At 39.8% G+C, this 144,179-nt stretch overlaps 3 protein-coding genes and 4 pseudogenes across 4 annotated transcripts; 3 read left to right on the top strand and 4 right to left on the bottom strand.

Moving 5' to 3' along the window:
- Positions 1 to 42,596: 42,596 nt before the first annotated feature.
- On the bottom strand, positions 42,597 to 44,620 carry LOC148950964 (large subunit ribosomal RNA; annotated as a pseudogene).
- A 1,836-nt stretch (positions 44,621 to 46,456) lies between these two features.
- Positions 46,457 to 48,270, bottom strand: LOC148950963 (small subunit ribosomal RNA; annotated as a pseudogene).
- An 18,626-nt stretch (positions 48,271 to 66,896) lies between these two features.
- Positions 66,897 to 68,705, top strand: LOC148950962 (small subunit ribosomal RNA; annotated as a pseudogene).
- Positions 68,706 to 70,540: 1,835 nt separating this feature from the next.
- Positions 70,541 to 72,564, top strand: LOC148950961 (large subunit ribosomal RNA; annotated as a pseudogene).
- Positions 72,565 to 77,476: 4,912 nt separating this feature from the next.
- LOC148950960 (uncharacterized) lies at positions 77,477 to 81,034 on the bottom strand. Its single transcript, XM_089090968.1, has 2 exons — positions 80,569 to 81,034; positions 77,477 to 80,457 (listed from the first exon to the last, which is right to left on the bottom strand). Exons 1-2 carry the CDS (start codon positions 81,032 to 81,034, stop codon positions 77,477 to 77,479), a joined length of 3,447 nt encoding a protein of 1,148 aa, XP_088947094.1.
- A 5,627-nt stretch (positions 81,035 to 86,661) lies between these two features.
- Positions 86,662 to 128,460, bottom strand: wap (DDB1 and CUL4 associated factor wap). Its single transcript, XM_089090528.1, has 6 exons — positions 128,229 to 128,460; positions 111,948 to 112,089; positions 108,909 to 109,130; positions 105,530 to 105,656; positions 98,574 to 98,725; positions 86,662 to 88,542 (listed from the first exon to the last, which is right to left on the bottom strand). The coding sequence occupies exons 1-6, from the start codon at positions 128,318 to 128,320 to the stop codon at positions 88,249 to 88,251; spliced, it is 1,029 nt and encodes a 342-aa protein (XP_088946654.1). The 5' UTR covers positions 128,321 to 128,460; the 3' UTR covers positions 86,662 to 88,248.
- A 14-nt stretch (positions 128,461 to 128,474) lies between these two features.
- Positions 128,475 to 141,120, top strand: RpS25 (ribosomal protein S25). 2 transcript variants are annotated; one of them, XM_089090529.1, is made up of 2 exons: positions 128,475 to 128,615; positions 140,715 to 141,120. In XM_089090529.1, the coding sequence occupies exon 2, from the start codon at positions 140,715 to 140,717 to the stop codon at positions 141,072 to 141,074; it is 360 nt and encodes a 119-aa protein (XP_088946655.1). In that variant the 5' UTR covers positions 128,475 to 128,615; the 3' UTR covers positions 141,075 to 141,120. The 2 variants fall into 2 exon arrangements, with proteins under 2 accessions (XP_088946655.1, XP_088946656.1); XM_089090530.1 differs by lacking the exon at positions 128,475 to 128,615 and adding an exon at positions 128,684 to 128,704.
- Positions 141,121 to 144,179: the final 3,059 nt, after the last annotated feature.

Below are 144,179 nucleotides of genomic sequence, written 5' to 3'. Positions count from 1 at the left end.
TGAAGTTATCAAGTATTTTACAATAGGTTGCATCAAGACGCGGGGTAACTGTAGGACAGAAAAAAGTCAAGACAGATAGTCCAAGTAATTGAGAGGCAAATGTTTAAATGGCTGGGGCACCTATGCTGGTGCCCTTCGGGCACCCGCACTTTAAATTGAATTAGGCAAATTGATTTTGAATTGAAGTTATCAAGTATTTTACAATAGGTTGCATCAAGACGCTGGGTAACTGTAGGACAGAGAAAAGTCAAGACAGATAGTCCAAGTAATTGAGAGGCAAATGTTTAAATGGCTGGGGCACCTATGCTGGTGCCCTTCGGGCACCCGCACTTTAAATTGAATTAGGCAATGTGATTTTGAATTGAAGTTATCAAGTATTTTACAATATGTTGCATCAAGACGCTGGGTAACTGTAGGACAGAGAAAAGTCAAGACAGATAGTCCAAGTAATTGAGAGGCAAATGTTTAAATGGCTGGGGCACCTATGCTGGTGCCCTTCGGGCACCCGCACATTTATTTGAATTAGGCAAATCGTATTAAGTGAAGTGTTTGGTTTTAGAGTCCATGCGTGTTTCACTGTGCGCGCATCGCGCACACAGGGAGAGTTTTTTTTTCAAAACGAGGTCGAGGCTGAAGGCCTCGACCGAGTCCGTTGTTTTTGAAATGAAGTTATCAAGTATTTTACAATATGTTGCATCAAGACGCTGGGTAACTGTAGGACAGAGAAAAGTCAAGACAGATAGTCCAAGTAATTGACAGGAAAATGTTTAAATGGCTGGGGCACCTATGCTGGTGCCCCAGCCGCACTTTAAATTGAATTAGGCAAATTTTACTAAGTAAAGTCTTTGGTTTTAGAGTCCAAGCGTGTTTCCCTGTGTTCCCCGTGTTTCCCTATGCTGGTGCCCTTCGGGCACCCGCACTTTAAATTGAATTAGGCAAATTGTATTAAGTAAAGTCTTTGGTTTTAGAGTCCAAGCGTGTTTCCCTGTGTGCCTTTCGCGCACACAGGGAGAGTTTTTTCAAAACGAGGTCGAGGCCGAAGGCCTCGACCGAGTCCTTTGATTTTGAATTGAAGTTATCAAGTATTTTACAATAGGTTGCATCAAGACGCTGGGTAACTGTAGGACAGATAAAAGTCAAGACAGATAGTCCAAGTAATTGAGAGGCAAATGTTTAAATGGCTGGGGCACCTATGCTGGTGCCCTTCGGGCACCCGCAGAGTGTTTTTCAAAACGAGGTCGAGGCCGAAGGCCTCGACCGAGTCCGTTGATTTTGAATTGAAGTTATCAAGTATTTTACAATAGGTTGCATCAAGACGCTGGGTAACTGTAGGACAGAAAAAAGTCAAGACAGATAGTCCAAGTAAGTGAGAGGCAAATGTTTAAATGGCTGGGGCACCTATGCTGGTGCCCTTCGGGCACCCGCACTTTAAATTGAATTAGGCAAATTGATTTTGAATTGAAGTTATCAAGTATTTTAAAATAGGTTGCATCAAGACGCTGGGTAACTGTAGGACAGAGAAAAGTCAAGACAGATAGTCCAAGTAACTGAGAGGCAAATGTTTAAATGGCTGGGGCACCTATGCTGGTGCCCTTCGGGCACCCGCACTTTAAATTGAATTAGGCAAATTGATTTTGAATTGAAGTTATCAAGTATTTTACAATAGGTTGCATCAAGACGCTGGGTAACTGTAGGACAGAGAAAAGTCAAGATAGATAGTACAAGTAAATGAGAGGCAAATGTTTAAATGGCTGGGGCACCTATGTTGGTGCCCTTCGGGCACCCGCACTTTAAATTGAATTAGGCAAATTGTATTAAGTAAAGTCTTTGGTTTTAGAGTCCAAGCGTGTTTCCCTGTGTGCGCTTCACTGGTGTGCGCATTCGGATTCACTGGTGGCTAAACGTAACCTGGTCCTTTAGCTTTTAGCAATGGGTGCTAGTGCTTCGGAGCCAAGGTTCGGCGTTTGCTTGCCCTTGGTAGATGGCGACAAGGCAGCTTCACCGTCGAATAAATCAAATATTCCATAAGGTCGAATGCCAAAATCACTTGTAGACAACTTGGGTACCGGCCGGGGTGTTGTGAACGGTAGAGCAGTAATTTACACTGCGATCTGCTGAGACTAAGAATTCGTGATTGAGTTGTGGAGAGCCAGAGTTAAAGTAAAAAAAAGTATATTTTCCGAATTTTAAGGGGGTGGCTGAGGGTACTATTTTGTATCAATATTCCCACGAGTTGAGTCTCCAGTAATCAAACATGAAGGGAGGTACGTCTAATCAACGTGGCGGGGCAGCGGAAAATGGGATGACTCGGCGAGTGTCAAGAAGACCTGCTGAATCTCTTGACACGGGCAGTTAAACGGGAATAAAAACTATTATTAATAGTTTTTAATAGTTTAATAGTATTAATATTTTAGGAAATAAAAAATTATTAAACGGGAAATAAAACACGGGCAGTTAAACGGGAATAAAAACTATTCCGTTTTCTGTCTCTATGTGTTTGCCAAGCCCAGACAGTAATTTTGGTCTTTTTTGCGACCTATGCTGGTGCCCTTCGGGCACCCGCACTTTAAATTGATTTAGGCAAATTGCATTAAGTAAAGTCTTTGGTTTTAGAGTCCAAGCGTGTTCTCTGTGTGCGCTTAGCGCACACAGGGAGAGTGTTTTTCAAAACGAGGTCGCGGCCTACGCCCGCCACCGAGTCCGTTGATTTTGAATTGAAGTTATCAAGTATTTTACAATAGGTTGCATCAAGACGCTGGGTAACTGTAGGACAGAGAAAAGTCAAGACAGATAGTCCAAGTAATTGAGAGGCAAATGTTTAAGTGGCTGGGGCACCTATGCTGGTGCCCTTCGGGCACCCGCAGAGTGTTTTTCAAAACGAGGTTGAGGCCAAAGGCCTCGACTGAGTCCGTTGATTTTGAATTGAAGTTATCAAGTATTTTACAATAGGTTGCATCAAGACGCTGGGTAACTGTAGGACAGAGAAAAGTCAAGACAGATAGTCCAAGTAATTGAGAGGCAAATGTTTAAATGGCTGGGGCACCTATGCTGGTGCCCTTCGGGCATCCGCAGAGTGTTTTTCAAAACGAGGTCGAGGCCGAAGGCCTCGACCGAGTCCGTTGATTTTGAATTGAAGTTATCAAGTATTTTACAATAGGTTGCATCAAGACGCTGGGTAACTGTAGGACAGAGAAAAGTCAAGACAGATAGTCCAAGTAATTGAGAGGCAAATGTTTAAATGGCTGGGGCACCTATGCTGGTGCCCTTCGGGCACCCGCAGAGTGTTTTTCAAAACGAGGTCGAGGCCAAAGGCCTCGACCGAGTCCGTTGATTTTGAATTGAAGTTATCAAGTATTTTACAATAGGTTGCATCAAGACGCTGGGTAACTGTAGGACAGAGAAAAGTCAAGACAGATAGTCCAAGTAACTGAGAGGCAAATGTTTAAATGGCTGGGGCACCTATGCTGGTGCCCTTCGGGCACCCGCACTTTCAATTGAATTAGGCAAATTGATTTTGAATTGAAATTGATTTTGAATTGAAGTTATCAAGTATTTTACAATAGGTTGCATCAAGACGCTGGGTAACTGTAGGACAGAGAAAAGTCAAGACAGATAGTCCAAGTAATTGAGAGGCAAATGTTTAAATGGCTGGGGCACCTATGCTGGTGCCCTTCGGGCACCCGCAGAGGGTTTTTCAAAACGAGGTCGAGGCCGAAGGCCTCGACCGAGTCCGGTGATTTTGAATTGAAGTTATCCAGTATTTTACAATAGGTTGCATCAAGACGCTGGGTAACTGTAGGACAGAGAAAAGTCAAGACAGATAGTCCAAGTAATTGAGAGGCAAATGTTTAAATGGCCGGGGCACCTATGCTGGTGCCCTTCGGGCACCCGCAGAGTGTTTTTCAAAACGAGGTCGAGGCCAACGGCCGCGCCCGAGTCCGGTGATTTTGAATTGAAGTTATCAAGTATTTTACAATAGGTTGCATCAAGACGCTGGGTAACTGTAGGACAGAGAAAAGTCAAGACAGATAGTCCAAGTAATTGAGAGGCAAATGTTTAAATGGCTGGGGCACCTATGCTGGTGCCCTTCGGGCACCCGCACTTTAAATTGAATTAGGCAAATTGATTTTGAATTGAAATTGATTTTGAATTGAAGTTATCAAGTATTTTACAATAGGTTGCATCAAGACGCTGGGTAACTGTAGGACAGAGAAAAGTCAAGACAGATAGTCCAAGTAATTGAGAGGCAAATGTTTAAATGGCTGGGTCACCTATGCTGGTGCCCTTCGGGCACCCGCACTTTAAATTGAATTAGGCAAATTGATTTTGAATTGAAATTGATTTTGAATTGAAGTTATCAAGTATTTTACAATAGGTTGCATCAAGACGCTGGGTAACTGTAGGACAGAGAAAAGTCAAGACAGATAGTCCAAGTAATTGAGAGGCAAATGTTTAAATGGCTGGGGCACCTATGCTGGTGCCCTTCGGGCACCCGCAGAGTGTTTTTCAAAACAAGGTCGAGGCCGAAGGCCTCGACCGAGTCCGTTGATTTTGAATTGAAGTTATCAAGTATTTTACAATAGGTTGCATCAAGACGCTGGGTAACTGTAGGACAGAAAAAGTCAAGACAGATAGTCCAAGTAATTGAGAGGCAAATGTTTAAATGGCTGGGGCACCAAATTGAATTAGGCAAATTGTATTAAGTAAAGTCTTTGGTTTTAGAGTCCAAGCGTGTTTCCCTGTGTGCCTTTCGCGCACACAGGGAGAGTTTTTTTCAAAACGAGGTCGCGGCCGAAGGCCTCGACCGAGTCCTTTGATTTTGAATTGAAGTTATCAAGTATTTTACAATAGGTTGCATCAAGACGCTGGGTAACTGTAGGACAGAGAAAAGTCAAGACAGATAGTCCAAGTAATTGAGAGGCAAATGTTTAAATGGCTGGGGCACCTATGCTGGTGCCCTTCGGGCACCCGCAGAGTGTTTTTCAAAACGAGGTCAAGGCCGAAGGCCTCGACCGAGTCCGTTGATTTTGAATTGAAGTTATCAAGTATTTTACAATAGGTTGCATCAAGACGCTGGGTAACTGTAGGACAGAAAAAAGTCAAGACAGATAGTCCAAGTAATTGAGAGGCAAATGTTTAAATGGCTGGGGCACCTATGCTGGTGCCCTTCGGGCACCCGCACTTTAAATTGAATTAGGCAAATTGATTTTGAATTGAAGTTATCAAGTATTTTACAATAGGTTGCATCAAGACGCTGGGTAACTGTAGGACAGAGAAAAGTCAAGACAGATAGTCCAAGTAACTGAGAGGCAAATGTTTAAATGGCTGGGGCACCTATGCTGGTGCCCTTCGGGCACCCGCACTTTAAATTGAATTAGGCAAATTGATTTTGAATTGAAGTTATCAAGTATTTTACAATAGGTTGCATCAAGACGCTGGGTAACTGTAGGACAGAGAAAAGTCAAGACAGATAGTCCAAGTAAGTGAGAGGCAAATGTTTAAATGGCTGGGGCACCTATGCTGGTGCCCTTCGGGCACCCGCACTTTAAATTGAATTAGGCAAATTGTATTAAGTAAAGTCTTTGGTTTTAGAGTCCAAGCGTGTTTCCCTGTGTGCGCTTCACTGGTGTGCGCATTCGGACTCACTGGTGGCTAAACGTAACCTGGTCCTTTAGCTTTTAGCAATGGGTGCTAGTGCTTCGGAGCCAAGGTTCGGCGGTTGCTTGCCCTAGGGAGACGGCGACAGGTCAGCTTCACCGTCGAATAAATCAAATATTCCATAAGGTCGAATGCCAAAATCACTTGTAGATGACTTGGGTACCGGCCGGGGTGTTGTGAACGGTAGAGCAGTAATTTACACTGCAATCTGCTGAGACTAAGCCTACGACCGGGAGATTTGTCTTGCCAGCGGGCAAGTCCCCCAAATTCACTTGAATGATTTTCAAGTGTTGGTCGTAAGGGAATATTGTGTATCGAGAGTAAAATGGGTGGAGTATAAAGTACTCAAAAATGAAGGGGGGTCATTCTAAACCCATTGTATGGGTAGCGGAAATTAGGATGACTTGGCGAGAGTGTCAAGACTCGTTGAATCTCTTGACACGGGCAATTAAACGGGAAATAAAAACTATTATTAATAGTTTTTAATAGTTTAATAGTATTAATATTTTAGGAAATAAAAAATTATTAAACGGGAAATAAAACACGGGCAGTTGAACGGGAATAAAAACTATTCCGTTTTCTGTCTCTATGTGTTTGCCAAGCCCAGGCAGTAATTTTTGTCTTTTTTGCGACCTATGCTGGTGCCCTTCGGGCACCCGCACTTTAAATTGATTTAGGCAAATTGCATTAAGTAAAGTCTTTGGTTTTAGAGTTCAAGCGTGTTTCCCTGTGTGCGCTTAGCGCACACAGGGAGAGTGTTTTTCAAAACGAGGTTGAGGCCAACGCCCTTGACCGAGTCCGTTTATTTTGAATTGAAGTTATCAAGTATTTTGCAATAGGTTGCATCAAGACGCTGGGTAACTGTAGGACAGAGAAAAGTCAAGACAGATAGTCCAAGTAATTGAGAGGCAAATGTTTAAGTGGCTGGGGCACCTATGCTGGTGCCCTTCGGGCACCCGCAGAGTGTTTTTCAAAACGAGGTTGAGGCCAAAGGCCTCGACAGAGTCCGTTGATTTTGAATTGAAGTTATCAAGTATTTTACAATAGGTTGCATCAAGACGCTGGGTAACTGTAGGACAGAGAAAAGTCAAGACAGATAGTCCAAGTAATTGAGAGGCAAATGTTTAAATGGCTGGGGCACCTATGCTGGTGCCCTTCGGGCATCCGCAGAGTGTTTTTCAAAACGAGGTCGAGGCCGAAGGCCTCGACCGAGTCCGTTGATTTTGAATTGAAGTTATCAAGTATTTTACAATATGTTGCATCAAGACGCTGGGTCACTGTAGGCCAGAGAAAAGTCAAGACAGATAGTCCAAGTAATTGAGAGGCAAATGTTTAAATGGCTGGGGCACCTATGCTGGTGCCCTTCGGGCACCCGCAGAGTGTTTTTCAAAACGAGGTCGAGGCCAAAGGCCTAGACCGAGTCCGTTGATTTTGAATTGAAGTTATCAAGTATTTTACAAAAGGTTGCATCAAGACGCTGGGTAACTGTAGGACAGAGAAAAGTCAAGACAGATAGTCCAAGTAACTGAGAGGCAAATGTTTAAATGGCTGGGGCACCTATGCTGGTGCCCTTCGGGCACCCGCACTTTAAATTGAATTAGGCAAATTGATTTTGAATTGAAATTGATTTTGAATTGAAGTTATCAAGTATTTTACAATAGGTTGCATCAAGACGCTGGGTAACTGTAGGACAGAGAAAAGTCAAGACAGATAGTCCAAGTAATTGAGAGGCAAATGTTTAAATGGCTGGGGCACCTATGCTGGTGCCCTTCGGGCACCCGCAGAGGGTTTTTCAAAACGAGGTCGAGGCCGAAGGCCTCGACCGAGTCCGTTGATTTTGAATTGAAGTTATCCAGTATTTTACAATAGGTTGCATCAAGACGCTGGGTAACTGTAGGACAGAGAAAAGTCAAGACAGATAGTCCAAGTAATTGAGAGGCAAATGTTTAAATGGCCGGGGCACCTATGCTGGTGCCCTTCGGGCACCCGCCGTGTGTTTTTCAAAACGAGGTCGAGGCCAAAGGCCTCGACCGAGTCCGTTGATTTTGAATTGAAGTTATCAAGTATTTTACAATAGGTTGCATCAAGACGCTGGGTAACTGTAGGACAGAGAAAAGTCAAGACAGATAGTCCAAGTAATTGAGAGGCAAATGTTTAAATGGCTGGGGCACCTATGCTGGTGCCCTTCGGGCACCCGCACTTTAAATTGAAATAGGCAAATTGATTTTGAATTGAAATTGATTTTGAATTGAAGTTATCAAGTATTTTACAATAGGTTGCATCAAGACGCTGGGTAACTGTAGGACAGAGAAAAGTCAAGACAGATAGTCCAAGTAATTGAGAGGCAAATGTTTAAATGGCTGGGACACCTATGCTGGTGCCCTTCGGGCACCCGCACTTTAAATTGAAATAGGCAAATTGATTTTGAATTGAAATTGATTTTGAATTGAAGTTATCAAGTATTTTACAATAGGTTGCATCAAGACGCTGGGTAACTGTAGGACAGAGAAAAGTCAAGACAGATAGTCCAAGTAATTGAGAGGCAAATGTTTAAATGGCTGGGGCACCTATGCTGGTGCCCTTCGGGCACCCGCAGAGTGTTTTTCAAAACAAGGTCGAGGCCGAAGGCCTCGACCGAGTCCGTTGATTTTGAATTGAAGTTATCAAGTATTTTACAATAGGTTGCATCAAGACGCTGGGTAACTGTAGGACAGAAAAAGTCAATACAGATAGTCCAAGTAATTGAGAGGCAAATGTTTAAATGGCTGGGGCACCTATGCTGGTGCCCGTCGGGCACCCGCACTTTAAATTGAATTAGGCAAATTGATTTTGAATTGGAGTTATCAAGTATTTTACAATAGGTTGCATCAAGACGCTGGGTAACTGTAGGACAGAGAAAAGTCAAGACAGATAGTCCAAGTAATTGAGAGGCAAATGTTTAAATGGCTGGGGCACCTATGCTGGTGCCCTTCGGGCACCCGCACTTTAAATTGAATTAGGCAAATTGATTTTGAATTGAAGTTATCAAGTATTTTACAATAGGTTGCATCAAGACGCTGGGTAACTGTAGGACAGAGAAAAGTCAAGACAGATAGTCCAAGTAATTGAGATGCAAATGTTTAAATGGCTGGGGCACCTATGCTGGTGCCCTTCGGGCACCCGCAGAGTGTTTTTCAAAACGAGGTCGAGGCCGAAGGCCTCGACCGAGTCCGTTGACTTTGAATTGAAGTTATCAAGTATTTTACAATAGGTTGCATCAAGACGCTGGGTAACTGTAGGACAGAGAAAAGTCAAGACAGATAGTCCAAGTAATTGAGAGGCAAATGTTTAAATGGCTGGGGCACCTATGCTGGTGCCCTTCGGGCACCCGCACTTTAAATTGAATTAGGCAAATTGATTTTGAATTGAAGTTGATTTTGAATTGAAGTTATCAAGTATTTTACAATAGGTTGCATCAAGACGCTGGGTAACTGTAGGACAGAGAAAAGTCAAGACAGATAGTCCAAGTAATTGAGAGGCAAATGTTTAAATGGCTGGGGCACCTATGCTGGTGCCCTTCGGGCACCCGCAGAGTGTTTTTCAAAACGAGGTCGAGGCCGAAGGCCTCGACCGAGTCCGTTGATTTTGAATTGAAGTTATCAAGTATTTTACATTAGGTTTAATCAAGACGCTGGGTAACTGTAGGACAGAGAAAAGTCAAGACAGATAGTCCAAGTAATTGAGAGGCAAATGTTTAAATGGCTGGGGCACCTATGCTGGTGCCCTTCGGGCACCCGCACTTTAAATTGAATTAGGCAAATTGATTTTGAATTTAAGTTGATTTTGAATTGAAGTTATCAAGTATTTTAAAATAGGTTGCATCAAGACGCTGGGTAACTGTAGGACAGAGAAAAGTCAAGACAGATAGTCCAATTAATTGAGAGGCAAATGTTTAATGGCTGGGCCACCTATGCTGGTGCCTTTCGGGCACCCGCAGAGTGTTTTTCAAAACGAGGTCGAGGCCGAAGGCCTCGACCGAGTCCGTTGATTTTGAATTGAAGTTATCAAGTATTTTACAATAGGTTGCATCAAGACGCTGGGTAACTGTAGGACAGAAAAAAGTCAAGACAGATAGTCCAAGTAATTGAGAGGCAAATGTTTAAATGGCTGGGGCACCTATGCTGGTGCCCTTCGGGCACCAGCACATTAAATTTAATTAGGCAAATTGATTTTGAATTGAAGTAATCAAGTATTTTACAATAGGTTGCATCAAGACGCTGGGTAACTGTAGGACAGAAAAAAGTCAAGACAGATAGTCCAAGTAATTGAGAGGCAAATGTTTAAATGGCTGGGGCACCTATGCTGGTATCCTTCGGGCACCCGCACTTTAAATTGAATTAGGCAAATTGATTTTGAATTGAAGTTATCAAGTATTTTACAATAGGTTGCATCAAGACGCTGGGTAACTGTAGGACAGAGAAAAGTCAAGACAGATAGTCCAAGTAATTGAGAGGCAAATGTTTAAATGGCTGGGGCACCTATGCTGGTGCCCTTCGGGCACCCGCACTTTAAATTGAATTAGGCAAATTGCATTAAGTAAAGTCTTTGGTTTTAGAGTCCAACCGTCTTTCCCTGTGTGCGCTTAGCGCACACAGGGAGAGTGTTTTTCAAAACGAGGTCGAGGCCGAAGGCCTCGACCGAGTCCGTTGATTTTGAATTGAAGTTATCAAGTATTTTACAATAGGTTGCATCAAGACGCTGGGTAACTGTAGGACAGAGAAAAGTCAAGACAGATAGTCCAAGTAATTGAGAGGCAAATGTTTAAATGGCTGGGGAACCTATGCTGGTGCCCTTCGGGCACCCGAAGAGTGTTTTTAAAAACGAGGTCGAGGCCGAAGCCCTCGACCGTGTCCGTTGATTTTGAATTGAAGTTATCAAGTATTTTACAATAGGTTGCATCAAGACGCTGGGTAACTGTAGGACAGAGAAAAGTCAAGACAGATAGTCCAAGTAATTGAGAGGCAAATGTTTAAATGGCTGGGGCACCTATGCTGGTGCCCTTCGGGCACCCGCACTGTAAAGTGAAGTAGGCACAGTGATTTTGAATTGAAGTTGATTTTGAATTGAAGTTATCACGTATTTTACAATAGGTTGCATCAAGACGCTGGGTAACTGTAGGACAGAGAAAAGTCAAGACAGATAGTCCAAGTAATTGAGGCAAATGTTTAAATGGCTGGGGCACCTATGATGGTGCCCTTCGGGCACCCGCAGAGTGTTTTTCAAAACGAGGTTGAGGCCAAAGGCCTCGACCGAGTCCGTTGATTTTGAATTGAAGTTATCAAGTATTTTACAATAGGTTGCATCAAGACGCTGGGTAACTGTAGGACAGAGAAAAGTCAAGACAGATAGTCCAAGTAATTGAGAGGCAAATGTTTAAATGGCTGGGGCACCTATGCTGGTGCCCTTCGGGCACCCGCAGAGTGTTTTTCAAAACGAGGTCGAGGCCGAAGGCCTCGACAGAGTCCGTTGATTTTGAATTGAAGTAATAAAGTATTTTACAATACGTTGCATCAAGACGCTGGGTAACTGTAGGACAGAGAAAAGTCAAGACAGATAGTCCAAGTAATTGAGAGGCAAATGTTTAAATGGCTGGGGCACCTATGCTGGTGCCCTTCGGGCACCCGCAGAGTGTTTTTCAAAACGAGGTTGAGGCCAAAGGCCTCGACCGAGTCCGTTGATTTTGAATTAAAGTTATCAAGTATTTTACAATAGGTTGCATCAAGACGCTGGGTAACTGTAGGACAGAGAAAAGTCAAGACAGATAGTCCAAGTAATTGAGAGGCAAATGTTTAAATGGCTGGGGCACCTATGCTGGTGCCCTTCGGGCACCCGCAGAGTGTTTTTCAAAACGAGGTCGAGGCCGAAGGCCTCGACCGAGTCCGATGATTTTGAATTGAATTTATAAAGTATTTTAAAATAGGTTGCATAAAGACGCTGGGTAACTGTAGGCCAGAGAAAAGTCAAGACAGATAGTCCAAGTAAGTGAGAGGCAAATGTTTAAATGGCTGGGGCACCTATGCTGGTGCCCTTCGGGCACCCGCAGAGTGTTTTTCAAAACGAGGTCGAGGCCAAAGGCCTAGACCGAGTCCGTTGATTTTTAATTGAAGTTATCAAGTATTTTACAATAGGTTGCATCAAGACGCTGGGTAACTGTAGGACAGAGAAAAGTCAAGACAGATAGTCCAAGTAAATGAGAGGCAAATGTTTAAATGGCTGGGGCACCTATGCTGGTGCCCTTCGGGAACCCGCACTTTAAATTGAATTAGGCAAATTGATTTTGAATTGAAATTGATTTTGAATTGAAGTTATCAAGTATTTTACAATAGGTTGCATCAAGACGCTGGGTAACTGTAGGACAGAGAAAAGTCAAGACAGATAGTCCAAGTAATTGAGAGGCAAATGTTTAAATGGCTGGGGCACCTATGCTGGTGCCCTTCGGGCACCCGCACTTTAAATTGAATTAGGCAAATTGATTTTGAATTGAAATTGATTTTGAATTGAAGTTATCAAGTATTTTACAATAGGTTGCATCAAGACGCTGGGTAACTGTAGGACAGAGAAAAGTCAAGACAGATAGTCCAAGTAATTGAGAGGCAAATGTTTAAATGGCTGGGGCACCTATGCTGGTGCCCTTCGGGCACCCGCAGAGTGTTTTTCAAAACAAGGTCGAGGCCGAAGGCCTCGACCGAGTCCGTTGATTTTGAATTGAAGTTATCAAGTATTTTACAATAGGTTGCATCAAGACGCTGGGTAACTGTAGGACAGAAAAAGTCAAGACAGATAGTACAAGTAATTGAGAGGCAAATGTTTAAATTGCTGGGGCACCAATGCTGGTGCCCGTCGGGCACCCGCACTTTAAATTGAAGTAGGCAAATTGATTTTGAATTGGAGTTATCAAGTATTTTACAATAGGTTGCATCAAGACGCTGGGTAACTGTAGGACAGAGAAAAGTCAAGACAGATAGTCCAAGTAATTGAGAGGCAAATGTTTAAATGGCTGGGGCACCTATGCTGGTGCCCTTCGGGCACCCGCACTTTAAATTGAATTAGGCAAATTGATTTTGAATTGAAGTTATCAAGTATTTTACAATAGGTTGCATCAAGACGCTGGGTAACTGTAGGACAGAGAAAAGTCAAGACAGATAGTCCAAGTAATTGAGAGGCAAATGTTTAAATGGCTGGGGCACCTATGCTGGTGCCGCATCAAGACGCTGGGTAACTGTAGGACAGAGAAAAGTCAAGACAGATAGTCCAAGTAATTGAGAGGCAAATGTTTAAATGGCTGGGGCACCTATGCTGGTGCCCTTCGGGCACCCGCAGAGTGTTTTTCAAAACGAGGTCAAGGCCGAAGGCCTCGACCGAGTCCGTTGATTTTGAATTGAAGTTATCAAGTATTTTACAATAGGTTGCATCAAGACGCTGGGTAACTGTAGGACAGAGAAAAGTCAAGACAGATAGTCCAAGTAATTGAGAGGCAAATGTTTAAATGGCTGGGGCACCTATGCTGGTGCCCTTCGGGCACCCGCACTTTAAATTGAATTAGGCAAATTGATTTTGAATTGAAGTTGATTTTGAATTGAAGTTATCAAGTATTTTACAATAGGTTGCATCAAGACGCTGGGTAACTGTAGGACAGAGAAAAGTCAAGACAGATAGTCCAAGTAATTGAGAGGCAAATGTTTAAATGGCTGGGGCACCTATGCTGGTGCCCTTCGGGCACCCGCAGAGTGTTTTTCAAAACGAGGTCGAGGCCGAAGGCCTCGACCGAGTCCGTTGATTTTGAATTGAAGTTATCAAGTATTTTACAATAGGTTGCATCAAGACGCTGGGTAACTGTAGGACAGAGAAAAGTCAAGACAGATAGTCCAAGTAATTGAGAGGCAAATGTTTAAATGGCTGGGGCACCTATGCTGGTGCCCTTTGGGCACCCGCAGAGTGTTTTTCAAAACGAGGTCGAGGCCGAAGGCCTCGACCGAGTCCGTTGATTTTGAATTGAAGTTATCAAGTATTTTACAATAGGTTGCATCAAGACGCTGGGTAACTGTAGGACAGAGAAAAGTCAAGACAGATAGTCCAAGTAATTGAGAGGCAAATTTTTAAATGGCTGGGGCACCTATGCTGGTGCCCTTCGGGCACCCGCACTTTAAATTGAATTAGGCAAATTGATTTTGAATTGAAGTTGATTTTGAATTGAAGTTATCAAGTATTTTACAATAGGTTGCATCAAGACGCTGGGTAACTGTAGGACAGAGAAAAGTCAAGACAGATAGTCCAAGTAATTGAGAGGCAAATGTTTAATGGCTGGGCCACCTATGCTGGTGCCCTTCGGGTACCCGCAGAGTGTTTTTCAAAACGAGGTCGAGGCCGAAGGCCTCGACCGAGTCCGTTGATTTTGAATTGAAGTTATCAAGTATTTTACAATAGGTTGCATCAAGACGCTGGGTAACTGTAGGACAGAAAAAAGTCAAGACAGATAGTCCAAGTAATTGAGAGGCAAATGTTTAAATGGCTGGGGCACCTATGCTGGTGCCCTTCGGGCACCCGCACTTTAAATTGAATTAGGCAAATTGATTTTGAATTGAAGTTATCAAGTATTTTACAATAGGTTGCATCAAGACGCTGGGTAACTGTAGGACAGAGAAAACACAAGACAGATAGTCCAAGTAATTGAGAGGCAAATGTTTAAATGGCTGGGGCACCTATGCTGGTGCCCTTCGGGCACCCTCACTTTAAATTGAATTAGGCAAATTGATTTTGAATTGAAGTTATCAAGTATTTTACAATAGGTTGCATCAAGACGCTGGGTAACTGTAGGACAGAAAAAAGTCAAGACAGATAGTCCAAGTAATTGAGAGGCAAATGTTTAAATGGCTGGGGCACCTATGCTGGTGCCCTTCGGGCACCCGCACTTTAAATTTAATTAGGCAAATTGATTTTGAATTGAAGTTATCAACTATTTTACAATAGGTTGCACCAAGACGCTGGGTAACTGTAGGACAGAGAAAAGTCAAGACAGATAGTCCAAGTAATTGAGAGGCAAATGTTTAAATGGCTGGGGCACCTATGCTGGTGCCCTTCGGGCACCCGCACTTTAAATTGAATTAGGCAAATTGCATTAAGTAAAGTCTTTGGTTTTAGAGTCCAACCGTGTTTCCCTGTGTGCGCTTAGCGCACACAGGGAGAGTGTTTTTCAAAACGAGGTCGAGGCCGAAGGCCTCGACCGAGTCTGTTGATTTTGAATTGAAGTTATCAAGTATTTTACAATAGGTTGCATCAAGACGCTGGGTAACTGTAGGACAGAGAAAAGTCAAGACAGATAGTCCAAGTAATTGAGAGGCAAATGTTTAAATGGCTGGGGAACCTATGCTGGTGCCCTTCGGGCACCCGAAGAGTGTTTTTCAGAACGAGGTCGAGGCCGAAGGCCTCGACCGTGTCCGTTGATTTTGAATTGAAGTTATCAAGTATTTTACAATAGGTTGCATCAAGACGCTGGGTAACTGTAGGACAGAGAAAAGTCAAGACAGATAGTCCAAGTAATTGAGAGGCAAATGTTTAAATGGCTGGGGCACCTATGCTGGTGCCCTTCGGGCACCCGCACTTTAAATTGAATTAGGCAAATTGATTTTGATTTGAAGTTGATTTTGAATTGAAGTTATCAAGTATTTTACAATAGGTTGCATCAAGACGCTGGGTAACTGTAGGACAGAGAAAAGTCAAGACAGATAGTCCAAGTAATTGAGAGGCAAATGTTTAAAGGGCTGGGGCACCTATGCTGGTGCCCTTCGGGCACCCGCAGAGTGTTTTTCAAAACGAGGTCACGGCCGAAGGCCTCGACCGAGTCCGTTGATTTTGTATTGAAGTTATCAAGTATTTTACAATAGGTTGCATCAAGACGCTGGGTAACTGTAGGACAGAAAAAAGTCAAGACAGATAGTCCAAGTAATTGAGAGGCAAATGTTTAAATGGCTGGGGCACCTATGCTGGTGCCCTTCGGGCACCCGCACTTTAAATTGAATTAGGCAAATTGATTTTGAATTGAGCGTCCAAGCGTGTTTCCCTGTGTGCGCATCGCGCACAGAGGGAGAGTGTTTTTCAAAACGAGGTCGAGGCTGAAGGCCTCGACCGAGTCCGTTGATTTTGAATTGAAGTTATCAAGTATTTTACAATATGTTGCAACAAGACGCTGGGTAACTGTAGGACAGATAAAAGTCAAGACAGATCGTCCAAGTACTTGAGAGGAAAATGTTTAAATGGCTGGGGCACCTATGCTGGTGCCCCAGCCGCACTTTAAATTGAATTAGGCAAATTTTACTAAGTAAAGTCTTTGGTTTTAGAGTCCAAGCGTGTTTCCCTGTGTTCCCCGTGTTTCCCTATGCTGGTGCCCTTCGGGCACCCGCACTTTAAATTGAATTAGGCAAATTGTATTAAGTAAAGTCTTTGGTTTTAGAGTCCAAGCGTGTTTTCCTGTATGCCTTTCGCGCACACAGGGAGAGTTTTTTTCAAAACGAGGTCGAGGCCGAAGGCCTCGACCGAGTCCTTTGATTTTGAATTGAAGTTATCAAGTATTTTACAATAGGTTGCATCAAGACGCTGGGTAACTGTAGGACAGAGAAAAGTCAAGACAGATAGTCCAAGTAATTGAGAGGCAAATGTTTAAATGGCTGGGGCACCTATGCTGGTGCCCTTCGGGCACCCGCAGAGTGTTTTTCAAAACGAGGTCGAGGCCGAAGGCCTCGACCGAGTCCGTTGATTTTGAATTGAAGTTATCAAGTATTTTACAATAGGTTGCATCAAGACGCTGGGTAACTGTAGGACAGAAAAAAGTCAAGACAGATAGTCCAAGTTATTGAGAGGCAAATGTTTAAATGGCTGGGGCACCTATGCTGGTGCCCTTCGGGCACCCGCACTTTAAATTGAATTAGGCAAATTGATTTTGAATTGAAGTTATCAAGTATTTTAGAATAGGTTGCATCAAGACGCGGGGTAACTGTAGGACAGAGAAAAGTCAAGACAGATAGTTCAAGTAACTGAGAGGCAAATGTTTAAATGGCTGGGGCACCTATGCTGGTGCCCTTCGGGCACCCGCACTTTAAATTGAATTAGGCAAATTGATTTTGAATTGAAGTTATCAAGTATTTTACAATATGTTGCATCAAGACGCTGGGTAACTGTAGGACAGAGAAAAGTCAAGACAGATAGTCCAAGTAATTGAGAGGCAAATGTTTAAATGGCTGGGGCACCTATGCTGGTGCCCTTCGGGCACCCGCACTTTAAATTGAATTAGGCAAATTGTATTAAGTAAAGTCTTTGGTTTTAGAGTCCAAGCGTGTTTCCCTGTGTGCGCTTCACTGGTGTGCGCATTCGGACTCACTGGTGGCTAAACGTTACCTGGTCCTTGAACTTTGAGCTTGGTGTCATAGTGAGTATGGTAAAAGTGTCGTCATGTTAGTGAACGTATCAGATGTCACCTAATACTCTTCAAATTAGACTAAATACTCAAGTACATCATCGCTACTGAACCAAGATATATAATCAGCTGTTGGTCGAGGACAGGGTGGTGGACACGGTCCAGCAGTACATTACACTGCGATCTGCTGAGACTAAGCCTACGACCGGGAGATTTGTCTTGCCAGCGGGCAAGTCCCCAAATTCACTTGAATGATTTTCAAGTGTTGGTCGTAAGGGAATATTGTGTATCGAGAGTAAAAAGGGTGGAGTATAAAGTACTCCAAAATGAAGGGGGGTCATTCTAAACCCATTGTATGGGTAGCGGAAATTAGGATGACTCGGCGAGAGTGTCAAGACTCGTTGAATCTCTTGACACGGGCAATTAAACGGGAAATAAAAACTATTATTAATAGTTTTTAATAGTTTAATAGTATTAATATTTTAGGAAATAAAAAATTATTAAACGGGAAATAAAACACGGGCAGTTAAACGGGAATAAAAACTATTCCGTTTTCTGTCTATATGTGTTTGCCAAGCCCAGACAGTAATTTTGGTCTTTTTTTGCGACCTATGCTGGTGCCCTTCGGGCACCCTCACTTTAAGTTGAATTAGGCAAATTGCATTAATTAAAGTCTTTGGTTTTAGAGTCCAAGCGTGTTTCCCTGTGTGCGCTTAGCGCACCCTGGGAGAGTGTTTTTCAAACCGAGGTCGAGGCCAACGGCCTCGACCGAGTCCGTTGATTTTGAATTGAAGTTATCAAGTATTTTACAATAGGTTGCATCAAGACGCTGGGTAACTGTAGGACAGAGAAAAGTCAAGACAGATAGTCCAAGTAATTGAGAGGCAAATGTTTAAATGGCTGGGGCACCTATGCTGGTGCCCTGTGGGCACCCGCAGAGTGTTTTTCAAATCGTGGTTGAGGCCAAAGGCCTCGACCGAGTCCGTTGATTTTGAATTGAAGTTATCAAGTATTTTACAATAGGTTGCATCAAGACGCTGGGTAACTGTAGGACAGAGAAAAGTCAAGACAGATAGTCCAAGTAATTGAGAGGCAAATGTTTAAATGGCTGGGGCACCTATGGTGGTGCCCGTAGGGCACCCGCACTTTGAATTTAATTACGTGGAAGCTGCCGAAGGACAAGACCGAGTCCGTTGAATTTTAATAGAAGTTATAAAGTATTTTAAAATAGGTTGCATCAAGACGCTGGGTAACTGTAGGACAGAGAAAAGTCAAGACAGATAGTCCAAGTAATTGAGAGGCAAATGTTTAAATGGCTGGGGCACCTATGCTGGTGCCCTTCGGGCACCCGCAGAGTGTTTTTCAAAACGAGGTCGAGGCCAAAGGCCTAGACCGAGTCCGTTGATTTTGAATTGAAGTTATCAAGTATTTTACAATAGGTTGCATCAAGACGCTGGGTAACTGTAGGACAGAGAAAAGTCAAGACAGATAGTCCAAGTAACTGAGAGGCAAATGTTTAAATGGCTGGGGCACCTATGCTGGTGCCCTTCGGGCACCCGCACTTTAAATTGAATTAGGCAAATTGATTTTGAATTGAAATTGATTTTGAATTGAAGTTATCAAGTATTTTACAATAGGTTGCATCAAGACGCTGGGTAACTGTAGGACAGAGAAAAGTCAAGACAGATAGTCCAAGTAATTGAGAGGCAAATGTTTAAATGGCTGGGGCACCTATGCTGGTGCCCTTCGGGCACCCGCAGAGTGTTTTTCAAAACGAGGTCGAGGCCGAAGGCCTCGACCGAGTCCGTTGATTTGAATTGAAGTTATCCAGTATTTTACAATAGGTTGCATCAAGACGCTGGGTAACTGTAGGACAGAGAAAAGTCAAGACAGATAGTCCAAGTAATTGAGAGGCAAATGTTTAAATGGCTGGGGCACCTATGCTGGTGCCCTTCGGGCACCCGCAGAGTTATTTTCAATACGAGGTCGAGGCCAAATGCCTCGACCGAGTCCGTTGATTTTGAATTTAAGTTATCAAGTATTTTACAATAGGTTGCATCAAGACGCTGGGTAACTGTAGGACAGAGAAAAGTCAAGACAGATAGTCCAAGTAAGTGAGAGGCAAATGTTTAAATGGCTGGGGCACCTATGCTGGTGCCCTTCGGGCCCCCGCACTTTATATTGAATTAGGCAAATTGATTTTGAATTGGAGTTATCAAGTATTTTACAATAGGTTGCATCAAGACGCTGGGTAACTGTAGGACAGAGAAAAGTCAAGACAGATAGTCCAAGTAATTGAGAGGCAAATGTTTAAATGGCTGGGGCACCTATGCTGGTGCCCTTCGGGCACCCGCACTTTAAATTGAATTAGGCAAATTGATTTTGAATTGAAGTTATCAAGTATTTTACAATAGGTTGCATCAAGACGCTGGGTAACTGTAGGACAGAGAAAAGTCAAGACAGATAGTCCAAGTAATTGAGAGGCAAATGTTTAAATGGCTGGGGCACCTATGCTGGTGCCCTTCGGGCACCCGCAGAGTGTTTTTCAAAACGAGGTCGAGGCCGAAGGCCTCGACCGAGTCCGTTGATTTTGAATTGAAGTTATCAAGTATTTTACAATAGGTTGCATCAAGACGCTGGGTAACTGTAGGACAGAGAAAAGTCAAGACAGATAGTCCAAGTAATTGAGAGGCAAATGTTTAAATGGCTGGGGCACCTATGCTGGTGCCCTTCGGGCACCCGCACTTTAAATTGAATTAGGCAAATTGATTTTGAATTGAAGTTGATTTTGAATTGTAGTTATCAAGTATTTTACAATAGGTTGCATCAAGACGCTGGGTAACTGTAGGACAGAGAAAAGTCAAGACAGATAGTCCAACTAATTGAGAGGCAAATGTTTAAATGGCTGGGGCACCTATGCTGGTGCCCTTCGGGCACCCGCAGAGTGTTTTTCAAAACGAGGTCGAGGCCGAAGGCCTCGACCGAGTCCGTTGATTTTGAATTGAAGTTATCAAGTATTTTACAATAGGTTGCATCAAGACGCTGGGTAACTGTAGGACAGAGAAAAGTCAAGACAGATAGTCCAAGTAATTGAGAGGCAAATGTTTAAATGGCTGGGGCACCTATGCTGGTGCCCTTCGGGCACCCGCAGAGTGTTTTTCAAAACGAGGTCGAGGCCGAAGGCCTCGACCGAGTCCGTTGATTTTGAATTGAAGTTATCAAGTATTTTACAATAGGTTGCATCAAGACGCTGGGTAACTGTAGGACAGAGAAAAGTCAAGACAGATAGTCCAAGTAATTGAGAGGCAAATGTTTAAATGGCTGGGGCACCTATGCTGGTGCCCTTCGGGCACCCGCACTTTAAATTGAATTAGGCAAATTGATGTTGAATTGAAGTTGATTTTGAATTGAAGTTATCAAGTATTTTACAATAGGTTGCATCAAGACGCTGGGTAACTGTAGGACAGAGAAAAGTCAAGACAGATAGTCCAAGTAATTGAGAGGCAAATGTTTAATGGCTGGGCCACCTATGCTGGTGCCCTTCGGGCACCCGCAGAGTTTTTTTCAAAACGAGGTTGAGGCCGAAGGCCTCGACCGAGTCCGTTGATTTTGAATTGAAGTTATCAAGTATTTTACAATAGGTTGCATCAAGACGCTGGGTAACTGTAGGACAGAAAAAAGTCAAGACAGATAGTCCAAGTAATTGAGAGGCAAATGTTTAAAGGGCTGGGGCACCTATGCTGGTGCCCTTCGGGCACCCGCACTTTAAATTGAATTAGGCAAATTGATTTTGAATTGAAGTTATCAAGTATTTTACAATAGGTTGCATCAAGACGCTGGGTAACTGTAGGACAGAAAAAAGTCAAGACAGATAGTCCAAGTAATTGAGAGGCAAATGTTTAAATGGCTGGGGCACCTATGCTGGTGCCCTTCGGGCACCCGCACTTTAAATTGAATTAGGCAAATTGATTTTGAATTGAAGTTATCAAGTATTTTACAATAGGTTGCATCAAGACGCTGGGTAACTGTAGGACAGAGAAAAGTCAAGACAGATAGTCCAAGTAATTGAGAGGCAAATGTTTAAATGGCTGGGGCACCTATGCTGGTGCCCTTCGGGCACCCGCACTTTAAATTGAATTAGGCAAATTGCATTAAGTAAAGTCTTTGGTTTTAGAGTCCAACCGTCTTTCCCTGTGTGCGCTTAGCGCACACAGGGAGAGTGTTTTTCAAACAAGGTTGTGGCCAAAGGCCTTGACCGAGTCCGTTTATTTTGAATTGAAGTTATCAAGTATTTTGCAATAGGTTGCATAGGCTGCTTCAAGACGCTGGGTAATTGTAGATAGAGAAAAGCCAAGACAGATAGTCCAAGTAATTGAGAGGCAAATGTTTAAATGGCTGGGGAACCTATGCTGGTGCCCTTCGGGCACCCGAAGAGTGTTTTTAAAAACGAGGTCGAGGCCGAAGGCCTCGACCGTGTCCGTTGATTTTGAATTGAAGTTATCAAGTATTTTACAATAGGTTGCATCAAGCCGCGGGGTAACTGTAGGACAGAGAAAAGTCAAGACAGATAGTCCAAGTAATTGAGAGGCAAATGTTTAAATGGCTGGGGCACCTATGCTGGTGCCCTTCGGGCACCCGCACATTAAATTTAATTAGGCAAATTGATTTTGAATTGAAGTTGATTTTGAATTGAAGTTATCAAGTATTTTACAATAGGTTGCATCAAGACGCTGGGTAACTGTAGGACAGAGAAAAGTCAAGACAGATAGTCCAAGTAATTGAGAGGCAAATGTTTAAATGGCTGGGGCACCTATGCTGGTGCCCTTTGGGCACCCGCAGAGTGTTTTTCAAAACGAGGTCGAGGCCAAAGGCCTCGACCGAGTCCGTTGATTTTGAATTGAAGTTATCAAGTATTTTACAATAGGTTGCATCAAGACGCTGGGTAACTGTAGGACAGAGAAAAGTCAAGACAGATAGTCCAAGTAATTGAGAGGCAAATGTTTAAATGGCTGGGGCACCTATGCTGGTGCCCTTCGGGCACCCGCAGAGTGTTTTTTAAAACGAGGTCGAGGCCGAAGGCCTCGACCGAGTCCGTTGATTTTGAATTGAAGTTATCAAGTATTTTACAATAGGTTGCATCAAGACGCTGGGTAACTGTAGGACAGAGAAAAGTCAAGACAGATAGTCCAAGTAATTGAGAGGCAAATGTTTAAATGGCTGGGGCACCTATGCTGGTGCCCTTCGGGCACCCGCAGAGTGTTTTTCAAAACGAGGTTGAGGCCAAAGGCCTCGACCGAGTCCGTTGATTTTGAATTAAAGTTATCAAGTATTTTACAATAGGTTGCATCAAGACGCTGGGTAACTGTAGACAGAGAAAAGTAAAGACAGATAGTCCAAGTAATTGAGAGGCAAATGTTTAAATGGCTGGGGCACCTATGCTGGTGCCCTTCGGGCACCCGCAGAGTGTTTTTCAAAACGAGGTCGAGGCCGAAGGCCTCGACCGAGTCAGGTGTTTTTTTTTTTAATTTCTAAATTATTTTAAAATAGGTTTCATCAATACGCTGGGTTAATGTAGGACAGAAAAAAGTCAAGACAGATAGTCCAAGTAAATGAGAGGCAAATGTTTAAATGGCTGGGGCACCTATGCTGGTGCCCTTCGGGCACCCGCAGAGTGTTTTTCAAAACGAGGTCGAGGCCAAAGGCCTAGACCGAGTCCGTTGATTTTTAATTGAAGTTATCAAGTATTTTACAATAGGTTGCATCAAGACGCTGGGTAACTGTAGGCCAGAGAAAAGTCAAGACAGATAGTCCAAGTAACTGAGAGGCAAATGTTTAAATGGCTGGGGCACCTATGCTGGTGCCCTTCGGGAACCCGCACTTTAAATTGAATTAGGCAAATTGATTTTGAATTGAATTTGATTTTGAATTGAAGTTATCAAGTATTTTACAATAGGTTGCATCAAGACGCTGGGTAACTGTAGGACAGAGAAAAGTCAAGACAGATAGTCCAAGTAATTGAGAGGCAAATGTTTAAATGGCTGGGACACCTATGCTGGTGCCCTTCGGGCACCCGCACTTTAAATTGAATTAGGCAAATTGATTTTGAATTGAAATTGATTTTGAATTGAAGTTATCAAGTATTTTACAATAGGTTGCATCAAGACGCTGGGTAACTGTAGGACAGAGAAAAGTCAAGACAGATAGTCCAAGTAATTGAGAGGCAAATGTTTAAATGGCTGGGGCACCTATGCTGGTGCCCTTCGGGCACCCGCAGAGTGTTTTTCAAAACAAGGTCGAGGCCGAAGGCCTCGACCGAGTCAGTTGATTTTGAATTGAAGTTATCAAGTATTTTACAATAAGTTGCATCAAGACGCTGGGTAACTGTAGGACAGAAAAAGTCAAGACAGATAGTCCAAGTAATTGAGAGGCAAATGTTTAAATGGCTGGGGCACCTATGCTGGTGCCCTTCGGGCACCCGCACTTTAAATTGAATTAGGCAAATTGATTTTGAATTGGAGTTATCAAGTATTTTACAATAGGTTGCATCAAGACGCTGGGTAACTGTAGGACAGAGAAAAGTCAAGACAGATAGTCCAAGTAATTGAGAGGCAAATGTTTAAATGGCTGGGGCACCTATGCTGGTGCCCTTCGGGCACCCGCACTTTAAATTGAATTAGGCAAATTGATTTTGAATTGAAGTTATCAAGTATTTTACAATAGGTTGCATCAAGACGCTGGGTAACTGTAGGACAGAGAAAAGTCAAGACAGATAGTCCAAGTAATTGAGAGGCAAATGTTTAAATGGCGGGGGCACCTATGCTGGTGCCCTTCGGGCACCCGCAGAGTTTTTTTCAAAACGTGGTCAAGGCCGAAGGCCTCGACCGAGTCCGTTGATTTTGAATTGAAGTTATAAAGTATTTTACAATAGGTTGCATCAAGACGCTGGGTAACTGTAGGACAGAGAAAAGTCAAGACAGATAGTCCAAGTAATTGAGAGGCAAATGTTTAAATGGCTGGGGCACCTATGCTGGTGCCCTTCGGGCACCCGCACTTTATATTTAAAAAGGCAAATTGATGTTGACTTGAAGTTGATTTTGAATTGAAGTTATCAAGTATTTTACAATAGGTTGCATCAAGACGCTGGGTAACTGTAGGACAGAGAAAAGTCAAGACAGATAGTCCAAGTAATTGAGAGGCAAATGTTTAAATGGCTGGGGCACCTATGCTGGTGCCCTTCGGGCACCTATGCTGGTGCCCTTCGGGCACCCGCAGAGTGTTTTTCAAAACGAGGTCGAGGCCGAAGGCCTCGACCGAGTCCGTTGATTTTGAATTGAAGTTATCAAGTATTTTACAATAGGTTGCATCAAGACGCTGGGTAACTGTAGGACAGAGAAAAGTCAAGACAGATAGTCCAAGTAATTGAGAGGCAAATGTTTAAATGGCTGGGGCACCTATGCTGGTGCCCTTCGGGCACCCGCAGAGTGTTTTTAAAAAAGAGGTAGACGCCGAATGCCTAGAACGAGTCTGGTTTTTTTTAAATTAATTTATAAATTAATTTAAAAAATGTTTCATAAATAAGCGGGGTAAAAGTATGACAGAGAAAAGTCAAGACAGATAGTACAAGTAATTGAGAGGCAAATGTTTAAATGGCTGGGGCACCTATGCTGGTGCCCTTCGGGCACCCGCACTTTAAATTGAATTAGGCAAATTGATTTTGACTTGAAGTTGATTTTGAATTGAAGTTATCAAGTATTTTACAATAGGTTGCATCAAGACGCTGGGTAACTGTAGGACAGAGAAAAGTCAAGACAGATAGTCCAAGTAATTGAGAGGCAAATGTTTAATGGCTGGGCCACCTATGCTGGTGCCCTTCGGGCACCCGCAGAGTGTTTTTCAAAACGAGGTTGAGGCCGAAGGCCTCGACCGAGTCCGTTGATTTTGAATTGAAGTTATCAAGTATTTTACAATAGGTTGCATCAAGACGCTGGGTAACTGTAGGACAGACAAAAGTCAAGACAGATAGTCCAAGTAATTGAGAGGCAAATGTTTAAATGGCTTGGGCACCTATGCTGGTGCCCTTCGGGCACCCGCACATTAAATTGAATTAGGCAAATTGATTTTGAATTTAAGTTGATTTTGAATTGAAGTTATCAAGTATTTTACAATAGGTTGCATCAAGACGCTGGGTAACTGTAGGACAGAGAAAAGTCAAGACAGATAGTCCAAGTAATTGAGAGGCAAATGTTTAAATGGCTGGGGCACCTATGCTGGTGCCCTTCGGGCACCCGCAGAGTGTTTTTCAAAACGAGGTCGAGGCCGAAGGCCTCGACCGAGTCCGTTGATTTTGAATTGAAGTTATCAAGTATTTTACAATAGGTTGCATCAAGACGCTGGGTAACTGTAGGACAGAGAAAAGTCAAGACAGATAGTCCAAGTAATTGAGAGGCAAATGTTTAAATGGCTGGGGCACCTATGCTGGTGCCCTTCGGGCACCCGCAGAGTGTTTTTCAAAACGAGGTCGAGGCCGAAGGCCTCGACCGAGTCCGTTGATTTTGAATTGAAGTTATCAAGTATTTTACAATAGGTTGCATCAAGACGCTGGGTAACTGTAGGACAGAGAAAAGTCAAGACAGAGAGTCCACGTAATTGAGAGGCAAATGTTTAAATGGCTGGGGCACCTATGCTGGTGCCCTTCGGGCACCCGCACTTTAAATTGAATTAGGCAAATTGATTTTGAATTGAAGTTGATTTTGAATTGAAGTTATCAAGTATTTTACAATAGGTTGCATCAAGACGCTGGGTAACTGTAGGACAGAGAAAAGTCAAGACAGATAGTCCAAGTAATTGAGAGGCAAATGTTTAATGGCTGGGCCACCTATGCTGGTGCCCTTCGGGCACCCGCAGAGTGTTTTTCAAAACGAGGTTGAGGCCGAAGGCCTCGACCGAGTCCGTTGATTTTGAATTGAAGTTATCAAGTATTTTACAATAGGTTGCATCAAGACGCTGGGTAACTGTAGGACAGAAAAAAGTCAAGACAGATAGTCCAAGTAATTGAGAGGCAAATGTTTAAATGGCTGGGGCACCTATGCTGGTGCCCTTCGGGCACCCGCACTTTAAATTTAATTATGCAAATTGATTTTGAATTGAAGTTATCAAGTATTTTACAATAGGTTGCATCAAGACGCTGGGTAACTGTAGGACAGAGAAAAGTCAAGACAGATAGTCCAAGTAATTGAGAGGCAAATGTTTAAATGGCTGGGGAACCTATGCTGGTGCCCTTCGGGCACCCGAACATTTTTTTTAAAAAGGAGGTGGAGGCCGAAGCCCTCGAACGTGTCCGTTGATTTTGAATTGAAGTTATCAAGTATTTTAAAATAGGTTGCATCAAGACGCTGGGTAACTGTAGGACAGAGAAAAGTCAAGACAGATAGTCCAAGTAATTGAGAGGCAAATGTTTAAATGGCTGGGGCACCTATGCTGGTGCCCGTCGGGCACCCGCACTTTAAATTGAATTAGGCAAATTGATTTTGAATTGAAGTTGATTTTGAATTGAAGTTATCAAGTATTTTACAATAGGTTGCATCAAGACGCGGGGTAACTGTAGGACAGAGAAAAGTCAAGACAGATAGTCCAAGTAATTGAGAGGCAAATGTTTAAATGGCTGGGGCACCTATGCTGGTGCCCTTCGGGCACCCGCAGAGTGTTTTTCAAAACGAGGTCACGGCCGAAGGCCTCGACCGAGTCCGTTGATTTTGAATTGAAGTTATCAAGTATTTTACAATAGGTTGCATCAAGACGCTGGGTAACTGTAGGACAGAAAAAAGTCAAGACAGATAGTCCAAGTAATTGAGAGGCAAATGTTTAAATGGCTGGGGCACCTATGCTGGTGCCCTTCGGGCACCCGCACTTTAAATTGAATTAGGCAAATTGATTTTGAATTGAAATTGATTTTGAATTGAAGTTATCAAGTATTTTACAATAGGTTGCATCAAGACGCTGGGTAACTGTAGGACAGAGAAAAGTCAAGACAGATAGTCCAAGTAATTGAGAGGCAAATGTTTAAATGGCTGGGGCACCTATGCTGGTGCCCTTCGGGCACCCGCAGAGTGTTTTTCAAAACGAGGTCGAGGCCGAAGGCCTCGACCGAGTCCGTTGATTTTAAATTAAATTTATGAAGTATTTTACAATAGGTTGCATCAAGACGCTGGGTAACTGTAGGACAGAGAAAAGTCAAGACAGATAGTCCAAGTAATTGAGAGGCAAATGTTTAAATGGCTGGGGCACCTATGCTGGTGCCCATCGGGCACCCGCACTTTAAATTGAATTGGGCAAATTGATTTTGAATTGAAATTGATTTTGAATTGAAGTTATCAAGTATTTTACAATAGGTTGCATCAAGACGCTGGGTAACTGTAGGACAGAGAAAAGTCAAGACAGATAGTCCAAGTAATTGAGAGGCAAATGTTTAAATGGCTGGGGCACCTATGCTGGTGCCCATCGGGCACCCGCACTTTAAATTGAATTGGGCAAATTGATTTTGAATTGAAATTGATTTTGAATTGAAGTTATCAAGTATTTTACAATAGGTTGCATCAAGACGATGGGTAACTGTAGGACAGAGAAAAGTCAAGACAGATAGTCCAAGTAATTGAGAGGCAAATGTTTAAATGGCTGGGGCACCTATGCTGGTGCCCTTCGGGCACCCTCACTTTAAATTGAATTAGGCAAATTGATTTTGAATTGAAATTGATTTTGAATTGAAGTTATCAAGTATTTTACAATAGGTTGCATCAAGACGCTGGGTAACTGTAGGACAGAGAAAAGTCAAGACAGATAGTCCAAGTAATTGAGAGGCAAATGTTTAAATGGCTGGGGCACCTATGCTGGTGCCCTTCGGGCACCCGCAGATTGATTTTCAAAACAAGGTCGAGGCCGAAGGCCTCGACCGAGTCAGTTGATTTTGAATTTAAGTTATCAAGTATTTTACAATAAGTTGCATCAAGACGCTGGGTAACTGTAGGACAGAAAAAGTCAAGACAGATAGTCCAAGTAATTGAGAGGCAAATGTTTAAATGGCTGGGGCACCTATGCTGGTGCCCTTCGGGCACCCGCACTTTAAATTGAATTAGGCAAATTGATTTTGAATTGAAGTTATCAAGTATTTTACAATAGGTTGCATCAAGACGCTGGGTAACTGTAGGACAGAGAACAGTCAAGACAGATAGTCCAAGTAATTGAGAGGCAAATGTTTAAATGGCTGGGGCACCTATGCTGGTGCCCTTCGGGCACCCGCACTTTAAATTGAATTAGGCAATTAGATTTTGAATTGAAGTTATCAAGTATTTTACAATAGGTTGCATCAAGACGCTGGGTAACTGTAGGACAGAGAAAAGTCAAGACAGATAGTCCAAGTAATTGAGAGGCAAATGTTTAAATGGCTGGGGCACCTATGCTGGTGCCCTTCGGGCACCCGCAGAGTGTTTTTCAAAACGAGGTCGAGGCCGAAGGCCTCGACCGAGTCCATTGATTTTGAATTGAAGTTATCAAGTATTTTACAAGAGGTTTCATCAAGACGCTGGGTAACTGTAGGACAGAGAAAAGTCAAGACAGATAGTCCAAGTAATTGAGAGGCAAATGTTTAAATGGCTGGGGCACCTATGCTGGTGCCCTTCGGGCACCCGCACTTTAAATTGAATTAGGCAAATTGATTTTGAATTGAAGTTGATTTTGAATTGAAGTTATCAAGTATTTTACAATAGGTTGCATCAAGACGCTGGGTAACTGTAGGACAGAGAAAAGTCAAGACAGATAGTCCAAGTAATTGAGAGGCAAATGTTTAAATGGCTGGGGCACCTATGCTGGTGCCCTTCGGGCACCCGCAGAGTGTTTTTCAAAACGAGGTCGAGGCCGAAGGCCTCGACAGAGTCCGTTGATTTTGAATTGAAGTAATAAAGTATTTTACCATAGGTTGCATCAAGACGCTGGGTAACTGTAGGACAGAGAAAAGTCAAGACAGATAGTCCAAGTAATTGAGAGGCAAATGTTTAAATGGCTGGGGCACCTATGCTGGTGCCCTTCGGGCACCCGCAGAGTGTTTTTCAAAACGAGGTCGAGGCCGAAGGCCTCGACCGAGTCCGTTGATTTTGAATTGAAGTTATCAAGTATTTTACAATAGGTTGCATCAAGACGCTGGGTAACTGTAGGACAGAGAAAAGTCAAGACAGATAGTCCAAGTAATTGAGAGGCAAATGTTTAAATGGCTGGGGCACCTATGCTGGTGCCCTTCGGGCACCCGCACTTTAAATTGAATTAGGCAAATTGATTTTGATTTTAAGTTGATTTTGAATTGAAGTTATCAAGTATTTTACAATAGGTTGCATCAAGACGCTGGGTAACTGTAGGACAGAGAAAAGTCAAGACAGATAGTCCAAGTAATTGAGAGGAAAATGTTTAATTGCTGGGCCACCTATGCGGGTGCCCTGCGGGCACCCGAAGTGTTTTTTACAAAACGTGGTTGAGGCCCCCGGCCTCCCCCGAGTCCGTTGATTTTGAATTGAAGTTATCAAGTATTTTACAACAGGTTGCATCAAGACGCTGGGTAACTGTAGGACAGAAAAAAGTCAAGACAGATAGTCCAAGTAATTGAGAGGCAAATGTTTAAATGGCTGGGGCACCTATGCTGGTGCCCTTCGGGCACCCGCACTTTAAATTTAATTAGGCAAATTGATTTTGAATTGAAGTTATCAAGTATTTTACAATAGGTTGCATCAAGACGCTGGGTAACTGTAGGACAGAGAAAAGTCAAGACAGATAGTCCAAGTAATTGAGAGGCAAATGTTTAAATGGCTGGGGCACCTATGCTGGTGCCCTTCGGGCACCCGCACTTTAAATTGAATTAGGCAAATTGCATTAAGTAAAGTCTTTGGTTTTAGAGTCCAAGCGTGTTTCCCTGTGTGCGCTTAGCGCACACAGGGAGAGTGTTTTTCAAAACGAGGTCGAGGCCTAAGGCCTCGACCGAGTCCGTTGATTTTGAATTGAAGTTATCAAGTATTTTACAATAGGTTGCATCAAGACGCTGGGTAACTGTAGGACAGAGAAAAGTCAAGACAGATAGTCCAAGTAATTGAGAGGCAAATGTTTAAATGGCTGGGGAACCTATGCTGGTGCCCTTCGGGCACCCGAACAGTGTTTTTAAAAACGAGGTCGAGGCCGAAGGCCTCGACCGTGTCCGTTGATTTTGAATTGAAGTTATCAAGTATTTTACAATAGGTTGCATCAAGACGCTGGGTAACTGTAGGACAGAGAAAAGTCAAGACAGATAGTCCAAGTAATTGAGAGGCAAATGTTTAAATGGCTGGGGCACCTACGCTGGTGCCCGTAGGGCACCCGCACTTTAAATTGAATTAGGCAAATTGATTTTGAATTGAAGTTGATTTTGAATTGAAGTTATCAAGTATTTTACAATAGGTTGCATCAAGACGCTGGGTAACTGTAGGACAGAGAAGTCCAAGAGAAGTCCGAGGTCGAGGCCGAAGGCCTCGACCGAGTCCGTTGATTTTGAATTGAAGTTATCAAGTATTTTACAGTATGTTGCATCAAGACGCTGGGTAACTGTAGGACAGAGAAAAGTCAAGACAGATAGTCCAAGTAATTGAGAGGCAAATGTTTAATGGGCTGGGGCACCTATGCGGGTGCCCCAGCCGCACTTTAAATTGAATTAGGCAAATTTTACTAAGTAAAGTCTTTGGTTTTAGAGTCCAAGCGTGTTTCCCTGTGTTCCCCGTGTTTCCCTATGCTGGTGCCCTTCGGGCACCCGCACTTTAAATTGAATTAGGCAAATTGTATTAAGTAAAGTCTTTGGTTTTAGAGTCCAAGTGTGTTTCCCTGTGTGCCTTTCGCGCACACAGGGAGAGTGTTTTTCAAAAACGAGGTCGAGGCCGAAGGCCTCGACCGAGTCCGTTGATTTTGAATTGAAGTTATCAAGTATTTTACAATAGGTTGCATCAAGACGCTGGGTAACTGTAGGACAGAGAAAAGTCAAGACAGATAGTCCAAGTAATTGAGAGGCAAATGTTTAAATGGCTGGGGCACCTATGCTGGTGCCCTTCGGGCACCCGCAGAGTGTTTTTCAAAACGAGGTCAAGGCCGAAGGCCTCGACCGAGTCCGTTGATTTTGAATTGAAGTTATCAAGTATTTTACAATAGGTTGCATCAAGACGCTGGGTAACTGTAGGACAGAAAAAAGTCAAGACAGATAGTCCAATTTATTGAGAGGCAAATGTTTAAATGGCTGGGGCACCTATGCTGGTTCCCTTCGGGCACCCGCACTTTAAATTGAATTAGGCAAATTGATTTTGAATTGAAGTTATCAAGTATTTTACAATAGGTTGCATCAAGACGCTGGGTAACTGTAGGACAGAGAAAAGTCAAGATAGATAGTCCAAGTAATTGAGAGGCAAATGTTTAAATGGCTGGGGCACCTATGCTGATGCCCTTCGGGCACCCGCAGAGTGTTTTTCAAAACGAGGTCGAGGCCGAAGGCCTCGACCGAGTCCGTTGATTTTGAATTGAAGTTATCAAGTATTTTACAATAGGTTGCATCAAGACACTGGGTAACTGTAGGACAGAGAAAAGTCAAGACAGATAGTCCAAGTAATTGAGAGGCAAATGTTTAAATGGCTGGGGCACCTATGCTGATGCCCTTCGGGCACCCGCAGAGTGTTTTTCAAAACGAGGTCGAGGCCGAAGGCCTCGACCAGAGTCCGTTGATTTTGAATTGAAGTTATCAAGTATTTTACAATAGGTTGCATCAAGACGCTGGGTAACTGTAGGACAGAAAAAAGTCAAGACAGATAGTCCAATTTATTGAGAGGCAAATGTTTAAATGGCTGGGGCACCTATGCTGGTGCCCTTCGGGCACCCGCACTTTAAATTGAATTAGGCACATTGATTTTGAATTGAAGTTATCAAGTATTTTACAAGAGGTTGCATCAAGACGCTGGGTAACTGTAGGACAGAGAAAAGTCAAGACAGAGAGTCCAAGTTACTGAGAGGCAAATGTTTAAATGGCTGGGGCACCTATGCTGGTGCCCTTCGGGCACCCGCACTTGAAATTGAATTAGGCAAATTGATTTTGAATTGAAGTTATCAAGTATTTTACAATAGGTTGCATCAAGACGCTGGGTAACTGTAGGACAGAGAAAAGTCAAGACAGATAGTCCAAGTAATTGAGAGGCAAATGTTTAAATGGCTGGGGCACCTATGCTGGTGCCCTTCGGGCACCCGCAGAGTGTTTTTCAAAACGAGGTCGAGGCCGAAGGCCTCGACCGAGTCCGTTGATTTTGAATTGAAGTTATCAAGTATTTTACAATAGGTTGCATCAAGACGCTGGGTAACTGTAGGACAGAAAAAAGTCAAGACAGATAGTCCAAGTAATTGAGAGGCAAATGTTTAAATGGCTGGGGCACCTATGCTGGTGCCCTTTGGGCACCCGCACTTTAAATTGAATTATGCACATTGATTTTGAATTGAAGTTATCAAGTATTTTACAATAGGTTGCATCAAGACGCTGGGTAACTGTAGGACAGAGAAAAGTCAAGACAGATAGTCCAAGTAATTGAGAGGCAAATGTTTAAATGGCTGGGGCACCAATGCTGGTGCCCTTCGGGCACCCGCACTTTAAATTGAATTAGGCAAATTGATTTTGAATTGAAGTTGATTTTGAATTGAAGTTATCAAGTATTTTACAATAGGTTGCATCAAGACGCTGGGTAACTGTTGGACAGAGAAATATCAAGACAGATAGTCCAAGTAATTGAGAGGCAAATGTTTAAATGGCTGGGGCACCTATGCTGGTGCCCTTCGGGCACCCGCAGAGTGTTTTTCAAAACGAGGTCGAGGCCGAAGGCCTCGACCGAGTCCGTTGATTTTGAATTGAAGTTATCAAGTATTTTACAATAGGTTGCATCAAGACGCTGGGTAACTGTAGGACAGAGAAAAGTCAAGACAGATAGTCCAAGTAATTGAGAGGCAAATGTTTAAATGGCTAGGGCCCCTATGCTGGTGCCCTTCGGGCACCCGCACTTTAAATTGAATTAGGCAAATTGATTTTGAATTGAAGTTGATTTTGAATTGAAGTTATCAAGTATTTTACAATAGGTTGCATCAAGACGCTGGGTAACTGTAGGACAGAGAAAAGTCAAGACAGATAGTCCAAGTAATTGAGAGGCAAATGTTTAAATGGCTGGGGCACCTATGCTGGTGCCCTTCGGGCACCCGCAGAGTGTTTTTCAAAACGAGGTCGAGGCCGAAGGCCTCGACCGAGTCCGTTGATTTTGAATTGAAGTTGTCAAGTATTTTACAATAGGTTGCATCAAGACTCTGGGTAACTGTAGGACAGAAAAAAGTCAAGACAGATAGTCCGAGTAATTGAGAGGCAAATGTTTAAATGGCTGGGGCACCTATGCTGGTGCCCTTCGGGCACCCGCACTTTAAATTGAATTAGGCAAAATGATTTTGAATTGAAGTTATCAAGTATTTTACAATAGGTTGCATCAAGACGCTGGGTAACTGTAGGACAGACAAAAGTCAAGACAAATAGTCCAAGTAATTGAGAGGCAAATGTTTAAATGGCTGGGGCACCTATGCTGGTGCCCTTCGGGCACCCGCACTTTAAATTGAATTAGGCAAATTGATTTTGAATTGAAGTTATAAAGTATTTTACAATATGTTGCATCAAGACGCTGGGTAACTGTAGGACAGAGAAAATTCAAGACAGATAGTCCAAGTAATTGAGAGGCAAATGTTTAAATGGCTGGGGCACCTATGCTGGTGCCCCAGCCGCACTTTAAATTGAATTAGGCAAATTGTATTAAGTAAAGTCTTTGGTTTTAGAGTCCAAGCGTGTTTCCCTGTGTTCCCCGTGTTTCCCTATGCTGGTGCCCTTCGGGCACCCGCACTTTAAATTGAATTAGGCAAATTGTATTAAGTAAAGTCTTTGGTTTTAGAGTCCAAGCGTGTTTCCCTGTGTGCCTTTCGCGCACACAGGGAGAGTTTTCGGGACCCACTTATTCGACTATTGAGGGAGGAAGGAGAAAGGAGGTTCTAATTGATTTAGTCGAAGGTGACTAGGACTGGTTGCCATCTCCCAAGGGCAAGAAACCGACGAGCCTGGTCCACGAATCACTCGCACACCGTGCTAAAATCTCAATGACAATTTTCCGTGTAGCCACAAGTGAGTCCGAATGCGCACACCAGTGAAGCGCACACAGGGAAACACGCTTGGACTCTAAAACCAAAGACTTTACTTAATACAATTTGCCTAATTCAATTTAAAGTGCGGGTGCCCGAAGGGCACCAGCATAGGTGCCCCAGCCATTTAAACATTTGCCTCTCAATTACTTGTACTATCTGTCTTGACTTTTCTCTGTCCTACAGTTACCCAGCGTCTTGATGCAACCTATTGTAAAATACTTGATAACTTCAATTCAAAATCAATTTGCCTAATTCAATTTAAAGTGCGGGTGCCCGAAGGGCACCAGCATAGGTGCCCCAGCCATTTAAACATGTGCCTCTCAGTTACTTGGACTATCTGTCTTGACTTTTCTCTGTCCTACAGTTACCCAGCGTCTTGATGCAACCTATTGTAAAATACTTGATAACTTCAATTCAAAATCAAATTGCCTAATTCAATTTAAAGTGCGGGTGCCCGAAGGGCACCAGCATAGGTGCCCCAGCCATTTAAACATTTGCCTCTCAATTACTTGGACTATCTGTCTTGACTTTTTTCTGTCCTACAGTTACCCCGCGTCTTGATGCAACCTATTGTAAAATAATTGATAACTTCAATTCAAAATCAACGGACTCGGTCGAGGCCTTCGGCCTCGACCTCGTTTTGAAAAACACTCTGCGGGTGCCCGAAGGGCACCAGCATAGGTGCCCCAGCCATTTAAACATTTGCCTCTCAATTACTTGGACTATCTGTCTTGACTTTTCTCTGTCCTACAGTTACCCAGCGTCTTGATGCAACCTATTGTAAAATACTGGATAACTTCAATTCAAAATCAAAGGACTCGGTCGAGGCCTTCGGCCTCGACCTCGTTTTGAAAAAACTCTCCCTGTGTGCGCGAAAGGCACACAGGGAAACACGCTTGGACTCTAAAACCAAAGACTTTACTTAATACAATTTGCCTAATTCAATTTAAAGTGCGGGTGCCCGAAGGGCACCAGCATAGGGAAACACGGGGAACACAGGGAAACACGCTTGGACTCTAAAACCAAAGACTTTACTTAGTAAAATTTGCCGAATTCAATTTAAAGTGCGGCTGGGGCACCAGCATAGGTGCCCCAGCCATTTAAACATTTTCCTCTCAATTACTTGGACTATCTGTCTTGACTTTTCTCTGTCCTACAGTTACCCAGCGTCTTGATGCAACATATTGTAAAATACTTGATAACTTCAATTCAAAATCAACGGACTCGGTCGAGGCCTTCGGCCTCGACCTCGTTTTGAAAAATTGTGTGCGCGAAGCGCACACAGGGAAACACGCTTGGACTCTAAAACCAAAGACTTTACTTAATACAATTTGCCTAATTCAAATTAAAGTGCGGGTGCCCGAAGGGCACCAGCATAGGTGCCCCAGCCATTTAAACATTTGCCTCTCAATTACTTAGACTATCTGTCTTGACTTTTCTCTGTCCTACAGTTACCCAGCGTCTTGATGCAACCTATTGTAAAATACTTGATAACTTCAATTCAAAATCAACGGACTCGGTCGAGGCCTTCGGCCTCGACCTCGTTTTGAAAAACACTCTGCGGGTGCCCGAAGGGCACCAGCATAGGTGCCCCAGCCATTTAAACATTTGCCTCTCAATTACTTGGACTATCTGTCTTGACTTTTCTCTGTCCTACAGTTACCCAGCGTCTTGACTTGTTTCAAAGGGTGCCCATATAAACATTGGATATATCTGCACTCCTTTATATTGTGCCGCAAAAAAAGGACACATATCTGTAGCTAAGTATCTCTTAAGAAAGGGAGCAAACCCCAATTTCACACCTTACAATTACACACCTTTGCAAATTGCTGCTGAACGAGGTAAACTAGAAATGTGTCAGTTACTTGTTTCAGAGGGCTCGCATATAGACGGTTTAAATAAAAAGTGTCGTACTCCTTTACATATTGCCGCGAAAAATGGGCAAACATCCGTGGCTAGTTATCTCATAGAAATGGGAGCAAACCTCAATTTAAAGGCTGGCTATCAGGGAGATGGATATACATCTCCAGATTGTGGATATACACCCTTACACTTTGCTGCTAAACATGGTCAAATAGACATGTGTCAATTACTTGTTTCAAAGGGTGCCCATATAGACATTTTGGATGATGAAAGACGAACTCCTTTACATTTGGCCGTGAAGGAAGAAGGAAGAAGAGTAGATTTTTGTAGAACAGAAGAAGGAAATAAAGCAGAAATTGTCAAGTTACTTCTTTCAAGAGGTGCACCTACACATATTTTGGATAAGTATGGGCTTGCACCGTTGCATTATGCTGCCAGAGAGAACAAACTAGATATTTGTCAGTTACTAGTTTCAAAGGGTGCACAAGTAGACGTGTTAGATAATAAGGGTCGTACTCCTTTGCATATGGCCGTGAAAAATGGGCAAACATCCGTGGCTAGTTATCTCATAGAAAAGGGATCAAACCTCAATTTAAAGGCTGGCAATCAGGAAGATTGGGGATTTACACCCTTACACTTAGCTGCTGCAAAAGGTCAAGTACACATGTGTCAATTACTTGTTTCAAAGGGTGCACACATAGACATTTTAGATGATGACGGTTGGACTCCTTTACATTGTGCCTTGCAAAATAGGCGAATGTCTGTAGTTAATTATCTTTTAGAAAAGGGAGCAAACGTCTATTCGAAGTATGGCAATCGGGCTTTACATTATTTTGCTGCACAAGGTACCCTAGAAATTTGTCAGTTTCTTCTTACAAAGGGTGCACATATAGACGCTTTAGATGATAAAAGGCGTACTCCATTACACTGGGCGGTGAGAGAAAATACTGGAGATAATCTAGAAATTGTCAAGTTACTTCTTTCAAAAGGAGCACCTATAAATGCTTTAGATAGGGATGAGTTTACATCGTTACAATATGCTGTTTCCGAGAGAAAGTTTGCCATAGCTTAATATCTTCTAGGAAAAAAAGCAATTTATCATCCCAACAAAAAAAAAGACGAATATAAAAAATTGCTTAAAGATCTAATAGATAAATACACTATAGAAAAAACAGCTACAATGAAGTTGGGTCCTATACTGTACAACCTGGCCTTTAATGAATCAAATTCTCTGAAATCAATATGCCGGCATGTTATCGTAAATTATACATGTCAAGCCAAATTATGTGATATAATTGAACGGTTAGACACACCAAAGTTTTTAAAAAGCTACTTGACTTTTGATGAAGAGCTTCAACTTTGTTTCCAGGAATCACCTCTTAAATAGAAACCAGTACGAACCTAGATGTTCAAGATCTTTGGTTAGCTTAGGAAAAGCTAGGTTAGGCTAAGTTTGGTTAAGTTAGGTTAGGAAAGGGCTGGGTGGGTGGGGAGGTTAGGTTAACTACAAGTAGTTTTTTGGTTAGGCTGGGTTAGGTTATATTGGGTTTTAGTGGGTGGGTAGGCTAGGTCAGGATGGGGTTGGGTGGGTGGATTTTTAGGTTAGCTTTAGTTAAGTTAGGCTAGTTTAAGTTAGGGTAGGTTAAGCTAGGTTATGTGTGTGTGTTTTTGTGTGTATGGGTGTGTGATTGTCTGTGTTTGTGTGTTTTAGCATCTATGTGTGTGTGTGTGTGTGTGTGTGTGTGTGAGTGTGTTTGTGCTGTCTGTGTTTGTGTCTGTCTGTGTGTGTGTTTCTGTCTGAGTTCTATGTCTATTTGTGTGTTTATGAGTTTGTGTGTGTGTGTGTGTTTGTGTGTGTGTGTCTGTGTGCGTTCTATGTCTATTTGTGTGTTTCTGAGTTTGTGTGTGTGTGTGTGTGTGTGTGTGTGTTTGTGTGTGTGTGTGTGTGTGTGTGTATGTGTGTGTGTGTATGTGTGTGTATGTGTGTGTGTATGTGTGTGTGTCTATGTGTGTATGTGTGTGTCTATGTGTGTGTATGTGTGTGTATGTGTGTGTATGTGTGTGTGTGTCTGTGTGTGTGTGTGTGTGTGTTTGTGTTTTTGTCTCTGTGTGTCTTTGTGTGTGTGTGTGTGTGTGTGTGTGTGTGTGTGTGTGTGTGTGTGTGTGTTTGTGTGTGTGTATGTGTATGTGTCTGTGTATGTGTGTCTATGTGTCTGTATGTTTGTCTATGTGTTTCTATGTATGTCTATGTGTGTGTATGTGTGTGTGTGTGTGTGTGTGTGTGTGTGTGTGTGTGTGTGTGTGTGTGTGTGTGTGTGTGTTTGTTAGTGAGTGAGTGTTTGTGTGTGTGTGTGTGTGTGTGTGTGTGTGTGTGTGTGTGTGTGTTGTGTGTTTTTGTGTGTATGTGTTTGTTTGTGTTTGTTTGTCTGTTTTTGTGTGTTTGTGTGTGTATATGTGTGTTTGTCTGTCTCTCTGTGTGTTTCATCAAAATCCTGGGGGGGGCAAATTTGAAACTAATTTTCCTAATTCAAGTGAAAATGACAGTAAAACTGAAAAATTGGCCATTTGACACCATAAAGGTACTATTTAGTACTATAAAAGGGCTATAAAGGTACTTTATTGTACTATAAAGATAAATACATAAACTAAAAAAAAAACTTATCTGTTTCTGTTGATGCTTGAATTATGTAGGTTTATCTCAGTTTTGACAGGATTTTGGAAGAAAGTAAATTTCAGCTGGGGAGCAGACTAGAGTCTAGGGGGGGGGGGGGGCAGACCAAGGTCTGGGAGGGGCAGTTGCCCCTTGCCCTATAGAAAATTACGCCCCTGGCTTTAAGTTTTCTGGTACTATTCTATTAAACAGACTCTTTTATATAGTGTATATGGAATGTCAAACTGCAGACGTGGCAAAAAACCTGTTTTTACAGGATGATTTAAGACACAGCTATAGAGGGGGAAGTTACCTAGTTTAGGTTACGAATTTAATATATGCTGTGCTTTGCCAACCCCCCCCCCTAATGTGCAAATATATAGCCCAAATTTGTTTCTAAACTAGCATATATTCATCCAATTTTATGTTATTTATTTAGCATTAACCAAACTAGCACTAAATAGAAGAGTCGATTTAATAGAAGAGTACCAGTTTTGTTTTTAGGGTTTTTAACAATAGTGATCCCAATGGTGTAGTTTGTGTTTTGCTGTAGTGCCTTTTTCAAGGGGTTTCAAGCTCTTTCAAAAAATTCCTGCAAATTTGTTTTCAAACATTTTAATTTGTTTTATAACATTTTACTATTAAGACTAATAATAATAATAATTACCATTCCTAAATCAGCTATAAATGCCAATGTCTTCTCACTAGACAGTTTTTTTCGAAATAGGCAAATAAAATGATTGCACCCAGTATGTCTATCAACATAGTGTTGCTAGATAGTTCCAGCTAGGCAGAATCAAGGCCTTGGAGTCAGCAAAGAGTGGCTGCCCCTTCCTTAGCCATTGTTCTTTACGCTAGAGTTTGGCTTTTTGTCACAATTCTCAAACTTAACTAAAGACTACTCCAATGCAAACTGTTGAATTTGAATGAGAAGTATTTGTAAAGAACTTTTTGACTTTGGCATAAATACCAAAAATTGAGGAAGGGACAACCCACCTCATATAGGCAAGCAAGTGACCTAAGCCTTATAGGCTCACCTGCTTAGAGTCTCAGGCAGCCTACCCTGTTTTAGGATTGGCACATGACCAACAAGTCTCCTCATATTTGCAGGTGAATGGGGAGACCAAATAGTTTTCCAAGTGTTTTGGTGAATGGCCTAGGCAAATGGCGGGAGTAGCTATGAATCTCAAATTGGGCAAATACTTGTGTTTTAGCTTTTAGAGAGGCACACCTGCGTAAAATATCAGGCAGGTTGACCATCCCTTCCATAAAAGCCTTAAATACCCCAGGGTATGACTTATAACCCTTGCCCTATGCTCTGGTATTTTGTATCAACAGCAAAAACCTTGTTATATGATCTTTGGACTATTTTGAATAAAATGACAGTCTCAAAATTTTTATTGGATACATTTTGGAATTATTTGAAAAAAACTACGTTTTCTAAAGAGTTAAAGAGGCTAAGTTACAAGGTCGAACCTTAAAACGTACAGGGATTAGGAGGCAAAGAGGCTGAGTTACAAGGTCGAACCTTAAAACGTACAGGGATTAGGAGGCACAGTTGGGGGGCTGCCGCCCTCAAACCCCCGCTTTCGCAGCCTTTAAATAAAAAAAAGTTTTTAAACTGAAAGTAAGGAGCGACATTAAATCTTAAAACGAACAGAAATTATTCCGTATATGAAAGAGGCTGTGCCCTCCTCAACGCCTCGCTCTTTACGCTAAAGTTTGACTCTGTCTCACAACTTTATTTTTTAAAACAATAAAAAACTTTAGCGTAAAGAGCGAGGCGTTGAGGAAGGCACAGCCTCTTTCATATACGGAATAATTTCTGTTCGTTTTAAGATTTAATGTCGCTCCTTACTTTCAGTTTAAAAAACTTTTTTTATTTAAAGGCTGCGAAAGCGGGGGTTTGGGGCGGCAGCCCCAACTGTGCCTCCTAATCCCTGTACGTTTTAAGGTTCGACCTTGTAACTCAGCCTCTTTGCCTCCTAATCCCTGTACGTTTTAAGGTTCGACCTTGTAACTCAGCCTCTTTAACTCTTTAGAAAACGTAGTTTTTTTTCAAATAATTTCTGCACGTTTTTGCACAGTTTATTACTTATAATTGCTTGACTAACTGTTAGCTGATCGTGTCAGGAATTAAAGTTGGGGGCTGCCGCCCCCAAACCCCCGCTCTTGAACATTCTTGTGTTAAGGCTTTTAATTCCTGAATACTCAAATCACGTCGTACAGGGTGCCTCCTAATCCCTGTACGTTTTAAGGTTCGAACTTGTGACTCAGCCTCTTTAACAGCCCCCCAACTGTGCCTCCTAATCCCTGTACGTTTTAAGGGTCGACCTTGTAACTCAGCCTCTTTAACTCTTTAGAAAACGTAACATTTTTCAAATAATTTAAAAAAGAAACTGAGTTTCTTTTTTAAAGTTTAAATTCAGTATATAAAAAATTTGCTCTGACGGTGAATCGAACCCGGGTTTTCCGCCTGACAGTCTGAAGTATCAATCGCTGGACTAATGAGACACAATTATAATTGTTTCTTAGTAAATCGAATCTTTTTTCGCAAATCAAAGTCCCACAAAACTTAATATTTGGTTTTTGGAAAACAGGGAAGGAATAATCAGATTGAGCTGAAATTTCGAAAATAAGTTCCCAGGCCCCAGGAAAGCTTGTTATCCAAATTTCAGCCCGATCAGACAACGCTAAAGGGGGGTTGTGGTGGGAAAAATTAACATGGGCTATTATAGGAAAACGAGGTTTTTCGTAAATGTAAATTCGGGGGATAATTTTTTTGGTCTGAAAATATCAAAAGGCCCTAACAGGTCGAATTCTGCTTCCGATGAGTCCTCATTCACCCGGATCAGTTGCCAACTATGGCCTGTAGGCGTGGATAACAAACAAAAAAGAGAAATGAACGTTAAGTTGCTATATTTGCTTTTTAGAAAACAGGGAAGAAGTTATTGGATTGAGCTGAAATTTTAAGTATAAACTCCCATACCCTAGTAAAGCTTAACCTCTAAATTTCGGCCCAATCGGACAACGTTAAAGGGGAGCTGTGGTGGGAGGGTCGAAACTTCCGGCCCAGTTTACCCCATGAAGATAAAGTCGGAGGAGGATGAAATTTTGCAAGTTTCTTAGTTTGAGCTTGGGCTACAAAATGCGATTGCCGCCGTCTCTCTGTGACCTCTAGGACCTGAAATCGCTTAACATTGTGGTGGGTCGCCTCTTTATAGAGGCACAAGTGTGCCTCCTTGAAAACACAACGTTTAGGGGGGGGGGGCTAGATGCCCTCTGATCACTTTTACTCTTAAAAAGGGCACTAGAAATTCTGATTACCAATCCAATGAGTCCACTCCAAAGCATATACAACCATCCTTTCTATAAAAACCTTGCGTCAACGCGCGATGACACGCGATCACATTGCGTCAACACTGTGCCTTCGCAATGCTTTGTTTTAATTAGACAGTCGGATTCCCCTGGATCGTGCCAGTTCTGAGTTGATCGTTCATTGGGCGCCGAGACTCCGCACCAAGCCGAAGCAAGGCACTAAGCGCACTGCTTGGGCCGTCCAAGACCAGCTTGAGAAGGGATTGAGCACCCTTGCGAGCACCCAAGCCCAACTCGGTAGCCAGTCGCATCTTGCTCCAAGCCCGACACACACCCCCGTCCGAGCCACTCCGTATCCCGCAGTTCCGGATCCAAGGTGCCGATGTCTCTTCCCTCCAGTCATCTATCGCCTAGAGGATGTTCACCTGGGGGACCTGATGCGGTTATCGGTACGGTCTGGTGGGAGGAGTAGACGTGGCCCTCACCATGGTTTTCAAGGGCCGACAAGAATCCACGGACGTCGCTCAAGTGCAACGCTCTTCGGAAGATTAACCCTATCTCTCCGCGGAGGAATTCCAGGGTTTGTATCTCCCTTACACAGAAAAGAAAACTCTTCCCGGCGCTCTCGCCAGCTTACCATGACCAAGTCTCGTTGCCGAGACGGATACGAGGATGTAAACGTTACCCCAACCAGGTTCCCGAATAAAAACGGGATTGCCTTTCGCCCTTGCCATGAGCCTCACGCTTTGCAATCAACACTTCGTGTCTCTTTCGTTCAACGCTCGTCTTGTGCTACCATTTCAGGTTGGGACTGACCCATGTCCAACCACTGTTCACATGGAACCCTTCCCCACGTCAGGCCTCAAGGATCTCTCTTGAGTATTTGTTAATACCACCAAGATCTGCACCACTGGCCACTCCAGGCAGGCTCACGCCCAAACCCTTCAACGCAACCAGTGCGACCTCCCTACTCACCGGCGCGTCAGCGACGATCACCAAGGATCGACGAGCTTTGTGACCGGCGGTCCGGTATCAGCACACTGCTAAAGCGCCTCCCCTGTGTAGGGCTAAGTGCTTCGTCAGGTGAGGTGTTAGACACTCCGCATCGGTTTCCGACCTCCAGGGGCCCCTACCTGATGTCTGGAGCAACCAACTCCTGTCCGTGGGATCGTGAAGATGCCGAGGTTTTGTCGCTTTAACCGGACCTTTGGTTCATCCCACAGCGCCAGTTCTGCTTACCAAAAGTGGCCGACTGGGCACTCGGATCTGAAATCCTTGCCGCCAACAACACCACGGTCGGCAAGGCATCTCACCCATAGAAAGTTTGAGAATGGGTTGAGGGCGTTACGGCCCCAAGGCCTCTAATCATTCGTTTTACCGGATTTCGCCCAATTAGTCTTTCGCCCCTAGACACAGCTCCGACGATCGATGTGCACGTCAGAATCTCTTCGGTCCTCTATCAGGGTTTCCCCTGACTTCGCCCTGGCCAGGCAGAGGTCACCCTCTTTCGGGTCCCATCATGTGTGCTCTTGGTGCGTCGCATCCGCAACGGGATCACGACGCCCCTGGGATGCGCCTTCTCCGGAGGAGAAGGATCTCCCATCAGCATCTGAAGCAATGCCTTAACTTTCATTACGCCATCGGTCTTCTCATCGACCTACGACTCGCACACAAGTTAGACTCCTTGGTCCGTGTTTCAAGACGGGTTGGAAGGAACTCGCCTACTCTCCGCTCACCCAGGAGACCCATAAAGAGGCTCCCAGCAACAGAAGCCGGGCCGAATCGTTGCCGGGAATCCAACATCTTGAAGCCAAAGCAACAAAAGCACTGGGTCCTTTGACACCGTTCCAGCCGCGTTCGGATTACGAATCCACCCGGGAATACACGCCGTGAGCAACTTAGGTGACCAGCATAACCAGAGAACAGCCGAGGCTGCCCTCAGCGATCACATCAGCACTCGCCACCTGCAACCATTAGCCCGAAGAGACATCGATCTTAAAAAGTCAATCCGTTTCTCACCAAGTTTTTAGGAAACTAACGGATTTACTCTCTCTTATTTTTTATATTCAACTGTAACTAGCGGTCCTGGTCTTCTAGAGTAATATCTGTCGTAGTAAGAAATTTTATTAGATTAAAAAATGTGATGCGATGAAGACTATAGAACCACGACTCTAGAGAGACCTCGAAATGCCGAGCGTTCATCCGTCCTACGGGCCTGACACCCTCTCGGGTCAAGCGGGCAACTGTTATTTTTACTTTAGACTGTACACACGATTGTATTACGAGTCTCCCGAACACTGCATCGGTCGAAAGTGACTCCCGAAGGATTCCATTGACCCTTAGTGCTGTGCTTATCACTTTTCGCTCGCCGCTACTATGGGACTCCTTGTTAGTTTCTTCTTCCGCTGACTAATATGCTTAAGTCAAGCGGGTTGTCTCACCTGAGCTGAGGCCGGGGGGTTTTTATATAAACTGACTGGGTCATTTGTTTTTCAAACCAATTATCCAAATTCAACTGGTTACCACAAACCCTGATGTGCAAGCATGCCCCGTAGAGTCAACAGTTCAACATAACATAGACCACTTTTCCACTACCAAAGTCATTGTAGTCCATTCCTGGGCCGAAGGCTGTCAGTCAAAGTGGTTTAGTCGAAAAGAATTTGGATTCATCCTCATTGTGGGGCTTCTACTGTGCACAGCCCATAATGACAACATTCCTCTCGTTCCACCAAAAAGGAGCTCAGTTACCATTACCTAGTTGGGTGACAAGTAAAAGGGTGATCCACAAGAGGTATAGCCCTAGGCCATGTATACTTGATAAGATCACTTGCACTCTTTGTACCATGGATTTCCTAACCCACAGCCAAAAGAGGCAAATGAGACCAGCATAACAAGACCAATACCTTTCACCAAATCCTCTCAACATCAACAGTTGATACAAAACTTGACGAGATCGCTTACATTCTCTATAGGTTGTAATCAACAACAAATAGTAGCAAGGAGCCTCGCAGTGATGGTAAACAATACCGTATAATAGCAACATCCATCTCTCAGCCAGACTTAGTCCACTCTCCAATACTTGAACTTATAAGTGCTCTACAACGAGAGAAGGTAAAGTGGTCAAGTATGTCGCTTTGTCTCACAAGACTCTACTCGCTATACGTATCACTGTGATACTATTTCTCACTTATCCATTTACATACTAATGTATTTGTCTAAGTATCAATAAATCAAGTACCCAGCACGTGCACACTACCACACCTCAAGACAAGCTATATTGGGGCACGATCACATTCATTCCCTTTAGTCTCGAGGAGTGGAATCCATGATCCTAGATTCATAGAGCCACTCTAGTCCCCAAATGACTATTTTTCACTACGAATTCACACGTAGAAAATATACATCGAGAGTTAAAGAGCATGTTGGCTTATTGCTTGCAAAATCGATGCTACATTAGTGCAATCGCGGTGCAAGACTTTGGCTCACCTGAGGACTCGCACACATCTCTTTTGACCAAGCCAATCCCTTCGTCTCGCACCACTTGGGCCCTCAGAAAAGGTAAAGAGTGCTTCCCAGGCTCCACCAAAATGTTACTGGGGCAGCAACTACCACACTGTTAGTAATCTGATGTCCACTATTTCAGATGGCATGAACTTGGCCCACATACACAATTCAAGATTTATCACAAGCTTTGCATGCTCAGACAGCCCCCACTACAGAGCAAGATATAATATCTTGTTGCTGCCAAAAGCAAACCCTCCATCCTTGTAATGAATAAAGACACCAAGACCTCAAGACAATACCCAGTCATTATCTACACACAACACCCACACAAATATGCTGCTGGGGCAACAACAATCACCTCAGTGTTGGTTCATTAACATCATGACGTCATAGTGATTCCATTGAGACTTGCTAGCTTAACAGGCTTTGCATGCTCTACTCCTCTGAGAGCCCCAACTACAGAGCCAATTCAGGTAGTCCTCACAGTCAATAATCTCACCATTTCTCCATTAGTAACAAACCAAACTTTGAGGCAATCATTCCCACAATAACTGCCTCAAAGCCCCCATTCCTCAAGACCCCGTTGAGCACTCCTTTTGTTCAACGAATGGCCCCCATGAATGATGCTGCACAAGGGTACTCCTCACACGCGGTAACCAATTTTTGGACCTCAAACACCAAACACTGGGATGTGTATCAATAACAGAGATTAGGAAAACTACTGACCCCAGGGGCCAAGATTCTGCTTTTTGCTTATTAAATGCTAATGATCCTTCCCCAGGTTCACCTACGGAAACCTTGTTACGACTTTTACTTCCTCTAATGGATCAAGTTTGAACAGCTTTCAACCACCCCACGAGCGGCCAGGAAGAGGCCCGGGTTTGTAGGAATTTGGTCAGAATAAATGAGACCAACTTTAGGATCGACTTTCTTAGGTTCAACACTTCCGGTACTTAATTGAAGCACGCGACTGACGGGCGCTTACGCTGGCTTCCTGGTTCATGTGGATCCCTACAGTCACCAAGCCCAACCACGGAAGAGGTTCAGCGGTTACCCGGTCCTCTCGGACAGGGAGATCGCGCTGATTCTTCCAGTGGAGCGCGCGTGCGGCCCAGGACATCTAAGGGCATCACAGACCTTTTCGTGCTCACTATCATATGTATAGACGCACCGGTTACATATATTACGAGCTATCCACAAATAGTTTCATTCGTCTTTTTAGCTGTCTTTATTCTCTTTCGTTTTCTGATTTAACAAGAAAAATCGATCCACAAACTAAGAACGGCCATGCACCACCACCCACTGAATCAAGAAAGAGCTCTCAATCTGTCAATTCAATCCGTCCCGGGTCCGGGCCTGGTGAGTGGTCCTGTGGTGAGTCATATTCTGCCGCAGGATCCACTTCTTGTGGTGCCATTTCGTCAAGTCCTTCAAGTTTCAGCTTTGCAACCATACGACCCCCGGACCCCAAACACAGTTTTTATCCGTAAGCTGCCCGCGGAGTCATTCAATTAACGTCCGCGGATCGCTGGTTGGCATCGTTTATGGTTAGAACTAGGGTGGTATCTGATCGCCTTCGAACCTCTAACTTTTGCTCTTGATTAATGAAAACATTCTTGGCAAATCCTTTCGCAGTTGTTCGTCTTGTGACGGTCCAAGAATTTCACCTCTAGCGTCGCAGTACGAATGCCCCCGTCTGTCTCTGTTAACCATTACCTCAAGTCCAGAAAACCAACATAATAAGACCGAGGTCCTATTCCATCATTCCATGCTGTGATATTCAGGCGCGGTGCACCTGCTTTAAGCACTCTAATTTGTTCAAAGTAAACGTATCAGCCACCCAGGACACTCGGTTAAGAGCACCCAGAACGATCCAATGAATTGTCCGATCAAGGCAGTGACCACCGTGAGGCGGCACCACCCGACCGAGACCCATATCCCACTCCGAGCTGTTTAACAGCATCAACATGAAGATACGCTATAGGAGCTGGAGTTACCGCGGCTGCTGGCACCAGAGTTGCCCTCCCATGGCTCCTCGTTCCAGGAGTTAAAGTGTGCTCAGGCCACGACACTTGCCGAGGATTGTTAATGCATCGTGGTTGGTAGAAAAGCAATCACCGTGCTGGTATGTTTTCCGGTGCGCTAAGGCGTAAGTACTTTTATTTTGGATCCGTGTATCATTAGAAATATCCGTACTCGACCCCCGAGTACAAGTGCCCCTTGTATCCAAGAGGCTTCGAAGCTCATCAACGCTTCCTTTTAGCAGTAATTACGTTTACCTTACTTTCGAATGTGCACGCTCTTGAGAGATTAGCGAGTTCGACAGCGTCACCCCGATACTATCAGTCGAACGCGTGGAATTGAGCTAACATAATAATGCCTTCTGTGTCATTGGGGATATTTCGCATGTTGGTGCTATATTATTAACACATTGATCAAAGGTTTATTGGTGAATATTGTATGTAACAGTTCTTAGTTATTTATAACGTCGCTGTGTTGAACTCTGGGGGATTGTGCTTATTATTTCATGGCTAATTAATTGAGAGACTCAAATTCTACTGGCAGGATCAACCAGGTCACACATTCACGTTACCCTCAGGCACATTAGAAACACAGTCAACCATTGAGATTTCTCTCCAGGAGTAAGGCCACCTTGCCATCCTCCTTTCAAGACCCCTTAATCCCATGGTCAAAGGCACTAATGATACCAAAATCAATACCAAATCAAGGATTCCACAATATCCAAGATTCGTCTAGCTCAACAGATGCTAGGATCATAGTGATTCCCTATTGCTTAAAACCAAAACACTCTGAACCCACACTAATCTTAGAGTTATTTAGAAACGTTAACACCTGTGACATCATTCTTATTTATCGCAGCTCTACGTAGACAAATAGTATCGATCAAGAACACGAGCAACCCGTAATCTCTCTGGGCTCTTTATTATTTTAAAAATATCAGTCGCAAATTTAAATAATTATCGTAAAGGACAAAAGTAACACCTCTACATTAACTGGCTTTTTAGAGATATTCTCGCCCAATTTATTGTCACAAGAAATGTAATAGCCGAGTACCACCTATATATCTGTATCAAATAAGCTAACTACAGTGACTGAGTCTCTCCTTGGGGTCTCTCCTGGCATACTAGCACAGTTCACTTTCCTCGCTGTTTTAATTCAATTGTCATCAACTAGATACAGCTACACAGGTGCACGGATGCTTATTGCCGTGACTGGTAATATCGTTTCTAACTTGAAGCTAAAATCTGCTATAGCAATACACAACAATAGGGTCATTTTGAAATGGAGCCTTCTGTAGCCCATGTCAACCGATTCGATCAATCACGCTCAATTTTTCTTTTCTATAGATACCCTCTCATATAAGGTCTGTGGATTATCGGCAGGGGTTCAGAACGCAAATTTTTAATTAATTATTAAACAAAATTTGAACAATTTCAGAATTTGGGTCTTATTCAAGCAGCCTGAATGGTTGACACCAACAAGCCATCTCATCTTCCTATAGATTCGAGTCCAATTTAAGATACATATTATTTGAAAAAAACTACGTTTTCTAAAGAGTTAAAGAGGCTGAGTTACAAGGTCGAACCTTAAAACGTACAGGGATTAGGAGGCAAAGAGGCTGAGTTACAAGGTCGAACCTTAAAACGTACAGGGATTAGGAGGCACAGTTGGGGGGCTGCCGCCCCCAAACCCCGCTTTCGCAGCCTTTAAATAAAAAAAAAATGTTTTTTAAACTGAAAGTAAGGAGCGACATTAAATCTTAAAACGAACAGAAATTATTCTGTATATGAAAGAGGCTGTGCCCTCCTCAACGCCTCGCTCTTTACGCTAAAGTTTGACTCTGTCTCACAACTTTATTTTTTAAAACAATAAAAAACTTTAGCGTAAAGAGCGAGGCGTTGAGGAGGGCACAGCCTCTTTCTATACGGAATAATTTCTGTTCGTTTTAAGATTTAATGTCGCTCCTTACGTTCAGTTTAAAAAACTTTTTTTATTTAAAGGCTGCGAAAGCGGGGTTTGGGGCGGCAGCCCCAACTGTGCCTCCTAATCCCTGTACGTTTTAAGGTTCGACCTTGCAACTCAGCCTCTTTGCCTCCTAATCCCTGTACGTTTTAAGGTTCGACCTTGCAACTCAGCCTCTTTGCCTCCTAATCCCTGTACGTTTTAAGGTTCGACCTTGTAACTTAGCCTCTTTAAATCTTTAGAAAACGTAGTTTTTTTCAAATAATTTCTGCACGTTTTTGTACAATTTATTACTTATTATTGCTTGACTAACTGTTAGCTGATCGTGTCAGGAGTTAAAGTTGGGGGGCTGCCGCCCCCAAACCCCCCGCTCTTGAACATTCTTGTGTTAAGGATTTTAATTCCTGAATACTCAAATCACGTCGTACAGGGTGCCTCCTAATCCCTGTACGTTTTAAGGTTCGAACTTGTGACTCAGCCTCTTTAACAGCCCCCCAACTGTACCTCCTAATCCCTGTACGTTTTAAGGGTCGACCTTGTAACTCAGCCTCTTTAACTCGTTAGAAAACGTAATTTTTTCAAATAATTTAAAAAAGAAACTGAGTTTCTTTTTTAAAGTTTAAATTCAGTATATAAAAAATTTGCTCTGACGGTGAATCGAACCCGGGTTTTCCGCCTGACAGTCTGAAGTATCAACCGTGGACTAATGAGACACAATTGTAATTGTTTTTTAGTAAATGGAATCTATTTTCGCAAAGTAAATTCCCACAAAACTTGATATTTGGTTTTTGGAAAACAGGGAAGGAGTGATCAGATTGAGCTGAAATTTCGAGGATAAGCTCCCAGGCCCCAGTAAAGCTTATCCTCTAAATTTCAGCCCGATAAGAAAACGTTAAAGGGGAGTTGTGATGGTAAAAATTAACATGGGATATTATAGGAAAACGAGGTTTTTCGTAAATGTAGGGGTTTTTCGTAAACAGGGAAGGAGTGATCGAATTGAGCTGAAATTTCGAGGACAAGCTCCCGGGCCCTAGTAAAGCTTAAATTCTAAATTTCAGCCCAATCGGACAACGTCAAAGGGTCAAAGGGGGGCTGTGGTGGGAGGGTCGAAACTTCCGGCCCAGTTTACCCCATGAAGACAAAGTCGGAGGAGGATGAAATTTTGCACGTTTCTTAGTTTGAGCTGGGGCTACAAAATGCGATCTCCGCAATCTCTCTGCGACCTCTAGGACCTGAAATCGCTTATCATTGTGGTGGGTCGCCACTTTATAGAGGCACAAGGGGGCCCCCTTGATAAAGTCTGGGGGGGGGGTGAAATTGTGCACGTTTCTTAGTTTCAGCTTGGGCTAAAAAATGCGATTACCGCTGTCTCTCTGCGACCGCTAGGACCGGAAATCGCGTGCGGGCACTTATAGGAAAACGAGCCCGCGGTTTCGCGGGCTAGCCCGCTTATAGCGGGTTCTTATAGGAAAACGAGGTTTTTCGTAAAGGTAAATTCGGAGGATAATTTGTTCGGTCTGAAAATATCAAAAGGCCCTCACAGGTCGAATTCTGCTTCGAATGAGTCCTCATTCACCCGGATCAGTTGACAACTGTGGCCTGTAGGCGTGGCTAAAAAAAAAAGACATGATGAATTTTAAGTGGCGATATTTGGTTTTTTGAAAACAGGGAAGGAGTGATCGGATTAAGCTGTAATTTTGAGAACAAGCTCCCAGGCCCTAGGAAAGCTTAACCTCTAAATTTAAGCCCAATCGGACAACGTTAAAGGGGGGCTGTGGTGGGAGGGTCGAAACTTCCGGCCCAGTTTACCCCATGAAGATAAAGTCGGAGGAGGATGAAATTTTGCAAGTTTCTTAGTTTGAGCTTGGGCTACAAAATGCGATTGCCGTCGTCTCTCTGCGACCTCTAGGACCTGAAATCGCTTAACAGCGTGGTGGGTCGCCTCTTTATAGAGGCAAAAGTTTGCCTCCTTGATATTGGAGTCAAACTTTCACTTGACTTCTAAATACAAGATAGAAGCGACGGATTTGATCTGTCAAAGTCTGACTGACCAATTGATCTAACTACTGCGAGCCTTTCCGTAACAACAAACAGACCAAAACATACCCCACAAGCCCAAGTAGAAATGAAAGGCACATAGGCTCTCTCTCTCTCTCCATGGGCCTTCACTGGCATGCTAGTCCACTTCTCTTTTTGGAGGTTTCAAATTCCACACACATCCACTGGGTAGAGCTATCACAGGTGGACGGTTGCTTAAGGCCGTGAAGGGTAAGACCGTTGCTCAAGCGCAATGCTACCATGTGCTACACCAATAGATTCATTTTGACATGGATCTGGCCTAGACCATGTCCACCGTTTCCATCAATCACGCTCAATTTTTCTTTTCTATAGTGACCCCCTCATATGAGGTCTGTGGATTATCTGCAGGGGTTCAGGATACAAATTTTTAATTAATTATTTAAAAAAATTTGGAAATTCTCATAATAGAGGTCTCAGTCCAACAGCTTCAATAGATAAAATACACTCCCCAGAACTTTTCCTCAACTCTTTTTTTACCCCTACAGTGGCTATTACCAGCCTTAGGCAGTATACGATTAAACCGTTACTCAACTACTAATCATCCGCCTTCCGTTAAGAACCCTCAATTTTTCTTTTATACAGAGATTCTGTCATATGAGGTGTTTCGATTATTGGCAGGGGTTCATAATGCAAATCTTTAATCGATTATAAAACAAAGTATGGACATTTTAAAAATTGGGATCTCAAGTCCACCAGCCTAAATGGTTGAAATCCACTAGCAATTTCATCTCATACCATACACTCAGCTGCGGATATTCCACACACACAGACACACATTTTCAAATGGGGTTCCATGTCCACCCCTTCCATCGCTAACCATCGCTAACCCAAATCCACTAGATCAGAATTGGGGTCTTAGTCCAGCAGCCTGAATGGTTAAAATCCACTAGCTCAGAATTGGGGTTTTTACTCAACCAGCCAGAATGGTTAAAATCAACTAGCTTAGAAGTGGGGTCTTATTTCACCAGCCTAAATGGTTGAAATCCACTAGCTCCGAAGTGGGGTCTCAGTCCACCAGCCTGAATGGTTGAAATCCATTAGCTCAGAATTGGGGTCTCAGTCCACCAGTACTACATTTGTATAATTGTAAACTTATACTATGCTTCTATTCACCTAGTCTCTCTCCAATCATCTTCCAAATAGTACCTATGCATTGCCTAAGCTCAGCCCCGCAATCTGAGCAAATTTCCATTTTTCACAAATTTTTCAAGTTTTGGGTCACTTGCCCGAGACTCTGGGCAGGTGGGCGCCCCAAAACATTGTCCCAAAGTCTTCTCTAAAACTTAGCAGTGTTTAACGGAAGCTTTAGGTAGTGAATGACTAAACTGTTGCTCAAGTGCTAACCATCCGCAACACACATAGCAACAATATATTCATTTTCACCTGGGGTCCCAATCTTGCCCATGTCCACTGCTTCCGTCATACAAGCCCAATTTTTGGGTTTTCCATATAATTGTACCCTTATACTATGCTTCTCTCAACCTAGTCCCTCTCTAATCATCTTCCAAATATTACCTATTCATTGACAGCTCAGTCCCGCAATCTGAGCAAATTCCAATTTTTCAAGTTTTGGGTCATTTGCCTGGAACTGTGGGTCGGTTGGGCATCCCCAAAAATTGTCCCAAATTTCTCTCTCACTCACTCTAGTACTTGTTCACGGATGTCTAATGCCTTGAATGGTTTAGACCGTTGCTCAGGCGGTAACCCTTCGGTAAACATATACCAACAATATTCTTTTTTTCATTTTCACATGGAATCCCAATATAGCCAATGTCGCTCGCTTAACATTCAAGTTTCTCTCTTCAGGATAGGCGGGGAGGGGGTGCCCGTCGTCTCCAATCACTTTCCAAATAGTATCTATTCATTGCCTCATCTCAGTCCAACATTCTGAGCAAATTTAATTTTTCACTATTTTCAATGCATAGTGACACCCTCATATATGATCTGTGGATTATCGGCAGGGGTTCAGAATGCAAATTTTAATTGGTGCCCACCCGCCCAGAGTCTTAAAACGAACAGAAATTATTCCTTATTTTAAAGGGACTGTGCCCTCCTCACCGCCTCGATATTTACGATAAATTTTGACTTTCTCACAACTATTTTTTTTAAACAATAAAAACTTTAGCGTAAAGAGCGAGGCGTTGAGGAGGGCACAGCCCCTTTCATATACGGAATAATTTCTGTTCGTTTTAGGATTTAATGTCGCTCCTTACTTTCAGTTTAAAGAACTTTTTTTTATTTATTTAAAGGCTGCAAAAGCGGGGTGTTTGGGGGGCGGCAGCCCCCCAACTGTGCCTCCTAATCCCTGTACGTTTTAAGGTTCGACCTTGTAACTCAGCCTCTTTAACTCTTTAGAAAACGTAGTTTTTTCAAATAATTTCTGCACGTTTTTGTACAGTTTATTACTTATTATTGCTTGACTAACTGTTAGCTGATCGTGTCAGGAGTTAAAGTTGGGGGGCTGCCACCCCCCAAACCCCCCGCTCTTGAACATTCTTGTTTTAAGGCTTTTAATTCCTGAATACTCAAATCACGTCGTACAGGGTGCCTCCTAATCCCTGTACGTTTTAAGGTTCTAACTTGTGACTCAGCCTCTTTAACAGCCCCCCATCTGTGCCTCCTGATCCCTGTACGTTTTAAGGGTCGAACTTGTAACTCAGCCTGTTTAACTCTTTAGAAAACGTAATTTTTTTCAAATAATTTAAAAAAGAAACTGAGTTTCTTTTTAAAGTTTAAATTCAGTATATAAAAAATTTGCTCTGACGGTGAATCGAACCCAGATTTTCCGCCTGACAGGCTGGAGTATCAACCGATGGACTAAAGAGACATAATTGTAATTGTTTTTTAGTAAATGGAATCTATTTTTGAGGCAAGCAAATTCCCACAAAACTTGATATTTGGTTTTTGGAAAACAGAGAAGGAGATCGAGCTGAAATTTCGAGGATAAGCTCCCAGGCCCCAGGAAAGCTTATCCTCTAAATATCAGCCAGATCAAACAACGTTAAAGGGGGGTTGTGGTGGGATAAATTAACATGGGCTATTATATGAAAACGAGGTTTTTCGTAAATGTAAATTCGGGGGATAATTTTTTCGGTCTGAAAATATCAAAAGGCCCTAACAGGTCAAATTCTGCTTCGAATGAGTCCTCATTCACCCGGATCAGTTGCCAACTGTGGCCTGTAGGCGTGGATAAGAAAAAAAAGAAATGAATTTTAAGTGGCTATATTTGGTTTTTTGAAAACAGGGAAGGAGTGATCGGATTGAGCTGAAATTTCGAGGATAAGCTCCCGGGCCCTAGGAAATATTAATCTCTAAATTTCAGCCTAATCGGACAACGTTAAAGGGGGGCTGTGGTGGGAGGGTCGAAACTTCCGGCCCAGTTTACCCCATGAAGATAAAGTCGGAGGAGGATGAAATTTTGCAAGTTTCTTAGTTTGAGCTTGTGCTACAAAATGCGATTACCGCCGTGTCTCTGCGACCTCTAGGACCTGAAATCGCTTAACATTGTGGTGGGTCGCCGCTTTATAGAGGCACAAGTGTGCCTCCTTGACTCTTTATCGAGGCACAAGTGTGCCTCATTGAAAGTCGGAGGAGGATGAAATTTTGCAAGTTTCTTAGTTTGAGCTTGGACTACAAAATGCGATCACCGCCGTCTCTCTGCGGCCTCTAGGACCTGAAATCGCTTAACATTGTGGTGGGTCGCCTCTTTATAGAGGCACAAGTGTGCCTCCTTGATAAAGTCTGAGGGGGGTGAAATTTTGCACGTTTCTTAGTTTGAGCTTGGGCTACAAAATGCGATTACCGCTGTCTCTCTGCGACCGCTAGGACCGGAAATCGCTTGCGGACCGGAAATCGCTATTGTAAAATACTTGATAACTTTAATTCAAAATCAACGGACTCGGTCGAGGCCTTCGGCCTCGACCTCGTTTTGAAAAACACTCTGCGGGTACCCGAAGGGCACCAGCATAGGTGCCCCAGCCATTTAAACATTTGCCTCTCAATTACTTGGACTATCTGTCTTGACTTTTCTCTGTCCTACAGTTACCCAGCGTCTTGATGCAACCTATTGTAAAATACTTGATAACTTCAATTCAAAATCAAAGGACTCGGTCGAGGCCTTCGGCCTCGACCTCGTTTTGAAAAAAACTCTCCCTGTGTGCGCGAAAGGCACACAGGGAAACACGCTTGGACTCTAAAACCAAAGACTTTACTTAATACAATTTGCCTAATTCAATTTAAAGTGCGGGTGCCCGAAGGGCACCAGCATAGGGAAACACGGGGAACACAGGGAAACACGCTTGGACTCTAAAACCAAAGACTTTACTTAGAAAAATTTGCCTAATTCAATTTAAAGTGCGGCTGGGGCACCAGCATAGGTGCCCCAGCCAATTAAACATTTGCCTCTCAATTACTTGGACTATCTGTCTTGACTTTTCTCTGTCCTACAGTTACCCAGCGTCTTGATGCAACCTATTGTAAAATACTTGATAACTTCAATTCAAAATCAATTTGCCTAATTCAATTTAAAGTGCGGGTGCCCGAAGGGCACCAGCATAGGTGCCCCAGCCATTTAAACATTTGCCTCTCAATTACTTGGACTATCTGCCTTGACTTTTCTCTGTCCTACAGTTACCCAGCGTCTTGATGCAACCTATTGTAAAATACTTGATAACTTCAATTCAAAATCAATTTGCCTAATTCAATTTAAAGTGCGGGTGCCCGAAGGGCACCAGCATAGGTGCCCCAGCCATTTAAACATTTGCCTCTCAATTACTTGGACTATCTGTCTTGACTTTTTTCTGTCCTACAGTTACCCAGCGTCTTGATGCAACCTATTGTAAAATACTTGACAACTTCAATTCAAAAGCAACGGACTCGGTCGAGGCCTTCGGCCTCGACCTCGTTTTGAAAAACACTCTGCGGGTGCCCGAAGGGCACCAGCATAGGTGCCCCAGCCATTTAAACATTTGCCTCTCAATTACTTGGACTATCTGTCTTGACTTTTCTCTGTCCTACAGTTACCCAGCGTCTTGATGCAACCTATTGTAAAATACTTGATAACTTCAATTCAAAATCAACTTAAAATCAAAATCAATTTGCCTAAGTCAATTTAAAGTGCGGGTGCCCGAAGGGCACCAGCATAGGTGCCCTAGCCATTTAAACATTTGCCTCTCAATTACTTGGACTATCTGTCTTGACTTTTCTCTGTCCTACAGTTACCCAGCGTCTTGATGCAACCTATTGTAAAATACTTGATAACTTCAATTCAAAATCAACGGACTCGGTCGAGGCCTTCGGCCTCGACCTCGTTTTGAAAAACACTCTGCGGGTGCCCGAAGGGCACCAGCATAGGTGCCCCAGCCATTTAAACATTTGCCTCTCAATTACTTGGACTATCTGTCTTGATATGTCTTGAAACGAGGTCGAGGCCGAAGGCCTCGACCGAGTCCGTTGATTTTGAATTGAAGTTATCAAGTATTTTACAGTATGTTGCATCAAGACGCTGGGTAACTGTAGGACAGAGAAAAGTCAAGACAGATAGTCCAAGTAATTGAGAGGCAAATGTTTAATTGGCTGGGGCACCTCTGCTGGGGCCCCAGCCGCACTTTAAATTGAATTAGGCAAATTTTACTAAGTAAAGTCTTTGGTTTTAGAGTCCAAGCGTGTTTCCCTGTGTTCCCCGTGTTTCCCTATGCTGGTGCCCTTCGGGCACCCGCACTTTAAATTGAATTAGGCAAATTGTATTAAGTAAAGTCTTTGGTTTTAGAGTCCAAGTGTGTTTCCCTGTGTGCCTTTCGCGCACACAGGGAGAGTGTTTTTCAAAAACGAGGTCGAGGCCGAAGGCCTCGACCGAGTCCGTTGATTTTGAATTTAAGTTATCAAGTATTTTACAATAGGTTGCATCAAGACGCTGGGTAACTGTAGGACAGAGAAAAGTCAAGACAGATAGTCCAAGTAATTGAGAGGCAAATGTTTAAATGGCTGGGGCACCTATGCTGGTGCCCTTCGGGCACCCGCAGAGTGTTTTTCAAAACGAGGTCGAGGCCGAAGGCCTCGACCGAGTCCGTTGATTTTGAATTGAAGTTATCAAGTATTTTACAATAGGTTGCATCAAGACGCTGGGTAACTGTAGGACAGAAAAAAGTCAAGACAGATAGTCCAATTTATTGAGAGGCAAATGTTTAAATGGCTGGGGCACCTATGCTGGTTCCCTTCGGGCACCCGCACTTTAAATTGAATTAGGCAAATTGATTTTGAATTGAAGTTATCAAGTATTTTACAATAGGTTGCATCAAGACGCTGGGTAACTGTAGGACAGAGAAAAGTCAAGACAGATAGTCCAAGTAACTGAGAGGAAAATGTTTAAATGGCTGGGGCACCTATGCTGGTGCCCCAGCCGCACTTTAAATTGAATTAGGCAAATTTTACTAAGTAAAGTCTTTGGTTTTAGAGTCCAAGCGTGTTTCCCTTTGTTCCCCGTGTTTCCCTATGCTGGTGCCCTTCGGGCACCCGCACTTTAAATTGAATTAGGCAAATTGTATTAAGTAAAGTGTTTGGTTTTAGAGTCCAAGCGTGTTCCCTGTGTGCGCTTCGCGCACACAGGGAGAGTGTTTTTCAAAACGAAGTCGAGGCCGAAGGCCTCGACCGAGTCCGTTGATTTTGAATTGAAGTTATCAAGTATTTTACAATAGGTTTCATCAAGACGCTAGGTAACTGTAGGACAGAGAAAAGTCAAGATAGATAGTACAAGTAATTGAGAGGCAAATGTTTAAATGGCTGGGGCACCTATGTTGGTGCCCTTCGGGCACCCGCACTTTAAATTTAATTAGGCAAATTGTATTATGTGAAGTCTTTGGTTTAAAGTTCAAGCGTGTTTCCCTGTGTGCGCTTCGCGCACACAGGGAGAGTGTTTTTCAAAACGAGGTCGCGGCCTACGGCCTCGACCGAGTCCGTTGATTTTGAATTGAAGTTATCAAGTATTTTACAATATGTAGCATCAAGACGCTGGGTATTTGTAGGACAGAGAAAAGTCAAGCCAGAAAGTCTAAGTAATTGAGAGGCAAATGTTTAAATGGCTGGGGTACGGGTAAATGGCAGGAGTATGCATGGACTTTCTTATTGGACACATATTTGTCAGATTAGTTTTAGGAAAGGCATGCCTGCCTAGATTCTTAGGCATGTTGATCAAGAATTCAAAAAGAGGCAAACAAGGTACATCCGCCTATGGTCTTAAGAAGGTTGACCAAGAATTTATATTATTACAATAGGTTTGAATTGAAGTTATCAAGTATTTTACAATAGGTTGCATCAAGACGCTGGGTAACTGTAGGACAGAGAAAAGTCAAGACAGATAGTCCAAATAATTGAGAGGCAAATCCGTTGATTTTGAATTGAAGTTATCAAGTATCAAGGAGGCACACTTGTGCCTCTATAAAGAGGCAACCCACCACAATGTTAAGCGATTTCAGGTCCTAGAGGTTGCAGAGAGACGGCGGTAATTGCATTTTGTAGCCCAAGCTCTTTCCAAAAAACCAAATATAGCCACTTAAAATTCATCATCATTTCTTTTTTTTCGTATCCACGCCTACAGGCCACAGTTGGCAACTGATCCGGGTGAATGAGGACTCATTCGAAGCAGAATTCGACCTGTTAGGGCATTTTGATATTTTCAGACCGAAAAAATTATCCCCCGAATTTACATTTACGAAAAACCTCGTTTTCCTATAAGAACCCGCTATAAGCGGGCTAGCCCGCGAAAACGCGGGCTCGTTTTCCTATAAGAGCCCGCAAGCGATTTCCGGTCCTAGCGGTCGCAGAGAGACAGCGGTAATCGCATTTTGTAGCCCAAGCTCAAACTAAGAAACGTGCAAAATTTCACCCCCCTCAGACTTTATCAAGGAGGCACACTTGTGCCTCTATAAAGAGGCGACCCACCACAATGTTAAGCGATTTCAGGTCCTAGAGGCCGCAGAGAGACGGCGGTGATCGCATTTTGTAGCCCAAGCTCAAACTAAGAAACTTGCAAAATTTCATCCTCCTCCGACTTTCAATGAGGCACACTTTTGCCTATATAAAGAGTCAAGGAGGCACACTTGTGCCTCTATAAAGAGGCGACCCACCACAATGTTAAGCGATTTCAGGTCCTAGAGGTCGCAGAGAGACGGCGGTAATCGCATTTTGTAGCACAAGCTCAAACTAAGAAACTTGCAAAATTTCATCCTCCTCCTACTTTATCTTCATGGGGTAAACTGGGCCGGAAGTTTCGACCCTCCCACCACAGCCCCCCTTTAACGTTGTCCGATTAGGCTGAAATTTAGAGATTAATATTTCCTAGGGCCCGGGAGCTTATCCTCGAAATTTCAGCTCAATCCGATCACTCCTTCCCTGTTTTCAAAAAACCAAATATAGCCACTTAAAATTCATTTCTTTTTTTTCTTATCCACGCCTAGAGGCCACAGTTGGCAACTGATACGGGTGAATTAGGACTCATTCAAAGCAGAATTTGACCTGTTAGGGCGTTTTGATATTTTCAGACTGAATATATTATCCCCTAAATTTACATTTACGAAAAACCTCGTTTTCCTATAATAGCCCATGTTAATTTTTCCCACCACAACCCCCCTTTAACGTTGTTTGATCGGGCTGGTATTTAGAGGATAAGCTTTCCTGGGGCCTGGGAGCTTATCCTCAAAATTTCAGCTCAATCTGATCACTCCTTCTCTGTTTTCCAAAAACCAAATATAAAGTTTTGTGGGAAATTGCTTGCGTCAAAAATAGATTCCATTTACTAAAAAACAATTACAATTATGTCTCTTTAGTCCATCGGTTGATACTCCAGCCTGTCAGGCGGAAAATCTGGGTTCGATTCACCGTCAGAGCAAATTTTTTATATACTGAATTTAAACTTTAAAAAAGAAACTCAGTTTCTTTTTTAAATTATTTGAAAAAAATTACGTTTTCTAAAGAGTTAAACAGGCTGAGTTACAAGTTCGACCCTTAAAACGTACAGGGATCAGGAGGCACAGATGGGGGGCTGTTAAAGAGGCTGAGTCACAAGTTCGAACCTTAAAACGTACAGGGATTAGGAGGCACCCTGTACGACGTGATTTGAGTATTCAGGAATTAAAAGCCTTAAAACAAGAATGTTCAAGAGCGGGGGGTTTGGGGGTGGCAGCCCCCCAACTTTAACTCCTGACACGATCAGCTAACAGTTAGTCAAGCAATAATAAGTAATAAACTGTACAAAAACGTGCAGAAATTATTTGAAAAAACTACGTTTTCTAAAGAGTTAAAGAGGCTGAGTTCAAGGTCGAACCTTAAAACGTACAGGGATTAGGAGGCACAGTTGGGGGGCTGCCGCCCCCCAAACCCCCTGCTTTCGCAGCCTTTAAATAAATAAAAAAAAGTTCTTTAAACTGAAAGTAAGGAGCGACATTAAATCCTAAAACGAACAGAAATTATTCCGTATATGAAAGGGGCTGTGCCCTCCTCAACGCGTCGCTCTTTACGCTAAAGTTTTTATTGTTTAAAAAAAAGAGTTGTGAGAAAGTCAAACTTTAGCGTAAAGAGCGAGGCGTTGAGGAGGGCACAGCCCCTATCATATACGGAATAATTTCTGTTCGTTTTAAGACTCTGGGCGGGTGGGCGCCAATTAAAATTTGCATTCTGAACCCCTGCCGATAATCCACAGACCTTATATGAGGGAGTCACTATGCATTGAAAATAGTGAAAAATGAAATTTACTCAGAATGCTGGACTGAGATGAGGCAATGAATAGATAATATATGGAAAATGATTGAAGGCGATGGGCACCCCCTCCCCACCTATCCTGAAGAGAGAAGCTTGAATGTTAAGCGAGTAACATTGGCTATATCGGGATTCCATGTGAAAATGAAAAAAGAATATTGTTGGTATATGTTTACGTTTACCAAAAGGATACCGCCTGAACAATGGTCTAAGCCATTCACGGAATTGGACATCCTTGAACAACTGCAAGACTGAGTGAGAGCGAAATTTGAGACAATTTTTGGAGGTGTCCAATCGGCCCACAGTTCCAAGCAAATGATCCAAAACATGAAAAATTGGAATTTGCTTAGATCGCGGGACTGAATTGTGCCAATAAATAGGAAATAGTTGGAAGATGAGTAAAAAAGGAATGAGTTGAGAGAAGCATACCATAAGATTACAATTATATGGAAAACCCAAAAATTGGGCTTGTGTGACGGAAGCGGTGGACATAGGCAAGATTAGGACCCCAGGTGAAAATGAATATATTGTTGCTATGTGTGTTGCGGATGGTTAGCACTTGAGCAACAGTTTAGTCATTCACTACCTAAAGCTTCCGTTAAACACTGCTAAGTTTTAGAGAAGACTTTGGGATAATTTTTGGGGGCGCCCACCTGCCCAGAGTCTCGGGCAAGTGACCCAAAACTTGAAAAATTTGTGAAAAATGGAAATTTGCTCAGATTGCGGGGCTGAGCTTAGGCAATGCATAGGTACTATTTGGAAGATGATTGGAGAGAGACTAGGTGAATAGAAGCATAGTATAAGTTTACAATTATACAAATGTAGTACTGGTGGACTGAGACCCCAATTCTGAGCAAGTGGATTTCAACCTTTCAGGCTGGTGGACTGAGACCCCAATTATGAGCTAGTGGATTTCAACCATTCAGGCTGGTTAAATGAGACCCCAATTCTAAGCTAGGTGATTTTTACCATTCAGGCTGGTAGACTAAGACCCCAATTCTGAGCTAGTGGATTTCAACGATTCAGGCTGGTGGACTAAGACCCCAATTCTGATCTAGTGGATTTGTGTTAGCGATGGTTAGCGATGGAAGCGGTGGACATAGAACCACATTTGAAAATGTGTGTCTGTGTGTGTGGAATATCCGCCGTTGAGTGTATGGTATGAGATGAGATGGCTAGTGGATTTCAACCATTCAGGCTGGTGGACTTGAGACCCCAATTTTGAAAATGTCCAAATTTTGTTTAATAATTAATTAAAAATTTGCATCCTGAACCCCTGCCATTAATCCACAGACCTTATATGAGGGGTTCACTATAGAAAAGAGAAAATGGAGCGTGATTGATGGATGGCAGATGGTTAGTGCTTGAGCAATGGTCTAGTCATTCACTATCTAACGCTTCCGTTAACCACTGTTAAGGTGAGAGAAGAGTTTGGGAAAGTTTTTTGGGGGAGGATTTCCACTACTGAAGCTTGTGGACTGAGACCCCAATTCTGGAAATGTCCTAATTTTGTTTCATAATTAATTAAAAATTTGTATCCTGAACCCCTGCCGATAATTCACAGACCTTATATGAGGGGGCCACTATAGAAAAGAAAAATTGAGCGTGATTGATGGAAACGATGGACATGGTCAAGGCGAGATCCATGTCATAATGAATCTATTGGTGGGTATTGGTGTAGCACATGGTAGCATCGGGCTTGAGCAACGGTCTTACCATTCACGGCCTTAAGCAACCGTCCACCTGTGATAGCTCTACCCAGTTGATGTGTCTGGAATTTGAAACCTCCAAAAAGGGAAGTGGACTAGCATACCAGTGAAGGCCCATGGAGAGAAAGAGAGAGCCTATGTGCCTTTCATTTCTACTTGGGCTTGTGGGGTATGTTTTGGTCTGTTTGTTGTTACGGAAAGGCTCGCAGTAGTTAGATCAATTGGTCAGTCAGACTTTGACAGATCAAATCCGTCGCTTCTATCTTGTATTTAGAAGTCAAGTGAAAGTTTGACTCCAATATCAAGGAGGCACACTTTTGCCTCTATAAAGAGGCGACCCACCTTGCTGTTAAGCGATTTCAGGTCCTAGAGGTCGCAGAGAGACGACGGCAATCGCATTTTGTAGCCCAAGCTCAAACTAAGAAACTTGCAAAATTTCATCCTCCTCCGACTTTATCTTCATGGGGTAAACTGGGCCGGAAGTTTCGAACCTCCCACCACAGCCCCCCGTTAACGTTGTCCGATTGGGCTGAAAGTTAGAGTTTAAGTTTGTCTAGGGCCCGGGAGGTTATCCTCTAAATTTCAGCTCAATCCGATCCCTCCTTCCCTGTTTTCAAAATACCAAATATAGCCACTTAAAATTCATCATTTCTTTTTTTTTTAGCCACGCCTACAGGCCACAGTTGGCAACTGATCCGGGTGAATGAGGACTCATTCGAAGCAGAATTTGACCTGTTAGGGCCTTTTGATATTTTCAGACCAAAAAAATTATCCCCCAAATTTACATTTACAAAAACCTCGTTTTCCTATAAGAACCCGCTATAAGCGGGCTAGCCCGCGAAAACGCGGGCTCGTTTTCCTATAAGAGCCCGCAAGCGATTTCCGGTCCTAGCGGTCGCAGAGAGACAGAGGTAATCGCATTTTTTAGCCCAAGCTTAAACTAATAAACGTCCACAATTTCACCCCCCCCCCCCAGACTTTATCAAGGAGGCACACTTGTGCCTCTATAAAGAGGCGACCCACCACAATGGTAAGCGATTTCAGGTCCTAGAGGTCGCAGAGAGACGGCGGTGATCGCATTTTGTAGCCCAAGCTCAAACTAAGAAACGTGCAAAATTTCATCCTCCTCCGACTTTGTCTTCATGGGGTAAACTGGGCCGGAAGTTTCGACCCTCCCACCACAGCCCCCCTTTGACCCTTTGACGTTGTCCGATTGGGCTGAAATTTAGAATTTAAGCTTTACTAGGGCCCGGGAGCTTGTCCTCGAAATTTCAGCTCAATTCGATCACTCCTTCCCTGTTTACGAAAAACCCCTACATTTACGAAAAACCTCGTTTTCCTATAATAGCCCATGTTAATTTTTCCCATCACAACTCCCCTTTAACGTTTTCTTATCGGGCTGAAATTTAGAGGATAAGCTTTACTGGGGCCTGGGAGCTTATCCTCGAAATTTCAGCTCAATCTGATCACTCCTTCCCTGTTTTCCAAAAACCAAATATCAAGTTTTGTGGGAATTTACTTTGCGAAAATAGATTCCATTTACTAAAAAACAATTACAATTGTGTCTCATTAGTCCACGGTTGATACTTCAGACTGTCAGGCGGAAAACCTGGGTTCGGGTCACCGTTAGAGCAGATTTTTTATATACTGAATTTGAACTTTAAAAAAGAAACTCAGTTTCTTTTTTAAATTATTTGAAAAAATTACGTTTTCTAAAGAGTTAAAGAGGCTGAGTTACAAGGTCAACCCTTAAAACGTACAGGGATTAGGAGGCACAGTTGGGGGGCTGTTAAAGAGGCTGAGTCACAAGTTCGAACCGTAAAACGTACAGGGATTAGGAGGCACCCTTTACGACGTGATTTGAGTAGTCAGTAATTAAAAGCCTTAACACAAGAATGTTCAAGAGCGGGGGGTTTGGGGGGCGGCAGCCCCCCAACTTTAACTCCTGACACGATCAGCTAACAGTTAGTCAAGCAATAATAAGTAATAAATTGTACAAAAACGTGCAGAAATTATTTGAAAAAAACTACGTTTTCTAAAGATTTAAAGAGGCTAAGTTACAAGGTCGAACCTTAAAACGTACAGGGATTAGGAGGCAAAGAGGCTGAGTTGCAAGGTCGAACCTTAAAACGTACAGGGATTAGGAGGCAAAGAGGCTGAGTTGCAAGGTCGAACCTTAAAACGTACAGGGATTAGGAGGCACAGTTGAGGGCTGCCGCCCCCAAACCCCTGCTTTTGCAGCCTTTAAATAAAAAAAGTTTTTAAACTGAACGTAAGGAGCGACATTAAATCTTAAAACGAACAGAAATTATTCCGTATAGAAAGAGGCTGTGCCCTCCTCAACGCCTCGCTCTTTACGCTAAAGTTTTTTATTGTTTTAAAAAATAAATTTGTGAGACAGAGTCAAACTTTAGCGTAAAGAGCAAGGCGTTGAGGAGGGCACAGCCCCTTTCATATACGGAATAATTTCTGTTCGTTTTAAGATTTAATTTCGCTCCTCACTTTCAGTTTAAAAAACTTTTTTTTTTATTTAAAGGCTGCGAAAGCGGGGGGTTTGGGGGGCGGCAGCCCCCCAACTGTGCCTCCTAATTCCTGTACGTTTTAAGGTTCGACCTTGTAACGCAGCCTCTTTGCCTCCTAATCCCTGTACGTTTTAAGGTTCGACCTTGTAACTCAGCCTCTTTAACTCTTTAGAAAACGTAGTTTTTTTCAAATAATATGTATCTTAAATTGGACTCGAATCTATAGGAAGATGAGATGGCTTGTTGGTGTCAACCATTCAGGCTGCTTGATTGAGACCCAAATTCTGGAAATCTCAAAATTTTGTTTGATAATTAATTAAAATTTGCATCCTGAACCCCTGCCGATAATCCACAGACCTTATCTGAGGGGGTCACTATAGGAACGAAAAATTGGAGCGTGATTGTTCGAAGAAGTGGACATGTGCAACATAAGTATCCAGGTCAAACTGACCCGAGTGTTGGGTATTGCTATAGCACATTGTAGCATCGCTAGAGCAACGATACTACCATTCACGGCAATAAGCAACAGGGAACCTGTGTAGCTGTATCTAGTTGATGACAATTGAATTAAAACATCGAGGAATGTGAACTGGGCTAGTATGCCAGGAGAGACCCCAAGGAGAGACTCAGTCCCTGGAGTTAGCTGATTTTATACCGATCTAAAGTAGTGTCAGGGCAATGCCTGATCAGGTGCAACAAATGGTGGCTTGATTCTCACTCCCACTCCAGGACAATTCTCGGGGTCGCTTGTCCAGGAAGATTCTGTTTGAAATTGGCGAATGATAGTTGGACCATCCAACTGCTACCAGCGAGAGGCCTTTTGGCGATTGTTAGTGCAAGCTTAGTGGTTTCGAATGCGCTAGGATTGCAAGAGGAATGCTTTCCAATGGGTTAGCGTTTCAAAAACACTATAAGCTGATGGTGGGTTCAGAGTGAGTTGGTTTTAAGCCATAGGGAATCACTATGATCCTAGCATCTGTTGAGCTAGACGAATCTTGGATATTGTGGAATCCTTGATTTGGTATTGATTTTGGTATCATTAGTGCCTTTGACCATGGGATTAAGGGGTCTTGAAAGGAGGATGGCAAGGTGGCCTTACTCCTGGAGAGAAATCTCAATGGTTCACTGTGTTTCTAATGTGCCTGAGGGTAACGTGAATGTGTTACCTGGTTGATCCTGACAGGAGCAGATGAGACTATAAATGAGTAATAAAATAAATTAGATTTTCAATCCCCCATGTTTAGTCCACTCGTCTTTATATATAACTAATTGATTGGTAATGCAATATAAACATATACGCCTTGGAGAAATGATTTCCTTAGCTGTATCCTAAATGAAATCTCTAAAAAACTTCAAGGCCTGGGTGCTTTTAGTCTATAAATACACCAAGTGATTCTTCTATACTATAGGTGACTCGGACGCACTATAGCCGATCGCACGGTCGCGCACCGGCGACATGTCTGTCGACGTTCTTCCTTCTCCAAGGTCGAGTGGATGATCTTCGACGCACCTTGGTTACAAGGGGCAATTGTTAAAGGGGGTCGAGTACGTATATTGCTAATGCGACCCGGCTCCAAACACACCGGACTTACACCGGCGTGTACCTTGAACACACCCAGCACGGAGAGGTAGTGACGAAAAATAACGATGCAGGACTCATCCGAGGCCCTGTGATTGGAATGAGTACACTTTAAATCCTTGAACGATGATCCTTTGGAGGGCAAGTCTGGTGCCAGCAGCCGCGGTAACTCCAACTCCAAGAGCGTATATTAAAGTTGCTGCGGTTAAAAAGCTCGGCGTTGGATATGGGTCTCGGTCGGGTGGTGCCGCCTCACGGTGGTCACTGCCTTGATCGGACAATTCATTGGATCGTTCTGGGTGCTCTTAACCGAGTGTCCTGGGTGGCTGATACGTTTACTTTGAACAAATTAGAGTGCTTAAAGCAGGTGCACCGCTCCTGAATATCACAGCATGGAATGATGGAATAGGACCTCGGTCTTATTATGTTGGTTTTCTGGACTTGAGGTACTGGTTAACAGAGACAGACGGGGGCATTCGTACTGCGACGCTAGAGGTGAAATTCTTGGACCGTCACAAGACGAACAACTGCGAAAGGATTTGCCAAGAATGTTTTCATTAATCAAGAGCAAAAGTTAGAGGTTCGAAGGCGATCAGATACCACCCTAGTTCTAACCATAAACGATGCCAACCAGCGATCCGCGGACGTTAATTGAATGACTCCGCGGGTAGCTTCCGGGAAACCAAAGTGTTTGGGATCAGGGGGAAATATGGTTACAAAGCTGAAACTTAAAGGGAATGACGGAAGGGTACCACCAGGAGTGGAGCCTGCTGCTAAATTTGACTTAACACGGGAAACCTCACCAGGCCCGGACACTGGAAGGATTGACAGATTGAGAGCTCTTTCTTGATTCAGTGGGTGGTGGTGCATGGCCGTTATTATTTGGTTGATCGATTTGTCTGGTTAAATCCTATAACGAAAGAGACTCTAGCCTGCTAAAAAGACGATGGATACGAGGGATTGATAGCTCTTATGAGAGGGACCAGGGGCGTCTAGCCCTATGAAAGTGAGCAATAACATGTATGTGAGCCCCTTAGAGGTCTTGGGCCGCACGCGCGCTACACTGGAAGAATCAGCGCGTCCTCCCTGTCCGAGAGGACCGGGTACCCGCTGAACCTCTTCCATGGTTGGGATTGGGGACTGCAAGGATCCCCATGAACCAGGAATCCCTAGTAGGCGCAAGTCATTAGCTTGCGTCGATTACGCCCCAGCCCTTTGTACACACCGCCCGTCGCTACTACCGATTGAATGATTTAGTGAGAACTTCGGACGACTCGCCAGGGCAGCCTCCGGGCCGCTCCTGGTGTGGTTGAAAGTTGTTCAAACTTGATCCTTTAGAGGAAGTAAAAGTCGTGACGAGGTTTCCGTAGGTGAACCTGCGGAAGGATCATTAGCATTTAATAAGCAAAAAGCAGAATCTTGGCCCCTGTGGTCAGTAGTTTGCCTAATCGCTGTTATTGATACACGTTCCAGTGTTTGGTGTTTGAGGTCCAAAAGTAGGTTTTCCGCGTGTGAAGAGTACCCTTGTGCATCATCATTCATGGGGGCCATTCGTTGAACAAAAGGAGTGCTCAACGGAGTCTTGAGGAATGGAGGCTTTGAGGCAGTTATTGTGGGACTGATTGCCTCAAAGTTTGGTTTGTTACTAATGGAGAAATGGTGAGATTATTGACTGTGAGGACTACCTGAATTGGCTCTGTAGTTGGGGCTCTCAGAGGAGTAGAGCATGCAAAGCCTGTTAAGCTAGCAAGTCTCAATGGAATCACTATGACGTCATGATGTTAATGAACCAACACTGAGGTTGATTGTTGTTGCCCCAGCAGCATATTTGTGTGGGTGTTGTGTGTAGATGATGACTGGGTATTGTCTTGAGGTCTTGGTGTCTTTATTCATTACAAGGATGGAGGGTTTGCTTTTGGCAGCAACAAGAGATTATATCCTGCTCTGTAGTGGGGGCTGTCTGAGCATGCAAAGCTTGTGATAAATCTTTAATTGTGTATGTGGGCCAAATTCATGCCATCTGATATAGTGGACATCAGATTACTAACACTGTGGTAGTTGCTGCCCCAGCAATATTTTGGTGGGGCCCGGGAAGCACTCTTTACCTTCCGGGGGGCCCAAGTGGTGCAAGAGGAAGGGATTGGCTTGATCAAAAGAGATGTGTGCGAGTCCTCAGGTGAGCCAAAGTCTTGCACTGCGATTGCACTAATGTAGCATCGATTTTGCAAGCAATAAGCCAACATGCTCTTGAACTCTCGATGTATATTTTCTACGTGTGAATTCGTAGTGAAAAATAGTCATTTGGGGACTAGAGTGGCTCTATGAATCCAGGATCATGGATTCCACTCCGCGAGACTAAAGGGAATGAAGGTGAGCTTGCCCCAAGATAGCTTGGCTTGAGGTGTGCAAGGGTTCAAGTGCAGGGGCAGTTTGGGCTGGATACTTATCAAACGAAAATAGACTAAAACTTGATGTGGTATCACTTGTAATAACTTAAGACTACGAAATAGTATCGAATTGTGAGACAATGCAACAAGCAGGACCAATTTACCGATTCTCGTATTAAATCACCTAGAAGGTCAAGCCTTTGTTAATGGACTACTTTTGGCTGAGAGATGGATGTTGCTATTATACGGCATTGTTTACCATCACTGCGAGGCTCCTTGCTACGATTTGTTGTTGATTACAACCTATAAAGAATGTAAGCGATCTCGTCAAGTTTTGTATCAACAGTTGATGTTGAGAGGATTTGGTGAAAGGTATTGGTCTCGTTATGCTGGTCTCATTTGCCTCTTTTGGCTGTGGGTTAGGAAATCCATGGTACAAAGAGTGCAAGTGATCTTATCAAGTATACATGGCCTAGGGCTATACCTCTTGTGGATCACCCTTTTACTTGTCACCCAACTGGGTAATGGTAACTGAGCTCCTTTTTGGTGGAACGAGAGGAATGTTATCATTATGGGCTGTGCACAGTAGAAGGCCCACAATGAGGATGAATCCAAATTCTTTTCGACTAAAACACTTTGACTGACAGCCTTCGTCCCAGGAATGGACTACTATAACTTTGGTAGTTGAAAATTGGTCTTTTTGATGTTGAACTGTTGACTCCCAGGGGCTTGCTGGCACATCAGGGTTAGTGGTAACCAGGTGACTTTGGATAATTGGTTTGAAAAACAAATGACCCTGTCAGTTTATATAAAAACCCCGGCCTCAGCTCAGGTGAGACAACCCGCTTGACTTAAGCATATTAGTCAGCGGAAGAAGAAACTAACAAGGAGTCCCCTAGTAGCGGCGAGCGAAGAGGGATAAGCCCAGCACTAAGGGTCAATTGATTCCCTCGGGAGGCACTTTCGACCGATGCAGTGTGTGTGAGCCTCGTAAGACAGTCGTGTGTCCCGTCTAGAGTACTCTTTACTGTGGCCAGCTTGACCAGAGAGGGTGTTAGGCCCGTAGGACGGATGAACGCTCGGCATTTCGAGGTCTCTCTAGAGTCGTGTTTCTTTAGAAATCAGCGCTAAAAAGGCTGTAAAAAACAAAAAAGGCTAAAAACCAAATTTAGAACACAAGAAGACAAGTAACCCGAGGGACAGTTGAAAAGAAAAAATAAGAGATAGTTAAAAATTTCGAGAAATACACCAGGGGTTTAAAACGGAATGACTTTTGAAGTTCGAGGCATCTTCGGGATCATCGTTGCGGGTGGCGAGTGCTGATGTGATCACTGAGGGCAGCCTCGGCTGTTATATTATGGTGCTGGGCATCTACGTTGCTCACGGCGTGTATTCCCAGGTGGATTCGTAATCCGCACGCGGCTGGAACGGTGTCAAAGGACCCAGTGCTCTTGTTGCTTCGGCTTCAAGACGTTGGATTCCCGGCAACGATTCGGCCCGGCTTCTGTTGCTGGGAGCCTCATTATGGGTCTCCTGGGTGAGCGGAGAGTAGGCGAGTTCCTTCCAACCCGTCTTGAAACACGGACCAAGGAGTCTAACTTGTGTGCGAGTCGTAGGTCGATGAGAAGACCGATGGCGTAATGAAAGTTAAGGCATTGCTTCAGATGCTGATGGGAGATCCTTCTCCTCCGGAGAAGGCGCATCCCAGGGCCGTCGTGATCCCGTTGCGGATGCGACGCACCTAGAGCACACATGATTGGACCCGAAAGATGGTGACCTATGCCTGGCCAGGTCGAAGTCAGGGGAAACCCTGATGGAGGACCGAAGCGATTCGGACGTGCAAATCGATCGTCGGAGCTTGGTATAGGGGCGAAAGACTAATTGGGCGAAATCCGGTAAAACGAATGATTAGAGGCCTTGGGGCCGTAACGCCCTCAACCCATTCTCAAACTTTCTATGGGTGAGATGCCTTGCCGACCGTGGTATTGTTGGCGGCAAGGATTTCGGATCCGAGTGCCCAGTGGGCCACTTTTGGTAAGCAGAACTGGCGCTGTGGGATGAACCAAATGTCCGGTTAAAGCGCCCAAACCCATGCAGAGTCCCTATCCAACGGAAAGTATTTGTTTGCTCCAGACATCAGGAAGGTGGCCATGGAGGTCGGAAACAGCGTAGGAGTGTGTAACAACTCACCTGCCGACGCAACTCGCCCTGCACATGGGAGGCGCTGTAGCCGTGTGCTGATAACGGACCGCCGGTCGCAGAGCTCGTCGATCCTTGGTGATCGTTACTGACGCGCCGGTGAGTAGGGAGGTCGCACTGGTTGCGTTGAAGGGTTTGGGCGTGAGCCTGCCTGGAGTGGCCAGTGGCGCAGATCTTGGTGGTAGTAGCAAATACTCGAGAGAGATCCTTGAGGCCTGACGTGGGGGAAGGTTCCATGTGAACAGTGGTTGGACATGGGTCAGTCCCAACCTGAAATGGTAGCACAAGACGAGAGTTGAACGAAAGAGACACGAAGTGTTGATTGCAAAGCGTGAGGCTCATGGCAAGGGCGAAAGGCAATCCCGTTTTTATTTGGGAGCCTGGTTGGGGTAACGTTTGCATCCTCGTATCCGTCTCGGCAACGAGAATTGGTCATGGGAAGCTGGCGAGAGCGCCGGGAAGAGTTTTCTTTTCTGTATAAGGGAGATACAAACCCTGGAATTCCTCAGCGGAGATATAGGGTTAATCTTTCGAAGAGCGTTGCACTTGAGCGATGTCCGTGGATTTTTGTCGGCCCTTGAAAACCATGGTGAGGGCCACGTCAACTCCTCCCACCAGACCGGACCGATAACCGCATCAGGTCCCCACGGTGAACAGCCTCTAGGCGATAGAGGACTGGAGGTAAGGGAAATCGGCACATTGGATCCTGATCCTCGCGATAAGGAGTGGCTCTGACGGGTGAGGGTGTCAGGCTTGGAGCACGATGCGACTGGCTACCGAGTTGGGCTTGGGTGCTCGCAAGGGTGCTCAATCCCTTCTCAAGCTGGTCTTGGACGGCCCAAGCAGTGCGCTTAGTGCCTTGCTTCGGCTTGGTGCGGAGTCTCGGCGCCCAATGAACGATCAACTCAGAACTGGCACGATCCAGGGGAATCCGACTGTCTAATTAAAACAAAGCATTGCGAAGGCACAGTGTTGACGCAATGTGATCGCGTGTCATCGCGTGTTGACGCAAGGTTTTTATAGAAAGGATGGTTGTATATGCTTTGGAGTGGACTCATTGGATTGGTAATCAGAATTTCTAGTGCCCTTTTTAAGAGTAAAAGTGATCAGAGGGCATCTAGCCCCCCCCCCCCCTAAACGTTGTGTTTTCAAGGAGGCACACTTGTGCCTCTATAAAGAGGCGACCCACCACAATGTTAAGCGATTTCAGGTCCTAGAGGTCACAGAGAGACGGCGGCAATCGCATTTTGTAGCCCAAGCTCAAACTAAGAAACTTGCAAATTTCATCCTCCTCCGACTTTATCTTCATGGGGTAAACTGGGCCGGAAGTTTGGACCCTCCCACCACAGCCCCACTCTAAAGTTGTTCGATTGGGTTAAAATTTAGAGGGTAAGATTTCCTGGGGCCTCGGAGCTAATACTTGAAAATTCAGCTCAATCCGATCACTCATTCCTGTTCTGTTTTCAAAAAACCAAATATAGCCACTTAAAATTCATTTCTCTTTTTTTTTGTTATCCACGCCTACAGGCCACAGTTGGCAACTGATCCGGGTGAATGAGGACTCATCGGAAGCAGAATTTGACCTCTTAGGGCCTTTTGATATTTTCAGACCAAAAAAATTATCCCCCGAATTTACATTTACGAAAAACCTCGTTTTCCTATAATAGCCCATGTTAATTTTTCCCACCACAACCCCCCTTTAGTGTTGTCTGATCGGGCTGAAATTTAGAGGTTAAGTTTTCCTGGGGCCTGGGAGCTTATCTTTGAAATTTCAGCTCAATCTGATCACCCCTTTCCTGTTTTCCAAAAACCAAATATCAAGTTTTGTGGGAATTTGCTTTGCGAAAAAAGATTCGATTTACTAAAAAACAATTACAATTGTGTCTCATTAGTCCAGCGATTGATACTTCAGACTGTCAGGCGGAAAACCCGGGTTCGATTCACCGTCAGAGCAAATTTTTTATATACTGAATTTAAACTTTAAAAAAGAAACTCAGTTTCTTTTTTAAATTATTTGAAAAATGTTACGTTTTCTAAAGAGTTAAAGAGGCTGAGTTACAAGGTCGACCCTTAAAACGTACAGGGATTAGGAGGCACAGTTGGGGGGCTGTTAAAGAGGCTGAGTCACAAGTTCGAACCTTAAAACGTACAGGGATTAGGAGGCACCCTGTACGACGTGATTTGAGTATTCAGGAATTAAAAGCCTTAACACAAGAATGTTCAAGAGCGGGGGTTTGGGGGCGGCAGCCCCCCAACTTTAATTCCTGACACGATCAGCTAACAGTTAGTCAAGCAATTATAAGTAATAAACTGTGCAAAAACGTGCAGAAATTATTTGAAAAAAAACTACGTTTTCTAAAGAGTTAAAGAGGCTGAGTTACAAGGTCGAACCTTAAAACGTACAGGGATTAGGAGGCAAAGAGGCTGAGTTACAAGGTCGAACCTTAAAACGTACAGGGATTAGGAGGCACAGTTGAGGGCTGCCGCCCCCAAACCCCCGCTTTCGCAGCCTTTAAATAAAAAAAGTTTTTTAAACTGAAAGTAAGGAGCGACATTAAATCTTAAAAAGAACAGAAATTATTCTGTATATGAAAGAGGCTGTGCCCTCCTCAACGCCTCGCTCTTTACGCTAAAGTTTTTTATTGTTTTAAAAAATAAAGTTGTGAGACAGAGTCAAACTTTAGCGTAAAGAGCGAGGCGTTGAGGAGGGCACAGCCTCTTTCATATACAGAATAATTTCTGTTCGTTTTAAGATTTAATGTCGCTCCTTACTTTCAGTTTAAAAAACTTTTTTTTATTTAAAGGCTGCGAAAGCGGGGTTTGGGGGCGGCAGCCCCCCAACTGTGCCTCCTAATCCCTGTACGTTTTAAGGTTCGACCTTGTAACTCAGCCTCTTTGCCTCCTAATCCCTGTACGTTTTAAGGTTCGACCTTGTAACTTAGCCTCTTTAACTCTTTAGAAAACGTAGTTTTTTTCAAATAATTCCAAAATGTATCCAATAAAAATTTTGAGACTGTCATTTTATTCAAAATAGTCCAAAGATCATATAACAAGGTTTTTGCTGTTGATACAAAATACCAGAGCATAGGGCAAGGGTTATAAGTCATACCCTGGGGTATTTAAGGCTTTTATGGAAGGGATGGTCAACCTGCCTGATATTTTACGCAGGTGTGCCTCTCTAAAAGCTAAAACACAAGTATTTGCCCAATTTGAGATTCATAGCTACTCCCGCCATATGCCTAGGCCATTCACCAAAACACTTGGAAAACTATTTGGTCTCCCCATTCACCTGCAAATATGAGGAGACTTGTTGGTCATGTGCCAATCCTAAAACAGGGTAGGCTGCCTGAGACTCTAAGCAGGTGAGCCTATAAGGCTTAGGTCACTTGCTTGCCTATATGAGGTGGGTTGTCCCTTCCTCAATTTTTGGTATTTATGCCAAAGTCAAAAAGTTCTTTACAAATACTTCTCATTCAAATTCAACAGTTTGCATTGGAGTAGTCTTTAGTTAAGTTTGAGAATTGTGACAAAAAGACAAACTCTAGCGTAAAGAACAATGGCTAAGGAAGGGGCAGCCACTCTTTGCTGACTCCAAGGCCTTGATTCTGCCTAGCTGGAACTATCTAGCAACACTATGTTGATAGACATACTGGGTGCAATCATTTTATTTGCCTATTTCGAAAAAAACTGTCTAGTGAGAAGACATTGGCATTTATAGCTGATTTAGGAATGGTAATTATTATTATTATTAGTCTTAATAGTAAAATGTTATAAAACAAATTAAAATGTTTGAAAACAAATTTGCAGGAATTTTTTGAAAGAGCTTGAAACCCCTTTAAAAAGGCACTACAGAAAAACACAAACTACACCATTGGTATCACTATTGTTAAAAACCCTAAAAAGAAAACTGGTACTCTTCTATTAAATCGACTCTTCTATTTAGTGCTAGTTTGGTTAATGCTAAATAAATAACATAAAATTGGATGAATATATGCTAGTTTAGAAACAAATTTGGGCTATATATTTGCACATTAGGGGGGGGGGGGGGGGTTGGCAAAGCACAGCATATATTAAATTCGTAACCTAAACTAGGTAACTTCCCCCCCTCTATAGCTGTGTCTTAAATCATCCTGTAAAAACAGGTTTTTTGCCACGTCTGCAGTTTGACATTCCATATACACTATATAAAAGAGTCTGTTTAATAGAATAGTACCAGAAAACTTAAAGCCAGGGGCGTAATTTTCTATAGGGCAAGGGGCAACTGCCCCTCCCAGACCTTGGTCTGCCCCCCCCCTAGACTCTAGTCTGCTCCCCAGCTGAAATTTACTTTCTTCCAAAATCCTGTCAAAACTGAGATAAACCTACATAATTCAAGCATCAACAGAAACAGATAAGTTTTTTTTTTTAGTTTATGTATTTATCTTTATAGTACAATAAAGTACCTTTATAGCCCTTTTATAGTACTAAATAGTACCTTTATGGTGTCAAATGGCCAATTTTTCAGTTTTACTGTCATTTTCACTTGAATTAGGAAAATTAGTTTCAAATTTGCCCCCCCCAGGATTTTGATGAAACACACAGAGAGACAGACAAACACACATATACACACACAAACACACAAAAACAGATACACACACACAGACACACACATACACACACACACATACAAACACACACACACACACACAGAAACAAACACAAACAAATACACACACACACACATACATAAACATATACACACACACAAACACAAACACACACACATACACACATTAACACACATACACACACATAGACATAAACACACACACATATACACACACACACACACAAACACACACCCAAAAACAAAAAAAAATACACAAACAAACACACACACACACACAAACACACGCATACACACACACACAAACACAAACACACACATACACACACATTGACACACAAAGACACACAGAAACACACGCAGACACACACACACATAGACACACACACATACACACATACACACACACACATACACACACACACACACACACACACACAAACACACACACACACACACACAAACTCAGAAACACACAAATAGACATAGAACGCAGACAGAAACACACACACACACACACACACACACACACACAAACTCAGAAACACACAAATACACATAGAACGCAGACAGAAACACACACACTGACAGACACAAACACAGACAGCACAAACACACTCACACACACACACACACACACACACACACATAGATGCTAAAACACACAAACACAGACATGCACACACCCATACACACAAAAACACACACACATAACCTAGCTTAACCTACCCTAACTTAAACTAGCCTAACTTAACTTAAGCTAACCTAAAAATCCACCCACCCAACCCCATCCTGACCTAGCCTACCCACCCACTAAAACCCAATATAACCAAACCCAGCCTAACCAAAAAACTACTTGTAGTTAACCTAACCTCCCCACCCACCCAGCTCTTTCCTAGTCCAACTTGACCTAACTTGGCCTAGCCTAGCTTTTCCTAATCTAACCAAAAATCCTGAACATCGTACTGGTTTCTATTTAAGAGGTGATTCCTGGAAAGAAAGTTGAAGCTCTTCATCAAAAGTCAAGTAGCTTTTTAAAAACTTTGGTGTGTCTAACCGTTCAATTATATCACATAATTTGGCTTGACATGTATAATTTACGATAACATGCCGGCATATTGATTTCAGAGAATTTGATTCATTAAAGGCCAGGTTGTACAGTATAGGACCCAACTTCATTGTAGCTGTTTTTTCTATAGTGTATTTATCTATTAGATCTTTAAGCAATTTTTTATATTCGTCTTTTTTTTTGTTGTGATGATAAATTGCTTTTTTTCCTAGAAGATATTCAGCTATAGCAAACTTTCTCTCGGAAACAGCATATTGTAACGATGTAAACTCATCCCTATCTAAAGCATTTATAGGTGCTCCTTTTGAAAGAAGTAACTTGACAATTTCTAGATTATCTCCAGTATTTTCTCTCACCGCCCAGTGTAATGGAGTACGCCTTTTATCATCTAAAGCGTCTATATGTGCACCCTTTGTAAGAAGAAACTGACAAATTTCTAGGGTACCTTGTGCAGCAAAATAATGTAAAGCCCGATTGCCATACTTCGAATAGACGTTTGCTCCCTTTTCTAAAAGATAATTAACTACAGACATTCGCCTATTTTGCAAGGCACAATGTAAAGGAGTCCAACCGTCATCATCTAAAATGTCTATGTGTGCACCCTTTGAAACAAGTAATTGACACATGTGTACTTGACCTTTTGCAGCAGCTAAGTGTAAGGGTGTAAATCCCCAATCTTCCTGATTGCCAGCCTTTAAATTGAGGTTTGATCCCTTTTCTATGAGATAACAAGCCACGGATGTTTGCCCATTTTTCACGGCCATATGCAAAGGAGTACGACCCTTATTATCTAACACGTCTACTTGTGCACCCTTTGAAACTAGTAACTGACAAATATCTAGTTTGTTCTCTCTGGCAGCATAATGCAACGGTGCAAGCCCATACTTATCCAAAATATGTGTAGGTGCACCTCTTGAAAGAAGTAACTTGACAATTTCTGCTTTATTTCCTTCTTCTGTTCTACAAAAATCTACTCTTCTTCCTTCTTCCTTCACGGCCAAATGTAAAGGAGTTCGTCTTTCATCATCCAAAATGTCTATATGGGCACCCTTTGAAACAAGTAATTGACACATGTCTATTTGACCATGTTTAGCAGCAAAGTGTAAGGGTGTATATCCACAATCTGGAGATGTATATCCATCTCCCTGATAGCCAGCCTTTAAATTGAGGTTTGCTCCCATTTCTATGAGATAACTAGCCACGGATGTTTGCCCATTTTTCGCGGCAATATGTAAAGGAGTACGACACTTTTTATTTAAACCGTCTATATGCGAGCCCTCTGAAACAAGTAACTGACACATTTCTAGTTTACCTCGTTCAGCAGCAATTTGCAAAGGTGTGTAATTGTAAGGTGTGAAATTGGGGTTTGCTCCCTTTCTTAAGAGATACTTAGCTACAGATATGTGTCCTTTTTTTGCGGCACAATATAAAGGAGTGCAGATATATCCAATGTTTATATGGGCACCCTTTGAAACAAGTAATTGACAAATGCCTAGTTCACCTTCTGTAGCAGCAACATGTAAAGGTGATTTTATATGACCGGTCATTGAACGTCTGACTCCAGCCGTCAAATTGAGGTCTTCTAAAAGCTCAATTCCTCCCTCTTCTAAAAGATGTTTAGCTGCAGATATATGCCCTTCTTTTGCGGCCCAATGCAAAGGACGGTAAAATTTATTCAAGTGCATGCGTGACTTGTAAAAAAGTAACTGAAAAATATCTAGATTGTTCCGTCTTGCAGCATAGTGTAACGGTGTAAACCCATCTTTATCTTCAGCATCTACAGATGCACCTCCTGAAAGTAATAACTTGACAATTTCTAGTTTATCTTTTACTTTTGTTCTTGTTACAAAACTTTTCTCTTCTTTCACGGCCCAGTGTAAAGGAGTACGATTTTTATGATCTAAATCATTTATATCTGCACCGTTTGAAACAAGTAACTGACAAATGTCTAGTCTACCTTGTGAAACAAAATAATTTAGATAACAGTGTTTCAGACTGAGGTTTGCTCCCTTTTCTAAAAGATAATTAGCTACAGACATTCGGCCTTTTTCCAAGGCATAATATAAAGGAGTCAAACCGTCACTATCTAAAATGTCTATGTGTACACCCTTTGAAACAAGTAATTGACACATGTGTACTTGACCTTTTGCAGCAGCTAAGTGTAAGGGTGTATATCCGCCACTTGCCTTTAAATTGAGGTTTGCTCCATTTTCTAAGAGATACATAGCAACAGATACGTGTCCTTTTTTTGCGGCACAATGTAAAGGAGTGCGATATTCGCCATCGAAGATGTTTATATGGGCACCCTTTGAAACAAGTAACTGACATATGCCTAGTTTACCTTTAGTAGCAGCAACATGTAAAGGTGATTTTACAATATGTTTTTTACGGAATCGGACGCAAGCCCTCAAATTAAGATTTTCTAAAAGCTGAATTCCTCCCTCTTCTAAAAGATATTTAGCTACAGATATTTGCCCTTCTTTTAAAGCCCATTGAGTGTAATACGTCAAGTGTATGCGCGCCTTTGAAAAAAGTAACTTAAAAATATCTAGATTGTTCCGTTTTGCAGCATAATGTAACGGCGTAAACCCATGCTTATCTTTAGCATGTATATGCGCGCCCTTTGAAACAAGTAACTGACAAATGCCTAGTTCACCTTCTTCAGCAGCAGTGTGTAAAGGTGTGTAATAATCTCTAAGACTCTTCAAATTGGGGTTTGCTCCCTTTGCTAAGAAATACATAACTACAGATATATGTCCTTTTTTTGCGGCACAATGTAAAGGAGTGCGATATTCACCATCGAAGATGTTTATATGGGCACCCTTTGAAACAAGTGACTGACATATGCCTAGTTTACCTTTGGTAGCAGCAATATGTAATTGGGTGTAAACACATTCTGCCTTGACAGGTACTGACAAGCTCGAATTTTTAAAGCTCAGGTTACGAGTTTTTCTTTTTTTTGGATTTACAGCCTGGCTACCTGGGTTCCTCATTTCTTCAAAATGCCTTTTTCTTGACGGTTCAAGCTTGGAAATGTTTACACCCGGTTCACTGCATAATCGTGTAGAAATAAATTTTGCCTTGACAGGTACTAACGCGCTCGAATTTTCAAGGCTCAAGTTACGAGTTTTTCTTTTTTTTGAATTCACAGCCTTGCTACCTGGGTTACTCATTTCTTCATAATGCCTTTTTCTTGACGGTTCAAGCTTAGAAAGGCTTACATCCGATTCATTGCACAATCGTGTGGAAATACATTTTGCCTTGACAGGTACTAACGTGCACGAATTTTCGAAGCTTAGGTCATGAATTTTCTTTTTTCTCAAACTTACAGCCTTGCTAGGACCTCGGTTACTCTTTTTTTCTAAAGGACTTTTTCTTGACTTTAATCTGGTAGAAATACTTTCTGCCTCGACAGGCATGGACCAGCTTGTATCTACAGAATTTTTGTTCCAAGTTCTCATTCGCTTTATATCTACAGTCATGGTGGAATTTGGCTCACTTATTTCCACATTGTTTGAGTTCACAACCTTAGAAACACAGTTATCTTTGGTTCTAACTATAAAAGCTTTCTCTTCATTCATGGTCATATGCAAACGAGTACGTCTTTTATGATCTAAAGCGTCTATATGAGCACCCTTTGGAATAAGTAACTGACACGTGTTTAGTTTACCTTCTGCTGCAGCATGGTGTAAAGATTTTTCAAGGCTCAAGTCACAAGCCTTTCTTTTTTTTGGGTTCTCAGTTTTGCTGCCTGGATCATTCATCTCTTCAAAAGGCCTTTTTCTTGACGGTTCAAGCTCAGAAATGTGTGCACCCGATTTATCACGTAATTGGGTGGAAATGCATTCCGCCCTGTCATGACCAGACCCGCTTGAATTCGGAAAGCTCAAATCAAGACTTTTTCTTTGTCTTGAATTCGCAGCATTGTGACCTGCGTCACATGTTTGTTGAAAAAGTTTTCCTGACCGTTTAATTTTACAAATGTATGTACCAGGTTCCTCTTGTAATCCGGTGGACATACATTCAACCATAAAAGGTACTAAAACCCTCGAATTTACAAAGCTCATGTCATGAGTTTTCTTTTTTCTCAAATTTACAGCCTTGCTAGGACTTTGGTTACTTCTTTGTTCTAAATGACCTTTTCTTGACTTTAATCTGGTGGAAATACTTTCTTCTTCAGCAGGGACTGAAGCGCTAGTATCTACAAAACTTCTGTTCCAAGTTTTCATTTGTTTTATATCTACAGTCATGCTGGAATTTGACTCACTTATTTCCACAGTAGTTGAGTTTACAACCTTAGAAACACTGTTAGCCATAGAGGATTCTAGGTTACCATCGTCACTTTTGTCAAACCTTTTGTAATCTTCTCTCATTGCCTTATGTTTTGAAACTGACAAACGATTTTCAAAAGCCAACTTGTTTATAGAGTCGATGACGTAAGTATCCAAATTTAGAGTTAATTACGCAAAGTATCCTTATCACGTCATATTTTCTTGTGTATGATGTCATAACAGTGCTAATCAGCCTCTGCTTCTTTAAATAAATTAATATATGGTTAGGTGTCTTACCATTGTGTAAATACCATCTTAACTTTGGGCCATTTAATGACCAAACACTGCAATTTTATAACTCGACTGTTATACTTACGAAATTGCAGCAGTCTGTAGCCATTGCAGTTTTCTTTTCCTATACCTAATTTCCCTACCTCTACGCACAGTTTATAGACAGTAAGCTTATCGCAGATAATTTCTGGTCTTCAGTCTCGGTGCGAACAAAAAGCTCCTCCCACTTGTTTCTCCCTTAGCGGATTAGTCTGTTATCGTCAATCACTAAGAAATGGTTACCAAGTGCATTATTTGTAATAGCGGGTTTCCACTTGTTTCGTGTCCAAGAGAAATCTGACTTGTCTACCCGCGAAAAGATCTGATAACGCCTATGTTTCTATCTGCAAAAACGTTCTCCGGAGCACTCGCACCCCTGTCGGGGTTTTTAAAATGGGAGAGATAGAGAATGATCATACTGCTAATTCTATAAACTGTGCCTCTAGGACATATCTATATCTCTTTAGATATATATCTCTAGGATACCATCTATCTCTATGTGTACCGACCTGCGCGTTTAAATCTCCAAATAAAAACCCTGTATTTCTACCTGGGTATTAGATGCGTAACACAGTCATGACCTATTCCCATCTTAGTCACTACTATTCCCGTCGGTTCTGCAGGGACACATACAACAAATAAAACCGTGCACTTTTTAGTCATAAAATGAGAGACTAGCATTCTATTATTAATACCTTTCCAACCTCAACAAAACTTAGCAGCTTCCTTATTCATCAAAAGCACTACTCCGTGTCTATGTACCTCATCCTTCGTGAAAGAGTAAATTAAATGAAAAAATATTTTTTTTTCAACTGAAAGTAAGGAGCAATATCAAAAATTAAAACGAACAGAAATTATTACGTATATGAAATAAGTTACCCCTCCTCCAGATCTCGCTCTTAACGCTGAAGTTTTCTTTATAGAATAAAAAAAACTATTATTCTAATTTAACAGCCATTGTGTTTCAGGAGTCGTTCTTAAAGAATTCGGACATAAAATCAAATTTTAGCATAAAGAGCAAGGTCTTGAGGAGGGGTAATATTTTTCATATACGCAATAATTTTTGTTCGTTTTAAGTTTTGATATTGCTCCTTACTTTGAGTTTAACAAAAAACTTGTTTTTTTTTCATTTAATTTCTGGTCGTTTTTAAATAATGCCGGGAGATCCAGCTTCCCTCCATGGAAAATTCCCACGTAGTAAGTTCTTTCCCCATAAAAGACCCCCCCCCTTGCAAGGGAAATTTTCCCAGACAATTCCATTCTAGCTCAAAATTCAATCCGGAAAGTTTCTTGCGGGCGATACCGGGTTAAAATTTTTTCTTAGGTCACTTTCATTTGAAAAATACTTTAATTTTAAATTGTTTTTTTTTTAATCATTCGAGAAATCCCCTCCTCTATGGAAAAGTTTTCCCGGAAATGGCCCCTCCTCCACCCCTAGTAGAAAGTTGCTCACACAGGAAGTTCCCTCTGGAAAATGTATTCCGTGGAAAATTCCCCAATGGAGGAATTCACTCATGGAAAATCCCCTCCCAACTGAAAGATACTCTAGACAATTCAAACCCAGTAAAAATTTCCCGGGGACGATTCCCCTTAACATCTCAAATTGTAAAATTGAGCTGGCAATGAGGAAGTAAGACAAATAAAAATAATTTCGTATAGGACTTCTGGTAAATTACCTGAGTGTAAAATTCCCCCTGGAAAGCTCACCCCGCGCAAAATTCCCTCCCGACGGAAATCCTTCCCCCTAAAAAAGTTTCGGTATATTTCCCAATAACAAATGCAATGCAATAACAATAACAAATGGTTAACAATTTGCAACTTCATGACTTACAGACCTTTCCCCAGGGGCTGTGGGCGGGCCATTTTATCCCCAGGGGCACGTTTACTGAGCTTTCGACTGTGCTGTACAAAATGGGTATCTCAACATTTTGAAAATTTTAATTGGTTGACTTTGAGAGGGAAAGGGTTATGGGAGGGGGCTAGCTGCCCTCCAATTTTTTGATCACTTAAAAACGGCACCAAACTTGTAATTTCTGTTAGAATGAGTCCTTTCCCGATATTCTAGGGCCTTTGGTTTGATGCAATCACCCCAGGGGAAAGCAAACAAATAAACACGCATCCGTGATCTTTCTCCTGGCGAAAAATACAAAATTTCGCATTTTTACAAATGGGAGCTTGAAATTTCTACAATAGGGTTCTCGGATACGTTGAATTTGATGGTGTGATTTTCATTAAGGTTCCTTTTAATCCAAACCACATGATCCCTTTTCGGACTTTGGCCAAGATGATCAGAAGAAACTTTAACACATCTTAGTTAGCAGGGCTGTTCATAGTAGCCATTTGCAGAAATTCACGTTCTAGCCGGTGATTTAAAAAAAAAAGGCGGTAACTACCTCAATTCCAAAAAATCAAATGCTCCAGGCAATGTACCCAAAACCGTTAATGATTTCTCTCGAGCAAGATTAAAATATACAAGTTTCGTTAAAAACTAATATTCCTTTTAGCAAGAATTTGCACCTTTTTACATTAGAATTCAAATAATAATATTTTGTCTGCTTCTTCCTGGAGGTCAGTTTAAATTTCAAGTCAGATTTTTAGGAAGGGTTTATTTAGATAAAGATATATTGATATGTATGCACATCAGACATGGAAAGTTTTCGTTTTTTCATGCATTTTTTATTCAATGCGTCTCAAATAGGTCTTCTATTGTTTCTTTCCAGAGCCTTCTTGGCTATTTTATCTTTCCTGGGAGACTTTAATACTCTTGTTCAACTGTGTGACGGCTGTCTACATACTAACTTGCTCGATACTGCTCAGATACTAACCCTCATACTGCTCGGGTAACAAAACTAAGACTACAGAAGATTGGGTAGATGTTTCAGGGCCGAAAAAAAAACGAATAAAAAGGAGTGGCAATGTCAATTACTTAACACAAATATGAAATACTATTTACACCAAATGCACTACAAACAATCGTTTTGCATCGAAGTTACAATAGTAAACCTAGCTCCATTTTGGCTATGGAGTTGTCTTCAAATTCTTGTGTTTACTTCAATATAATGAATGTTAAAATAAAAAAAAGTATGAGTTGTTTTTTTTTATACTTTCCCTAAAAATATGACCATCAAATACCTTCTTTGGTCAAGCCCCAATCTAAAAATTTTTCATTTTATTTTTATAAAATCAGTAGTACAAACGAATATTGGAAAGGGGTTATCTACTTCTAAACTATGGGACTGGGTCTTCGGGGATCCTCAAGTGAGCCTCGAGAAATCAAGGACTTAATAATCGGATCATAAGTTCTAGTACCAGAGCCTGGAATTCTTAAAGTTAACCCCAAGATTCCCGAGGGTGTATACTTTAAATCCAAAATAGCCCAACATCCGCAAAAGTGGATGTTCTCTGTTTTTAAGAATTGTTATATGATACTGTTTTGGGATTATTATTGTTAGATGTTATATGATTTTACTGGAATGTCCAATTAATAATCCAATTAATGGATTTGAAATTACTGGAATGAAAATTTCGAATTCTATACTTACTGGCGACTGCACCCTCTACTTCATTTTATATTAATGAAATTTCAAAATTATAAAATGATTATAACCGTTAGACTATTTATTCAAAATTTCGCGCTCCTAAAATTCCTGCGCCCAGGGCAACAGCTTTTCCCCCTTAAACTGCCCCTCTACTTCCGCAAGAATCAGCACAAAGCTGTCTAGTGCTCAATAAAGAACAGCAAAAAACAATGAAAACACAATAATGTTTGGAAGTGAACTGTAAATGGACAGAAAAAACATCGGGAAGAAAAAAAAGAGTTCACTTCAAAAGGTTAGTGTTTTTTTTTTTTTTTTTTTTTTTTTTTTATGTGCTGATTTTTGAGAACAGGGGTATCAGTCAATCAAAATTTAGCAAAGCATTGAACAAGGATTCAAGATAAAATATAAATACAACTGATCCATTTTGTTCACTATTTCATTTGCCGATAGATGGCTTAGGGGGTAGTAGCCCTGCTCCTGCTTGTGATGATTCCTGTTTATTTCAGTTTAATTTAAGATTTGGTTAGTTATTCTAACATATATTAGTGAATAAGGATTAGCCTAGTTTCGGTAGTCAACTGACGTCGAAATATTCCTTGTTACAGCGCAAAAGCGAAGTCTGAGGAATATGGGAAGCTCCGTTCTTTTGAACAAGGGATCTGTTTGAAAATAGAAAAATTATAAAGTCTGAAAAAACTAGTAAGATGTGAAACAAGCAAAAAGTCATAGCAAAATAAGAGACAAATAATGTTCCGTGGAGTTAACATGAAATGGTGATTATCCTTTTAAAGTGTAAGTTAACTGGGCGAGAACCACCTAAATTTTCAAAAGAAACGGGACAGATTTACAATAAAAAACAAAACGCCCATATATTAGATACACAAATATTATTTTTTTAAAATTCAATAAATATAGCCCTGTAAAATTTGAAAAAACCCCCCCCGTTAGTTAAAACGCTAATATACTCGAAATTAAAAAAACAACAATTTTAGTCAAGGTATTTTCATTACAAAATCGGATATTTTAATTATCAATGTAAAACAATAACATAATAGCAACATTTTTCAATAAATAAGCACTACAAATCAAAATATTTAAATTAAGATTAAAAAATTAAAATATCAAATAAAAATCATTCTCCCCATGCATGCCACAGGTACTTTCCAAGTAAGAGACTCTACCACTGCAGGTTCTAGCTCATAAGCCATCACTAGCACTAATCAACCTGCAGTCGAAACACGGATGAACATTCCATCAGCGTTCCATATTATCACTAACTGTTAGTCTTTAGAATCACTCTAAAATTGAAGAAAACAAGCTCATTCCTCCTACAATTACAACGCTAAGAATGGAACAAACATAGTAACTAATTATTAATGATAATGGGCTCTAAGAAGCACTGACCTGTTCAATTCTATACTCTGAACGAATCAAGCTATTACATTAGATATTAAAAGCGATGCAACATGAAACGGCATTCATTCAAGAACAAAAGAATTCATCGTAGGGTTGCGATTTATTCAAACTCATATTTGTTTAATTTGCAAAAATTTAGAGGGGGAGGGACAAAATGTATTTTTTCAAAATCTAAGGAGCCGGAAATTGTCATTTTTGTCAATATTTAAAATGAGAATACCAAAAACGGTGTTTATAATAATTTAAACCGAAATTTTCTTTTAGAATTTACGAGAGAATGGCAAAAACCTAGGGATGCACCCCCCCCCCCCCAACTGATGCTGCTGTAGCAATTTCTTATAACTATAAATGTGTTCACAATACTGTGTTATTTTCTGCACTTAAAATAACAAGAATGCATTTGTTTTTCGTCGTCAAAAAAAAAAATAATAACTGTACGTTTGTTTTTCAAAAAAAAAAAATAACTGTACGTGATTAATTTTATCATTACCGTTAACTGAGATCTGAAACACACCCAAAATGCAGACAAAATATACAGACATCGATAAACAGAGCGATACACTGATAAATATATTCGAGAGTACGGAAAAGTAACACTTAAGAAGCTATACATCTACAAACTGAGCGTCTATCAACATAGAATCCAGACTCTTCATCGTCAAAATTGTTCAGTAAATTATGAAGCTTAGCCATTCTAATGAATAACTACGCTTCATTTTTCAATAATAACGTTTATGAACTGCGTGAATACAAACGGAACCAAGCAGCCCAACAGTTCAAACATAGTCTGAAAATCCTTTACAAGTCAGCTTACATTAGAAACTAAGGATACTAACAACTCTATCAAAGTGATTTCATAATAAGGGTAAGGCATGCTTCATTTATGAAGCGTGGCATCTACAAACTATATGTATATCGCTAGGCAAGATCAATACAACAGTTTAGACAGTAAGCAAATCCAAATTACGTCAACTTTTTCATAAATCAAAAACTATGACAACACTGTCGAAGTAATATCATAAAAGGGCATGCCAAGGTTCTTTTAAATTCTAAAGGTACATCTGGCATCCTTACAACAAATGTAAATCGGGGCAACACACAATAGTGGCAAAACAGCATTCAAACCCTCAATATTTCCAGGGATTTGTTATAACAAATAGCAATCCAGTCAGGTTGAGTTGGGCCCCACTGAATCTGATTTATCTCTCCTTCTGCTGCAGTATAAGCTAAAATTGGATCTTCAATGGCTCGTGGCATCTGTTGTATATCCCAGATTAGTGCTTGATGATCATCACCAGCGGTGCAAATGTGGCATGACGAATGTGGTGCCCAGGCAATGCCATTTACACAGGCTCTGTGATTGTTCAATCGGGCTACAGGAGTGCATGGAACTCGAACATCTAATATCACAACCTGAAAAAAGTGTGGAAAGTGTTACTTATTGTTAAGTATATAAGCCCGGTGACACAATTTACGTAAGTACTGTTAGCAAAAGACCTACTGCATAAAAAGAGCTGTTCCTAGACCAAATCAACGGTCTAGTGAAGAATAATTTTTGTTTTTCAAATGCTTTAGCGAGAAGCGTGAGATGTGCCCTTTCGTATGGACCATGGAGATGTTAACATGGAGATGAGTCCTCCCAATGTATCGTACAGCTCAGATATTATTTCGCATCAGAAGGGGGATAAAAAGTCATCAAATACAACTTTGCAAATCTATCAAAATATGTCAAGAAAAAAAAAACAGATTTGGGAACCCTCCTTCACCCCTCATTGAATCGTCTTAATTGTGAATCTTCCTTTATTTTCCCATGGGTGGACATTTTCCCTTTAGCATATATTTTCTCATTGTCCTGGCTTACCAGTCCTATATTGACACTATAGAAGAAACATAACTGTTTTTACTTTTATAACTTTAATAAATCAAATAATATTAACATTTTGATTACTAAATATCAGTGTATGTATATTAAACTGACAATGCACATTCATTTGTATTTTTTTCAGTAAAGTGCAAATTATACTCTGGCCTTGGGAAGGTATAGGGGTTTTGAGCCCAACTCATGTTAATTTCTGCTCGCTTTGAGTTTGACTCGAACGAGCAGTTATTTATTGTAATTTCTGTTTCTTTTGGGTTTCATTTATTTATCGACGCTGATTTGTGGTAGTTTTACCCTTGGTAGATTATTTGATTTTATTTTTGCTTCTTTTTGGTTTAATTGAGTTCTTTACTTTTTTTGGAAAAACTTATTTTGTGGCAAAAGTTTTTTTTAATTAATTTATGTTCGTTTTATATTGACTTAGTCTTTTCAGGGAAAAAGAAAATAATAGTTTGAATCTCTTCGTTTTTTTTTTAAGACTTTATAGTTCGGCCTGCTATTTGTATGCTAGAGAAAAATTTTCAGCAATTTTTAACAACATATACCCTTTTAAAAATCTGGACACAAATAGTAGTGTTTAATTTAGTTTCATACCTCCTCTAGTACACCTGAAATGGAAAACTTGATACCATTCGCAAAAAAAAAAAAACGTTTACTTTCTTTGATAGCTTGGATGGACTTACGCTATTTGGTTTGGTTAAATTTTAAGAGCAGAAGTGGCCCCGGAAGCTTGAACATAATACCCTCAGTCGTTCTTGGGATACTGCTGAGATATCTTACTGTAAATTAGCATTAACACAGTGCATTATGATTTAATCTTAAGGCAACATTTAGTTTTTCAACATAATGGACAAATGGGAGGGTGGGCGTGGGAGGTGGACTAGTTGCCCTCCAATCACTTTCGACTATTAAAAAGGGCATTAGCCCTTTCTATTTTCAACCGAATGAGCCCTTTTCGAAGTTCCTAAGACAACTCCTTCGATACAAAGTGCCCTGGCCTAAACAAAAAAAGAAAAGAAAAAAAATAATAATAAACCGTACCCATATCGATCTTTAGTATAAAAATTTCAATCCTTCCAATCACTTTCGACTATTAAAAAGGGCATTAGCCCTTTCAATTTTCAATCGAATGAGCCCTTATAAGTTTCTACGACAACGCTCTCAATAAACACCTTATATGCCCCCAGGGTATAAATTACAACCCTTACCCTGAGGGCTGTGAGGGGGTTGTCATCCCCAAAGACCTAATTTCCAGAACTTTCAACTACGTGAAACAAAATGGCTATCTCAAAATTTTGATTGGATGTGTTATGGGAAAATGGTAGGCGTGAGAGGGGATTGGAATGTCAAGCATTCCAATCACTTTCAACTATTAAAAAAGGCACTAGCCCTTTCAATTTCCAATCGAATGAGCCCTTTTGAAGTTTCTACGACAACACTTTAAAAAAAACCTTATACACCCCCGGGGTATAAATTGTAACACCTGCCCTGAGGACTGTAGGGGGGTTGTCATACTCAAAGTCCTAGCTTTCAGAACTTTAAACAGCGTTGAACAAAATTGCTATCTCAATATTTCGAGTGGAGGTGTTTGGAGAAATGGTGGGCGTGAGAGAGGGTTAGTTGCCATCCAATCACTTCCGAATATTAAAACGGGCTTTACCCGTTTCAATTTCAAATCGAATAAGCCCTTTTTGAAGTTTCTGCCACAACACTTTCTATAAAAACCTTATATGGCCCAGGGCATAACTTACAACCCTTGACTAGAGGGCTGTGAGAGGGTCGTCATCCTCAAAGACATAATTTCCGGACCTTTCAACTACGTTGAACAAAATGGCTATCTCAAAATTTTGATTGGATGTATTTGGGGAAATGGTGGGCGTGAGAAGAGGGCTACTTGCCATCCAATCACTTTCGACTATTAAAAAGAGCACTAGCCGTTTCAATTTTTAATCGAATGATTCCTTTTTGAAGTTTCTATGACAACTCTTTCTATAAAAAAAATCTTATATGCCCCCAGGGCATAAAATACAACCCTTGCCCTGAAGGCTGTGGGGGGAGTGCCGTCCTCAAAAACATAATTTCCAGACTTTTGAACTACTTTGAACAAAATGGCTACATCAAAATTTTTATTAGATGTGTTTGGGGAAATGGTGTGTGTGAGAGGGGTGTTATCCTCCAATCACTTTCGACTATTAAAAAGGGCACAAGCCCTTCTAATTTCCATCCAAATAATCCCCTTTTGATGTTTCTACAACCTCGATATCTATAAAACCCTTATATGGCCCCAGGGTATAACTTACAACCCTTGCCCTGAGGGCTATGAGGGGGTTATCATCCTCAAAGACCTAATTTCTTAAACTTTTAATTACGTTGAACAAAATGGTTATCTAAAAATATTGACTGGATGTGTTTAGGGAAAATATCGGCGTGAGAGGGGGGTTAGTTGCCCTCAAATCACTTTCGACTAGTAAAAAGGGCACTAGCCCTTTGAATTTCCAATCGAATGAGCCCTTTTTCAAGTTTCTACGACAAAGCTTTCAATAAAAACCTAATATGTCCCGAGGGCATAACTTACAACCCTTACCCTGAGGACTGTGGGGGGAGTGTCATCCTCTTAGATATAATTTCCGGACCTTTCAGCTACTTTGAACGAAATGGCTATCTCAAAATTTTGATTGGATATGTTTTGATACATGGTGGGCGTGGAAGGGATGTTAGTTGCCCCCCAATCACTTTCGACTATTAAAAAGGGCCCTAGCCATTTCAATTTCCAACCAAATGAGCTCTTTTTGAAGTTTCTACGACAACACTTTCTGTAAAAAACCTTAAACGTCCCCAGGGCATAACTTACAATCCTTGCCCTGAGGGTTGTGGGGGGGGGTTGTTGTCATCCTCAGACACCTAATGCCCGAAAATTTTAGCTACGTTGACCAAAATGCCTATATTAAAATTTTGATTGGATGTGTTTGTGAAAAAAGGGTGTGAGCGTGGAAGAGGAGTTGCCCTCCAATTACTTTCTACTGTCAAAAAGGGTACTAGCAATTTGAATTTCCAATCAAACGAGCCTTTTTTGAAGTTTCTACGACAACGCTTTCTATAAAAACCTTATATGCCCCCAGGGCATAATTTAAAACCCTTGCCCTGAGGGCTGCGGGGGAGTGTCCTCCGCAAAAACATAAGATCTATCTGGAAATCAACTACGCTGAACAAAATGGCTCTCTCAAAATTTTGATTGGATGTGTTTGGGGAAATGGTGGGCGTGGAAGGGATGTTAGTTGCCTCCCAATCACTTTCGACTTTTAAAAAGGGCACAAGCCACTCCAATTTCCAATCAAATGAGCCCTTTCCGATGGAATGAACCCTTTTCGAAGTTTCTACGACAACTCCTTCGATACTAAGTGCCCTGGTCTAAAGAAAAAATATAAAAAATAATACATTGTGCCAACATCGTTCTTTACTTAGACTGCGCGATTGCGCTGCCTATGATTTCAGATACACAAGCATGAAGAGGAAAAAACATCAACTTTTAGGATTTGACTAACTGAATATATTTCAAGGGAGCTGTTCAAAGACCAAATTGACCCTTTGCTGGAACAATTCTTACTTCCAACTATTTTTTTTTTTTTTTTTGATAAGTAAGAGTAAGAGATGGGCACTTTCGTTTGGGGCATGAAATATACGTTTCACACATTTGTGTTTTTTTCTGTTTATTTTAACTAGTTCATGATTATAGCGATTTAGTAGAGAAAAATGACACTCAGCGGCAGATAATAGTTTGGCTTTTAGGAATTTTTCGATACCACTTTACTCAATACAGTCTAGATTATAGATTTTATTTTGACAAAATATGGTTGATCCTCTAGACCAGATTCCCAGCCACTTTTTATGTTCATAACATTTAAATCTGACAATATCTCTTCTCCCTTACCACACCTCCCTTATCTCCCGTACCTCATATCCGTTACAATAGACAACAAGAATTTTCTAATAGCATTCATCGCATTCCGTAACATTTAGTATTTGCCATCCATTCTTTTATAAGTTCTTCCGCTTTTTTTTAACTACACAAAAATCGTTCTCGACTCCGAGTTGTGAAACCTGCTTCAAACAAAGGTAAATGCATAAACTAAGCTGTGTGCATTTTGTACAATTTCAGGTTAAGTAATACCGTATATGTCAGATTCTCCTGTAACACCGCAAACACCCAGAATATCCATGAGGAGTCGTCACTAACGGTCCTGAAATTCCAATAAGGAGGTCATCAAAAGCCTAAAAACACATCAAAACCTGACGAGAAAATAATAAATTAAATTTTTGCCAATCTGGTAAGTTGAATTTTTTCAATCCAGGGTTTCATTCCCATGGACCCCCCCCCCCCCCGCTCCACCCACTCTACAGGAAATGTGAAATTGAGCAGCCGAAGGAAATCAAGACAAATAAAAAGTGAAGAAAAGTAAGGATTCTTGAATATGCCACCTGTATTCCGAAATATACGTAGAATATCATAGGCAACGCTCTACCGTTGCCTATAGCAAAAGGTCGTAAGGATTCAATGCATTATTTATTCTTTTTTTTACAGACACTTCGTATAGAGCCGTAGATAATAGAAGCTTTGTAGGGGACTCGTTCGATTCAAAATTCAAAGTTCTAATACGCCTTTTGAGAGTTAAAAGGGACGAGAGGGCAACTAGTCTCCTTCCCGAGTCATTTTTAGTTGCCCTTCTCCCAAGCTCATCCAATAAAAATTTTTAGATAGGTATTTTGTTCAAAACAATCCAAAGGTAAAACAACTCTGTCTCCAGAGACAGCATAACCCCCCCCCCCCCAGCTATGCAAGTTTCCCATTTTATACCCATCAGCTTGTTCTTTAGGAAAGGTGACATGTTTAACCTTGAGTCTACAACAACGCTCAGGCTATTAAGGTGAAACTTTCAGGAGATGTTGAGTCACATTAAACGAAATCAAAAGAACCTAACTGCATGCTGCTTGCCAAAAAGCCCATCAGCAATATCTCAGGAGTGCCTCAGTATATGAAGTTAAAGTTTCAGGGTATGTTGAAAAGTGATTGAAGGGCAAACAACACCACTCAAACTTTCTCACCTTTTTTATACCCCCCCCCCCCATCAACACCAATCGCAACTTTGAGGAAGACATTTTTTTAGAAAATTTTTTCCAATAACTATTCCTCCGGAGATGACATGGTCCCCTGCAGCCATTCCGGCAAGCGTTGTAATTATGCAATTTCAACCATTGTTTTTATTAAGAATTTATTATTGGATAAAGGGGCGAGGATAGTTGATCCGGGTGGGTCAAAAAAGCCAATGGCATTAAGGTAAAAGTTCCTGGAATGCTGAACTAAGTCAAAAGATACTATGCGCATCCAGGTTATTAAAAGAGTATATCTGCAAAACCTCAGGAACAACTGAGGGCACTAAGTTGAAACTTTCCTAGCATACTAAAGAGAATATTGAAAAGGAATCAAAGGGCATTCAGCCCCCTTCCCATGGCCTTTTTACCTGCCCTTCCCCAAATACATCTGATCAAAATTAGGGATTGCTAAAGATCAAATATCTATGCTTTTAAGGATGAGATGACCCCCCCCCCCCAGTATTATTGTACATTTTCCATTTTGTATTGATTGGAACAGGTCTACTTGGCCTGTCGGATAAAATCAACAGTGTACAAACCAAGAACCAGCTTAAATAATATAACGTTCGGCATATCTCCCCCCCCCCCAAAAAAAAACAACTATTCCAATAACTACTCCAAAAAAGGTCCAATAACTATTCCTCTGGAGATGACATGGTCCCCTGCAGCCATCCCGGCAGGCGTTGTAATTATGCAATTTCAACCATTGCTTGTATGAAGGATTTATCAAGGAGGCACACTTGTGCCTCTATAAAGAGGCGACCCACCACAATGTTAAGCGATTTCAGGTCCAATAGGTCGCAGAGAGACGGCAGTAATCGAATTTTGTAGCCCAAGGTCAAACTAAGAAATTTCCAAAATTTCATCCTCCTCCGACTTTATCTTCATGGGGTAAACTGGGCCGGAAGTTCGGACCCTCCCACCACAGCCCCCCGTTAACGATGTCCGATTGGGCTGAAATTTAGAGGGTAGGCTTTCCTAGGGCCCGGGAGCTTATCCTCGAAATTTCAGCTCAAACCGATCACTCCTTCCCTGTTTTCAAAAAAACAAATATAGCCACTTAAATTTCATCATCTCTTTTTTTTTCTTAGCCACGCCTACAGGCCATAGTTGGCAACGGATCCGGGTGAATGAGGACTCATTCGAAGCAGAATTCGACCTGTTAGGGCCTTTTGATATTTTCAGACCGAAAAAATTATCCCCCGACTTTACATTTACGAAAAACCTCGTTTTCCTATATTAGCCCATGTTAATTTTTCCAACCACAACCCCCCTTTAACGTTGTCTGATCGGGCTGAAATTTAGAGGATAAGCTTTCCTGGGGCCTCGGAGCTTATCCTCGAAATTTCAGCTCAATCTTATAACTCCTTCCCTGTTTTCCAAAAACCAAATATCAAGTTTTTTGGGAATTTGCTTGCGTCGAAAAGAGCTTCCATATACTAAAATAAAACTACCGTTGTATCTGTATAGCCCAGCGGTTGATATTTCAGACTGTCTGGCGGAAAACTTTGGGTCGATTCACCATCAGAGCGAATTTTTATATACTGAATTTAGAATTTGAAAAGAAACTCAGTTTTTTTTTTAAATTATTTTAAAAAAATTACGTTTTCTAAAGAGTTAAAGATGCTGAGTTACAAGGTCGACCCTTAAAACGTACAGGGATTAGGAGGCACAGTTGGGGGGCTGTTAAAGAGGCTGAGTCACAAGTTCGAACCTTAAAACGTACAGGGATTAGGAGGCACCCTGTACGACGTGATTTGAGTATTCAGGAATTAAAAGCCTTAACACAAGAATGTTCAAGAGCGGGGGTTTGGGGGGCGGCAGCCCCCCAACTTTAACTCCTGACACGATCAGCTAACAGTTAGTCAAGCAATAATAAGTAATAAACTGTACAAAAACGTGCAGAAATTATTTGAAAAAAACTACGTTTTCTAAAGAGTTAAAGAGGCTGAGTTACAAGGTCGAACCTTAAAACGTACAGGGATTAGTAGGCACAGTTGGGGGCTACCGCCCCCAAACTCCCCGCTTTCGCAGCCTTTAAATATAAAAAAATCTCTTTAAACTGAAAGTAAGGAGCGACATTAAAACTTAAAACGAACAGAAATTATTCCGTATATGAAAGAGGCTGTGCCCTCCTCAACGCCTCGCTCTTTACGCTAAAGTTTTTATTGTTTAAAAAAAGAGTTGTGAGAAAGTCAAACTTTAGCGTAAAGAGCGAGGCGTTGAGGAGGGCACAGCCTCTTTCATATACGGAATAATTTCTGTTCGTTTTAAGTTTTAATGTCGCTCCTTACTTTCAGTTTAAAGAAATTTTTTTTATATTTAAAGGCTGCGAAAGCGGGGGGTTTGGGGAGCGGTAGCCCCCCAACTATGCCTACTAATCCCTGTACGTTTTAAGGTTCGACCTTGTAACTCAGCCTCTTTAACTCTTTAGAAAACGTAGTTTTTTTCAAATAATTATTGGATAAAAGGGCGGGGATACTTGATCCGGGTGGGTAAAAAAAGCTAATGGCATTAAGGTGAAAGTTCCTGAAATGTTGAACTAAATCAAAAGATATTATGTGCATCCAGGTTATTAAAAGGGTATATCTGCAAAATCTCAGGAACCCCCCACCCCTCACCACCACTACTGAGTCAATGAAGATAAAACTTTCAGGGCATGTTGAGAGGAGTGTTGAAAAATGATTGGAGAGAAATTACCACCACTCAAGCCTCCTCACCTTTATTATCCCCCCCCCTCAACACCGAACACAATTTTGAGGAAAGTATTTTTTTCAGAGTATGCAAAACGTCCAATAACTATGCCTCCGGATGACATGATCTCCCACAGACACCCCGACAAGCGTTGTAATTATGCAATTTGTCCATTGTTCGCATAAAGGATTTATTATTGGCAAAAGGAAGAACGAGGGAGGGGGCGGGGTTTCTGGGTGATTCTGGGATTTGATCTGGGTGGGTCCAAAGGGCTAATGACATTAAGGTGAAAGTTCATGGAATGTCGAACTAAATCAAAATACACTATGTGTATCCAAATTATTGAAAGGGTATATCTACAAAATCTTAGGAACAGCTGATGGTATTAGGTTGAAACTATCCTCGCATGTTGAGGAGGATGTTGAAAAAGGATCGGAGGGCAGCCAGTCCCCTTCCCATGGCCTGTTTTACCCGCCCTCCCCAAACACATCCGATTAAAATTTGGGATAGCCATTTTGTTCAAAATAATTTAAGACAAATAACTATGCTTTCAAGGATGAGATGAGCCCTCAGCTATGCAAGCTGCCCGTGGTTTACACATAAGGATGTTTTTTTAGGAAAAGGTAGCATGTTTAACCTTGGGTCTTCAATAAGGCTTAGCTTTCAGGAAATTAGAGGGGAATGTTGAGCAACATAAACACACACTAACTGCATGCGGGGGGGAGGGGGGTTGAACAGCATCCAAAAAGTATAGATTGAGCTTCTCAATTGCAGAGGAAGTATAGCCCCACGGTGGTCCATTCATTCAAAAAAGTTATGTGATCCATACAAGATAAACAGTCACTGTAGACATTTATTTTAATTCTTCATTTAAATAAGTTGATCAACTCGATCCTTTATACAATTATTTTCATGGATGTGAAATAGTCCATCAGCTATTATGAAGGAGGGGCGGTGAATCATTGTAAAGACGGGGCGGGGGTACCAGATATCAAAACAGCGTATTTCAACACCCAAATTGTCTAGCTCTCTCCATGGGCCTTCAGATATATATAGGGAGGAGTATGGGGGAAGTAGAAATTAATCTTTCATCTTACTTCATTTAGATAAGCCTGAATAAGGGTGTTATGGGGTCATATCTTCTTTCTTGCTGCGGAAAAATATTTCTGGCATTTATCTTAGCTTCATTTTACTAAAATGATTAAATATTTATATCTACTTTATATTTATATCTATTTATATATTTTCTTGATTATCGGAAATATTTTTGTTCACGCCTTTTAATAGGTGCTAGTGTGGGGATGGGGCTAATGGAGCCCCTCTCATTACGAGAATCTTTTTCTATGTAGCATAAAATATTATACTCAAATGCCTACCGAGAAAGAGGTTGAAAAGACAAGACTGGGCATCATGAGAATCACTAGTAACATTATTTAAGGGGGGGGGGGGACAAATGTAAATAAGTTAATACGAGTTAAATAAAAAAAAAAAATCAATATTCAAAATTGTAGGATTTGAATGAATATATTTACTTAAATAAATTAATAGAAATTTGTCAATCCAAAAAATAAGACTAAATATTAATATACATGTAGCAAAACTAAATCATAAGACTAAATATTAATATGCGACAAAACTAAATCATGAGAATAAATACTAAGAACTAAATAGTAAGAATAGCTAGTTAAGAACGAAATAAGATATTCAAATAAACATGACTAACCTCAGTAGCATCCATGGCAATAGTAGCCAAATAGTTTGGATTTTGTCTATTCCAGGCTAATCGGAGCAACGGAGTATGCTGTGGGTCTTCGTAAATGATTGTTGAATGTTCGAGGTGTCTCAAGTCAAACATTCTCACAGAGCCATCTGCACCTGTTTCCAAAGAAAAATAGTTTTAATTGCAAAGAAATATTCTAACACCTACGCCACAAAGGAATTTATTGAGTAATTACTCACAAAAGAAGTACCTCACTAAACTAAACCCAATATAAACGACCAAGACATGTGAAAGGAATAAAACAGTTTGGAAAATTTTAGTTCGAGATTTATCAATGAAATGGTAAAAAAACTGGTAAAAAATGGCAAAAATGGTAATAAAAACTGGTGAAATGGTAAAATGGTAATAAAAAACTAACGGATAAAAAAATTTTCTATATGAATTTTTCATACGTTTTTACGAGTCGGATAATTTTTCTTTTTTGTTGGGGGGGGGGGGGGGGAGGGACACCCACAACCCCCCACCTCTTCTTAATATGGCATTGGAAAATCGGATCTAGATGAATATCTGTGTTTACACTAAGGATTACTTTCACATCTGGAATGAGTTGGAAAGTCAGGAATGCCAGTTCATATTTACTTTTTAATTATTAATAAGTCTGTATCTAATTTCAGGTTGAATTGGGTGTTTCTAATGTGAATGAAAATGTAACTGTCTGGAAATATAATAAATACTCTTTCAACAAAAATAAAGAATCAAAGCAGTAAAGTTTCCAAATTTTGTTTTTGATGATTTTTGTTGGTTGCCTTTCTTTCATTTTAGCAGTTGGTTTGGTTGGGTAGAGCCGAATCGGAAGGAGTTTGTTAGGTCTTAAGTAGCTGTTGGCAGATGAGTCGTACCAAGAAGCGTTTTTGTTGTCCTTTTGGGGCACTGTATATATAATTAGCAGCAAGTTTACCGCAGATGATTTCTGGCTCTTCATTCTCGGTGCAAACAAAAAGCTCCCTCCACTTCTTCATGCATTAGCGGGTTAGTGTGTATGCGTCAATCAATGAGAAATGGTTCGAGATTGTATTATTTGTAATTGCGAAAGCAGAAAAAAACTTGGTGAGCCGGCCAAGTGGTTTGCAACTGTCACAATTATACACTGCTCTGTAGGTACGCGACATGTTTCTTTTCTTTTTTTTTAGGCTCCTAAACACTGTACAAACATAAATAATATGAACATCATTGCATCAAGCCGTAATTGGTAAAAAAAAAAAAAAAAAAAAAAAAAAAAAAAAAAAAACAAACAAACAATCAAAAGTGAATTAAAAAAGATATACAGTAGATAATCATATTAATTAGTGTTAGTATGACAATAACCGTTTAAAACAGTTAAACAACACTTTCGCCTGCTGGTCTTGAACTCAGATTAGTCTCAATAAATTATACATTTATTCTGATATACACAAAAACAAAAACAAGTAAATTATTCAATCACGAATCATTTTAAAACTTTACTTAAAGCAATATGCTTAAAAGAACCGATAATTAATAAACAACTCTATTATTAGTAATATACGCAATATATTATCAAAAAAAAATTGACACCAAAATTGAAAATAACCAGCGTCACTTAAATTGGACTCATACGAAAAGAGACTAAATCATAAGTCAGTTTAAAAACTGCAACAATTACACTAAGCGCGAAAACAAACAATTAAAAAAAAAAAAAAACACAACAAATACATCTTAACTAATGGGCCAATACTGACGACCAGGGATGATTCAACTTCATTAAACGGGAATTATAAGCACGAATTTGCTTTTCCACAGCTATAATGGGGTCAGCAATGCTAAATTTTCTAATCAGATAAGAGTTGCGCGTCCAAGAGGGAAAACGTAAAAGATATTTTGCGAGCCAGAAGAAAACTGAACGAATTTTTGACTTGTCAGAATTTGTTAGCATTTTCCAAAACGGCGATATGTACAAATAATGTGGTAGAGCGACAGAGTTAAAAAGTTTCGACAGAAGATGGCGTTTGAACCGTAACTTATTAGTTACAAAAGAAGCATATGATAACCCAACTCTACGCTCAATGTGAGCAATTAATAGTTGTCGCGTGTGCATTACTGACGAACCAATGGGAAGACCGAGGTAGGTGATATGATCTACTGGCTTAATCCTACTATTTCCGAGAGGAATATCCCTAGGCGACGCTTGCTTCCAATTGAAGAATATAACTTCGGACTTTTCAGCATTGAACTGAAGACCTAGTTTTGCATACTCAAATTGTAGCATTGCAAAAATCTCGCTTATGCGCTGGATAGTGCGGCTCACATTCAGAATGTCGTTTGCATAACATACGAGAGATAAATCAAGACCGGCAAAGATGAATGATGTGGGAACAGCTGACTGTGGATCAAGAACTCCATTATTGAAGAGGGAAGGGGGAGAAACAGCACCTTGACGGGTACCTTTTTCGACGTTGACAAAAATATCAGGGGTTGGTGCGTAAGACTTGAGAGCCGTCAACTTTAGCTAATGGGTGAAGTATTAGGCGAACTTTAAGACGATAATACATGTCTCGAAGGGCTCTGATATATGAGGGGCTCACTCCACGTTTTGCTGCATGGAGTAGCATAGCGGCGTGAATGAGAGTCGAACGCTTTACGAACATCATGCCCAGCCAACACGAGAGTTTCACTAGATGCATCAGCATCGATCAATGCGTTTGCGATAACCGACAAAGCGTGGGCACAACCGAGACGTGGCTGGAATCCAAATTGGTTAGGTGGAACATAGCATTTTGTATTCAGTTGGTCAATGAACAGACGTTCAAAAAGCTTACAGTAGGTAGTAGCCACTGTTATAGGGCGGAAGGACGAGCACTGGGTTGCGAGTTTACCTTTCTTTGAAATTGGAGTGAGATCTCCGATTGAGAAAGAAGACAATTCCTTGGGTAAAAATCATCTGCATCAAAAGAGCAATATGGTTTACCAGCAGCTCGCTTCCATGCAGAATGTGAAGAGCGCTTATTTTATCGATGCCAGAAGATTTCTTACGCTTTAGGCGTTGGATTGCTCGCAGTACAGAATCAGCTGAAACAACAAAATTGTCGGTTGGACACCTAGATAGAAATTTATCAAGCTTATCTTCATATTCGGACTGTAGGGCGGCATCTGGTGGGGAGAATTCAGCAGAGAAGTATGAATTCCATTCGGAATCAGGAATAACTTGAGCAGATAGTTGGGCCCTAGGAGGATCTCTTGATACATTTCTCCAGAAGGAAGGTTGGGACAGAGAAGCTAGCTGGGATGTTTCTTCAACTATGTGGTTCGTGTGTATACATAGTTCTCTTGCAAACTTTCTTTTGGTAGAAAGACGAATGTCAGAAACCCAGCCAGAGCGAGGACGGTCACACTGGAGCAGCAAGTGGTACCAAAAATTGGATTTTCTCCAAGCTTCAACTAGGCTCGGATTACTGGACCAGTGCTCTGTGACACCCCGACGTATAAGTTTAAGAGGTATACTGGCTTTTTCTGTGCATCACAGAGCATGACAAATTTATGCAAGCTAGATATTTAGCAACACCCGTATTTCATTTGCATCAACATGCGGATTTTCTATGAGTAACTGGAACGGAACATGAATTTTATGTAGGACAGAATTAGCTACTGCAGCAAAAAGATCATATTGAATATTTTCCCAATCCCTGTAAAATTGGGTGTGGAGCTGATGTGGTTGTGTAGTGGGAGTAGACTGAGCAGAGGAACAATAAATAGATGCAGATATTGGAAGGTGGTCTGATAGTTGGAAACAGGTGAAACTTGGAGATTTATAGAAGAAACTGCATGGTCAAGGTTCGATACGTGACTCTAATGGTTTGTGTAAGTGTAATCAAGATCTTTCGGCAATATCCTAAGCCAATCGTCAAAAATATCAGACAAAATAGAAGTACGCAATAACGAGGCGTCAGTTAAATTACAGTTAAAATCTCCTATAATAATACAACACTTACCTAACAGGCAAATCTCTGAAAGGCAAGACCCTAGTTTCTCACAAGCAGAAGTAAATAAAAATTCCGATCGGTCATTGCGATAATCTGTTGGGAGATAGACGTTTACAATAACATACTCTTTTACACGGACAGCAAGAAAAAAATCACATGAATCAAAAATACTCGACCGGAACGAGGTCCTAACAAGCATCGCAATACCACCCGAGGGGAGGCCACTGGAAGCGGATCGTTTAGCGGGCACCGAATTGCTAGTAAAATTATTGTAAATTTTCAGAAGGCCTAAACTATGACTCGTCAAAAAATGCTCTTGCAAGCACAATTCGAAAGCAAACCTTTTATCACAGGAATTTTGACTAAAAGTCCACCATTAATATTCCACGAAAGTACAGCTTGCGTAGTAGTAGACACATCCATGTCATACCATTGCCATTGCTAGTTGACCTTTGGTATTAGGACAATTTACACTTTAACAAGTATTGCCAGGAACTTTACAATCTAGACATAAAAGTTTTTCCGAACGCGGAGAGGCACTGTTTGAGGTGTGATCGCATGATCCACAGCGAGAGCAGAGGGCCCGATTAGAGCACTGCGAGGCCAGATGCCCAGTCTTATGACCTGAGAAACAACGCTTTGGGTGATATACAAATGCTTGTGCAGAAAGCTTTTCGTAGCCAACTTTCACAGAAACTTGTAAGAACTGATCCAGGTTTTGTTTTGACCCAAAGTAGACCTTAAACACTCGGGACTTTCCGCACTGTGAAATTTTCACGCAATTTGGTACAAGAGATTTTACTTGATTCTCATCGTATTCGATCGGTACCCCTTTCAGGATCCCTATAAACAGTGGGGATTTCACACTCACCGAGATTCCTGAGGTACTATTTTAGCATTCTCGGCAACTTTATTCGCTGCACGCTTTGACATAACAACAAGTTTCCATTCCGAAGCCGATTTTTTAAGTTCAGTTATTTCACCTGAGGCCTCAGGGCAAAGTTTATCGATGAAGTTATTGTGAGAATTAGGTGAAGTCAGGTTTGCTGGACATTTTTCAAAATAAAGACAACCTTAAAAAGTTGGGCATGGTTAATTTTTGCATTGGTATCAATTCTTGCTGGCCAAGCAGGCCTGAAGGTATCGCATTCTCGAAACAGATATCAATTTCCAGAGAGAGTTCATTAACTTTCGAGACTAAAGTAGCCGAGACTCCCTCCCCGATTTTTGGGGTTTCAGAAGGTGAGAATATAACAAAATATATATATATATATATATATATATATATATATATATATATATATATATATATATATATTAATTAGTTTCTTCAAAATTCAGTGTTCCAACGTTGAAGCCAAGTTTCGCGTTCAAGAGAAATCTGACTTGTCTACCCGTGAAAAGATCTAATGTCGCTTATGTTTATATGTTCTCTGGAGCACTCGCACCTCGGTCCGGGTTTTTATAATGGGTGAGATAGGGAAAGATCATACTGCATATTATATATACTGTGTTTTGGGGTTATCCAGCACATAGTTATCTAAAGAATATTGTATTGTACCCATACATTACGTCAATTTTTCAGAAGAAGGTCCAACTGTACAAATTTTCAGCCATGATTTCAGCTAAATTAAAACAATTTTCAAGATTATACTAAATTGAAATAATTATCATCTGGCAACTTAATTTAATAAATAAATTGAAATTTCTGAGACATCAAATTGAATAAAATTTCTCTAGTACAATTTCTTTGTGGTAGCGCACCAGGCGAATCCTCTCCTAGGAACTGGGGACTGTAGTTCAACCCTGCCTATCGGACTGAGTTGGTGACAGGGGGCTTTTTGCTACAGCTAATTATTTGAAAAAAGAAGAAAAACTCCTATGCAGAGAGCTGTTTCAAATATATTAAGAGCAGCGAAGTTGTAAAGTTTTTTTTTTACAATATGTTTATATCGATGGGGTCTTGAAACAATTGGGAGGATTGTGAACATAACCCAGTTAGGCTGAAATTTCCTATCAGCGGTGAGCGTGTAACTGAACTCCAAACGACTTAACTCTCGTGCATCTGACCCCGGGTGTAACTCAACCCCCGTGCAACTAAACTCTCGAGTAACTGAACCCCGCTTAACTGAACAAGTTCAAACTAGCACCAACAAGAAGCTCAAAAGTCAGACAGAATTTGAGAAGCCTTGGGAAGAAACCCAGGTTTTACAGGCTCAAAAATATCCGCTGAAAAATTGCTCTAAAAGAATATGGTGACGCTTGCGATTATTACACTTGTAAGGAGGTTTAAATATTGAACTAATCGTCTTTTTATTTCAAACTTTCGGGTCAAGTATGCTATGTAACATCAAAAGCGGTTGCCAGTTAATGCACGCCTATATAGTGGGGGAAATAAAACACTAATTCTGAGAACCCCATTTCAGCGTTCTTTCGATGTTCTAATAACTGTAAGGTGCTGGGGAAAAAACTTTTTTTAATTTCCATGGTTTTGTTTTGTAATCAATATCAGTGTTGAAATTAAAATAAATAGCCTCCGTTATTAACGAATCAGCTTTGAATTTGAATGAGTTTTTTTTACATGGTAGTTGTTTCAAAACCTTTTTTTCTTTTTTCTAACTGCAAAGGTGATTGGGATGAGGTGTATTCAAGAGGGGAATTTTAACCCCGAGTTTAAGGTTTTCGATCATGGAGATTTCAGTAGTAGACTTTTTATGTTTTCTAACCTTTACACCCCAAAATAACACTTTCCTGCACTAGGGTGCAGCTATTGCTGCAGCCATAACCTTCAATTTTGTTTGGGCCCTGGACATCAAGAGTTCCGCTAATTTTCGAGTCCCTTTGAGGTCGACATTATTTTATATCAAAGTTGTATTGTTAGTACTTTGGGCTAAATTATAAACAATAATGTTGATTCGATATTGACTAGCCTAATATAGAAGACGACTTAAATCCAAATCTTACCAACTGAGGCAAACATATCTCTCCCTCCACCCGCTCGACTGAAGGCAATATCGTAAACTTCTTTATCATGGGCTATCAGTTGCGTTTTCACGTGACCATTCACAGAATTTCCAGCTCTTCCGATGGCCTAAAACAAGGATAGAATTCAGGAGAAAACTAATGTACATATTCTAGAAATACAAATGCATTTGTAAGAAAATATAATTGGAATTAACTTAATTTTCCACCAGTTGACATTTCTTAAGTTCCATCAAGATGGAAGTGACTTATTACATACTAGCCGACCTAGTAAAAAATGTTGGTGTTTAACCACGTATTGTTTTTTTTTTTCATATTTTTCATTTACTCGTAGGCTTAATAGCGTTCTTATAAATTATACCAACAATGCCAGAAAGAAAATAAGAAAAATGTACTGGGTTCATAACAGAGGCTCTAAGCCCTCTTTGGATATGTTTGTGTTATTTTATCATTTTGTAACAGCGACCAATTTTATTTTATTAAAAACTTATCTAGTTTATACGAAATTCAAAAATTAATTGATCGTTTATTTTAGAAATCTTACTACAGGGCCAATCACATATGGAAAAGATTATGTCCATGTCTCTCCTTAAGCTCTTGAGTAAATTTAACATCCCCCCATCCCATTCCTTAAGGATTTATACTTCCTTTGTCCGCCCGCATCTTGAATGTGCTTGTACAGTTTGGCATCCTGGCATCTCCCGTGATGAATCAGATAAAATTGAATCTATTCAAAAAAGAGCCCTAAGAATAATTTTTAAAGAAACTTTGGTACCATATTCACTCCTTCTAAAAAAGCCGAGCTGGAAACTCTTGAGCACAGGAGAGGAACGCTGTTCCTCCGTTTTGCAAAAAATGCAATAATAAACCCTCGCACGGAAAACATTTTCCCCAAAAGACACTCCCCATCCAGACACCGCCTGCCAAGTACTGTATCTGAACCCATCCCAATCTTGTCCCCCATCCGCTGTTTAACCTCCAGATTTGAAAAAAACTTTGTCCCCTTCATTACTGATCAAATAAACCACTAGTTTTTTTTTTCTTTTTTTTTTTAATGGTGATACCCAAACTGGTGTACGTTTGGCTATTCCGTTCCCTCCCCATTTTATATAATCTATTTTAAAACTTTTTAAAATTATTTTTATCTAAATTTTTTTTTTTGTTTTTTGTTTTTTTTTAATTTGTGCCTTTTAACTTTCTCAATGGCTTTGCCTTTCTGATATTGTTGTTTTTGGCATTGTTTAGCCAGTTTTTAGTTGTTGTGCTATTTATGTCTTTTTTTATTATATGACCCCGAAATGCGAATTCGGCCCTTCGGGGCTTGTGATAGCCATTTTCTGAAATAAATATCTTATCTTATGCTCTCCATTCCTCCTTTGTTGATGTAACTATGGACACTATGAGTGCCTAATTGGGTACTCAGTATATTAAGTGGCTAAGAGCTCCTTGAAATAATCTATTGGCTGAATTCAGCTCTACCATTTTTTGACCCCACCCACCGGTTTTGTCATCAGTCACTTCTAGGACATTCATCTACAAAAGATTGTATGCATTCGTCTTTAGCTAAACTTGATTGACTGTTTTTTTGTGAAGAAATTAGACATTACCAGATGTGAAATGCTTCTTAATATTAACGACGTTGCATTTGGCAAATTCTAAAGCTACCCTTTATAACCTGTTCAAATAGTTCAATAAAAATTATAAAAGTTATGAGGATTCAACAAACACTTTTACAAAAGTTATAGGAATGTTTTGCCTCTCCTATAGCATTGGAGGAAGGGGTTAGTGAAACGTCTGATCAGATATTAATAAATTACCAAAACACAAAAGTGCTGGCAAAAATCTCTTACCAAAAGGGGGATGTTTAAGGTTTCAATCCCTTCCCCATGAAATTTGAAGATTTTCTTGAAAAACAGATTTTTCATTTTTTAATTGTCAAAGAGGTATAGAAATTAGTTTTCATAGTAGAACACAATCCCCCCCCCCCCTCTCCATCATTTTACTTGATAAGGTCCAGATGAAAATGAAAAAATTACACCGTGTCAGCCTCGAATGTACGAAGTTGAAATTATGTTAAATCATCAATGCAGTTTTCTATCTTTTCGTTCTTTTTTTTCAATTCAATCAATTTATTTGAAAGAAACGCAGAAAAATTACAGAGCTTTAGACCACCACAAAGGCTCTTTGGCCTGTGAGAGTGGGAGACTAAACATAAAATTAAATAATGACACTAAAATCAAACAGAAGAGCAAGAAGAAAAAAAAACACCAAAAACTACCATGCCAATCAAAATAAATGAATAAACAAATTGAAAAGGAAAGATAGAGGGAAAAAAGAAGGGAGGAGAGAACTAACTGTCTAGGCATAAGAGATGGTTGTTTAGCTGTTTCTTAAATTGTCCAAAGGAATGACATAACCGAATTTGAACTGTAGGGAATACCAAATGGAGACACAACATAAAACTGGATTGAAATCTGATCTTTATTTGTCATTGTTTCTGGACTCAGGGGAAAAAACAATAAAAGCTTTAAATTCCTCGCCCATAACAAAATAAGTTAAGTTAGTCTACGTTGCTACCAAAGGAAGAGAATCTTGTGAAGATCTTTGACTCTATTTTCGTAAACTCGTCACTTCTAAGGTTTGTAAATAAACGAGGTTAGCCGATTTTTGTTTAGCACATACATACATTAAAGGGATCTGACTTCAGGGAAGGTGATTCATCGACGAATCAGATGGGAATAATATCTTTAAATCTCACAAATATTCTGGGGTAAAACCTGTAACTGTAAGTCCCGGAGATATCCTGTTGAAAATAAAAGTACTCGATAAAAACAGCGAGAGCTTATTCTAGGTCCCTTGACAACTCCTTTTTTTCAATAAAAAAAATTTGAAAATCTTCTTGGTAAAAAATACACCGTTTCATTAAGCAATGGTCAATTCACATACATTTGGGGGACAGAGGGAGGCAAAATTTATTATTGAAAATCTAGGGAATGGATCGATTTTATTATTTCTGTCAATTCGTTGAATGAACGTGCCCAAAAAGGCCATCTTTTAATGAAAATACCGAAAATAAGTCCTTCCACAATCTGGTTAGGAAGACGGGGGGGGGCATTTTTTTAGGAATGGGAGGGGGATCTACCCCCTTCTCCATTGATGCCACAGCTACCGACATATCCATCAGGTTATTCTCTTCTCTTCTAAGGCCTGTGTACAAAATGAATCTTACCCATAAAGAAAAGACGCATGGATGTCACTTAAAATGGTAAAAATTCGATCAATACAAATAGAGCCAGAAAGAAAAGATGCGCAAAATGTTAAAATTAAAGGCCCAACATAGGAGTTACCGACTAAAACATACCTGCCCTGTTTCTAGTCCCCAGATTGTGCATGTTGTGTCAATACTTGACGTACCAATTAGATTAGGGTCCACTTCATTCCAGTCAAAGGATGTCAAGGGAGCACAAAAATCCGAGTTCTTATTGTTATTCAGTAAACATTCCAATTTCGTTTCGGGTTCACCAGCTCGCCATATTCTTAAATAGTCACCACTGGTTGCCAGTAAGTCTGGCAAAACACCTTTCTAAAAAATGAATGCGTAATAAACACATTTGAAAGAACGGTAGGCCAACTATTGAAAGAAATTATAAAACTTTTTTTTAACAAAAAATATTAAAAAAGAGAAGTATCCTACAACATAGCAACCCCCTGATGATATTCAAACAACGAGAGCCCTCCTCCACTCCCTCCCCCCCCCCCCCCAAAAAAGGATGGATTGTAAAATATTAAATGGAATCCATCTATTTTTATTATTCATATTTTCTGATCAGATCAAGAAGAAAAAATGCGTTTTTCTGGAAACATTAGAATTGCCATCTATGTTAAGTAAACTAGAGACTCACAAGAGGAGACGAAGATCCCATAGTTCCCGAAGATGGGTAGAAAGAAGTCGCAAAGGAGGAGTCAATTCTGTCGTTTTAAATGAAAAAGCGTATCAGACATTTCTGGAATGTGCTAGACCATGATAGAGTTACAGAAAATGATAGAGAAAAGAATGAAAAGTTTTTGAGACTTCGGATATGAAGGAAGATTTATTTTGTGAGGAAGAATTAGTGACGGAACAACTATAAAGATTAAAAAATGATAAGGTCCCAGGTGCTGATAGTGTGGTAAATAAGTTTTGAAAAAGGGGGAGTACTTAGCAATTTTAGGAAAACTTTAATTAAACCCCAATGCAAAAAAGGTGATAAGTGAGCATGGTAACTATAGAGGCATTCACTTGATTTCTGTAGGAAGACAATTATTTAGCATAATGATAATTTTTAGACTTAGAGACGATATAAATAAAGTTTTAAGAGAAGAACAATGTGGTTTCAGGATGGAAAGAGGATGGGTCGACCAAATTTTCACTCTTAGAATAATAATTGAGGAGTGCCTCAGACCCCTTTAGTCTTCCGTTTCATAGTTTATGAGCAAGCGTTTGATTCAGCCAATAGAGGAGCTTTAGCAACACTCCTATCCTTGTATGGTATTGCTGCGGTTAAGGTTGAAAATGAGGTTAGTAGGTGGTTTCGTATTGGATAAGGAGTTAAGCAGGGTTGCATTCTATCCCAGTTATATAATTTTGATGGATTTTGTCCTAAGGAAGACAACAAAGCCCACGGGACAGCGTGGAACAAAATAGGAAAGTAAAATTCTCCTTGACTAAGAATATGCTAATGATTTGAGTGTCTTAGATGAAAATATAGCAAAATTAACAATTTTTGGAGGTTTTGAGATTTCAGGGCACAAGAATAGGTTTCAAAATGATAAGAAGACAAAGTTGCTTAGACTAGAATAAGTGAAGGTGAAGAGGTGAGTTGGGTAACGAGATGATCAATCAAGTGGATAGGTTTGCTTACCTAAGTAGTAGTATTAGTAAAAATGGTGGATGCAGTGAAGATGTAAAAAGTAGAATAACCAAGACCCAGGGAGTTTTTCATCGTTGAGAAAAAAAGTTTGGAAGAATAGGAAGAGAGGTCTACAAACAAAGATTAGAATATTGGAAGCTAGAGAGATGACAGTGGTCAAGTTGGTTCTAAAACGTGGGTGCACCAAAAAAACGGATAAGGATTTATTAGATATTTTCCAGAGGAAGTATCTACAGGCTCTTTTGGGTACCCGACAGTACATCAAAGAGTATGAAAAATGTGGTTCTACCTCACTTTCTAGGGCTACAATGAGAGAAAGGTTGAAACACCTAGAACGGGCTCTGTGGATGAAGAATGACTGATTGCCGAAGATTGTCCTTTATGGTCAACCCTCTAGGGCCAAAGGAAAAGCAGTTCGTCCCCCAATGGGGTGAGAGGAGCTCGAAAGGAAGAATTTAAGGGAAAATAGAACTTCTTGCAAGGGTGTAAAGAAGGAGACTTTGCATAGATTTGGATGGCGGAGAAGCGCGCGTAGCTCTATGGCCGCAGGTGGCAGCAGGCTGGCCGCGCGGCCGCAGGTGGCTTGGTGCTGCAATGAGTCGTTAACAGTAGTAGACATTATAATGAAGTCAAAAGTTAATTGTAAATACGTTTTGACAGTAAGTCGAAAGATAGTTGGGCTTTACCTCAGAATTTTCTTTGTGGATATAATTTGGAGAGATTTAAGAATAAAAGAATAGAATTTACAACCTGCACAGATTAGAAACTTTACGAGACATTTAAGCTTTAAAAAAAAATATATAAACACGTACAATAAAGAACACTAAGTGGCTGTTCCGTTTTGTAATGAAGTAAGCAATGAAATACAACTGGTCAGTAAGTACCTAATTTTAATATTTTCCCAGTTGCATAACCAGGGCTAGTTGAGGACCCAGTTTTCCTCTTCCAAAACGTAAGACATACACAAATTATTACTTTCAAGCTGTATAATAGATACACAAAACAATTTTTTTGTAATCCTAAGATCCTTGGATAGGCCCCCATCACATTGCCCAAACAAGAAAGTACATCAATATGAGAACAATAAGACAGAAAGACGAGTAAGAAACAAGGGCGGATCCAGGATTTTTTTTCGGGGGGGGGTACTAATTTTTGACTCAGTTTTCGACTAATTATATTGATTTTTACCTAGGTTTTACTAATTTTCGACTTATTTTCGACTCGGTCAAAAATTCCAGGGGGGGGGGGCCAAACCGAGTAACCCCCCCCCCCTGGATACGGCCTTGGTAAGTATATACGTAATTAAAAATACCAATCTTAGTACCTTAAAAATATCGATTTAACAAAAATATAGTAGCAGACTGAACAACAAAGTTGATTAAGCTGTTGTGTCACACTAAATATTCGCTTAAGATTTTAATTTGCTTAATAGATGTATAGTAGGCTATAGTATGCTGTGTAATACAAAAATAGAATCTCAAACAACTCACACTATCTGGAATCCACATAATCTTTGTTGTAGGATATGGATGATCAAAGATGCTTCTAGGTGAAAATTCTGCCATATCTTCATCAAGAGACACAATTTGTACTTTATTTGTATATTCTTCAATAAAACTTCCGAGAGCCAATCTTTAAATATATAATAAGCTTTAATATAATTTACAAAAAAAAGATGCAGTGATTAAGAAACCTCACTGGGTCCCAATTAATTAAACAGTAAAACCATTACTTCTGTAACATGCTTTGTGCAGCCCAGCACAGCCTAGTTTGTGCCAGAAGACAAATGAAATAAGTGTTTATATTGGTTACCACATATCTAGCAACTAAAATACCGTTACTTAGTTTTGTTAATTAAAAAAAAACTTTCCCGAAAAGAGTTGTTTCAAAGAAAAGTAAAGACAATTTTAAATTTAAGATCAGCAGATACAAATATCTGTTAAAATTCAATCTGTAAACAAACCAGAGATAACTACTAAAAAATAAATTAAATCCAAAACGAACAGAGATGAAATAAACAATAATAGCAAAAACACTCAACAGTTACTAACACCAATTAGTTAACAAGTTACAAAGCGAGGAAAGTTTCAGTTGAATACGCATATGTAGCTTAAAACGAAAAAAATATTTTGCTATTGAAGCATAAATGAGACCTTAAATGATCATAAACTAAACAAACAATCACTGCAAGTGAAAGTACGATTCATGTCGGTATAAATGAGCACATAAATCTTAATTCAAGTTAAACTTAATATACGCATTCAGATTAATCATAAAACAAGCAAAAATCACTATGAACACGAGACTGGATATTGCCTCATTCTCTAGCTTTAAAAGTTTAAAACCTACTGCGCCATTGGCGCTTTACTGAATACGAATTATATTACAAATATTTTCTTTTGCACTTTATATTGAAACTAAACTTTAAATTACAGTAAAATTTTGAACTGATGAGCTTTAAGCAATTAATATCATTATACATCAAATATTCAGTTCAATTTATTAGTTCTTTCTAAAATCGTTCAAGACGAATATAGTTTCACTACAACAAGAGTTTGGATACTGCCACCTTCCTTAGCTGTAAAAACCTAAGGCCTACTGCAGCACTGGCGCTTCACTGAAAACGAATTATATCACAAATATTTTCTTTTCCATCTCTTACAGCATTGAAAATGAAAATAAATATTGCAGTAAAATAAGATCTTGAACTGAAGGATTTCTTAATAATAAATACCATCACACATCAAATATGCAATTGGATTTTATTAATACTATCTAACTCTGTTCAAGATACAAACAATTTTCAGTAAAGCACCAATGACGCAGTAGGTTAAGACTTTTACAGTGAGAGAAGGAGCTTATTATCAGGACGATAAAGTGCATTATAGTAAAGGTAATTACAATTTTAAAATGGTGCAATATTAGCTGAAATAAAATTACATTATTTCTGTGAAGTGTTAAAGATAGCAAGGGCCACAAGCAGGATTGACATACAACAAGAGAAAAAATACAACTAAATAGCCGTGAAAATGAGGGTAATGTCAGCCAGCAGAAAAAAAAGAAATGAAAACGATAGAGGTAGATATTTCGTCAGGGACTTCCTCCAAGTTATCTTCAGTTCTCAAAAAAAGAAGGAAGATTAACCCTTTGAATTAACTCTAACTGAGTAGAAGAAAGACTGAATCAAACTAACCAAAAAAAGCCAGAATAAATGAATCACTATTCACCAGTTAGATTGGGCAAGAATTCTCTGCTTAGTTATTGACTTGGGTTGCTTACTGATCCAATAATAGGCAGCGCTCCTTAAGTAAAGAACAATTTTGGCACAATGAACTATTTATTATTGTTTTCCACTTTGGACCAGGGCACTACGTATTGTAAGATTTGTTGTAGAAACTTCGAAAAGGGTTCATTCAATTGAAAACTGGAGTGGCTTGTGCCCTTTTTAATAGTCGAAAGTGATTGGAAGGCAACTAACACCCCTTCCATGCCCACCATTTCCCCAAACACATCCAATCAAAATTTTGAGATAGTCATTTTGTTCAGCATAGTGGATTTCCAGATAGAAATTATGTTTTTGAGGAGAACACTCCCCGTCAGCCCTCAGGGCAGGGGTTGTAAGTTATGCCATAGGGGCATATAAGGTTTTTTATAGAAAGCTTTGTCGTAGAAACTTCAAAAAAGGCTCATTTGATTGGAAATTCAAAGGGCTAGTGTCCTTTTCAATAGTTGAGAGTGATTGGAAGGCAACTAACCCCCCTCTTCCACACACCTTTTCTCCAAACACATCCAATCAAAATTTTGAGATAGCCATTTTGTTCAACTTAGTTGAAAGTTCTGGAAATTATGTCTTTGAGGGTGACAACCCCTCACAGCCCTCAGGGCAAGGATTGTAAGTTATGCTCTGGGGTATATAAGGTTTTTTATAGAAAGCGTTGTCGTAGGAACTTCAAAAAAGACCCATTTGATTGTAAATTGAGATGACTAGTGCCCGTTTTAATAGTCGAAAATGATCGGAAGGCAACTAACTCCCCTACCACGCCCACCATTTATCCAAACACATCCAATTAAAATGTTTAGATAGCCATTTTGTTCAAATAGAAGCCTATAATAATTCAAACTCAAAACGACCAGAAATTATTATTAAAGAATAAAAAAGGAAAGGAGAATAATTGGTATGGCGGTAATCAATCAGGAACCCTTATCGCTATCTAAATTCAGAAAGTGCAAAGATTTTCAAACAGAGGTGTTAATTGTTTAAAGTTCAGGAAAGGTCTGCCCATTTCATATGAAAATATTGATTGAAAACAAAACTAGTTTTATCTAGGCTCTCCGCCAAAACAGGTAACTAGATTTTTCAAATATCATAGGAACTACAATCTGAGAAAATAAATATCACGACGCGAAAAAAAATTGATAAACTATCCAGTTGCGGATCCAGAGGGGGGGCGAGGGTTACCCCCGTAAAGTAGTCTAAAGTAGTGTAATTCACCTAATTAACGCAAGTTTGCATTAATTGAACTTGCTCCTAACGTAAGTTTGTTGGATCAACCTATTTTGCGCCCCCCCCCCTAAAAAAATCCTGGATCCGCCTCTGAAACCATCACACCTACCCCACCAGTTATTAGAAGAAGAAAAAATTCCTTATTTTCACAAATTTCATCAACCCCCCCGCCCCCTTTGTGATAAAATCCTACATAGGCCGATCAGTTGAGTCCACGTAAATAATAGATTAAGTCATAATTTGTATATAAATTAATTCATACCTGTGAGATGGGACGCTTGCAAACCACTTGGCTGGCTCACCAAGTTTTTTTCTGCTTTCACAATTACAAATAATGCACTTGGTAACCATTTCTCAGTGATTGACAATAACAGACTAATCCGCTAAGGCAGAAACAAGTGGGAGGAGCTTTTTGTTCGCACCGAGACCGAAGACCAGAAATTATCTGCGATAAGCTTACTGTCTATAAACTGTGGTTATACCCTGGGAGCATACAAGGTTCTTATAGGTAGCGGTGTTCTAGGAACTTCAAAAAGCGGTCATTCAATTGGAAATTAAAAGTACTTATGCCGATCTTAATAGTAAAAAGTGATTGGAGGATAACTGGCACCCGTCTCACACCCACCATACTTAAAAATAAATACAATCAAAATTGTTAAATAGCCGTATTGTTCGACGTAGTTGAACAGTCCAGAAATTATGTTTTTGAGGATGACACTCCCCCCACAGCCCTCAGGGCAAGGGTGGTAAGTTATGCCCTGGGGGCATATAAGGTTTTTATTGAAAGAGTTGTCATAGAAACTTCAAAAGGGTTCATTAGATTGGAAATTGAAAGGGCTAGTGCCTTTTTTAATAGTTGAAAGTGATTGAAGAGCAACTAACACCCCTCTCATGCCAAGCATCTCCCCAAACACATCCGATCAAAATTTTGACATAACCTTTTTGTTCGACATAGATGAAAGTTCTGGAAATTAGGTCTTTGAGGATGACAACCCCCTCACAGCCCTCAGGGCAAGGGCTGTAATTTATGCCCTGGGGGTACATAAGTTGTTTATAGAATACGTTGTTATAGAAACTCAAAAAGAGCTCAATCGATTGGAAATTGAAAGGACCAGTGCCCTTTTTAATAGTCGAAAGTGATTGGAATGCTTGACATTTCTATAGTAAAGATTGATGTGAGTAAAATGTATATTTTTTTTTTATTTTTAGACCAGGGCACTTTGTATCAAAGGAGTTGCTGTAGGAACTTCGAAAAGGGCTCATTTGATTGAATATAGAAAGGGCTAATGCACTTTTTAATAGTCAAAAGTGATTGTAGGGAAACTAATCCCTCTCCCACACCCACCCTCCCATTTGCCCATTATGTTTAAAAACTAAATGTTTCCATAATATTAAATAAAAATTCACTGTGTTAATGCTAATTCCCAATAAGGCATCTCAGCAGTGTCCCAAGAACAACTGAGGGTATTATGTTCAAACTTTTGAGGTTACTTCTGCTGTTAAAATTTAACTATATCAAAATAGCGTTAGTGTATCCAAGCTATCAAAGAAAGTAAACAGATTTTTTTGTGAATGGTATCAAGTTTTCTATTTCAGGTCAACTAGAGGAGGTAAGAAACTAAATCAAACACTACTAGTTGCGTCAGGATTTTCAGACGGGAGCGTACTGCTAAAAATTGCTGAAAATATTTCTCCAATATAAAAATAATAGGCCAAACTATAAAGTCTTAAAAAAAACCAAAAGGTTTAAAGAATTATTTTCTTTTTCCCTAAAAAGACTATGTAAATATAAAACGAACACAAATTAATTAAAAAAACTTTTTCCACAAAATAAGTTTTTCAAACAAAAGTAAGAAACTCCATTAAACCAAAAATGAGCAAAAATAAAATCAAATAATCTATCAAACATTATTTGATTGATTAAAGTTATAAAAGTAAAAGCATTTATATTTTTTCAGTAAAGTACAAATTCTGATCTGGCCTTGGGAAGGCATAGGGGTTTTGAGCCCTACTTATGTTAATTTCTGCTCGTTTTGAGTTTGACTTGGTTCTTTATTGTAATTTATGTTCATTTTGGGTTTCATTTATTTATTGATGCTGATTAGAAGTAGTTCCACACTTGGTAGATTATTTGATTTTATTTTTGCTCATTTTTGGTTTAATGGAGTTCTTTACTTTTCTTTGAAAAACTTATTTTGTGGAAAAAGTTTTTTTAAATTAATTTTCATTAAGAGTTTGGTCAGATGATCTTAAATTAAAATCAAGAAAAATGTTAAACGACTCCTTTCATTTTAAGTTATTGTACATTGGTTTACAGGAATATCTCCCACTGGCGGATCCAGGGGGGTCTGGTGGGCCCTGGTCCCCCAAGATTTTTTCTGTTGCCCTCTTTCCCTGTTTTTTTTTTACTCTTTTTTAGAGTATTTTTTTCAATTTGGTCAATTATTGGCACCTTTGTCATTGTCATTGCACCTTTGTCATTGCCCCCTAAGATTTTGTCTAGATCTGCCCCTGATATCTCCTGTATCTCTAATAAAAGCAAGGTCTCTATTTAAGAATTTTTCTTAATTTCAATTGCCTTCCTAAAAGAATCTAGGAAGCCATTTGCTTCAAATGTTAAATTTGCCTCATTGAAAAGAACTACATGTTCTGGATTTTCAATGATGAGGATGGCCAAAGCAGAATTAATATCCTCATTTTTATTTTAAATTTCACAACTCAGAGATATTCATTCACATTGTCTTTTCCCCAGAAGCTGGCGAAGCCCCCCCCCCTGCTAGAAAATAGTCCCACAGGATATCCCCCCTCCTGCAAGAAAATTACCCCCTATTTCCCCTTGGATAATTCCAGATTTTTATTAAAAGTGAAATTAAAATTTCTACTCTCCTGTTTAAGTCAGGGACATTGTATTGCATTACCTATGGTAAAGACCCATAAGGGATCAATGTATTAATAAATGTTCATTTATTTTTTCCCACAGGCACTTCATGTGAAAGAAGTGGTTGAATTAGATTTGGAAGGGGCTTAGTCAATTAAAAATCAAAAGTTCCAGTACCCTTTTCTAAGATTTAGCCTGCTTTTCAACCAATTGCTACTGAATCAGTTGTTACTGACTACATTGTCTAAAAGAAATTATTATTCTAGTTTAATGGCCCTTGCATTTCAGCAGTTGTTTTGGAGGAATCTTCAGATAATTACAGAATTAGCTCTAAGAGAAAGACAATAGCAGGATGGAGGTAGAATGGCTGAACATGGCTGTTCGAATGTGCAAGGTTGATAGGGTAACGTTTCTTTAGGTTTAAATGTAGAAAAAATGACTAATATGATTTGACTCCCAAATAATGGTATTTGTTTTATTTTTTTACAAAATAGATATCCAAAATCAGGCACTGTCCAATTGCTAAGGTATTACCCTAGGCACAAGATTACCAGAGGGATAAACTAGACAGTTAATTAAATTGATAAAATAGATGAAGGGTTATTAGCTTTTTTAAGCCCAGGAAAATCAGAATCATTAAAAAATTTCATTAAAAGTTGTAAGTGATGCTTAAAAGGAAATGCTCAACTGGTCTTGTAGCTACTGGGTAACTTCAAAACACCAGCTTGACCCTTCATTTCCTAGAGAGTACATTATTTTTCCAATTTTACTTACCGACTTCTTATTTTACAGTAATTTTACAACACTAGTTGGGTGGCATTTGTTTTTTACCTATTTTTTGCTGATTTTTAACTCATATTTTTTCATTTTAAATCTGGCGTCCCCTACTACAAAAAAAACTGCATAACTGCATTTATGGAGGATGGAGGTCTGGCATCCCCTATTACAAGTCCAAAATAAGAGATTTCATTTTCACTGTAGAGGCCATTTACAGTGTTTGCAGCATGTTTGGAGGTTATTAAGATGTGAGTTTTACTTGTTTGTTATTGGTTTCTTTTGTGTTTAATTTAATTTAACTGTTTTTTTTCCCATTGATAAAGGCTCCTGGACATAGAGTGAAAATAGATGGACTTTTATTATTTAAAGTTTTTTTTCACTGTTTTATTTAAATACACCCCTTTTTTCTCTCTTAAATTCTGTAAATTGAAAAGCAGTGTGGTCTTATTAGGGTTAAGAAATTACTTAACCCTAATAAGATACAAAACAAAATACTAATGAGATTACTTATGATACAGAATGTGACCATGGGCTCAATCCTAGATGCTGCAAGGCTGTTGCAAGGGCCTTGGTTGTTGCAAAGTGTTGTTAGTCAATAGATGAGATTTCATGACACAGATAGCAGTATGTCAAATTTATTTGCAACTTTGTATGAAGGAAAGAGGGCATCCAGTATAAATGTCCAGTTATCCCTTGCAATTCCACATATAAATGCAATCCCACTATCATCACTGAAGCTGGCGGACACAGGATTTGTCCTATCGCTAGCAAGTGCGATTTAAGGTAACTTAAGGTAATAAATTACCATCAATATTTACTTTCCCTGACAGATGGAAATGTTCTTTGCTATTCCCAATGTAAAAAAAAAAAATAAAACATCATCCAGCATCATATAGGCCAATAATGTTGTTAGGCATGGTGATGGAGGAAAAAAAATATGTAATTGTATTTAACAATTTGTTAGACTAGTTGAGCATTTCTTTTTAAGCATCACTTACAACTTTTAATGCAATTGTTTAATGATTCTGATTTTCCTGGGCTTAAAGAAGCTAATGTCCCTTCATCTAGTTTATCAATTTAATTAACTTATAGGTAATTAGAGCAACTTGTAGGTAATTATTATATTGCCTCTGCATGGACAGTATGACAAAAGTTGGTGGCTTCAGGCTCTGCAGGCAATATCTGTATCTTTGGATGTTTCCAACATCTTTATCTTTGAGACCCTTCACACATTTTGTTGCCTGTCTTTGAACAGATTTGAGAGCCATCTGGTTCGTTTTATTAATTGGTGTGGTGATGCACATTCTATATTCCAATCTAGGTCTAACAAAGCTTTTATAGAGTTTAGTCAATATTGCTGGGGATCTACTAGTGGTTGTGTACTTGATGATACCAAGAGTCTGGTTAGCCCATGCTACTGAAGCACAGGTGTGGCAGTTGAATTTGAGGTCTTCATCCACAGCAACCATCAAATCTCTACCTGAGGTACTCTCAGAAATTGGTTGTCACTCAAATATTTCTTGTTCAAGCCCCTTTCCCTCTCTATTTACCTAAAGCATTTTCACTAGTATTCCTATCTTTTTTATAACTTTCTTCCCTAATATACTAAACTGAGTGGTATTTTATTTTTCAAATGGCTAATTACTTTAAACATTTTAAAAGCACTGAATTTTGCTTTGAGCCTACTCTTCTTCAGCTGTTGGTTTTGAAAACACAAATGCAATAATTTGAGGAAGATTTAAGTTTTGTTCAAGAATATTTCCTTGTGGAGAGCCACTATGCTAAATGTTTGCCAACTTAACCCCCCATGATTAAATATATACCCTGAATATTATAGGCCAAATATAATGAAATTTCCATACAATAAGTTTACAGTGAATTTGTAACTGACAATATCATTTAGCTCTGATGAAAGTGAATAAAATGTTATTGTGAAAAAAAATTTGTAGGAATTTTTGAAAAGAGCTAGAGATCCCTTGAAATGAACTTAGCAAAATTGATGTTATTTGAAGGATCTGTAGCTCTTTTTAAAAATTCTTGCATATCTGTTTTCAAAATAATATTTTACTATTAAGACTAAGGAAAATAATAATCACTACTTTTTTTTTTTTTTTTTTTTTTTTTTTTTTTTTTTTTTTAACTAATTCTACATGCAGACCCTCCTTTGCTAACCTAAACCCCAAGTAAATAAACTCATTTACAACAGCTAAATTTTTCATTCCCAACCTAAACTTCTCTTCACTTTGATGTGTATATAAAAAAGACCTTGAGTTTGTTTATTTTAGTTTTACTACCATTCAAGGCTGTATTCAGGATTCTGTTGGGGGGGAGGTGGCAATAAGAAACCGTAAAAACATATCAAAACTGTATTTATGCATCTTTAATATGTCTTTCTGTGCTGGAGAAACATTGGGGGGGAGGGGGACAATCCCCTAATCCTGCTTCCTGGTATGGTCTTGCTATCATTACTATATTTTTTTTATGTTAATCCTAAAATGACCAATAATGTTCTAAGAAAAACTTGGAGATCAAACATAACATTTTATTGGTGACAAATGTACACAATTTAGATATGACCTATACAACCAGTCTTATAAAACAGTTTGTGGTGAAGAATTGTAAGGAGCTAGCCAGCTCAATACTAACCAAAACTCTAAAAAACGGAATTTTGATACCAGTAGATATATCAAAAGAATTGGAATGGAAGCCCCTTCATAGTCAAAAAATCTTGATGAAAATCACACCATCAGATTCAGTATATCAAAGAACCCTACCATAGAGGTTTCAAGCTCCTCTGCAAAATGGTGGAATTTTATATTTTTTGCCAGAAGAAAAATCATGGAGGCGTGTTTATTTGTTGTTTTTATCCCAAGGGGTGATCGTATTGAACAAGTGGTCCTAAAACATTGGGAGAGGGCTCATTTGAACATATATTAAAAGGTTCTAGTGCCCTTTTTAAGTGACCAAAAGATTAGAGAGCAACTGGGCCCCTCCCATGCTCATTTTCCTCCCAAAATTATTGGATAAAATTTTGAGATAGGTATTTTGTTCAGTATAGTAGAAAGATCAAATAAGTATTTCTTTATGTGTAAAATGGCCCCCACAGTCTGTGGGGAGAGGCCTGTAAGTTATGAAATTTGCCTGTTGTTTACATGTAGTAGCCTATTTGTTATTGGGAAGTATAAACATCTTTTTTTTTTGGGGGGGGGGGGGGGTGTTCTTGGGATAGATTTTTATGAATAGAAGGTTCCCTGGGGCGGGCGTGTGATATTCTAGGGGAAATGTTACACGGGGGGATTTGAAATAATTACTGTATGATTTTTTTTTTTTTTTGTGTTAATTATTTTTTGCCAAATTTTTAATGTAGAGATGTTCTGGGGGAATTATCCAGGGGCTATTTTCTGGGAAATAATTTTCACGGGAGGGGGCATTTCTGGAGTGATCAAGAAACCGATTAGAGATTTAAGTCTTATTCAAATGAAAATACGAAGGATAATTTTTAGGCTGAATCATCCGCAAGTAATTTTACAGAGGGAATTCTCAGCAAAGATGGAATTGTCTGAAGGGAATTTGACAGGGGTGGGTGCACTTTATGTTGGATAAAATTTCCATGGAGGAGTTTTCCGTGAGGGGGAGGGTTCTGTTTCATAGAGGGTCAGCCAGATTCACCGGCATTATTTGAAAAACAAACAGAAATTATTCCATATATGAAGGGCTGCCCCTCCTCAATACCTTACCCTTACGCTAAAGTTTGACTGTTTACTAAAACTGAAACACTGGGGCCGTTTAATTAGAATAGGGAACTTTTTTAGAAGTGCTAACAGCTTTAGCGTAAAGATCAAGGTATTAAGGAAGAGGCAACCCTTCATATACGGAATAAATCTGCCAAAATGAACATACAATTTTTTTTTTTTTTTTATGTGGTGATGCACATTCTATATTCCAATCTAGGTCTAACAAAGCTTTTATAGAGTTTAGTCAATATTGCTGGGGATCTACTAGTGGTTGTGTACTTGATGATACCAAGAGTCTGGTTAGCCCATGCTACTGAAGCACAGGTGTGGCAGTTGAATTTGAGGTCTTCATCCACAGCAACCATCAAATCTCTACCTGAGGTACTCTCAGAAATTGGTTGTCACTCAAATATTTCTTGTTCAAGCCCCTTTCCCTCTCTATTTACCTAAAGCATTTTCACTAGTATTCCTATCTTTTTTATAACTTTCTTCCCTAATATACTAAACTGAGTGGTATTTTATTTTTCAAATGGCTAATTACTTTAAACATTTTAAAAGCACTGAATTTTGCTTTGAGCCTACTCTTCTTCAGCTGTTGGTTTTGAAAACACAAATGCAATAATTTGAGGAAGATTTAAGTTTTGTTCAAGAATATTTCCTTGTGGAGAGCCACTATGCTAAATGTTTGCCAACTTAACCCCCATGATTAAATATATACCCTGAATATTATAGGCCAAATATAATGAAATTTCCATACAATAAGTTTACAGTGAATTTGTAACTGACAATATCATTTACCTCTGATGAAAGTGAATAAAATGTTATTGTGAAAAAAAATTTGTAGGAATTTTTGAAAAGAGATAGAGATCCCTTGAAATGAACTTAGCAAAATTGATGTTATTTGAAGGATCTGTAGCTCTTTTTAAAAATTCTTGCATATCTGTTTTCAAAATAATATTTTACTATTAAGACTAAGGAAAATAATAATCACTACTTTTTTTTTTTTTTTTTTTTTTTTTTTTTTTTTTTTTTTTTTAACTAATTCTACATGCAGACCCTCCTTTGCTAACCTAAACCCCAAGTAAATAAACTCATTTACAACAGCTAAATTTTTCATTCCCAACCTAAACTTCTCTTCACTTTGATGTGTATATAAAAAAGACCTTGAGTTTGTTTATTTTAGTTTTACTACCATTCAAGGCTGCATCCAGGATTCTGTTGGGGGGGGCAATAAGAAACCGTTAAAACATATTAAAACTGTATTTACGCATCTTTTAATACGTCTTTCTGTGTTGGAGAAACATTGGGGGGGAGGGGGTCAATCCCCTAATCCTGCTTCCTGGTATGGTCTTGCTATCATTACTATATTTTTTTTATGTTAATCCTAAAATGACCAATAATGTTCTAAGAAAAACTTGGAGATCAAACATAACATTTTATTGGTGACAAATGTACACAATTTAGATATGACCTATACAACCAGTCTTATAAAACAGTTTGTGGTGAAGAATTGTAAGGAGCTAGCCAGCTCAATACTAACCAAAACTCTAAAAAACGGAATTTCGATACCAGTAGATATATCAAAAGAATTGGAATGGAAGCCCCTTCATAGTCAAAAAATCTTGATGAAAATCACATCATCAGATTCAGTATATCAAAGAACCCTACCATAGAGGTTTCAAGCTCCTCTGCAAAATGGTGGAATTTTATATTTTTTGCCAGAAGAAAAATCATGGAGGCGTGTTTATTTGTTGTTTTTATCCCAGGAGTGATCGTATTGACCAAGTGGTCCTAAAACATTGGGAGAGGGCTCATTCGAACATATATTAAAAGGTTCTAGTGCCCTTTTTAAGTGACCAAAAGATTGGAGAGCAACTGGGCCCCTCCCATGCTCATTTTCCTCCCAAAATTATTGGATAAAATTTTGAGATAGGTAATTTGTTCAGTATAGTAGAAAGATCAAATAATTATTTCTTTAGGTGTAAAATAACCCCCCACAGTCCGCGGGGAGAGGCCTGTAAGTTATAAAATTTGCCTGTTCTTTACATGTAGTATTTGTTATTGGGAAGTATAAACATCTTTTTTTTGGGGGGGGGGTGTTCTTGGGATAGATTTTTATGAATAGAATGTTCCATGGGGAGGGAGTGTGATATTCTAGGGGAAATGTTACACGGGGGGATTTGAAAGAATTACTGTATGATTTTTTTTTTTTTTTTTGTCTTAATTATTTTTTGCCAAATTTTTAATTTAGAGATGTTCTGGGGGAATTATCCAGGGGATATTTTATGGGAAATAATTTTCACGGGAGGGGGCATTTCTGGAGTGATCAAGAAACCGATTAGAGATTTAAGTCTTATTCAAATGAAAATACGAAGGATAATTTTTAGGCTGAATCATCCGCAAGTAATTTTACAGAGGGAATTCTCAGCAAAGATGGAATTGTCTGAAGGGAATTTGACAGGGGTGGGTGCACTTTATGTTGGATAAAATTTCCATGGAGGAGTTTTCCGTGAGGGGGAGGGTTCTGTTTCATAGAAGGTCAGCCAGATTCACCGGCATTATTTGAAAAACAAACAGAAATTATTCCATATATGAAGGGCTGCCCCTCCTCAATACCTTACCCTTTACGCTAAAGTTTGACTGTTTACTAAAACTGAAACACTGGGGCCGTTTAATTAGAATAGGGAACTTTTTTAGATGTGCTAACAGCTTTAGCGTAAAGATCAAGGTATTAAGGAAGAGGCAACCCTTCATATACGGAATAAATCTGCCAAAATGAACATACAATTTTTTATTTTTTTTTATGTGGTGATGCACATTCTATATTCCAATCTAGGTCTAACAAAGCTTTTATAGAGTTTAGTCAATATTGCTGGGGATCTACTAGTGGTTGTGTACTTGATGATACCAAGAGTCTGGTTAGCCCATGCTACTGAAGCACAGGTGTGGCAGTTGAATTTGAGGTCTTCATCCACAGCAACCATCAAATCTCTACCTGAGGTACTCTCAGAAATTGGTTGTCACTCAAATATTTCTTGTTCAAGCCCCTTTCCCTCTCTATTTACCTAAAGCATTTTCACTAGTATTCCTATCTTTTTTATAACTTTCTTCCCTAATATACTAAACTGAGTGGTATTTATTTTTCAAATGGCTAATTACTTTAAACATTTTAAAAGCACTGAATTTTGCTTTGAGCCTACTCTTCTTCAGCTGTTGGTTTTGAAAACACAAATGCAATAATTTGAGGAAGATTTAAGTTTTGTTCAAGAATATTTCCTTGTGGAGAGCCACTATGCTAAATGTTTGCCAACTTAACCCCCCATGATTAAATATATACCCTGAATATTATAGGCCAAATATAATGAAATTTCCATACAATAAGTTTACAGTGAATTTGTAACTGACAATATCATTTAGCTCTGATGAAAGTGAATAAAATGTTATTGTGAAAAAAAATTTGTAGGAATTTTTGAAAAGAGCTAGAGATCCCTTGAAATGAACTTATCAAAATTGATGTTATTTGAAGGATCTGTAGCTCTTTTTAAAAATTCTTGCATATCTGTTTTCAAAATAATATTTTACTATTAAGACTAAGGAAAATAATAATCACTACTGTATTCCCAAATCAGCGACAAATGCCATTTTTCTCAATAGCCTTTTTTTTATAAACCTGTTTTTAAACTTGTGGTGACTATGGACTGTTTTGAGCCTTTTTAGCTCTTTAATGGCACAAAATTGAATTTCTCCCAGAAGAAATTACTGAATTATGGACATGCATAAAAAGGCATTAAGTAATATATTCACTTTAATCCTAGCTAAATTATGTTGTAGCTGCAAATTTAATATCCTTCTGAAGAGTACCTAAGTACTCTTTTTAGGTACTCTAATCTTAGGTATTCAGCTAGTACCTAATCTTGGACAGATATTCTGATTGAAAAATAGTCTCCTAATCATAGACAGGGTTAGATAATTGTGATTGGCTGATGGATAGGACAAGACAATTAGGTATTGGCTGACTACAATCTTGGAAAACATCTGGGTTTTTTTAACATATGACTTTAGAAAAAGTTACCTCTTCAATAAATAAAAGTTCAAATGGGGATGAAATCCTTTTAATAGACAGTGAAAACTTTCACAAACAGTGATAAATTTCACAAAAATACTAGATATTTTGATCACATATGCAGTGACCATCATCAGTAGTAAAACTAAACTAAAACAATTAAAAGTTTAAACTAAAACAATTAACAGTAGTTTATATACAAAATAAAACTATGTATTGTTTAATAATCTAATTCTTTTCAAAGCAAAAGCAGAAGCTAGTCTCTTTGACCTTCTTGGATCCGGTTCATTAGCGTTGAATGAACTAATACTGAGACAGAGGTTAATTATATTGGGTGAATTGAACTTTACTCTATCAGATTTTAATAAATTATCATAGATAGAGTTCAAACCAAATTCACCCATGTCACAATTTAAAGCTATATTCCTGAATAAAATTTTCGTAATTTCAAGAGTTTTGCGAAAATTTTGCTTTAACCTTGGTCCCTAGAAATTGAAGAGACATTATGGAACAAAATAAAATGGTCTGAAAAATTAGCAAAACTCTTGAAATTAAGAAAATTTTATTCTGCAATATAGCTTTAAATTGTGACATGGGTGAATTTGGTTTGAACTCTATCTACAATAATTTATTAAAATCTGATAGAGTAAAGCTCAATTTAACCTCTGTCCAAGTGTTAGTTCATTTAACACTAATGAACCAGATCCAAGGGTAAATTTGCACATGGCACAATAATTTAGCTAGGATGAAAGTGAAAACATCATTTGATGCCTTTTTTAAGCTTTTTCATAATTCAATAATTGCTTCTGTTGCAAATTGCATCATACCCAAAGGTATTTCATTTTTGTAACCACACAACAAAGTTATCAACAGTAGTTAAGTTATTGAAAAGTTGTTAAAAACATATCACTAGTTTATAAATAAGTTGTTCAAGAGTAATATATTCCAAAAATATTTATTTATAACATCTCACACCTCATTTATTGGGCAACACAAATATAAACCCTTTTCCTAATGTTTCAAGTTTTCAAATACTGTTGACAGAAATAGACTAAATTTTGTAATTCAAAACTTTGTTGTCAACAATTCAGGGTATATATTTGCACATTAGAGTGGTGGGGGTGGCCAAATTTCATGGTAACTTCTCAGTGGACCATATAATTTAGCTAGGATGAAAGTGAAAACTTCATTTGATACTTTTTTATGCTCTTTCATAATTCATATAAAATACATTTGGGGGCTTTTTAAGGGATCCAGATACAATTTGCAACAGAAGTGATTATTGAATTATGAAAGAGCATAAAAAAGGCATCAAATGATGTAGCCTATTCACTTTCATTCTAGCTAAATTATTGTGTCATCTGCAAATTCACCAATCCAAGAAGGTCAAAGAGACTTGCTTCTGCTTTTGCTTTGAAAAGAATTAGATTATTAAACAATATTTAGTTTTATTTTAATTTGTATATTTTTGATGATGGTCACTGTATATGTGACCAAAATATCTAGTATTTTTGTGAAATTTAACACTGTTTGTGAAAGTTATCACTGTCTAGGCTATTAAAAGGATTTTATCCCTATTTGAACATTAAGGCTATTTATTCTAGAAGGTATGATACATATTTTGCAATTATTTAAATATTAAGGAGTGAATTAGCTGGCCAACTACTGGGTATCTTACCCAATACATTAACACCAATATTCTAACACCTTGCTCATCCTGAAAAAAAAGATCTGAGCATACAAAACCTAAAAGAAAAGCAACATACTACCCTAGACTATCCTCCAATAAAGATATTGGTGTTTGATATAGCATACCTAAATCTTTTATCTGGCCTCACAGACCAGTTCATGCTGTAAACAGTCCATGGGGCTTCGTATTTATAAATTTCCTTGCGCTTACTAGTCATGGTTGGGCCTGTATCCCTCCAAATCAATATAAACTGTCTCCCGTAAAAAAAAAATCGGAAAAAGAACTATGAATCGCTTAAGTCTTATATATCGCACTATCCAACAACATTGGACATTCCTCCACAACAAATAAATTCAGCAAATACATCTATTTCTTGAACAAATGTCGAATAAGACGAAAATCTACGATTAACAGATATCATATGAAATTCCACTATTATCTGTAAACCTTCGGCATCATAATCTTTTCTTCGCTAACCAAAGAAAGGTTCCGGAGTCTCGAGCTTTTGGAAGGTAATTTTTAATATTTGCCGTAAATAATATGTTATATTACCAAGCTAAAGGGATAGGGGATAGAGTTTTAGAAGCCCATTGTCTAAAAGGTTTGTGTGAAAATTTGGCTTGTCTACTTGTATTTATAGTCCAAAGTTGCAAAACTTGTTGGTTAAGGTAGCAGAATGAAATTTTCAGATATGAATCTGTAGTCGATTTTCAGCAGGATGGTGGGGTAAAGTTCTACGAAATCATATTATTGAGTTAGGAATAAAGTGAATACACCATTCGTTGTCTTTTTTTATGCTGATTACGAATATGATAAGCATTTCTATCGGAAATGAATTTCAGCCCCCCCCCCCTATATAGGCTATACCTAACCCTGAACTGGCATATATAGGTGGGGGGCTGAAATTCATTTCCGATAGAAATGATTATTATATTCGTAATCAGCATAAAAAAGGCATTGAATGGTGTATTCACTTTTGTCCTAACTCAATAATATGATTTTGTAGAACTTTACCGCGGGTGGTTCTGCCTATCTTAATAAAAGCAACCATTAGGATTCAAAGAAGTTGGGGTCAATATATACCAAATCATGTCATCGAGTTAGGACTAAAGTGAATACACCATTCAATGCCTTTTTTATGCTGATTAGGAATATAATAAGCATTTCTATCGGAAATGTATTTGTGCCCCCCCCCCCTGAGATCTGGCAATTCCGGGTTGGGTTTGGTTAGGTATAGCCTATATAGGGAGGGGGCTGAAATTCATTTCCAATAGAAATGCTTATTATATTTGTTATCAGCATAAAAAATGCATCGAATGGTGTATTCACTTTATTTGAAACTCAATAATATGATTTGGTATATATTGACCAAAGTTGGATTTCTTCATCTAGCTTAAAGTACCAAGGACACCTAAAATGAAAACTAGCCTAATTCATTAAATTGGTCAAGCTGAAGCTTACACAGCCATATAGGGTAAAAAACCAGTATCCAATTAAGCAAAATTATGTAAAACCCTCACACCTTGTTACCTAAGAAAAATTGAGAAGAATTGTATATATCAATGAATAAGCTAAAAATCTAAACTATACCTCAATATGGTTAGGCAGCATTCACAAGCTTGTCTAGCTATAATCCCATGTCTAGACATGTGTATGGCCAGAATTCAATGACTAGGATTTTCAATTACAGCCAATCAGAATGTGTCAAGTCCCACTATTTTCGTCATTTTTGTTTACATTTTTAACCTGAAATTTAGTTTTTGTTGTACTTCATTGAAGCAGTAGATCTAGGGTGAAAGACCAGTATCTGATTGAGAAACATTATGTAAAACTAAAACCCTCACATCTTGTTACCAATAAGGGATTGAGAAGAATTGTATATACCAATGACTAGCAAAGAATCTAAGTTATGCATCAATATAAGGGGCATTTTTTCCCTCATCAATGTGCTAAGATCTTACATCTTTGGTCATTTTTGTGCAAATGTCTCATCATTCTGCTCTGATCAGTCTGGGAACAATGATGAGTAGATCATCAAAGTTCTCTCATCATTGTTCTATATGGCAGAACAGTGGTGGTCTTCACACTTTTTGCTAACATCAGTGAGATGTGAGATCTTAGAACAAAGATAAGTTAAAAAACAATAATCTTTACAGAAAGATGTAAGATCTTAGTGCTAAAATACGGGCTTGTAGTTATTTATAAAGTTATTTTAGATTAAACACTTGAAATTATGAGTTTATTGATTTACCTCCAAGAACCTCTTTTCAGAAATACCAATTAGCCTATTTTGATGTATACGTCCTTTCAGTGTCTCAGGTGTTTTTTTACATATCAACAGAAAGCTGATTGACTACTGATTTTAAAAATATAACTTTTATTTCTTGATGTTTGTTCTATAGATCACAAATATCAAATATAATTTTTCCTTTTTTATTGCTTGTCAAAGCTGAGACCACATTTTGAATTTATGGTGACAAATTACTCCCTCTGGGATTAGTAAAGTGGGTGGTTGCAAACTGAGTAAGGACTGACCCAGCTCAATAGTAACAAAAACTCCAAAAAATTTGTCTCATTTTTGAAAAAAAGGGAAAACCTCCCCTAAAAGTCATAGATCCTTAATGAAAATCACACCATCAGATTCAGCATATCAGAGAAACCTGCTGTAGAGGTCATCTGCAAAAATATGGAATTTTGTAATTTTTGCCAGAAGAAAAAATTGCTTCTTTTTTTTCAGGGGTAATTGTATTAACCCATTGGTCCTAGATTATTGTAGGAGGGCTCATTCAAGTGGAAATTAAAAAATCTAGTGCCCTTTTTAAGTGACCAAAAAATGGAGGGCAACTAGACCCCCTCATATGCTCATTTTTACCCAAAGTCACCCATTCAAAATTTTGAGATAGCCATTTTGTGTAGCATAGTCAAAAACTACAATAACTATGTCTTTGAGGATGACTTAATCCCCCACAGTCCCAGGGAAGGGCAGCAAGTTACAAACTATGCCCAGTATGTACATATAGTATTGGTTATTGAGAAGTATAAAGGTGTTCTCAGGGGGAATTCTTTCTGGTAGTGGGGGGATGGATCAGGGGTTATGTGGGAGGACGTTTTCATGGGGGAAGGGGTATTGCTATGAAGAGGGCACCAGATTTCCCAGCATTATTTAAAAAAAAAACAGCCAGAAATTAAATAAAAAAACAAACAGTAACAATTACATATCTGATTGGGTTTGCCCCCTAGTCAATACCTTGCTCTTTGTGCTAAAGTTTTTGTACTTTCATAAGAGCTATTTATTCTAATTAATGGCCTTTGTGATTATGGGGTCATTCTTAAAGAATTGGAAAAAAAATTTGAATTTTAGCATAAAGAGCAAGGTATTGACTGGGGGGCAAACCCCCCTAATATATCTAATAAAAATATACAAATATAGAAGTTTATTATGTAAGATAATTTGTAAGTTATGTAGCCAATATTTATTACTAATAAAAACATTCATAAATAAAATTAAACAACTTTCAACTTAGCCAAAAAAAAGTAAAATTAATATGCAAATTTTGTTTTAATTATTCATGTATGGTGAACCAAAATCAAAACCTGCATTAATTTTAAAATATTCAGAAGTTAAATAAAAAAACAAGATTTTGTAACTGAAAGTAGGGAGCAACATTAAAACTTAAAACAAGCATAAATTATTCCATATATAAAAGGGGCTGTCCTCTCCTCAATGCCTTGCTCTTTACACTAAAGTTTTTTATTCTTTTAAAAAATAGTTGTGAAAAAGAGTCAAACTTTAGCGTAAAGAGTGAGGTGTTGAGGAGAGGACAGCCCCTTATAAGAATTGTCTTTATCTGTTCTGTAACTGTAATTAGTACAGAACAAGTTTTCCAATATGATAGTTAAATTGAATTTATTAACAATAATATAGAGCATGGCAGAATAATATATTTATCAATACTCAAGGGGAGTAAAGCAATCTTTTTGTTTTCCAATGAAAATAGATTTTAAAAATGCATTCTTTAATGGAAAGTTTTTCTTTAAATATAGATAAAAGGGTGAAAAATTTAGAATAACCATGGGCAACCCTTTTGGGGAAGGATAGGGATGCCCCATCTAGAAATAAAAAATACTTTTTAGAATATTTTTATTGAAAATGCAAATTATCCCACTGAAAAAAGTGAAAAAACAACAAATTAGCTTTCCAACAGATATATAAAAACTGATGCCCCCCCCCTCCACTTTTTTACATTTTAGTAAAGTGAAAAATGAGTACCATAAAGGTAAAAGTTAGTTTTTGGTGATATTTTGACTAAACAATATATCAATATTTTTGCATTCAATATAGCAATTTCAATATTTCTGGTGATGTTTTTTGCTCAGACTAACTTAAAGGTTTGGCAAAATTCAATCACAAAATTTGCAATTAAAGATTATTTTGCACCTTTTTTTCCAAATTTGAACAAAATAAAAAAACTTCCATTATATGAATGAACATTATCCTACATAAACCCTGGTTTGGGACTACTTGGGTTCAGGATAAAGAAAAATACACTATTGGCTATTTTTGGCTATTCAAATCAGCAATATGTCAATATTTTCTCCTGAGAATTGGTTCAGCCTTTCAGTGATTAAATAAAAAAATCATTTTTTCAACTGAAAACAAGGAGCATCATTAAAATTTAAAGAGCATAAATTTTGCCATATATAAGGGAAAAACCCCTCCTTAATACTTTGCTCTTTGTGTCAAAGTTTTTTTTGTATTTTGAAAAATCTCCTGACTAATTAAACAGCTCTTGTGTTTCAGTTGTTTTTAAATAATTGGTACAAAAAGTGAAAATTAATGTAAAGAGTGAAGTATTGAGGATGGGATCCACTGTTGTATATGGGATCATTTCTGTTTGTTTTAATGCTGCTCATTACTTTTAGTTGAAAAATTTGTTTTTTATTTAATTTTTGATCGTTTTTCAAGTAACACCAGAAAATACACATTTTCTTGCCATTGACAATCTGGGGCCCCCCCCCCCCCCCAAGAAAAGTCCTCCTTGGAAAGTTTCTCCCGCGTAAGATCCTCCTTCTCCCAGACAATTCTGTCACTGCTAAAAATTCTCCATAAAAAAAAACCTATTCAGACAATTTTGCCAGGAAAATTATTTTTAGCCTATTTTTGTTTGAAAATAAACACTTGTTTTCATTTTAATTCCTAATTGTTTTTCAAATCATGCTGGAAATCTTTCCTCTGCAGAAAGTTTTTCCTGAAAATTCTACCCTCCCAATGTCTCAATGGAAGGTTTGTCCCACGTTCCCCCATGAAGAATCTCTCCTGTGGAAAATCAACCCCCTCCCCACCATGGCAATATCTACCACACAACTTACACTCCTTTGGAAATTGTACCTGGCTATTTTCCCAGAATATCTTCAAATGTTGAATTGGAAAAAGAAAATAGGTAAAATAAAATGAATTTTGTATAAGAATTCTGGTAAATTCCCCCAAGTATATTCCCTTTGAAAGTTCATCCCTGTAAACTTACCTCTCCATGGTAAATGCTCCCATTGGAACCCCCCTCCTGCAGAAAAATCACCCTCCCCAAAAAATGTCTTTACTTCCCAATAATAAATTCTATATGTAAACACAGGACAAATTTCAAAAGTTACAACAGTTTCCCCAGGGACTTACAGGGTTGTGTCATCCCCAGAGGCATGATTACTTGACTTTCAACTATGCTGATCAAAATGGCTGTCTCAAATTTTTGATTAGATGACCTTGGGGAAAAGGAGCACAGGATGGAGAGGGAATCTAGTTACCCTCGAATCGTTTTGGTCATAAAGTAGAGATCTAGAACTGTTATTTCCATTCAAGCAAGCCCTTTCCCAGTCTTCTATGACCATTGGTTCAATATGATCACCCTTGCAAAAAAAAAAGGAAGGGAAAAAAACTAATAAACTCAGATCCATGATCTTTCTTTTGGCAAAGATTACAAAATTTTACATTTTTGCAGACAAAAGCTAGTACAGTATGATTTTCTGACATGCCAAATCTGATGGTGTGATTTTTATTAAGATGCTTTGACTTTTTAGTTTTTCAGGCTTGTAGATTTTGATGAGTGCATGTAACCTGATGAATTTTATACATCTTGAGTCGGCATAAAAGCCAATTCATTTGATGTATCTATTGTTATCAAAATTCCATGTTTTAAAGCTTTGGTTTTTACTGGGCTGTAGTGTTGGGCAATATTGATATATCTATATATCAGACCAAATATTGATATTGTATATCTACAAATTTTTCAGCATACATCTTTGAGATTTTTTGCAGGTTTGAATTCTTTCATCTATAATTGATTTGATTTATCCTTATCTTACATCTTACCCTGGTATCTTTTTCACAAGAATTCACTTTCAGTTCCAGAGTCATATACGTGTGAATTATTACCAACTGAGAATGAAAAGTTCACAACAAATGATGTTATAATGAAAAGTTTGGATATTGAATGTTATTAATTAAAAAAAAACTTTCCACCGAATAAGTTTTTCAAAAAAAAGTAAAGAACTCCATTAAACAAAAAATGAGCAAAAATAAAATCAAATAATCTATCAAGCGTGAAACCACCACAAATCAGCATCAATAAATAAATGAAACCCAAAACAAGCAGAAATTAACGTAAGTTGGGCTTAAAACCCCTATACCTTCCCAAGGCCAGAACATAATTTGCACTTTACTGAAAAAAATATAAATTTTTTTGGTTTTATAACTTTAATAAATCAAATAAGATTAACATTTAGATTACTAAATATCAGTATATGTATATTAAACTGACAATGCACATTCATTTGTATTTTTTCAGTAAAGTGCAAATTTTGTTCTGGCCTTGGGAAGGCATTGTATGGATGAATCCATTTTCTTGAAACTAAAGACTTGCTACTGAAAATCTGGAGAGCTGTGGCAGATGTAGCTGCTGACAAAGCTTGCCTTGCAATGACTGCTGAAACTCAGTGATGTGATTTTCCCCCCCTCCAAATGGCTGAATCACAGGAACTAGATTCAGCACATGCATCTGGTGATAGATTCCTAGATAGCACAGCTTTAAAACATGCCTCCTCTCTCCATGCCTATTTTACCCTAGAATACCAAGCAAGATAGTCAGATGTTCTCATCTGGCACCATGAATTCTGAATTTCCTGGTCAACTAAAATAGAATATACCTGTTTGTATACCTCTCCTACTTGCTAACCCCTACCCAGTACTATATTCCATTTACCCAACATTCCACACAAATCCAAAATTGCCTTAATCTGCCTCATCCTCAAACAAATTCTTCTGTCTAACAAAGACTCTACCAATGCTTTCCTCATTAACCTATGCTTTTCTATACTTACCCTTCTTTTGCAATACTTCAGCATTTTTACAAACCTCCTACTTCTTAACAACAAAATTCTCAAATCACCTTTAATGACTAAGTTATTGAACCTCTCACTTAAAATATATCAATATATCTTTCTATCTCCAAGACCTACTGACCTGAAGGGGCTACTTGTACCCATTTCTATTACCCTGTTCTTTTTTTTTTTTTTTTTTTTTTTTTTTTTTTTTTTTTTTTTTTTTTTAACTAATTCTACATGCAGACCCTCCTTTGCTAACCTAAACCCCAAGTAAATAAACTCATTTACAACAGCTAAATTTTTCATTCCCAACCTAAACTTCTCTTCACTTTGATGTGTATATAAAAAAGACCTTGAGGTTGTTTATTTTAGTTTTACTACCATTCAAGGCTGCATCCAGGATTCTGTTGGGGGGGGTGCAATAAGAAACCGTTAAAACATATTAAAACTGTATTTACGCATCTTTTAATACGTCTTTCTGTGTTGGAGAAACATTGGGGGGGAGGGGGTCAATCCCCTAATCCTGCTTCCTGGTATGGTCTTGCTATCATTAATATATTTTTTTTATGTTAATCCTAAAATGACCAATAATGTTCTAAGAAAAACTTGGAGATCAAACATAACATTTTATTGGTGACAAATGTACACAATTTAGATATGACCTATACAACCAGTCTTATAAAACAGTGTGTGGTGAAGAATTGTAAGGAGCTAGCCAGCTCAAAACTAACCAAAACTCTAAAAAATGGAAATTTTACATCAGTAGATATATCAAAAGAATTGGAATGGAAGCCCCTTCATAGTCAAAAAATCTTAATGAAAATCACATCATCAGATTCAGTATATCAAAGAACCCTACCATAGAGGTTTCAAGCTCCTCTGCAAAATGGTGGAATTTTATATTTTTTGCCAGAAGAAAAATCATGGAGGCGTGTTTATTTGTTGTTTTTCTCCCAAGGGGTGATCGTATTGACCAAGTGGTCCTAAAACATTGGGAGAGGGCTCATTCGAACATATATTAAAAGGTTCTAGTGCCCTTTTTAAGTGACCAAAAGATTGGAGAGCAACTGGGCCCCTCCCATGCTCATTTTCCTCCCAAAATTAATGGATAAAATTTTGAGGTAGGTATTTTGTTCAGTATAGTTGAAAGATCAAATAAGTATTTCTTTATGTGTAAAATGACCCCCACAGTCTGTGGGGAGAGGCCTGTAAGTTATGAAATTCGCCTGTTGTTTACATGTAGTATTTGTTATTGGGAAGTATAAACATCTTTTTTTTGGGGGGGGGGTGTTCTTGGGATAGATTTTTATGAATAGAATGTTCCATGGGGAGGGAGTGTGATATTCTAGGGGAAATGTTACACTGGGGGATTTGAAAGAATTACTGTATGATTTTTTTTTTTTTTTATTTTTTTTTGCCAAATTTTTCATGTAGAGATGTTCTGGGGGAATTATCCAGGGGCTATTTTCTGGGAAATAATTTTCACGGGAGGGGGCATTTCTGGAGTGATCAAGAAACCGATTAGAGATTTAAGTCTTATTCAAATGAAAATACAAAGGATAATTTTTAGGCTGAATCATCCGCAAGTAATTTTACAGAGGGAATTCTCAGCAAAGATGGAATTGTCTGAAGGGAATTTGACAGGGGTGGGTGCACTTTATGTTGGATAAAATTTCCATGGAGGAGTTTTCCGTGAGGGGGAGGGTTCTGTTTCATAGAGGGTCAGCCAGATTCACCGGCATTATTTAAAAAACAAACAGAAATTATTCCATATATGAAGGGCTGCCCCTCCTCAATACCTTACCCTTTACACTAAAGTTTGACTGTTTACTAACTGAAACACGGGGGCCATTTAATTAGAATAGGGAGCTTTTTTAAAGTGCTAACAGCTTTAGCGTAAAGATCAAGCTATTAAGGAAGAGGCAACCCTTCATATACGGAATAAATCTGCCAAAATGAACATGCAATTTTTTTATTTATTTATTTTTTTATGTACAGTGAGCCAAATTCGAGCCTGCATTAGTTGAAAAACGTTCAGAAATTAAATTTAAAAAAAACGGTTTTTTAAGCGAAAGTAAGGAGCAACATTAAAACTTAAAACAAACAGAAATTATTCTGGATATGAAAGGGGCTGTACCCTCCTCAACGCCTTGCTTGTTACACTTAAGTTTTTATTATTTTAAAATATAGAGTTGCTACAGAGTCGAAATTTAGCATAGAGTGTTGAGGAGGGGACAGCCCCTTTCATATATGGAACAATTTCTGTTCGCTTCAAGTTATAATGTTGCTCTTTACTTTCAGTTAAAAAAATCAATTCTAGAGATTAAAACTTAGCTTTCTGTGCTTTTCTCCAATGAAATTTCTTTTTAATGTCTTCTTTGAGGATTTTTCTGTAAGGGCAAGAATTTTCAAGGTAGAAATTCTTTCCTGGAGCAACTTTTCATTCCATCACAGAGCAAGGGGGAAATCGGTCTAAATTTTCCCTTGGAGTTTTTTTTATGGCATGATTTAAGAAAAAATTAAATTCAATAAAAATAAGTTTTTTTTAAATGGAAATAGGAGAATTTTCAAGAGAGAGTTGTCTGTAGAGCATCTTCAGCAAGGAAAAAATTATATGGGGAATTTTGCATGGCTGTGGAGGGATATTTTATACAGAGTGGAAGCGTGTTTCTTGGCAATATTTGAAAAAACAATTGGAAATTGAATATAAACAACTAGTTTTTACAACTGAATCCAAGGAGCAGCATTAAAACTGAAATAAACCAAAAATCATTCTTTATATGAGGAGTAACCAACCCTGTGCTTAATATCTACTGCCCTTTCCTAAATACCTTGCTTTTTACACATAAGTTTGACTTTAGCTCCAAAACTATAAGAACAACTCCTGAAACACAAGGCCCATTAATTTGAAAAATGAATGTTTTATATAGTTCTAAAATATTAGCATAAATATTAAGGGACTGAGGATGGGGCGGCCCATTGCCTCTTATGCAGAATGTAAACTTGAGTGAGTGGCACATAATACACAAGTAGCAAACTCTCCCCTATGGAAATAAAATTCTCAAATTTGGAAAGCCTTATTTTCCACGGAGGGGGGGGGGGGTAAACGCCGGCCACCAAATATTTGGCATATTAGATAGATAGATAAGTGTATTTTAAAGCCAAATATACAGCTATGAACACAGTAAAATCACATAATGAAAGGCACAAATAACATAAGCTTTGATGAGCGATCATCATAAAACCCTTGAATGAAACACTACATTAACCTAATAATACTACTTAATACTATGAATGGCATATACCTATAAAGAATTGTTTTTCTGAACTGTCCAAATACTTTACCCCCTGGTAAATACCCCCCCCCCCCCTTGTGGAAAAGAAGGCTTTCAAAATTTCAGAATTTTATTTGAGTTTTTTTGTAGGGGGAAGGAGTTTAGTGACAGAATATATGGGAAATATATAATATTTGGGCTATATATTTGCATGTAAGGGGAAGGGTTAAAGTATTTGGATAGTTAGAAGTCAGTAAACGATTCTTACTTCATAATATGCAGAATAATTGTACCTTCTTTACCCCCCCCCCCCTAATGTGCAAATTTATAGCCCAAATTTGTTTCTAAAGTGACAAAGAAACCAGTTTGTTCTCGAGTTTTACACATCATAATCTTGCGTCATTGGCATATAATACACAAGTATCAGATCTTTTCATGGAGAGAGAACTTTAACGTAAAGAGCAAGGTCTTGAGGTGGAGGCAACACCGAGTAAAGAAAATGTGCAGAAATGAAGTCAAATAATCTTCAAAGTTAAAACTATTTAGTATAATAGACAAAAATAAAGATATAAAATATTTTTTATATGAAAAAGATTATGTCAATAAAAAAGGAATGGAAATTAATATAAAAAAGTTTTTCCACTAAACAAGTTTGTCAAAGAATAGTAAACAGGCTCGTTAAGCCAAAAATGAGCAGAAATAAATTAAAATAGTTTTTGAAGTGTAAAAACTACCACAAATCACCATAAATAAATGAATTGAACCAAAAACGAACAGAAATTACAATAAATAACCTATTCAAACTCAAAATAGCAACAATTAGCATTAGTAGGGCTGATAATCCCCACACCTCCTCAACACCAGAACATAATATGCACTTTACTGAAAACAAAATATGTTTTAAATGTTTTCACTTTTTTGACTTCAACAAATAAAGAAATATTAAAGCTATAAGGAATAGATATCAGAATATGTATATTAAATTAGTAAAGTGCAAATTGTTTTCTCGTCTGAAGATGACATGGGTGTTGTCAGCCATACTCCATTTAATTTCTGCTCGTTTTGACTTTGACTAGGCTATCTATTGTAATTTCTGTTAGTTCTGGGTTTCATTTATTTGTTAATGGTGATTTGTAGTAGTGGTGACTTGGAAGATAAGAAAAACAAACTCAGAAGTTGACAACACTTTTGTCAGTAAAAACAAACAATTTTGAATATGTTGGTTATTTCTGGTGTGTAAATTCCTCTTTTTCCCGTTCCTTAGCACTTTTCAACAAAACTAAAAAAAACTCAAATAAAAAATAAAAGTTTCAAATTTAGAAATATTATTTTCCACAGGGGAGGGGGGGGGAGCGTATTTGTCGGGGGTTAAACACCCCCCCTCCTTCACTATATTCATTTATGTTATTTACAGTGCTCATGGCTGTATATTTTGCTTTAAAATGCACTTATTTATCTATCTATATAATATTCAGAATAATTGTACCAAACACATTTTGCTTGCAGATCCGCTATAATTTACCCCCCCCCCCCCCCCCTAATATGCAAATTTATAGCCCAAATTTATTTCTAAAGTAACAAAGAAACTAACGAAAAAATACGGCGTGTTTTCGAATTTTACACAGTGTAAACTTGAGTGTGTGGCGCTTAATACCAAAATTCTGTCCCCCTACAGAAATTAACAAAATAAAATTCTCAATTTGGAAAGCCTTACTTTCCATGGGGGGTGGTATTTTTCAGAAGGGGTTAAATGCCTAGAACCGATTTAAAATAATATGCTGTGCATTTGGCTTTTTCTTTAATGTGTGAAGATGTAAAAGGTATGAATGGAACACAAACCTCTCAGGGTTTGAATGCAAATTCCATTGTTAGTTATACATTTTGTGTGTAAATGAGGGTACCATGTTCTTGGTTGGGTCATTGTGCTTTCAATTGTTTTTAAAATATGTTTTATATTTATAGATGGCGCCCAAAAAGGATACCAAGTCTTCCAAGACCCCATCTAAATCAGCACCAGCAAAGAAGAAGGAGGGAGGAGGTGGCAAGGCCAAGAAGAAGAAGTGGTCTAAAGGAAAAGTCAGGGACAAACTCAACAATCTTGTCCTCTTTGACCAGTCTACCTATGATAAACTTTTGAAAGAAGTCCCTTCGTACAAGCTGATCACACCTGCTATTGTCTCTGAAAGAATGAAGATCAGAGGCTCTTTGGCCCGCCACGCTTTAGAAGATATGGCTGCAAAGGGTTTGATCAGGTGTGTGGTGAAACATTCTGCTCAGCAGATCTACACCCGAACAACCAAAGCTGAAGAAGCTGCAGCATAGTTTTGTACCAACTATGAGAAAATAAAGACAAAAAAATATATATAGATTCTTGTTACTGCATAATATTAACTTAGGTCAAAGTCTAAATTCAGAATCAGAATACATTATGGGAATTTTTATGGTTTCTTGTATAGATTCTTGTTACTGCAGCATTTAACTTAGGTCAAAGTCCAAATTCAAATTAGAATATTATGGGAAGTTTCATGGTTTTTAAATAAATGTAAGGTGTTTTTGGCTCTGATGTATTGATTGATGAATTCAAAATAAAGAAAGCTCAAATTATAGTGTTCATGGAGGTAAAATTATCCTCTCAATCTCCTTCTGATCAAATATTGGTTTTAAGGGCATATTCCACTAAGAAAATTTGAAAATGATGCCACGGTCATGTAGGACCAGATCTTTGAACTCCTAGGAGGCAGGATTTTTTCAAATTTCTGACCTTGATGATGGTTTCTGAGAGGGTAAACATACAGGAAGGCTTTACTCCTTTGTAGGGATTTTAAAATCCTTGGTCTGTGAGGGAAGCGGTTCAAGACCTGGTGCTGCTGGTTATTTGGTTTGGAATTGGGGTCACTGGCATGACTCTATGTTTAGCCATAGTTGACCCAGTCCTAATTGGGTATCTAGAGAAATCTGTGGAAAGTAAACAGGAAGGGGGCACGTCATGGCCAAGGGGCCATGAAACAGAGATCAGCACCATTGGTAGGGACTGTAGAGTTAAATACTGTATTCTTTACCTTACCATAATACTCCCTGTCTATCCGTGTAAAGTAAATTCTATTACACATAATCTTCTTAAAAAGAAGGAGCAGGCAAATCTCATAGCTAACAGGGCCATGAAATGTACTATAATTACAATTCACAATCAAATGTGAATTTATGATGATATATAACCTTGCTTTCTTTTCACTTTCATATTGTATTACAGAAGTACAACGTCTGAAGTGTTGGTACAAGTCTGAAATCTATATTTGTTGGGATGGTGTCTTCAAATTAAAAACCAAAAAAACGGCTTTAGACCTATGGCGCAAAAGCACACCACCTTGCCTCCAACATTAGTAAAACAATATTTAGTTGTCAGGGTGGTATCCAGAACTTGGGGGAGGGGGGGGGTACAAAATAAAATCTTATCCTGGGCATGTACCTGAAACAAACAGCATATGCTCACTAGCCTAGTCAAATTAAAAAGGAAATGGTGGGTAGTTTCGTTTTGTCGGTTCCATTAATCTCAAATCAAGCTGTATTTTCTTTTGAAGATACCCTGGGGATTCCTCTTATCTAAAATACAGTCACTAACAGTTTTCTAGCTATTGCTCTGGATCAAAATACAAAAAATTATTTATTACGGGATTTTTTTTTTCTTGTTATGTATGACCCAACCATTTCTCAAGAGCCGTCGTTCTTATGGGTTTGATCACTAAAAACGTGGTATACATCCGAATTCCAGTCCCTAAAATTTGTTCGATCGGAGATTCCTTGCTGATAGCTCGCTAACACGCATGGGGGAACGCTCAAAAACCGATTGATATCATGAGAAAATCGATTGATTTTTGGGCTAGGAATTTTTTTTCAGTTTCCATATGGTACCGATAGGTTCTTCGTGTGTCTGAGCAAAAACGAGCAAGCATTTTTGAAAGCGGAAAGCATGCCAACTTTAAGCACGCGAAAGTTCGATATTTGGTGGTTCTTATCCTGAACCATTAGTTTTTATCCACCTGAAGTAATGGTCTGTGTGGAACTAACACGACAGAGGAAGATACTTGGCAAGAAACACTTGGCGCGTACAGGTGGGTTTTATCTGTGGTTTTTAGGAAAAAATTTGCATCTATTATCTGAACAGTTTTTCTCATCGGTTTCCCCATGCATCTGAACGAACTATGAAATTCAATCAGTAGAGAAACTTCCAAATAACGTATTGAGTTATTTTAGGATTTCTTTTTCACTTGACTATAGTGGTAATACAAAGGGTTTTGGGGATCCCCATGTAAAAATTCAGCGCTTTTGGGACCTTAGTTTTATTATGCTATTATAAGATTACAAAAAAAAACTATACGAGCAGAGGGACAATGTTGAACCTCAGAACAATTGGGTTTGTGAAGTTAAATATATTTGATCATAGAGATGATGTTACCTGTTCAGAGAGGGGCCACCTCCAATCGAAATCTCATGGTTTCCATGTATTTTCAAGTAGTTTTGACCGCTCTCCTTCCGTCCCTCCAAACGAAAAAAAACATGTGTCTGTACAGATGTATTGGGAATATGATCGCTTTTTAAGTGACCGTTATGCAATTCCAAGATTTTTTTTTTGGGGGGGTGGTGGGGAGAGTACCAAAAGAATGAAGGAGTTTTCCTTCCGTGCACTTTGTCTAGCGTTTAAGGCCACTTGTCTAGCGTTAAGGGAAATATTTAGAGGGAGGGGAGGGTCAAACTGGATACAGCCCTTTTCATAGCATGTTAAGAATAAGGTTTTCTCGGATATTCAGCTAAATTCGTTGGTGATATGAAATTGATTTTAAATATATTAAAAGTACAACAGGAAAATTTTCACTTAAAGAAAAATAGCCTCCAGTTTCTTTTTTAAGAACTTACAAGTGAAACGTGTATTTTTCAATAGAAAGCGTTCTAAATTTTAGAACAAAACAATGTTTGGGCTTTCAAGTCCAAATTACAATAGCAGCTTTTTGGGGGTATTTTGAGTCAGGTTCGTTATTTAAGATTATTTTTTTTAAATTAAACGTTACTAAATTAGTAGCGTTAAATATGTTGAATTTTTGTAAAGTCTAGTTTCCGTATAACTTTAGAATTCTAAGTCATTCTCAAATCAGCATCATCAAATCAGCGTATGCTGCAGAGGCTTGTTTACACTATCTTGTTGTCAGAGAAAGAAAGCGCAATTTAATTTCGCACTTATTTGTAGGAGGAAAATTTCTTATGTATTAAGGATTGGGCAAAATGAATTTTATATCAAAAGCTCTATTTTCTAACTGTTTCTATGTGCCAGGAGAAAGGGTGTGTTACCTTTGAAGAAACATAAAATTACTAGGTGCTTTGAGAACCAAATAGAATATAGAAAATGGAGTTAAACCAGTAAATAGAGTGTGCAGG

This window comes from Artemia sp. Qi Xiang Cuo, chromosome 6 (genome assembly GCF_049724085.1).
Source record: "Artemia sp. Qi Xiang Cuo chromosome 6, ASM4972408v1, whole genome shotgun sequence".
NCBI lineage: Eukaryota > Metazoa > Arthropoda > Branchiopoda > Anostraca > Artemiidae > Artemia > Artemia sp. Qi Xiang Cuo.
This window is presented reverse-complemented; position numbering and strand designations above follow the sequence as displayed.

Bases quoted from the DNA above. Each gene is read 5' to 3' on its own strand.
- LOC148950960 (XM_089090968.1), bottom strand. From the start codon at position 81,034: ATGAGAACTTGGAACAAAAATTCTGTAGATACAAGCTGGTCCATGCCT. The intron at 80,458-80,568 runs AAATGAGGAACC...AATGTGTTTACA, and splicing joins AAGAAAAAGGCATTTTGAAG to CCCAATTACATATTGCTGCT.
- wap (XM_089090528.1), bottom strand. From the start codon at position 128,320: ATGACTAGTAAGCGCAAGGAAATTTATAAATACGAAGCCCCATGGACT. The intron at 112,090-128,228 runs GTATGCTATATC...ATATATTTAAAG, and splicing joins AGGCCAGATAAAAGATTTAG to ATTGGCTCTCGGAAGTTTTA. The intron at 88,543-98,573 runs GTTAGTCATGTT...CACTTTTTTCAG, and splicing joins TTGCCATGGATGCTACTGAG to GTTGTGATATTAGATGTTCG.
- RpS25 (XM_089090529.1), top strand. From the start codon at position 140,715: ATGGCGCCCAAAAAGGATACCAAGTCTTCCAAGACCCCATCTAAATCA.